At 47.8% G+C, this 144,179-nt stretch overlaps 2 protein-coding genes across 4 annotated transcripts; both read right to left on the reverse strand.

The window, feature by feature from the left end:
• Positions 1–30,385: 30,385 nt before the first annotated feature.
• LOC142495784 (caspase-7-like) lies at positions 30,386–96,994 on the reverse strand. Of its 2 annotated transcripts, none has more exons than XM_075601735.1 (5): positions 96,828–96,994; positions 42,462–42,678; positions 31,382–31,554; positions 31,150–31,279; positions 30,386–30,877 (listed from the first exon to the last, which is right to left on the reverse strand). In XM_075601735.1, the coding sequence occupies exons 2-5, from the start codon at positions 42,667–42,669 to the stop codon at positions 30,645–30,647; spliced, it is 744 nt and encodes a 247-aa protein (XP_075457850.1). In that variant the 5' UTR covers positions 42,670–42,678; positions 96,828–96,994; the 3' UTR covers positions 30,386–30,644. The 2 variants fall into 2 exon arrangements, with proteins under 2 accessions (XP_075457850.1, XP_075457849.1); XM_075601734.1 differs by lacking the exon at positions 96,828–96,994 and adding an exon at positions 43,702–43,802.
• Positions 96,995–103,852: 6,858 nt separating this feature from the next.
• Positions 103,853–136,911, reverse strand: RETSAT (retinol saturase). Of its 2 annotated transcripts, XM_075601736.1 has the most exons (11): positions 136,674–136,910; positions 135,632–135,814; positions 135,211–135,452; positions 134,811–135,012; positions 133,835–134,032; positions 131,639–131,761; positions 131,168–131,306; positions 123,019–123,128; positions 122,054–122,220; positions 117,421–117,580; positions 103,853–104,915 (listed from the first exon to the last, which is right to left on the reverse strand). In XM_075601736.1, exons 1-11 carry the CDS (start codon positions 136,828–136,830, stop codon positions 104,770–104,772), a joined length of 1,827 nt encoding a protein of 608 aa, XP_075457851.1. In that variant the 5' UTR covers positions 136,831–136,910; the 3' UTR covers positions 103,853–104,769. The 2 variants fall into 2 exon arrangements, with proteins under 2 accessions (XP_075457851.1, XP_075457852.1); XM_075601737.1 differs by lacking the exon at positions 135,632–135,814 and having other exon boundaries at positions 136,674–136,911.
• Between the last annotated feature and the right edge of the window lie 7,268 nt (positions 136,912–144,179).

Genomic DNA, 144,179 nt, shown 5'->3' on the forward strand with positions numbered 1-144,179 from the left:
TGGGCCGGTAGCTCTTACAGTCTGCCGGGTCCCTTCCAGGTTTGTGGATCACCGAGATGGACGCCTGGAGCATCTGCGCCGGAAAGGAGGCCCCCTCCAGTACACCATTAAACAATTTTAGCATATGTGGGGCTAGAATTTTAATATATTTCTTATAATACAGGTTAGAGAAGCCATCGGGCCCCGGCGCTTTGGCCGGTTTTAATGCTTTAATGACTTCCTTGAGTTCTTCCAGGGTAAAGTCCGCCTGCAATGCCTCACGTTCTGCCCTTGCTAAGGTTGGTAATTTTGCCTCTTTCAAGAAGGTGGTCAACAGGTCACCTGTTTTAGTGTTATGAGTGACCTTATCTCCATTATAGAGTTTTTCATAGTAGACTTTGAATTGCTCTACTATTTTCCCAGGTATGGAGGTAAGTTCTCCCTTTTGGTTCCGAATTGCGTGAATAGAGTTATTTTGAAGCTTCTTTTTTAGCTTATTGGCAAGTAGTGTATCAGGTTTGTTCGCCTTTTCATAGAATTTCCGGTTAGACCAAGCCATTTCTTTCTCAGCCTGGGAGGTAAGGAGGAGGTTGAGTTTAATCTTGGTGTCTAGCAGTTGTTTGAGTATATGTGCCTGTTTATTAGATTTGTGCAGGGTAGAGAGTTCCGCTATTTGGATTTCTAAGGCCTTAGTTTTTTTCTCTCTTTCCCTTTTCCGTTTGGCTGCCAGATTCATCAATGTCCCCCTTAGAGTCGCCTTATGAGCTTCCCATAATGTGGCTTGTGATGCCACACTTCCCTCATTCTCCTCAAAATATTCCTGAATTCTAGCACCTACTTCTCTTCCGAGATCCGGGATCTTTAATAGGATCTCATTTAGTTTCCAGTTCGCTCTAGGCCTGTCCAGTGGGATTAATGTGCACCGCAGCTCTATTGGTGCATGGTCGGACCATGAAATATCATGGATCTCTGTGCGAGAGACCCCAGGGACCATACCATTAGACACGAGGAAGTAGTCTATCCGACTGTATGTGTTATGTGGGTGAGAGTAGAAAGTATACTCTCGTTCTCCTTGATGCAGTTCTCTCCATATGTCAATCAGTTGACAATTTGCTATACCTTTTGTTAGGGTTAATACGTCCTGTCTGTGTTGTTTGTTAGTGGTTGTGCATCGGTCTAGACTAGGGTTAAGGACTCTGTTCCAGTCTCCTGCCATTATGATATTGCCTTTTGCGACTTTACTTAGTTTATTAAAGAAGCCATTGAAAAAGGGTGTGGCATTATCATTTGGGGCATATACAGTAGCAAGTGTTATTGGGGACTCTCTAATGAAACCTGTGATGATTAGATACCTCCCATCCTTGTCGCTATATGTTTTGTCATGTCTATATGGGATATGATTATGAATTAGGATGGCGACCCCTCTTTTTTTAACTTGATCTGATGCTAGAAAGTGGGTTCGGAAGTCTTTATCGAAATACTTGGAGAAGTTAGTTTGGGAGAAATGGGTTTCTTGTAAGAAGAGTATTTCTGCCCCCTTACGCCTGTAGTCTCTAAATGCGACCCGTCTTTTAGCCGGGCTATTCAGGCCCTTAACATTATGGGATATTAATACTATATCCTTACTCATTAGTAGAGATGTGCTGATCCATCTGTCGTAGCTGTTCTACGCCTGTACGATCGAGTCCTCTTTTGTGATTCCGGCGAACTCCGACCACCTTTCTCTTGTTGGCCCCGTCTGTAGGAACCAAGGTAGGGGGACACACACAGGGGGACATGGGGGTGGACATGTACACAACACCACAAGAAAACACGGCAACAATCAAAACAAATAAACTTTCTCGGCGTACTCTTTCCTCACTCCTTCCGCCGAGATTTCCTCCTTTGGGTTTGTAGTCCAAAGTTCGAATGTTCGGACTCGAGGTAGGGTGTTTACCTCCTTTCCCCGAACATCCAACCTAAAGGGTAGCACTAGTGTCCATAGGGAATTTTTCCCTATTTACCAGCGCCAGGCCCATGCAGACTTCAGGGCAGGCTACTTCCCACCTCTCCCGCCTCTCAGTCCCTCATAATCGCTAAACTTCTCACCCACTGAACTCAGGGTAAACCAACCAAATCCCCTTAAACCTGGATCCCTTATTACTATAGCGCTGACATTGCCGTGTTTGCAATCTTTAGTTTTCTGCTGCGGTACTCACTGACCTCCATTTTTCTTTATTTTGTTTCCCCTTCCCCTGCACAGCTCTGCTTATTATCTGTTTCTGCGCGGGCCATTGCTCAAATCCGCTTCCCGGGTTCAAGTCTTCTATCCTCTTTCCTACTGCCTATCATCTCATCCTCAATCTATCTTGGTCTCTGTACAGCTTTCCTTCCTACCTTCTTGTGACGTACTCCTACCTTCACTATTTTTCTTGTTTCTCTCACCTCTCTTCTATCTACTTCCCCCTCTCTGTCTTACCCCTTTCTACTCCCCATCTGCCATATATACTCTCCTAGTGTGTTATCCCTCTTTTCACATTTGCATTGGCTCCCTGTTCTTTCCTCTATCCTTAATGCTTCCCTTGCCACCTTCTATTCCTTCTTAAACACCTTCTGTTCCTCCTTTCCTCCCTCGCTCTCCCGCTCCCCTCTCTCTATCTCACTGTCCTCTTCCTTCTATCTTTCTATATTCACCTGCTAGGACTGTCTTCCCTGCTATCACTATGCTGCCTTTAGTACTTGCTTTCTTTCCCGTTTAAATGATAGTCGTCCTACCTGCTGTTCCTTCTTCCCCCCTCTATGTGGGCCTATAGCCTTTTCTACCTTCCTCTGCTTTTTTCCCCGCTCTTCGCGCTGCCTACTCTACCTTCTGGGTCTCATCTGGGGCTATATCGGCGTCTACCACTGTCTTTCGCGCTTGTTTGTTTAAATTTTCGCTATGGCTGTCTATTTTATGCCTGTGCGGGGAGGTGGCTCGTTCAGGCCCTCTCTCGCCGCCTCTTGGGGCCTTCCGTCGTGCTGCCACCTTCAAGATGGCGTCTCTCTCACCGGATCTTTCTCTTGTTTGGTGACGTCCTTCCGGTCCGACGCCATTTTGGATTGAACTTGCGTCTCTGGCGGCTGTGTGTGAGCGCGCTCCTGCTTCCCGCCTGATGCTGCCTTCCGGCTCCTGCGTCTCACCCTGGCTCCCGCTGCCTCGTGTATCGCCGCCATCTTCCTTATAGGGGGACCATCTTGTTCTTCCTATCGATGCCACCGGGATCTTCACCGCTGCCCTCGCGAGCTGTCCAAGGTAAGTGGGATTATTATAATTGTCCATTTTTCAGCATTCATCCTCCAGTCCGAGTACTGCGCCGTGGGAACACTTTCAGGCACAAGCAGTAGGATTTGGTGATTATTTGTTAACTTGTTAACTGGAACTAAACAACATTAGAACGAACAAATAGCTATTTTTCGCCATATTTAGGCTTTATCCTGATGTGCCCGGGGGGACCTTTGGGCCTGGGACCAGATAGAGTCTAGTGTAGGGCTCTCCGGGGCCGCCCCTTCGGGGGCCTCTCCTAGGCCCAATTTATGTAAGAAGGCAGGTCTTTCTGCCAAATCCTTTATGATGAAGGATCTGCCACCTCTTGCCACTAGCAGGCCGAAGGGGAAGGTCCAGCGGTACCTGACCCCCTTCTCCCGCAGGATTTTGGTTATTGGTAGCAGGTTACGGCGGCGGGCAAGGGTCTCCGGGGATAAGTCTTGGAATATCGAGAGCCTGACCCCCTCATATTCCACAACTGGAAGGGGTCTTGTGATGCTGATAACTCTCTCTTTCGTTTTATAATAGTGTAGGCGGATCACTATATCTCTTGGTGGCTCATTTTGTAGGGGCTTAGCCCGCAGGGCCCTATGACATCTGTTCATAGCCAGTGCTTCTTTGGGGGTCTCAGGGAGCAGCGTTTCCAGCCAAAGTCCAATGTATTCTTCACAGTCCAGTACGCTCTCCGGTACCCCCCTGATTCTCAGATTGCTCCGCCTGTCGCGGTTTTCTGCATCTTCTTGTCGCCCTCTCAAGTCATTTATCTGCTCCTGTAGATCCATGGATTTTTTATCCTGTCTTCTGATAGCGCGGATAGACTGGTCTACCTTCGTTTCTAGGACCCCTGTTCTTTCTCCCAGTCCAGCTACTTCCCTCTTCAACTCTTTCATTTCGGCCTGAAAGAATGCTTTGAGGTCGTTGCATAGCCTTGTTATGTCGCATTGCCTTGCTGGTCTTTGCTCCTGGAGGGTGAATTCATCCTCCTCTCCGTCCGGTTCAGTTTCTGAGCCGGCATTCAAAATCGGCGCCATTTCTGAGCCCGCACCGCGCGAACCTGCAGCTCCGAAATATTCTGGCAACCCCCGTTTTTTTCCAGGTTTGGGGGTTTTGCGGGACATCCTGACTGGTTGTGCTGTATGGGGCTTTGTTTTTGCGTCGTTTGGTTGCTGTTTTTGTGGGTTTTATGGAACTTTATAGGGAGCGAGGCAGGGAGCTATTAGGTTAGGCTGCCATACTCCTAGCCGTCGCGCATGCGCCCCCCTTTTCTGTCCTTTTGAGTAGGTCTATGGCTTCTTCTTCGGTGGGGACTGATTTCAATCCGTCGTCCACATAGAAGTCTCTTTCGACGAAGTTCCTCGCGTCATTCCCGAACTCTGCTTCTCCATCTTGAGCCGTTCTTCTGAGGCCGTAGGCAGCCACCGCAGGTGATGGGCTGTTACCGAAGACATGTACTTTCATGCGGTACTCTATGATTTCATCTTCTATGTCGTCATTTTGGTACCACAGGAATCTTAGGTAATTACGGTTGTCCTCTCGCACAAGGAAGCAGTGGAACATCTGTTGAATGTCTGCTGTTATGGTGATTGGCTCCTTGCGGAAGCAAATCAACTCCCAGAAGACTGTTTGTCAGGTCCGGCCCGGGGAGGAGAACATCGTTTAGGGAGACTCCCTGGTGCTGAGCACTGGAGTCGAATACCACTCGAATTTGGCCAGGTTTCTGGGGGGGGGGTAGATGCCAAATGACGGGAGGTACCAGCATTCTTCGCCTTCTCTCAGTGGGGACACCGACTCTGCGTGGCCACTGCGGAAGATCTTCTGCATGAAGGCCACAAAGTGTTCCTTGGTCTCCGGTTTCCTTTGTAGGTTACGGCGAAGCGAAGTGAGCCTAGACATGGCGTGGTCTCTGTTGTTTGGGAGGTGTCTTCTTGGTGAGCGGAAGGGTAGTGGGGCCACCCAACTGCCTAATTTGTCCTTGAAGAGCTCCTTATCCATTAACCTCAAGAATTCTTTATCTTCCATTGATGTCGCCTGTCTGTCATGATCCTTTGTTGTCTGGAATGCTGTACACCCTAGGTCATCAGTGTATTTGTTTGTCACAAGCACGTCTCCATATGTCTTTTTGGTCTCGAGCTTCTCATGGACCTGGAAGTGGTTCGGACAGGGTTTGAAGTGGGATGCACGACCATTCTCCAACAAGTTTGTTCGTAGAACATCTATGCGGTCGGGTCCGTGTGTCCTGTCTATGCATACTTATCCTACTACCACCCATCCAAGGTCGAGCCTTTGAGCGCTTGGGGCGTTATGGTCCCTGTTTCGCTGTTCACGGATCTTGTGTGCTCTCATGATGTCCCTGCCAAATAGCAGCATGATCTGGGCACCTTCGTCCAGTGGTGGGATACGATCGGCAATAGCTTTGAGATGGGGGTGGTGTCGCGCCACATCTGGTGTGGGGATATCGCTCCTATCTTCCGCCATGTGATTGCACTCGATGAGTGTGGGAAGGGGCATTTTCACTTTGCCGTCTATTGAGCATATGGTGTAGCCATTCACTCTCCTCCCTGTAGTTTCCATTCGCCCTGCGCACGTTCTGAGAGTGTAAGGAGAGGCGCTGTCTTGTATGTCGAACATGTCGAAGAATTCTGACCTGACCAGCGACCGGTTGCTCTGGACGTCGATGATAGCATACATCCTTTTAGCTCTTTGGGGTTGTCCCTCTGGGTGCACTGCTACAAGACATATTTTAGAGCAAGATCTACCGTCGCTTCTTTCTCCACATACCTCTGTGCATTTGGACGCTACCGACGTTGTGGGGGGTGTATCTCCCTCTTCTTCCTCCCCGCCCTGCTTTGTCGTAGGGTTTGGGGCCTTGCTAGATCTGGGCTTCATAGTCTCTGGATGTAAAGCGGCTATGTGCCTGTCGCTATTGCACTCTGATGAAGCTGGGGTCGTTTCCCGTCCTTGCTGCTTCGCGAATGAAGCTTAAGAAAACTGAGAATGGGGGGTAGGCGACTTGCTTCTTCCTTTTGTATTTGGAGCCTTGTGAAATCCACCTTTCTTGGAGGTTGAAGGGTAGCTTCTCCAGGATGGGTCTCACTCCACGAGCTGAGTCTAGAACATTGAGACTTGTTAAGGAATGGTCTTTTCTTGCAAACTCCAGCTCTTGCAGCAGGTCCCCGAGCTCTCGTAACTTTGAGTAGTCTCTAGCTGTGATCTTGGGAAAGCTGTCGACTCTTTTGAAGAGTGAGTCCTCGACTGCTTCAGGGCTACCGTAGCACTCTTCTAGCCTTTCCCACACTAGGTCAAGACCTACTTGGGGGTGGTTCGCGTTTGCCGTCCGAAGTCTCTTTGCGTGTTCCCTGGATCCGTTTCCCAGCCATTTGAATAGCAGGTTGAGCTCTTCTCTTGCTGAGAAGCCCAGGCTGTTGATTGCGTCCTTGAACATGAACTTCCACGTCCGGTAGTTCTCAGGACGGTCGTCAAAGTTGATGAGTCCTGATTTCACCAGGTCACGCCGGATCATGTACTTGGCTATGTCTGTCAGGCCTGAGGCATCGGCATGTTGGTCCAGTTCTGAGGTAGTTGCTGGGAGGGTCCGTGCGATCGCCTCTTCCTTGGTGTGGACGCGTGATGACTGCTGGTCAGTGTGAGGGGCTGTGTTCTCCCGTGTGGGTGTACCTGGATTGCGAGCCTGTTGTGGTGCATCCGTGTGCGCGCTGGCATGTGGATCACTGTCGCGGCTGTGGCTATCCCAGGCGGCATGTTCCATTGAAGGAACAGCGTCTTCTCCTCGTGGACCTAGCAAGTCTTCGGTGTCTGTGGAGTCACTCCCTCCATGTTGAGATAGTGCGCTGGTGTAAACACCGTAGTCTTCAGTGCGTTGGGCTGGATCCTCTGAGGTTATCCGTCTGTACGGTTGCTCTCCGCCGTCCTGTCTCGCGGCTGCTTCTAGGACTTCAGCTTGGGCTATGGCGGCGGCGGCTTCCTTCTCTTGATTTAGAGCCTCTAGTTCCACATCAAATTCGGCTTTCCTCTGCGCGGTGGCTGCGGCAGCAGCAGTGGCTGCGGCGGTGGCGTTGGCGGCTGCGGTAGCAGGGGCGGCGTTGGCGGCTGCGGTTGCAGTGGCTGCGGCGGTGGCGTTCTGCTCCTCCTTTTCTACGCACGCTCTTTCTGCCCTTACGGCTGCCTCTCTCCGACCATATTTGGCCCTGGCACGTGCGGCCTCTGCGGTGGCTCGCGCCTTGGTAGCGCTGGTGCTTGCGCTGGACACGTTAGATTGCGCTGATCTTGCTGACCTTGATGAATGCCTGGATGTACTTGAGCGCTGTGATGTGGTTTCCAGCAAAAGGTCTTTTCTCCTACTCTCAGCCTCCGTGATAGTGGTTCGCACGCGGCTGTCTCGTGTCAGGTCAATGTTACTCTGTAAGTCTCTTTCTTGTAGGCTTTCGCGGGTGTTGGCCCTGGTCAGGTAAGTAATGTATGCCTCTGACAGCTCTTGGTAACACGAGTGATCGGTCCTTCATTGCGTTATTGCCTGCTCGAGTTGTTGTGCATAGTTGCCAACGCTACGTATTCCCAGTGTTGTTGTTTCCCAGGCCAACTCCAGTTTAGCGCGGTGCGCTTCAATGGCAATCTCATATTTTTTGTGGGCCTTTTGTGTCAGTGTGACTGTCTGTTTAGGCCTTGCGTCTGCCTGCGCCTGTTGCAGTTGCGCAGCGGTCTCTGTGTCTGAGTGGTCACTCTCCTGCGTGATGTCTGGTGAGGATCTGAGTTCTGCCATGCTGTAGGTGTGTGTAGGCCTTTTGCCAGTGCGTGTGGCGTGCGGTCTTTTACCTGCATCAGCGATGGGCGACTGTCTCAGATGATGCTGAGCGGTGTCCTGCAGCATGCAGCGTAGGGGTAGCTGTACTCACAGGTGTCCGGTGGCTCTGACCCGTGTCCTGGCGGGCATCCTCTGGCATGGCCATTGGTGGCGCTGGCCGTGGGGACGTGCGCAGGGTAAGGTGAGATGTTAAACCCTCACTGTGAGGCTGTGCAGAGAGTGAACTCAAACAGAGAAAAGCAATCAAGTTCTGTGTAAGCTGCACTGTCTGTCTGCAAAGCTGCTGTCGTGTGTGCAAGGTTGTTTGCTGGCTGTGTGCAGTATAAGCTGATAGCTGTACTGCTGCTTGTCAGTCTGCAGAGACTGCTCTGTGTTAGCATAAAGTCTTTGAGTAGCAGCTTCTGTAAGTGTCTGTAAGGCACACGGTCCTCCTTTTTCACTATTCTGGAGGCCAGAGTCATGTGTAGTATGATTAGCCCAGATAGGTTCAACTCGTTCCTTTTACAAGCACAACAAGTTCTTTGTCTTTCTTCACTTTATTGAGAAAAAGCATGGATTAACAAAGGCACTTGTGGATGATGGTGTTGGGAGAGAATGCCTCTAAGGTGAGTGTGCTTGATAGTGGGGAAAGGTGAAAAATGATAAGTCCTAGTCAGTAGAGCAATTTACAGGAGGATACTCACTCAGCCAGTGTTGAAAGTGGAAAAGGAAGTGCCAATGTATTCTGGGTAGCAAGATAGCCTGGGGGCAGACCATCTGTAGGCAAGGCAGAGGGGGAGAAGGCAGACTAGCCCATTCTGAGGGAAAAGCTGAGGTTGCTATAGCAACTCACTGAATATGTCTAAATAAACAACAAGTGTACCAAAATGTTGCCCTATCACATGCAGCAAGCTGCTGGGACAGGGGAAATAACAGGCAACTGAACTAGGGAGAATGAATCCCATAGGCTGTAAATGGAGACAGAGGAATATGGAATCTAGTTCCAGGACACAAACAATGTTTTCATTTTTATAGATTAATAGCTAAGGTAATGAAGGGCTTAAGTCCACGGGCAACCCGCCTGCAAGCCCTAAACACCTGCCAAGGGCCAAATACCCCCTTCACCCACCCCAGCTACCCACAATAAACCTGGCACAGGTGGTTAACCCCTTCTTTGCCTTAGCAGTTATCCGCTAAAGTAATGAAGTGGCCTCCGATCTGACCTTATTGAAGACGTCCTGAAACTCAGCATACTCATCTGGCAATTGTACCTTCTCCTTCTCCTCTGACACGTTGATACCCCCGATGCTACTTGCTTCCAGAATGCAGTTCTCATGGCAAGAGGTGCTCCATTGGATGGGTTCCTTGTTGAGCCAATCTACCCGAGGGTTGTGAATCTGTAGCCAGGGTAGCCCAAGGATCACGCTGATGGAAGGAGTATGGCTAACATTGAATTGGATCTTTTCCAGGTATATGTCTTGCACCTTGAGATGAAGCACCTCTGTCTCCAAGGAGATGAACACCGGCTGCAGAGGTCTTCCGTCAATGGCTTCAAGAACGATGGGCTTCTTTCTGTGCCTGGTCGGAACCAGATGGCGTTCTGCGAAAGCTTGATCTATGAAGTTTCCTCCGGCACCTGAATCGATGAAAACAAGCGTAGATACTTGCAATCCCTCCCCATAGAGTGTAATGGGGACAAGAATGCGAGACAGGTTCTCAGTAGAAATAGGGGAGAGAAAAAGCATTCCCAATGAAATTCCCCCGGGACTCATGGGAACTTTGCGTTTCCCGACTTTTGGGGACAAAAATAGGCAAAATGTCTAGAAACACTGCAGTAAAGACATAGGCCAGCATTTTTGCGTCGTAATTTCTCAGATTTGGAAAGGCTAGTACCCCCTAATTGCATAGGTTCGGACGTATCCGGGGTAGAAACCTCAGCGGAGATCACCTGACCGGGACTGATCCGGGCTGGAATGGTACGATGGTGAACCTTCTCTGAACGTCTCTCCAGGAGGCGACGATCCACCTTGATACAAACAGCAATGAGCTCCTCCAAATCGGTGGGACGATCACAGGCTGCCAATTCAACCTTCAAGGTTTCCGATAAACCTTGTCAAAAGGCTGCAGCCAGGCCTACATTGTTCCAGTCGGTCTCGTCGCTATAGTTCTAATCTCAAGAGCGTATTTGGCGACTGAACGACTACATTAGGAGACATGAAAAAGTGCAGAGGAGGCACATACCTTACGACCGGGTGTATCAAACACTTTCCGGAATTCCCGGGCAAAGGCTCCGATATCCTGTGTGAGGTCGGTTCTTTGCTCCCAGATGGGGGAGGCCAAGGCAAGAGTGTCATCTACAAGGAGAGAAAAAATGTACGCCACCTTGGCGTGGGGGGCAGTAAAGCGTGAAGGGTTCATTTCAAAATTGTATAAAGCATTGATTCAAAACCCCCGACATTCATGAGGGTCGCCCCCATAATGGTTGGGGGTAGGTAACCGAGGTTCCTGAGGATAGAGCAAAGCTGGAGTATTGGGAATATCAGGAACAGCAGGCACAAGAGGAGAATGTGGTTCCTGTAAAGCATGAGAATGGTGCGAAAGTCCTCCTGAAGGGAGAGCATGGTTTGCTCGCTACCCACAATTTTTTCCTCTAAGGTAGTCAGGTAGCTTGCGTGTGTGCGCATGACTCTTCCTACCTTAGCGGGTCGAAGTTTGTGTTGCTGAGCATACTGTAACGCGCAGCTCACTACAAACGAAGCGCGACCACGGTGCTGAGGTAGGGAATTGGTAACGCCGACCCACAGCCACGCGGGCGCGCCTAGGATGTAGAGTAGCCGTTGAAGCCAGGTCAAGATTACAGATAGTGGAATAGTAAAAGTACTTGCCAGGTTCAGGAGTGGAGAGTTGCGGATCGTTGGAGTACTTAGCCAAGGTCAGGACTGGAGACAGGAGAATGGTCGTACGAAGCCGGATCAGGAGAGGAGAGGTGCGGAATCCAAGAGACAAGCAAGGTAAGCAACAAGGGGTTAATCAGCAAGGCAAGGCAAGGTCACAGGAACAGGAATGCAGCAAGGCACGGCGTCACACTAGACTATGCTCAGCAAAGAATGAGAGCAGACTGAAGGTATATAAAGGCGGAGCCTCCAATAGCCAGCCAGGGCAAAACAAGGAAGTAAGCACCGATAGGCTGCTGGTGCACACAGGTGTGCCCTATGATGCAGCCTAATCGGGGATCGTGGCTTTCCCGCGCGTCACGGAGGCCAGGGGGCAGAGCTTGGAGCACGCGTCACTCCCACGCCAATTTTTAGGGCAAGAGGGGGCGGGACCAATTGCGCGCCGACCCGCGCGTGTTACGGAGGTCAGGGGGCGGAGCTGAGAGCGCGTGTCATTCCCACACCGGTCCTGACCTTCACCAGAGCGGGAGCGTGGCTCGAACCACGCGTCTGCAGGGAGGCTGGCTGAACGCACCCGTCGTGTGTCAGAGTGGGGGGCGGGGTCCGAATCCGTGGGTGGGGGATCAGGACGTGCAAGGTCCATGCGCGCGCGTACTGGGACCACAAAACCGCGCATCCTGAATGGCCATCACAGAAGGCTTGTTGGGGTGAGGTGGGATGGCGAATCCTCACAAGAAGTAGCACTTGTTTGACGTGTCCTTCATGTTCCTCAAGAGACTTAGAACAAATTATTATATCGTTGTGACGATCGAGAGGATTTGGCCCGGGATTAAAGGGGTTACACCCCAATTGGCCACCCTCTACCCTCACCTGGGAAGCAAGGGGTTAACTGGACTGAGGTCCAGTAATGTGTTTTTACCTCGCTCCAATATCCAAATGCTTATTCCCCTGTAAAAAAATGTATTGTTTCTGGGCCAGTGTCTGCACCACACACACTGGGGCTTAAGGGGTTAATAAGCTACAGTTTTTTTTTTTTTTTATAACTTTCTTTTATTGTTTTTTTGCAGAGATAGTACAATCCAAAATCATATTGGTATCATTTAGTCTGCTTTATGACATACAACAGCAAGACAAACATGGTAGGGGGAAGATGTGAGAGGGGAAGGTGAGGGGGTGGGAGGGGGGGGCAGGTATCGGCTCATGGAGGGGTGTAGCATCCTCCTAGTATTCCAATAAACCTGGCTCTTTCTGCGTGTTCTGATCTAACTCCTCGATCAACTCACCGAGTCCAACTATCAGGGGAAGGTGTAGGTCTCTCGCATTTGTCCTGTATGTCAAACTATTTGTCAACTCTCTCGTTTGTCTGTTCCGTCACCGAAGGACAGCCCACTTGTTACTATCAAAGCCAAACGGTGGCATTGCTCATCCCTGGGATATCGGTCTGTGCCAGCCACAATGACCAGACTTTTTGAAAATTTGAGCCAGTGTCGTTGACTAGACTTGTCAACTTTTCCATCTGGCAGGCGAACCAAATTCTATTCCGAATTTTGTCTATCGATGGAATTGCATTCTGATTCCACAACGCTGCGGTCTCGCACCTCATCGCCGTAGCAAAGTGTGCTATTAGTTTGTTTCCTGATCGAGATACCTCGTCCGTGGGCCTACCTAATAAGAAAACCCACGGATCCAGTTGGATTTTGAGGCCCAAAAAGACCTTTTGAAGCCAATCTCTAATTTGTGTCCAGACGGGTATGATTCGTGGACAAGACCACAGCATGTGTACCAGGTCCCCCTGTTCCCCACACTGTCTAGGGCAGAGAGGGGAAGCTCCCGCGACAAATTTTGCTAATCTAACTGGGGTGAGGTACCACCTCAATAATACTTTATATGAGTTCTCCTTCAGTGTCGTACAAATCGAGCTGCTGGCCGCAGCTTTGAAAATTGCTGTCCACTCTTCGTCTTCTAACGGTCCTGTCAGGTCTGTCTCCCATTGAGTCATAAAACTGGGTCTATGTGAGTCATCCTTGTCTGTCCCAACCACCTCCCTGTACAGAGCAGAGATGAGTCCCCGTGTATCGGTTCCCCGATCACAGAGCTTTTCAAAATTAGTTAGTGGTGGTCTGTTTGGGTGTTTGGTATAAAATGCCCGAACCTGGAGGTATCTAATAAAATCTGTGTTGGGTAAGCCCTTTTCTGACTGTAAAATCTCGAATGTTTTGATTGTGTCTCTGCCCTCCAGGTCCTTAAGCCTTCTTAAGCCCCCCTTTTGCCAGCATGTGAAGTTCCTATCAGTTAACCCCGGAGCAAAGTCCGGATTGCCATATAAAGGGGCCATTAATGAATCTTTAGAGGTCAATGAGTGTCTATTTTTTGTCGATTCCCAGACCGAGAGAGAGTTCAACACAGAGGGCAGCGGGTTCTTTAGATCTTTTAGTCTAGCCCTGGGATACCAAATAAGATCCTTTAGCTCTAATGGGGCACATACCTCCTTCTCCAAAGCTACCCATCGCCTCAGCTCCGGATCCCCATGCCACTGTGTAATTTGGCATAGCTGGGCCGCTTTGTAGTAAGCCATCAAGTTCGGCACTGCCAGACCTCCAGTTTCCTTAGGCCTTTGCATAATTGACATTTTTACCCGTGGTTTTTTATTTTTCCAAATGAATTTCGTAACTGCTTTCTGCAGTTCTATAATGTCTGATCTTACTACGGGTATCGGAAGAGTTTGGAACAGGTATAGTATCCTAGGGAGGAGGTTCATTTTCACACAGAAGATCCTACCAATCCAGGATATCCCATAGGCAGACCACTCTTGGAGTTCCTTCGTGAGGGCTCTTAGGAGTCTCGGGTAGTTCTCTTGATAGAGATTGCGGCTATGTTTAGTAAGAAATATTCCCAGGTATTTTATAGCTCTGGTCTGCCATTTAAATTGAAAGTTTATCTCAATTAGTTTCTCTGTCTCCTTTGGTATGTTGAGATTCAACGCCTCAGATTTTGATTGATTAATCTTAAAGCCTGATATTCTGCTGAATTTATCCAATAGCGCGAATAGATTGGGCAACGAAGTAAGCGGCTTTGTCAACGATAATATAATGTCATCTGCGTATAGAGCAATCTTATGCTCTTGGGAACGGATTTGTACTCCGGCAATGTCCGGGTGGTGGCGTATATGTGCCGCCAACGGTTCCACGCATAGGGCGAACAACAGGGGCGATAGTGGGCAGCCCTGTCTGGTACCGCTTTTAATTTGAAACACTTCAGATGGGAAGCCCTGGTGTATCACCCTGGCGGTCGGGGTCGTATATAATGCTTTTATTGCCCTTATGAGTTTGTCTCCAAACCCAAATGCCTCAAGCGTGGACTCCATATATGACCAGTCGATCCTGTCAAAAGCCTTCTCTGCGTCTAAACTTAAAATAACTCCTCGGATCCCGTTGGCGTTAATGTAGTTAATAATATCTATTATCTTTCTTGTGTTGTCGGCCGCCTGTCTGTCTCTAATAAAGCCAACTTGGTCCGGGTGGATCAGCCTCGGCAGGATCGAACTCAAACTATTGGCCAATAGTTTGGAATATATTTTAACGTCCGAATTGATTAAAGATATTGGCCGGTAACTTTGGCAATTTGTGGGATCTTTCTCTTTTTTATAAATTATGGAGATTGACGCCTGAAGCATCTGGGCCGAGAAGGGTTCCCCCGCCAGAACTCCATTAAATAGCTTGAGCATGTGTGGTGCTAGCACCCCTATAAATTTCTTGTAGTATAGATTAGAAAACCCGTCTGGGCCTGGGGCCTTGGAGGGCTTAAGATGTTTGATTACCGTTACCAATTCCTCTAACGTGAAGTCAGATTGGGCTGCTTCGTTCTCCAGCCTATTCAACTCTGGAAGGGCTGCTTCCTCTAGGAAGGACTGTAAAAGTTTGGCTGTTTTTGGGTTATGTGTCACTTTCTCCCCATTATATAGCTGTTCATAATACAGCCTAAACTCTTCCACTATGCGTTTGGGGTTGGAGGTCATCTCCCCCGATTTGGTTTTTAAAGTTTGTATGTTATAACTCGGCTGCCTATTACGGATCCTGTTAGCTAGCATAGTGTCCGGCTTGTTGGCTTTCTCGAAAAATTTCCTCTTTGTCCAACTTATATCTCTCTCGGCCTGGGATGTGAGGAGAAGATTAAGCTCAATTCTTATATCTTTCAACTCCTTAAGAATATCCGCTCCACCTGATCGGCTATGTAGTGCGGAGAGTTCATGTAACCTCTGATATAGCTGTGTCAATTTCGCTTCTCTTTGTCTTTTACGTCTTGCTGCGAGACTAATCAGTGTCCCTCTAAGTGTGGCCTTGTGAGCCTCCCACAACGTGCTGTGGGATTCCACAGTGCCTGAGTTTGTGACAAAAAATTGTCTGATTTCGTCTTTGATTGTCTGCGCTATTTCAGGTATTTTAATAAGGGACTCGTTTAGTTTCCAGTTTGCTCCCGGGCTAACCTGCCTAATTTGGGTGCATCTTAGCTCTATAGACGCATGATCCGACCATGTAATGTCATGTATAAGAGTGTCGGAAATTTGTGGGACCATTCTACTCGATACAAAGAAGTGGTCAAGTCTGCTATAGCTGTCATGTGGATGCGAGTAGAATGTATATGAGCGTTCGCCTGGGTGTTGTTCTCGCCATATGTCCACCAGACAACCCCTTCGTAGCCCTTCTAGTAGCTCTTTGGTTCCTGCCTGTCTCCCCTTCTCCTGTCTCGGCGATCTATCTATGCGCGGGTCTAAGACCTTGTTAAAATCTCCCGCTAGTATCACATTACCAATTGCGCAATTTTGTAATTTAAGAAAGAACTCTGTAAAGAACTGGGGATTATTTTCGCAGGGGGCATATATACACGCCAATGTAACTTTAGTTTGCTGTAGGGTGCCTACTATAATAAGGTATCTACCGTCTGGGTCTCTTTTTATCTTCTCCAACACGAATGGGATTCTATTATGTACAGTATCAAGATAGCCACTCCCTTTGTCTTTTCTTTGGCTGAAGCCAAATAGAATTTCCTATACTGTTTGTCTATATAGCTCGGGTTCTTATTACGGCAATAATGCGTCTCCTGAAGGAATAGAACGTCAGAGTTTCTGCGCTTAAATTCAGCAAACGCTTTTCTGCGTTTTTGGGGGGAATTAAATCCCTTGACATTCTGGGATATGAATGATAATGTCATCGTTGTGTGTGTGGTGATTCTGCGTATGTGAATAGGTTTCTCCTCTTACCCGGGTTGTGATGGCCCGGCGGATGATGGTAGAGGATCTGTAGGTCTTGTGTTGCCATGTTTTCAGTTCTGAGGATACCTGAGGGGGGGGGAGGAAAACACAGAAGGGAGTGACAGGGGACACATAGCCTTGTTATACCAACAAGGGAAACCCATTTGGTCTTTGGAGACCTGTGGTTTGCTGCCTGGGAACACCGCTCCGCTTCCGGACGTTCCCATTTCCCCATATAGGGTTGTGGGAAATCATCCAGCTCGCGGCAGCCCAGGTCTTTGATTAGAGTGTGGCTTAAGGCCACATTCCAACCCCAGAGGCACATGCCAACAGGCACTAGAGAGGGCAGACTCCCGCCCCTCCGCCGGCAGCAAAATGAAAACATTTTTTAACATACAGCATATAAACAACATCATAAATTTCAACTATAACTCATCTTTTTGTCTAGTAGAAAACTCCGGGTGATCCCACCCTTTTACTTTCTAGCTTCTATTATTTTTATTTAACAGGTTTTAACTGGCTACCCTCTCTCTATAGGTTGAGCTCATCCCCTCTCCCCAGTAGGGGAGTGCGCGGACCCCTCTGAAGAGCTCCGGTGCTCTGCGCCAGCCTTCCGGTTACTGCTTCTGTCCTTAAACTGCTTGCATCCTGTGCGTCTCGCGTCAGAGTCGCTGCTGGTGACGTCAGTTTCCGAGCGCCGACCTCTCGCGGGAAGATAGTTAGCGACGTCAGCTGGGGGCGTGCGCAGATCTGGCTGGTGTAGGCGGTCCCGATGGGCGGGGTTACCCTTAGCTCCTCACATGCACGCCCGAGCGTTCTCCGCCATTCTGATCCGTCTCTTCTTCTCCGTTTTCTCCCGCCCAGCTACTCTTGGAGCCTCGTGGAGCCTTATGAAGCCATCTTGGTAAGTTTACAGGCTAGGCTGATTTTGCCATGTTTTTGCTTCCTTTGTCTTTTTTTTGGGACTGCCAGCGAGGCCAATTCAATCTGAGTCAGAGCTTTCGGTGGGGGATGTATTATAGTCCCTCTTACTTGGGGCTGTAGCTCGGGAGGGTATATAGTTCCAAACTTTTAACGTGAACAACTAGTGAACGAGACTGAGAACTGTGGTGTTTAATCTTCACCCCGGTCTTGAAGGGCCAGCTTTCGTGTGTTGTTGTCCGGATGGCTGTCTCACCTTTTCCCATTCCGTCCGTCGGGTCACTCGTCCAGCTGGGGTGTCAGACTGCGGTAGGGCATTAGGATATCCCAACTTGGCCAGGAACTCAGGCCCCTCTGCGATGTGCTTAAGGACGTGTGACCTGCCATTTTGCAGTACAATCAGGGCAAATGGGAAAGCCCAACGGTAGCGTACATTGTTCTCCCTTAGGAGTCTAGTGACTGGCTGTAAGGCTTGACGTCTTGCCAAAGTGATTGGAGAGATGTCTTGAAATATTGACATCTCTATGCCCTCGAATTTGATCGTGGGGGTGGCCCTGGTGTTTTTACAGATGTCGGCTTTGGTTTTAAAGTGATGTAGTCGCATGATCACATCTCTGGGGGGGTTATTGGGAAGTGGCTTGGCCCTCAACGCCCGGTGACATCTGTCCATTACCAGTTCGGATTCTGTTTTTTCTGGCATTATGGATGTCATCCAGCGGTTTATTAATAGCTCAGGGTCCAGGATCTCTTCCGGTATCCCCCGTATCCTCAGATTATTTCGCCTGTCTCTGTTCTCGCTGTCTTCGTGGCGTTCTTCAAGTTCTGCTACTTTTCTCTCCAGTATAGTAACTCTGGAGTCTGTAGCGGTCTGACAGCGGGTGGATTCGTCCATCTTCTCCTCCAGATCGTTTGTGCGGGCCCCGATGCTATGTATGTCTTTTCTTAAAGCGTCCACTTCCCCACGGAAGAATGTTTTTAAGTCAGATAGGAGTTTGGCTATTTCTTTCTTCAGGGCGCCCGTCTGTTTCTCCGTTATCGCGTCCATCTCCGGACCGGAATCAGATTCGGATGCCGCCATGCTTTCTTCCTCCTGTATCTTTTGCGCTCCCGCAAAGTATGAACGCACGTCTTCCTTCTGTTTAGATTTTCGCCTTGTTGCCGCCATGAGACTTTATGTCTGGTTCTTATGCCTACTAAGTCCTGTTATTTTTTCGCGCTTTTGATGAGTTTTGTTATGCTTTTTTATGTGTTTACTGCCGGCTGGATTCGGAGCGATCAGGTTAAGCTGCCATCCCTGCTCCTGCCGCGCATGAGATTCACTGCTGCCTGAGGGATAGTATACCCTGGACCTGGGGACCGCGGGGACTGAAAGAGACTGTGCACTACCCGCGCACCACGCATGAGAACTGCCACTGGGATGCCCACATGGATCGCTTCTGGTGCCTGATGGACAAGTGAGGGTTAAGGGGACAAAACTGCTGGAATTGCGAATCCTCACAACTAACACTTCTTTTTGGCAGTTAGATTTTGGCTGATGGTGATTACTTTGAGCTTTCATTTATTTCATAATGGTTTGGTTTTTGGTGTTTTAATTGTGTATTGTGGAATTTATTTTGGATTGGATTAATTTATTGTTGGTAATTTATTTCTGTTTACTTCTTGATTTATTTTTATTTTCTGATTCTTTGTATGGCATTGGATCTTGTTTGTAATTTTTTCTTTTAGTTTGACCATTGACTGGCATAGTGTTAAATGATGCCCATATTACGGCCATCATGTACCCACTGTGCCATTCAATTGTTTTATTGGCATTTGTTATCTATTTAATTGGCTATATGCTATATTTTATTTGGATATGTGGTGTGTTTTATTTTGCTATGTGCTGTATTTTAATTTGCTATGTGGTGTGTTATATTTTGCTATGTGCTGTGTTTGATTTTTATATGTGCTGTGTTTGATTTGGCTATGTAATGTTTTTATTTGGGCCTGTTTTTTTAATCCTTACCCATTTCTTGGTATATTGGTTAATCATCCCCATATTATATGAGCATGATGTAACCATTGTACCAATGAATGGTTGAAGGGTGGGGGTAGTTGCCTGGGGAGGGTGGTTAGGCCTCCTGGGTGGGTAGTGGCAGAGGGTGGGTTAACCCCTTAATTACTATAGTGGTTAGTAACCGCTAAGGTGATTAAGTGGCTAGGGGACATTAGAATGTATTTTGCTATGTATTCTTTCTGGCAACGGAGGACAGGGACCTGCAGTTTCTTGACGAGGACGCCATTCATAATGCCAGGGGTAAGTAGGACTGTATTTATTTACTTTATTTATGCTGGCTAATGTTGTGTTTAATAATAGACAAATAATCTATTATCCATATCTGGAAAATAGTTATTTTGCCCATTTTTGTACTGTAGGTATTTGGTGGTGGTGGTGGTGGGGGTGTATTGATTTAAATGTAGGACATGTTTTATTTTTTACATACAGGAATGGTACTGCAGGCCAGTGGGGACCCATGGAGACCACCTGAGGACCCCCGGACGCTCACGGGTACCACCCAAGAACCCACGGGGGACACCTGTGGGAAAAAAATGGGGACCGCCCCTGTGGACCCACAGGGACCACCCGAGGGTCTCCAGACCCCATGGGAACCACCCGACGGGCCCCAGACCCCAGTGGGAACCACCCGAGGGCCTCCAGACACATGTGGGGATGACCCGGGACCCCCAGACACCCGCAGGGACCTGTTGACCCTATTTTGGCCCGCGGGGACCCGCGGGGACCCGCGGGTACCACCTGGAGGTCAACGGAGCTTAGCCGTGACCACCTGGAGGCCCCCAGACACTCATGGGCACCCCCTGGGATGCATTGTGGGGCCTGCGGACACCCGTTGGGACCACCAGGGACCCCCACCGGCCTGGGGTATTAATCGTGTGTGTAAAATAATAAATCATGTTTTTATGGGTGGGTGGTGTATTGCAATGTTTATTGGGGACCTAGGAGGTGGGTAGTGGGGCTGTTGTATGTATTGTTTTTATTGTGGGTAGCGGGGGTGGGTGAAGAGGGTATTAGCCCCAAGGATGGGTATTTAGGCCGTGCGGGTGGGGAGCGGGAGGGGTTAACCCCTTCATTACCTAAGCGGTATTAACCACTAAGGTAATGAAGGGGTTAAGTCCACCCGCAACCCCTCCGCAAGGCCTAAACACCCACCAAGGGCCAAATACCACCTTCACCCACCCCCGCTACTCACAATAAGCCTGGCACGGGTGTTTAACCCCTTCATTGCCTTAGCGGGTAGCTGCTAAGGTAATGAAGCTGCTTGAATGTAATTGTTAATAATAGTGTGTGGGAGCAGGGTGTCTCCTGAGCTGCTTCCAGAGTTACAGGACAAGATATTTTTAATCACCCAGTTACGTCACGCAGATCCTTTAAAAATCGCGGTGACACTGGCATCCGATGCCCCATACCGGGGCCTGTAACTCGGGAAGCAGGGGTTCCCCAAGGCTGAAATCAAAGCGGTTCAGCTCAGGAGACCCCATGCTCCCACACACTATTATTAACAATTACATTCAAGCAGCGTCACTACAATAGCGGATAGCCGCTATTGTAATTAATTTTAACATTGTTTACATTAAAATTTTATTCCTAGTGTAGATGTGCAGTGGGCCTCCGGAGCAGAACCGCGATGTTTTAGGTCCGGGGACCCCCTGCTTCCCGAGATACAGGCCCCTTTATGGGGTGCCGGTATCCCTCTGCTTTGTTTATGTAGCGCACTTTCCCCCACCCCCTGGGAGATAAGGTGTCTACGGTGTGTGTGTGCGTTACCTGTGGCTCGCAGGAGACTTGAACCTCTGCCGCTGGGAGCCTGGCGTGTACCTGATTCAATAGGTGACAGCGCCTCCACCTACACGGGATCCTAACTATGTGGGATAACCACGTGCAGGACCATATATGTACAACACACACTGATGTAATAAAACAATAGCACTTTACTGTGAACATATAAGCAATGATAAACAATGATACTACTACTACAACACTAGGCTTCACAGGGCCGCAACCCCTCACCGGGTCTTCCCAACACGTGTCCATTCCCCTGTGGGGTTACCCCAATGTACTGAGGTACTCCAGGCACCGTACCTCCCAGCATTCTCAGAATCACCCACCCAAGTGTGTGAGACAGCGCTGCCCACAAAGGTGAAGGCGAGTTGGTGCACTTAGTTGGGTACCTGCTGGGTGTATCCACATCCGGGCGCGCCAATGTTGTGCTTGTGATGGGATCCACGGATCCGTGACAGTAACCCGCGAAGCCTCCGCCTCTACGGTGGGTGGGTCCCGCACTGATTGTATCACCGTGTATAGTCTCTGCAGTAGATGGGTGTCGGGTCTCAGAACACCTGAGGCCAGAATGCAGCTGCGTCCTGGCTGTGTTCCTAACTATTATACTACAGGGGCAGTGTCCCTAACTATGGGCCAATCCCTGCAGCAACCACAAGCTGAGGGGAGTCGGGGTCTTGCTGGGGCCTAATGGGGGTATCTGGCCTAGTGCAGGTGCCACAGACACCCGAACACATACACCCTACCCTGATGGCATCCCAGCTCCGACTAACGTGGCTGCAGCATGCAAATTGTATCTATATTCACCTTCAAGGGGAAGCTGCAGCCATTGGCTGATCTGCGCCATATAACATATTGCCCCTTTGCATTATGGGGCTTGTAGTTCCCCACGGAGCCTGCTGCCTAATGCCTGCCTCGTATGCCTACCAGTGCGCATGCTCAGCACCTCGCGCATGCGCAATACAATCAAATATGGCGGCACCCTGCAGAGGGAGCCGCTGTAGCCTTCGGCGAGTCCGTCGCCCACTGCAACTGCCCGCAGCCCTCCCCGCAGCACCGGCGCTCGTCGGGTGCATGTGCACTCCCCCACTGGCCGCCCTGCGCCCCCGCAACGCTCCCACCCGCAGCGGAGGTAAGGGGCTAAAGGGAGCCCAGAGGGAGACCATGCCACATTTACATCCAACGGTCACGTGATCGGGACATTTCCATGCATAGGAGATACCGGCACCCCATAATGGGGCCTGTATCTTGGGAAGCAGGGGTCCCCCGACCTGAAACCAACACGGTTCTGCTCCGGAGAACCCCTGCTCATCTACACAAGGAATAAAATGTAAATGTGAAAATATTTTTTTTTTACGGCGAGATTTTCGCAGACAGAGGCGGATCTCTCAGCAGCAGGTACAACTCGGCGGGTGAGCCCTTATCGGAGGGCAGATCCTATCGCCACAGCAACTCGCCATGTTTGGTATTCCCCTGGTATTCGGGCCTTTCTGCATACCGTGAGAGCAACTCGGCAAAAAAATGGCAAGTTCAAAACCCTGCCGATTTTTTTCCCCGGCGCTTACTGCATGAGGTCCATAGTCTTTTCTTTGGTAAGGGTCTGGGTAACCCCCTCCTTGGTGTCGCCTCAGAGAAACTTGAAATGGGTGCCCAGTGTCCCTGGTGAAGCATCAGGGGACCAGCCCCTGCCTCTCTGGTGCTGCAATGTCCTGAAAGCCTGCCCTGTTCTGCATCTCAGCAGTGCCTCCATTTGTAGTAATGCTTCCCCCTCCATCCCCCACTCTGTGAGATCTTGCTAAAGCTACAGGTGTCATGGTGCTAAATACCTGTGAGGGTCCAGGAGATGCTGAGGATCCGCGATGCTAAGGGGAAACAGGACAGGCTTTTGGTGATCCTTCAGGCTCTTCTCATGGTGTCAGCGCCTCCAGTTATAGCAGGCTCCAGGGGTACTGGAGACAGTCCCCACCATGACAGTTCTCAAGCATACCTCTACCCAACAGACTGTAACTTAGACAGGTATATAAAACAGGATTCTTTATTGAGTCAGCCACTGCAGTTGTTATTACAGCGAATGCATGGGTTTTCAGGATAGGTCCCAAGCCTCTGGATGGTGCCTGGCTTCTCTCAATTGAGGCCTTGCAGTTTATTAGATCTTTTCACCTCAACCCCCTATGGAGCTGAGACCATGTCCCACTCCCAGCCTGGAGGAACTAGAACTGCCTATAATTTAGAACGCCTCCTCTCCAGTGCAGATGGGGGGGGGGGGGGCACAAGGTCTGCATCGATTGACTGTACACAGACCCAGTTCACCTCCACCCCAGTCACTCAAACAAGATGCATGAAGAGGAGGGGGGGGGGGGGGTTAAACCCCACAGGATAGCCTGCCACTGCCTATAGTTACTGGGACTTACGTGACAGGGGCCAAAAAATATAGCCTGGACCAGCCATGGCTACATAGATAGACGCTGCTCTTCGTATAATACAGATGCACACTGCTCTGTGTATAATACATATACACAAATTGCAGTGTATAATCCAATATTCAGTCTTTGTATAATACAGATACGCACACTGCTTTGTGTATATTTCAGATACACTGGCGACACAGTTTATTGCACTGCGGCCAGATCCGCAAGCCGGGAGATTTCCCGGCTTGCTAGTGGCCGCCCCTCGGCGTGCCGCACGTCACCGACGCGCGGTCACGCGTCATCGGGAGCGTGCACCCCGCGATGTGGGGGACGGCGGCAGGGGGTTCCGGGGGACCCGGCGGACCCGGCAGCGGGAGGGAGAGCGCCCCGATCGGAGGGCGCTCTTCCGCTGCTTCGGCGCGCGCCCGTCACCCTCCGGCGCGCGCCAGGCTACTGCTGCGGCCGAGAACGGGCAAATGCTCGAATAAACTCGGCCGCAGCAGTACACGCTGCCCTGTGTAGAATATCAATTTTAAAATACAATTTCAAAAGAAGTGAAGAAGTGGACACCTCCAACTGACCCTGATTCCTGCATTTGAACTACGCTGGAAAGAAGAATATCATTTATACCAGACTGCATCATTACTGCTGTGATGCTGCCTTTACCATTTATATTTGCTGTGACTTCACTTCTTCTCAAATGATGCACTTCTTTTTACCAGCTTCAGTATGTCTCTAACTCTATTCATATATCTCCATCTCTCCTTCCTTTATCACTTCTCTGTTCATATGAACTCCTTTCTTACCTGCGTCCTCTGACACCACAAAGCTAAATCCCCTGCACTAAAAAACACCCCTACAAATCATCCTCACACATCCTCTTTCTATCCATGCTTCTCCTCTTTACTTCTGGGGATATCTCTCCCAATCCTGCCTTATCCCTACATGCTCTTGTCCTCGCCTGCCAATTGCAACCTCTACACCTTCTGGTATCAACCCCTCCAACCTCATACCCATCCCCTGCCACCCTCCCTCCTCTCACCCTTTCTCCTGTGCCCTTTGGAATGCTCGCTCCCTTTCTAACAAATGCCTCTCTGTACATTACTTTTTTCTCTCTCACTCTCTGCTCCTATTTGCTATAACTGAGACCTGGCTCACTCAGTCTGACTCTGCTCTGGAAGCTGCCCTCTCTTATTTTGGCCTTTCTTTCTCCCACACTCCGCGTCCTGATGGCAGGGGTGGAGGTGTGGTGCTCCTGCTCTCCTCTCTCTGCCGTTACCGAACCCTTCCTATTCCTCCACCTCTTGCTTTTCCCCCCTTTGAGGCTCACATTGTCCAGATCTTCTCACCTCTCCCTGTCCATGTGGCGGTCATTTATCGCCCACCTACCTCTACTCATCACCCTTCTGCCTTTCTCTCTTACTTTGAATCCTGGCTCTCTTTCTTTCTCTCCTCAGACTCATGGCCGTATTTGTATATTATATCTCCTCAGACTCCCCTGTTCTTCTCCTTGGGGACTTCAATTGTCACATTGATGACCCCCGCTCCCTTGGGCTTCCTGCTTTCTCTCTCTAACCTCTTCTTTTGGCCTTCAATAGTGGACTGCATCCAGCACCCACAAGAATGACCACTACTTTGACCTGGTTTTCACGAAAAACTTCTCTCTCTCCGATTTCTCCATTTCCCCTTTCCCTCTCTCTGACCATCACCTCATCTCATTCTGTCTATCTCGCTTCTCCCCTTCTCCACCTCCATCTACCCCCCCGGTTCTGCAGAAACCTGCGCTCTATTCACTTACCTGACTTTGAGTCCACTTTACGCTCTTCCCTCTCCTCTCAGCTCTGCTACAGACCCTGACAACCTGGTCAGGAACTACAACTCTGCCTTGTCCTCCTCTCTTGATCTTCATGCCACGCTTTCTCTCTGCCGCCCTCGCCCTTCTAACCCTAGACCCTGGCTAAATTCCCACACGCGCATGCTGCGTTCTTCCACTCATTCCTCTGAACGCCTCTGGAGCAAATCTCATACTCTCGCAGACTTCCTTCATTACAAATTTATGCTATCCACTTTCAACTCTGCCCTCTTGCAAGCTAAACAAGCCTACTTTTCTTCATTAATCAACATGCAAAAATCTAACCCACGCCGACTGTTCTCTGTCTTTGATTCTCTACTCAAACCACCCTCCGCTGCCTCTCCTTCCTCCATCTCCGCTCAGGACTTTGCTGACTATTTTAAAGGAAAGGTGGAATCCATACGTCAGAACATCCCCTCTGTTTCTTCCTCCCATCCTACACCTCTTCCTAACTCTCCTCCTGCCTTCCTTGACTCTTTTTCCACTGTCTCAGAGGAGGATGTGTCGCTGTTGATCGCCTCTTCTCCCTCTACCACTTGCTCTCTTGACCCCATTCCCTCCCATCTCCTAAAACCTCTTGGTCCTACTATAATCCCTACGCTCACACACATTTTTAACTCCTCCCTCTGCTCTGGAATCTTTCCATCCTCCTTCAAGCATGCAACAGTTATACCATTACTCAAAAACAGCAAGCTTGACCATACCTGTCTTTCTAACTATCAACCTGTCTCCCTCCTGCCTTTTGCCTCTAAACTCCTTGAACGTCTTGTATTCTCTTGCTTGCTCCAATTTCTCAACACCTATTCTCTCCTCGACCCTCTACAATCTGGCTTCCGCACTGCTCACTCCACGGAAACAGCTCTCACTAAAATAACCGATGACCTCCATGCTGCCAAAGACAGAGGTCATTACACTCTGCTCATATTACTCGACCTCTCTGCAGCATTTGACACAGTGGACCACCCTCTTCTCCTTCACATTTTCCATACTCTTGGTATTCGGAACAAAGCTCTATCCTGGATCTCATCCTACCTCTCCCATCGTACTTTCAGTGTCTCTTCTGCTAACACCTCCTCCTCTATTGATCTCTCTGTGGGGGTACCCCAGGGCTCTGTACTGGGACCTCTTCTCTTTTCTTTGTACACACTCTCTCTAGGTGACCTAATAACATCTTTTGGGTTTAAATATCACCTCTATGCTGAGCACACACAAATGTACTTTTCAACACCCGACCTAACACCTGCTATACAAACCAAAGTTTTTGAATGTCTCTCTGCTATATCATCCTGGATGGCCCTCCACCGCCTTAAACTCCTCATACTTCCTCACAAACCTGGCCCTACTACCTCCTTCCACATTACTGTTGGAACTACGATCATTCACCCAGTAGCCCAAGCACGCTGCCTAGGGGTCACACTCGACTCCTCTCTCACATTCGCCCCTCACATTCAAAACATATCTAAAACTTGTCGCTTTTTCCTCCGCAATATAACAAAGATACGCCCTTTCCTCTGTTGCTCTATTGCTAAAACTCTCACTCAGGCCCTCATTCTCTCTCGTCTTGATTACTGTAACCTCCTGCTGTCCGGCCTTCCTGCCTCTCATCTGTTTCCCCTACAATCTATCCAAAACGCTGCTGCCAGAATCACTCTACTCTTTCCTAGATCTGTCTCAGCATCTCCCCTCATGAAATCCCTCTCCTGGCTTCCGATCAAATCCCGCATCTCACACTCCATTCTCCTCCTCACTTTTAAAGCTTTACACTCTTCTGCCCCTCCTTACATCTCAGCCCTAATTTCTAGTTATGCACCATCCAGACTCTTGCGTTCTTCTCAAGGATGTCTTCTTTCTACCCACTTTGTATCTAAAGCCCTCTCCCGCCTTAAACCTTTTTCACTGCCCCACACATCTGGAATGCCCTTCCCCTCAATACCCGACTAGCACCCTCTCTATCCACCTTTAAGACCCACCTTAAGATATACTTGCTTAAAGAAGCGAATGAATAGCACTGTGGATATTACTGGACACGTTACATAAAGCTTGGCCCCCTGCAGACGCACTTACCAGAATTCCCTCCTACTGTCTCTGTACGTTCTCCCTACCTACCAATTAGACTAAAACATACTGGACACCTAACAAGCTCCTATTGAACCCCCAAAATAACCACAACATATATATAAGCATATGAGTGTCACAGAGGAGTGCTACTGAGCATGGCAATATATATTTAAAACCAGAGACAGAACATAAAACACAGACAGAGCTCAGTGCACATCCAGTGAAACTCATATACGGTACAGTGCCTAAATATATATGTATAAATATCTATTAAATAAAATGGTCTTTTAGTTTAACATTTTTGGCCAAAATTGTTTTAAGCCCCTGAGCCACTGAACGGCAGACCACATTTCCAGGGGTCCCTAACACTAATATAAATTCTTAATAACCTGTGCAATACCAGGAAGAATGATTTATAATAAATCTGTCAATATTAGTTGCAAAGTTCTAAGTTTGATTGAAGCTTTTATTAACCTGTACATTACCAGGAAAAGCACTCTGTATTAGATTTGTCACAACCATACTGCAAGCAAGCAAGTTCCCCTGAGACTGGGAGATGCTATGGAGTGACCTTTTAACCATTTAAATGTGGGAGGGGGTAAGCTTCAATTAGGTAGGAGGTTGCCACCCTCCAATCAGCTAAGACTAGCTGAACAAGAATTGTAAAACATACTGGACACCTAACAAGCTCCTTTTGAACCCTCAAAATAACCACAACATATATAAGCATATGAGTGTCACAGAGGAGTGCTACTGAGCATGGCAATATATATTTAAAACCAGAGACAGAACATAAAACACAGACAGAGCTCAGTGCACATCCAGTGAAACTCATACACGGTACAGTGCCTAAATATATATGTATAAATATCTATTAAATAAAATGGTCTTTTAGTTTAACATTTTTGGCCAAAATTGTTGTAAGCCCCTGAGCCACTGCACGGCAGACCACATTTCCAGGGGTCCCTAACACTAATATAAATTCTTAATAACCTGTGCAATACCAGGAAGAATGATTTATAATAAATCTGTCAATATTAGTTGCAAAGTTCTAAGTCTGATTGAAGCTTTTATTAACCTGTACATTACCAGGAAAAGCACTCTGTATTAGATTTGTCACAATCATACTGCAAGCAAGCAAGTTCCCCTGAGAGTGGGAGATGCTATGGAGTGAGCTTTTAACCATTTAAATGTGGGAGGGGGTAAGCTTCAATTAGGTAGGAGGTTGCCAATTAGACTGTAAGCTCCTCAGAGCAGGGACTCCTCTTCCTTCATGTTACTTTTATGCCTGTAGCACTTATTCCCATGGCCTGTTATTTATATTATCTGTTATTTATTTCATTACCACATGTATTACTACTGTGAAGCGCTATGTACATTAATGGCGCTATATAAATAAAGACATACAATACAATACACAAAACACAATTTTCATAGAGAATTCTTTAATTAATAAACATTAACACAACAAATAAATACATTTTAGGCTGGTAAACACATCTCAATAAATAAATCCACATTTGTGGTTCTCTTTAGTAAACATTCACTCATATAGAAGGGTAAGGGCCTTATTCTACACACGCCAAAGCACCAGTTTGGGCAATTTTCGGACAAAAATCCTAACTAAAGCCTGCAGGAAAACCACTTTAGCAGAATAAGCCCCTAGATAAGTTGGGTACCAAGTAGAGAAAGTATGGGAAAGTGAAAATAATGAGGAGGGGGGCAGAGCTATGTCTCACTCTTTGAGGTGACTCCTCTTATACAAGGAATGTGCAGTGTGACCATCTCTCATAATAAATAATTCTGAAGGGTCCGATGCAGTACGAGGAAGTATTAGGTGTGCTGTGGTCACAAGGACATCTTAGGGGTGGGTCAGTGAGGGCAGCTGTGATTTGGTATGTGCTTTGCAGTAGAGATGGACATGTGATAGTACTAGGGCAGGAGTGGCCAAAGCCTGTCCACAAGGGCCACTATAAGGCCAGGTTTTAAAAATATCTCTGTTTCAGCACAGGTGGCTCAATCATTGAGGACTGAAGTTGGCCACCCCTGAACTAGGTTGTAAAAGAGAAAAATTCACACCCTCAGTAACTACTTTCATCATGTACAATCTTACAATGCCACAGTTTTTAAGCAAAAATGGGTTTCACATTAGGAACTTTCTTCCTATTTTGACACCATAAATCTTTTCAATACTCCGTATGAAAAGCGGTGTCCCAGATTTTGATATTAGCTGAATTTCTTATAAATGTGGCACAGAACTACAACTTTTTTTTTAACAAACCAAAAATAGTACCAGCACTCTCTGTCTCTTAGCTAATGATACTGAAAAAAACAATGGAGTGAATATGAATAATTTTAATAAACTGAAATTCTAACAACAGTAGCCAATGTGTCAATCAAAAAATCAATATCACCATGGGAAAAGTCAAAATGTAGGGGGTAAAGGGGAAAGAAGGAGAAGGGGAAAAAACACATAAAACAAAAGGAAAGAAACACAAAATGGAAAAAGGAAAGCAAACAAAGGGACGACGTTTCGAGGGGTGACCTCTTCATCTGGCCCATTCCCCCTGGTCCCAAAGGGTCCCAGAGGTACTTCCCTAAGCCTTCCCTCCCACTGTCAAAAATGCCCAAACCACTCCACAGGGCATGAGGGGCAGAGGACATAGGGTTTGCTCTATTTCATTTACTGTTTGACAATGGATGTCTGCATATACACTTTGCTTTTGCATAATTCATGATCTCTAGTTTAGTGATTGATATCTGTTGTTTACATTTTCACTCGGTCCGCTTCACGATTCATGACATATATTGTGTGCTTAGTGAGTGTGAGATTTTTGACAGTGGGAGGGAAGGCTTAGGGAAGTACCTCTGGGACTCTTAGGGACCAGGGGGAATGGGCCAGATGAAGAGGTCACCCCTCGAAACGTCGCCCCCTAGTTTGCTTTCCTTTTTCCATTTTGTGTTTTTTTCCTTTTGTTTCATGTGTTTTTTCCCCTTCTCCTTCTTTCCAGTTACCCCCTACATTTTGACTTTTCCCATGGTGATATTGATTTTTTCATTGACACATTGGCTACTGTTGTTAGAATTTCAGTTTATTCAAATTATTCATATTCACTCCATTGGTTTTTTTCAGTATCATTAGCTAAGAGACAGAGGGTGCTGGTACTATTTTTGGTTTGTTAGTACTTGTGAGGGGAATAAGGGTCCCATCCTGTTCCGTGCACCCTGCAAACCTGCTTAGTTTCCCGGTCAGAGTGCTGTCTATCACCCCCCTTTCTGCTACAACTTTTTTTTTACTTCCTCAGATACTACTGCTGTGGTTGTTGTGGATCAGTGGAGCAGTTGCAGAATGCCAGTTGCAGGCAGGTTCAACCGCTCTCTGGCTGTCTGAAGGGATACACCTCACGGGTAAGGTTGGTAACATAGCAGGGCATCTCCTTGTACCCCCCGTGCTGGCCCCGGCTCTGGAATCCGTAAGCCACCAGGCTGCAGAGGCGGGTCAGGATGCGCATCAGCTCCAGGTCCCGTTCCTCCCCTTCCAGCAGGTCACACAGTGTCTGCAGGAACACAGAGCCCAGTGGGTTCTGAAATGCCACGTACCCTGAGGAGAGGGTTAATGTCACATTACGACACTGTCACAACATGAAATACAGAGCCTGTGTTACAATGTAACCCCAAAGACGGTGAGACAGACTCCATGGCATTAGTCAAGGTCCCTTTTGTCTGTCACCCTGAAGGGGAAGGAAGAGACGCCATGGCACAAAGGTCCCTTCTATTTGTGTGCCACCTTGCAGTGGGAGGGACCAACACCATGTCCCACAAATCTCTCTTGTTCGTGTCACCCTGCAGGTGTGGGACGGTCCCCTCACATACCTTCTGTGCTCGCGTAGATAACAACAGTGTCCCTTGGGAGCGACAGCATGTGCGAGATAGCATCTGTGTGACACGGGCCACTGTCTGTCTCCAGCATCACCCCCTCATCAAACTGTGTCCCGCGGCAGGCCTGCGAACAGATCCCAGCATTACTCCCGTATCACAGCTAGCTCTCACCCTTATGTGCAATAAACAGCTATCACTCTCTCTGGTATGCACAGCTAGCTCTCACCTGTATGAAGAACAGCTTGGGTTTCCCTGCCAGCTGTGGGCAGCTCTGCGGTGCCAGGATGTGGTAGAGCTCCCTCAGTTGGACAGACTCGCCAAAGAAGTCATAAATCATCCCTTCTTCCCCGTGACTGGACAAGATGCTGATGAAGCACTCGCCTTGTGGCATCATACTCTCTGTAAGGGACGGCAGTGAGATTCATACACTGCAGAGCATCGCAGATGCAACCCATACACTGCAGAGCATTATTCTATTATCCCACCCCCTTGCAAAATACCAACAGAGCATCTTTCAATTAACTTCTCTTTTAGCAGAAGCCTGCGGAACATCCCACCATTATATCATGCGAAGGTCTGCAGACCTTCGAACCCCACACACCCTGCAGCATTACATAGTTATATAGTAGATGAGGTGGAAAAAAGACATACGTCCATCATGTTCAACCTACTGCACCGACACACTTTATTCGAGCAAATACCCGGTATGTACCTGGCAGATACCTGGAATGCGCCGCTCCTCACCTCTGACAAGCCCCGTTGCATTTGCCTTCCCAGCCTGGGTTCATGCCTGGCTGACGGGCGGCTGATCTGTTAAATGATAATGATTAGGATTTAATAGGCTGCAATGCTTCGCGTGTCTACCAGATGGCATAAATTCATGAATTGTAATGCAGTATATATATATATACTGTGCAGTATTGCAGCCAGCGGGAATAAAATGCTTCAATCCCTGCTTGGAAAATACCTCAATGCACTCGGGCAGAAAACAGTCACAAACCTCAATACACCCGGGTATACCCGAATTCGTGGGACTAGCCAAGCTCGAATAAAGTGTGTCGCCAGTGTATGCTAAATTTAGACCACAGATACTTTATCCTATATTTGTACTTACAGTAAATTGATCGAGAGGAAGGCAAACAAAAACCCCAGTGAAATATCATCTAATTATATCTGATAAGGGGAAAAATAAATTCCTTCCTGACTCCAAATATTTGCAATTGGATTACTCCCTGGATCAACATCCTTCCCTTATTTGGTATATCCCTCTATTTATTTTTGTTAACTAAATCATGACACGGTGAAATATGTCATGTGTTGTTGTCCAGAAGGGCAGAGGTTCCAAAATGGAGCCGTCGCCCACATAATGGCCGTAGTGCATCCAGTGGTTGCAGGTGTTGGCTTTCCTCCTCCCCTACCCCCCTCACCACAAGGTGGTGTAGATTTGCGCGCGCGCAGCAGCAGGGGGAGGAGGGCAGGCTATTTAAACCCATCGCGGGCGAGCAGCTTCCATTAATCCTGATTTTTCTCTCCCTGCAGGTACCTGTGTGTGGCTCCCGATCAGCAGCATGAAGCCCAGCAGCAGCATCCAGCCCCCTGCACCCGACCGCCGGACATCCCGACCGGCAGCCCCACAAGGCAGTGGCCCGACCAGCAGCAGCTGCAGCAGCCCTCTCCCAGCCCCTCTCACAGCCGGAGAATGAAGCACGCAGCCCGGCAGGCTAGCTCCGCCCCCAGCCTCACTCCGGTTCCTGCTCACAGCAGAGCAGGGAAGGGTGGGCTACTCTACCCCCCCTCATGGGCGATCGGATTCTCCCTCACTCTGCCACTCCGCTCCCTGGTCCCCCTGCTGCTATGGCCCCCCCTCTCTCTGCAGCTTTGGGCAAAGCTACCCCTGCTGCTTTGGGCCAAGCTACCCCTGCTGCTTTGTCCCCCATTGCTGCCTCGCCCCTACCTCCCGCTGCACAGTGCTTCCCCCCCCATGCCGCCCACCCCATCCCCCCCCTCTGCTGACCAGACCACCCCCCCATGGCTGCTCTGACCCACCCCACACTGTCCTCCATCCCACTCACTGCTGCAGCAGAGTTACCCGCCGCGTTCCCGGTGCCTTACGCCCACGCGCCTTACGCCCACGCGCATTACACCCATGCACCTTACGCCCACGCGTCTTCCCAAGCCCCCCATACGCACACGCACATTACATGCACTACGCCCCTGCGCCGTACGCACCTGCCCTCTACGCGCCATACCCACCGGCGCCTCTAGCACCTGCACCATGTCCTCCTGCACCTGATGCACCCGCGCACCATGCACCTGCCCCTGCGCCATACGAGCCGGGCGCACCCGCACCAGCCTGGGATCCATTAACGGCAACCCCACTGCCGGTCACCCAGGTGCCCAAGCCGCAGGATCAGGTAAGCATTGGAAAATAATGAGGATGATGCTGATGTTGATGTTAGTGATGGGGGGTCGGTTAGGACAGGGTCAGACCGGTGAGTCCCAGGGGTTAGACAGCGACCATAGTGAGAGCGCAAGAGCGAGCACCGAGTCAGACGCAAGCAGCGGCGCAGACAGCGACGAGACCCCAGGGGTAAAACGCATAAGGAAACAGGTAGAAGCGTTTTGAGCAAGGCGGCAAAGCGGAGTAGGATAGATAAGGTGAAACACAAAGCGCGCAAGGACAAAGGGGCGGTTTCCACCCACAGCGGGGAGGATTCGTTCGCGGTCGAGTCTAGCTCCCTGTGCACACACACCTGCCCAGAAAAACCCAGAGACACATAGGTAACAGGAAGTATGTGGACATGTTTAAGCTGTCTGTAAAGGGGCGAGCAGAGAGGAAGCGCGCGCGGGAGGTGGGTGAGAAAGTGCAGGTTGTGAGGAGTAATGCGACCTGGATTCTGGGTTTCACTGTGTTCGGGGACTGTTTCCTTTCAAAGCATCCAAAACAATTGCATTATGTGATGAAATACCTGAATGTGATACAGACCATACATGACGAACACGGGGGGTCAGCGTGGCGAGATTATGACAAGCAGTTCAGGCAGAGGTGGCACGGGGATACACGGTTGAGTCTGGTGAAGATGGACATGGAATTGTGGATGAAGCTAGTGGGAAACAGGGGAGTAACGCGCCCTTTCCCAAGGGGCCGGGCGGTCAGCCCGGGAGTCATTCAGCAAGCAGGGGCAACAAAGGGGAGTGTTGGGCATTTAACGATAAATACTGCAAACGGGGGGCGAGTTGCAAGTTTAAACATGTGTGCAGCCAGTGCGGGGGTAGCCACCCTGTTAAGAAATGCTTCAAAGCCCTGGGCAATCGCAACCAGGGGGGAGGAGGGAATGCACCTAACACAGGCCCCAACACAGGTCAGCCATAGCGGTCTGAGCTGTTGGTTAAGGGGGTACCCCGACCGGGAGAAAGCAAGGCTCCTGGAAGAGGGGTTTAGATGGGGGTTTCACATACCAGTGGGGGTGGGTTGTACAAGCTAGGGGAGTTAGCCGAAACTTGAAATCCGCTACAACACACAAACACATAGTTAAAGAAAAAATAGAGAATGAGATAAAATTGGGGCGTATGGCGGGCCCATTCACATCCCCCCCTATCGCCCAGTTAATTATTCCCCCGCTGGGTGTGGTGCCAAAAAAGGGATCCGGGCAAATTCAGGCTAATACAACACCTGTCATACCCAAGGGGGAGGGGGGGTCTGTAAATGATGCCATAGACCCAGGGCTATGCCGGGAACAATACCAATCATTTGACACCGCCATAGGGATAATTAAAACATATGGGGAGGGAGCACTATTGGCAAAAATCGACATAGAATCAGCATTTCGGCTGTTGCCTTTGGCCCCCAGCAGCTTCAGATTCACAGGGTGTAAATTTGAGGGTGCGTATTACATTGATAGATGTCTCCCCATGGGTTGCGCCATTTCATGCGCCTACTTTGAGGCTTTTAGTACTTTCCTACACTGGTGCATAGTCAGTAAGACGGGGACTAGCACTAGCAGGATGACTTCCCCCGGGTTCCCTGCTGTGCGACCGGCTGCTGAAGAGTACTAAGGGGATCATGAAGGAATTGGGGGTCCCCATAGTAGAGGAGAAAACTGAGGGCCCAACAGAAATCCTGTCGTTCCTCGGCATAGAGATTGACACGCTGGCAAGGGAATCACGCTTACCCGCAGACAAGGTCAGGAAGCTTAGAACTAGCATAGGTCAGGTCAGGGAGGCCAGGATGGTGACCCTGAAACAAATGCAGTCACTGCTGGGTCTGCTAAACTTCACCTGCAGAGTAATCCCCATGGGCAGGATTTTTAACCGCAGGTTAGAAAGGGCCACTGCGGGGATAAAAAAGCCCCAACACCATATCCGAATCACTAAGGAGTTTAGGGCAGACCTGGAGGTTTGGGGGGGTTTTCTCAGGGAGTTTAATTGGAGAAGGCTGTGGGTTACGGACAGCGAGACCAGCGACGCCCTACAATTATTCACAGACGCGTCAGGGGGGCACAGGCTTGGGGCATACTTTAGAGGGAGTGGTGTGCGGGTCCATGGCCGGCTGACTGGGCGGGGACGGGGCTAACCAAGCACATGGCTTTCCTGGAGTTGTTCCCCATTGTAGTAGCGGTAGAGTTATGGGCCAAGGAATTAGCAAACAAACACATAATATTCTGGTCAGACAATTTGGGGGTGGTGGAGGCAGTGAACGGCCTATCAGCAACATCACCACAAGTGATAAGGTTGTTGCGCAGGCTGGTCCTGCAGTGCATGCAGGGGAACATAAACTTTAAGGCAAAGCATAGCCCCGGAAAGCTTAATGTAATCGCAGATGCACTATCCCGCTTTAACTGGCCTGCATTTAGATGGGCAGCCCCAGATGCGCAGGAAAGAGGTTTGACCTACCCAAATTAACTGTACCAGTTAGGGCAGAGGGAGTGATGGCTTTGGTGCAGCAATCACTAGCTCCCCGCACGTGGAAGACTTTTAACAACGCATGGCGGCAATGGCGCAGTTTCTGGGTACACCTGAGACAGCACGAGAATAGGAAGGTGTGCCCTGTGAGGGCGGCAAAGCGCTATGCCAGGCAGCGATCTCAGGGGGGCGAGGTTTTCCTGACACATATAGATTCAACTCCCCTAACCAAGTTTCAGTTTAACAGGATTTTTAAGCGTTGCCTGGAGGCAGGAGGCACAGATGCCACCAATTTTGGGACCCACTCGTTTCGGATTGGGGCTGCAACGGTAGCCTCCGAGCAGGGGCTGCCTATTGCGCAGATTAAGGAACTGGGGAGGTGGAAATCAAACGCCTACAAAGGGTACATTAGGTCCCGGCAGGGGAGTAATTAACTAATCGTGCAGTTCTAACATGTTTTCTGTCTTCACAGCGGTAGAGGCAGGCGCAGCGCGGGAAGTCTGGCTGATTGGTCATTCTTTCATGTACTGGGCCCGGGAGTGGGCGGCGAGCACGCTGGGTCTGCAGCTGGGAATCCCACGAGAGAACATGAACATACGATGGCTGGGTAAGAGAGGAATGTGCTGGAGAGATTTGGTGCCAACCACCACAAGCGCGCTAGCAGTCTATGGCAGGAAGCCCCACGTGATAATGATCCACCTGGGCGGGAACGACATGGTGGCCACCAAGTCTTTAGACTTAATCCTCCAGATACACGCCGACTGCGCCAGATTTAAAGCCCTCTGGAGTGACGTCATTATTTGGTCAGAGATTATACCTCGGCTGGTATGGAGGGGGGCGCGCAGTTGGGTGGGCATCGAGAAGGCAAGGCGAGAAGTTAACAGAGACATCCGTAAGTTCATCCTCTCTAACAATGCGCTAGAGGATGCAGTGACCATGACATTTCCCAAACCAATGTGTAGTGAAGGTTGTGTGAAGCTGTTCTCAGGCTGTCTTTTATGGAGGACAGAGGACTGTGAAGCATGGGGAATTTGAAGACAGGGGGCGCAGTTGGTACAGGAGGGACGGGGTGCACCTAATGGAGGAGGGCCTGGATATTTTTATTAATAACATGCTCAGGCCTTTACAAGCGATCAGCAGTCAGGGTTTAGGGTCACAGCTTGGTGTGTGCGGTGAGTCCCCAGTAAGTGGCCTTAATGGGTCCTCTGGGTGGCGGAACTGTCAGGCCAGTTATCGTAGGGACATTGTAAATACCCGAAATGGGGCTCCACCCGATGCGGATGGGCCGCCAGGTAACGGTCCCCCTGAAAAGATCGTGCGGGCTGGAGGCGCCGACGCAGGCGGTCGGTCGCTGTACCCCTGGCACCAATCTTAGGTAGCTGGGCTCTATCCTATGCGGGTAGGCCCAGGCGGCCATGAAAAAGGGGACCGAGGGTGAACGGATGACGAGGCTGTGATAAGGGGCGAGAGTGTCTCTCACGGCGGGGAGTGTGTCTCCCGGTTGACGGTAGAATAGGCCGGGCGGAGGAGGGCTCCTCCCGCCGGAAGATACCGAGAATAGGGATGACAAAGGACTAAGATTAGGGCTGACAGTTATTTGATAGTATTGTTAAACAATAAAGCTGTGACCATTTTTACTTCCACAAAACTGTGTCGTCTAAGTTTGTGGGGTAAGTAACCACGCGGTAGGCACTCTAAGCCGTTAATCTGAGGTTGTATTTACCTAATTTTAAGATCTGCTAAGGAACAGATGATTGTTATTATGTCCTAATATGTAAAACCATAGAATTCAAAGAGGGTGTACTTTGTGACTAAGTTGAGAAAAAAGTACATTAAGGGGGGAGTCTGACGTAAACAGCACTAGGATCTAAGCAGCCATTTTTGTTCAGCATCCATCTTAGGTGCCTGATCTTGTCATCCATTTTGTCTATTGTCTGCATAAATGTTGGAATGAGAGATGAGGTTTAAAAGACACATTTTTTTCTTCTTTCTTTTGCTCCTACGTTTTTTAGTGATAATAAGCTAACCACAAAACCTTGAAGAGATGGGCGAAATGCCACCACTGTTATGAAACTAAAACAGAGATAACAGCCACTTCTCACAGTCAGGGGGAGGGCCTCATGGTCAAATACACCCTTCCCAGAAATCACATATATAGAGAAAAGGTCACTAGCTTGCATAATAACTTTGTAGCTGATTCAATTAATTTTTGGTATAAATCTTACAGTTATATTAACTCAATGTTCTCATATTCATATTTGTTTATCTTATACGCTTATGTAATGACGCACAAGCCACGTCATAAAAAGGGGCATGGGCTTAGTATTTTGGTATAAATATGTCTTGTAGGTGTAACGGGTTTTCCCCCACCCACTCGCAGATAATACTGTGGAGGTGTAGGAACATACAAGGTTACTCAGGTGTGGTGCATTACCTGTTGGCTCACAGGAGGGCTGAGCTTCCGCCACGGGAACCTGGGGTAATTATACTAGGGGTGATCACTTACAACATCTTCTCGGTACATGCATGTTATACATCTCTGGGTGCAACGCCTCCACCTGGGAGGGATCCCAACGGAGTGGGAGGAGACCCTCACAGGAAACAACCACACAAAGCGAGCAAATATAAAACAGGACTGCCTTTACTGCATAGCATAACACATCAACATAACCATGACTCCTCTCTAGAGGAGCCACACATGGCGTCTCACAGGACGCTAACCACTATGCGCCACGGCGGACGCTAACCACTCTGCGCCACGGCGGGCGCTACCACCTCTAGGCGTCTCGGCGGACGCTACCACCTCTAGGCGTCACGGCGGACGCTAACCTCCCACAGAGTGATCCCACCCCGTGTCCAGTAACCCCCACCCAAATGTCTCGCACACCCAAAGTCAGGTACCACTGTGCATGTGTATGTGTGACTGCACAGCCACTATGTCTGGTGATAGGCCTGGTTGGTGCACGTGAGTTGCAGGTTACCTGCCCGGGCTCCAGCCACGGGTACAGCGATATCACTGGAGATCCGCCCGATCCGACATTGTCCTCCACACCGCGTTGGGTGAATTCCAGCGCGGATAATATCACCTTAGTCCCAGGGTCGTTGGTGGGGTTCTGAGCCCAGAACCCACCTCGCAGGGCCGCACGGATTCAGCACTGTGTCCCTGGCTAAGCAATCAATTAATGGGGCAGTGTCCCTATCTAGGGCCTGTCCCTAAGCTCCACAAGTTACTAGGTGGCTCAGGACCTAACTGGGACCTTGGGGGCTGCTGGCCTAATGCAGAGGGTCACTGACCCCTGCATCCACCTCTTACCCCTAGCTGGTCCGGATCCTGACTGACTGCGTGGCTGCAAAACCCCGCGAAATGTATCTTTTCCTTTGCCAGGCAATCCTTCAGCCCTATTGGCTCCCTGGGGTCATGTGTCTCTGCCCCTATGCACCCTGGGGGCTGGCAGTCTCGTCTCGCGCATGCGCGAGCTATCTGGGGCCTCTCGCGCTGTCTGTGGTCACTGCGCATGCGCAACAGCCCTAGACATGGCGGCGCCCTGCTTCCCGAGCCGCTCGCGTCCCTAGCTACCAGGAATCTCTCTCCTAGCGCGCCGGCCCCCCCTCACGCCCTCACACACAGCGTCTGGCATAAAGGGAGGAGGGGGTCAGCCATGACAGGGGGGACCTGGCTACATAGGCCATATTTCTGCAGGAGAACTTTACAGGTGTTGAAACTTTTCTCCTGTGTGTGTGTGCACCCATACACAATAAACTCATTTGTCATTTTGCAATTACATTTGCATTTTGCAATTAAACCCTCAGATTTGTTTCTTTATTCACGCTTTTCATATTTGTTTTTCACACAACTGTATGTATGTATGTCTTCATTTATATAGCGCCATTAATGTACATAGCGCTTCACAGTAGTAATACACGTGATAATCATATAAGTAACAAATAATACAATAACAGGTCATGGGGATAAGTGCTTCAGAGATAAAAGTAACATTTAGGTATAAATGTGAGTATAGTATTCCGTTATTTTATTTCACTTCCCTTTCCCACTGTCTATTTTAGTCCAATAGAGAGATTACTCGAGGGATTTCCGTGCTTGCAGAAGATTAAGAAACCTCCCCCAAGATTGCACTCACATGTGCCCGTGTGAGTGTTTGCAGTCTTTTCTGCTTTTCTATATTCACATTCGGAGTTTTGATATTATTATCCATCATTTTCTATAACTTTTTTATTCACCCATTTATTCCGAGGGTCACACCGCATCAAAGAATAAAGAGGAGAAGAAGACAGACAGAGGAAGAAGAAAAACAACACAAGAAAAGAAGAGAAGACTAAAAGAAACCTTGATGCGACAGCATTTGCACAAGGCCGTGTAAGTGTTTTGAGTATTATACACTTTAATATCCCCACGTTTATTGGTTCAGGGATTAATACACCTGAACCAGATCTATTTATTCCATTTACCCCTCAACCTGTACTCCCCCATTTTTCCCTTTTGTATCCCTGCACCACCAAGGATCCTGGATAGATCCTTTTGGGGTTTTTGAGTCACAGGAGGAGACCGAGAATTGAAGGGGAACCTTAAGAATCTTAAGGTTGTAATCTCACATTTCTATTTCCCTATCTTCATTTAGAGGTACCGCCCGGGTTTCTCTCTCTACCAAGGCAAACAAGGCAAAACAGAACGCAGGAACACAAGGCTACACAGGTTATGCTCAGCAATGAGGAAGTGAAAGAGCTGGGTTTAAATAGGAGAGATGCATGACTGGGATTGAGAGGCGGAGCAGAGGTGCGGCCTCTGCAGAGGCAGAGATTGGCTGAAAGGCACAGGAGACAGGTGTGTGTACTTGCTTGCAGCTGGGGTGCGGCGCACGACGTCACGTGTGTGTGTTGCGCGAGAGAGACGCACAACGCGAGCAGGGGGCAGAGCCAAGCTCCGTGGTACGGGTAGAAGAGCTGCGTGTGCGCGTGTGCCCGTGTGCCCGTGCGCTCTGTAAACAGTGCGGGTGACTGAGATGCAGCAGGTAAGGAGGGAACACGCCGCAGGGGACGTTTTCCCCGATTACTTACACCAAGAGGAAGTGTGTAAAGAGAAAAGAGAAGAGGTCCCAGGACAGAGCCCTGGGTTACCCCCACAGAGAGATCGATAGAGCATGAGGAGGTGTTAGCAGAAGAGATACTGAACGTAAGATGGGAGAGGTAAGAGGAGATCCAGGATAGATCTTTGTTACGAATACCAAGAGTATTGAGAATGTGAAGGAGAAGAGGGTGGTCCACAGTATCAAAAGCTGCAGAGAGGACGAGTAATATGAGCAGAGTGTAATGACCCTGGTCCTTGGCAGCATGGAGGTCATTAGATATTTTAGTGAGCAGGGAATGATGATTGGTATGAGACTGCCGCGTTCCAGAATAAAGCAACCGCAGCTCACCAGGCGTGGAAGGTTAAAAACTGTTTATTTGACTACATAAAAACGAAAAAAAGAGACAAACAAATACAAAAAAACACCTCCTACGCGTTTCAGGCTCTAGCAGCCCTTTCTCAAGGCTTTGCTTTGCCATGACAATGTGACACTTCATGGCACTGCAACATCCCATTTTCATGGCAAGGTGATGTCATTTGATGTTGCAGAGCCATGTGGATGGGGCCTTGCAGGAGTATATGCCCCCGAATGATGCCGCTGCTGGCGGAGAAAGTGAGAGCCGATGCCCCATCCGGAGATTTCAAATGTAAACCCATAGCCTGGAGACACGTGGCCAAAACCCGTAGTATCTGAGTCAAACCAGAGTGGTGGCAACCCTGCACCTTAGATGCCTCTTTTCTAATGTAAACAAATCTAATTTAGCTAGTCTCACCTCATAAATCAGATTATCTATCCCCTTCATTAATTTTGTGGCTCTTCTCTGCAATTTCTCTAGTTCCATAATGTCTTTTCTAAGGAGTGGTGCTCAAAATTGTACTCTATATTCAAAGTGTGGTCTTACTAATGCTTTATAGAGGGGCATAATTATGTTTACTGCCCTTCCATCCGTTGCCTGTTTAATGGAAGATAAGATCTTGTTTGCATTTGCAGCTACAGTACTACATGATATTGGGCAGCATTGCTAAGCCTGTTGTCCTGCTGCCTACAAGCACTCTTAAAGCCTTCTCCATCAAGAATTCCTCTCATTCATCCCCATTTAATTTGTAAGTTGCCTGTTTATTTTTGTTGCCCAAATGCATAACCTTACATTTATCTGTATTAAACCTCATCTGCCATTTACCTGCCCAAGTTTCCAGTCTGTCCAAGTCCTTCTGAAGAGAAATTACATCCTGTTCTGATTCTATTACCTTACACAATTTAGTGCCATCAGCAAAGATGGAGACTTTGCTCTCTATGCCACTACTAAACAAGATTTTTTACCTTCCCGGTAGAGACGTTTGATCTCAGCCGCGCTGATATCCAATCGAAGGGTGACGTCGTACCCCAGGCGAGATAGAACTCTGAAGAGACGATCCGCGTCCCGTTTAGCCCCTCTGCGCTGCTCCAGGGTCACCCCGCTGCCACCTGGCCGACTCCGGAACTCCGTCATGACGATGATCAGAGCACGACCCCTCATCACTCGCGACATGATGCGTCACTGCAATAGGGGATACACCGGGACAGTGAAAATAAACATGCAGATACTGTGGGCATAATCCCAATATACACACATTGCAAACAAGCCATACACATAAAATAGAACAAATACGATAAAGGATGCGTCTTACAAAAAAATTACGATACCAAGATATCCAATTCCATAAATGTAATAAATGATGGAGGCACTGTCCTGTGACGAGAAACTGACCCTATAAAGGAAATCCTTGCTGACCTCTGGTAAACTATGCACAGCGTATCCTCCTATAACATATAAACGGACGGTGTACATCGTATCCTCCTATAACATAAATGGTGTACAGCTTATCCTCCTATAACATATAAACTGTGCACAGCGTATCCACCTGTAACATATAAATTGTGCACAGCGTATCCTCCTATAACATATAAACTGTGCACAGCGTATCCTCCTGTAACATATAAACTGTGCACAGCGTATCCTCCTGTAACATATAAACTGTGCACAGCGTATCCTCCTATAACATATAAACTGTGTACAGCATATCCTCCTATAACATAAATGGTGTACAGCGTATCCTCCTATAACATAAATGGTGCACAGCTTATCCTCCTATAACATATAAACTGTGCACAGCGTATCCACCTGTAACATATAAACTGTGTACAGCATATCCTCCTATAACATAAATGGTGTACAGCTTATCCTCCTATAACATAAATGGTGTACAGCTTATCCTCCTATAACATATAAACTGTGCACAACGTATCCTCCTGTAACATATAAACTGTGCACAGCGTATCCTCCTTTAACATATAAACTGTGTACAGCGTATCCTCCTATAGCATATACAGTATAAACTGTGCACAGCATATCCTCCTATAACATAAACTGTGCACAGCATATCCTCCTATAACATAAACTGTGTACATACAGCATATCTCAATCCCATAAGAAATAAACTGTGCACATATAGCACATCCTAGAACCTAAAAAGTGTGTACACACAGCACATCTTATAACATACAGATCTCAACACTTTACCTCTCAGGTCTCGCTCTGTCTCTCTCTCTCTGTCTCTCTCTCTGACTTATAAAGGATTAAAACTCAGGGAGTGGCTCCAGGAAGCGATAAGAAGTGCAGGTAGACAGCCGCAGTACACCCCCCCCCACCCCCACCCCCTCCCCCTCACGCACACAGAACGATCTGGGGGTACCTGCCATTCAAGGCAGGTTAGACGCAACACCCCGATATCAGGCTTTGATGAGACCTGCCCATTGAGTATTTCAGGAAGAGCTGACATTTTTAGGGTGCATCCCCCAGGAGTTGATAATGGAGGCACGTCATAACCCTAATCTCCCCATAGCCTTTACTGTACCTCAGCTCTCAGTTTTATCTGAGATTGTAAACAGTTTAGCCCTTTTGATCACACACTCTCAAAGCCCTAAACTGTTACAGTGTCCCCTCCCTGCTGCTACTCTGGGTTATTAAGTCTCCCTGTACTTTGCAGAGCAGCGTGTGTATTGTTTTTCGCTCTGTGGCCCTTTCATCACATAATAAATGGGATTTCTCAGTTTGATTCAATAACAAACATTATAAAAAGGTTAATCAGAGGAAGATGGTGGTATCTGACTCATTTCCTTGCAGTTTCCCCTGATCACACATGTGATTACCTCATTTCCAACTAAATGAGAATTTCTGTCATGAGGCGCTCTTGTCTTTGAAGTGGGAAAACCCTGGTGGGACCCCAGGGAAGCCGCTGTGGGGCCTATGTACAGTATTAAGATTGTTTTTAAAAAAATTTGGGCATCAACATTTTTGTGCTAAAAATGAACACAAACCTTCATAAAATACGCATCGTGTTTATGAAGGTTTCGTACACATGATGCACAGTTCACTGTGAAACAAAATTTGCAGCGTGGCATCATGTTGAATACCTGATTGATACAATCTAAATGGATGATGTTTATTTTTGTATGTATAAATAGGATTAGTGAATATCCATTTTTAGTGTAATATTATTTATAACAGCCATACTGTGAAAATAATATATTTTGGTGACCTATATTAGATAAAGTGTTGTCAGATTGTGTCTATCTAGTCAGGGCCCAGAGTTGCTTATTCCCCTAAAAATGTACCCTCGGATGCCTGGGTGCATGTAGACACATCGTCTCGGTAATATCTCCTCTTGAAAATGCGTGTGCGTCTCACCACTAGGGTCCCTGCTTCAGCACAGCCCAGACAGGTAAATGGGGCATGGGGAGGTGAGGTTTCCCTGAAACAATCAAGGGGTCCCTAGGTTAATGGGGATACCCAGAAAATGCCCAGGTTACCCAGAACCGGTATAGGAGTTCTGGGGGTACTCGAATCATATACAAGGTTGTGAGGAGACTTTTAAAAGTCCAGTCCTAAGTTTATTGTATAGAGTGTGGGGAATATGGCTAGTAAGAAATAATGTGCAGCTTCTTATTCTATTTCCCATAAGCAAAAGACTTAGGATATTTTTAAAATGTATATTTTATTTAATAGTTTGTTTTAAAGTGTATGTTTTATGGAACAGTGTATTTTGAAACATATCCGTTTGTGCACAGAAATGAGCTGGGACTTTCAGAACCAATGCTCTGACAGGTCACTGTGCTACCAAGTGGTGTCAGGAGGTCTGGCAGGACATCTGGGGATGAAAGCCACAGAGGATGTCCAAGGGGTCAGGACCATTTGGACAGGAAGGTGGTATTCAAGTATCCACATCCTGAGATCAATGGATGCCCTTTGCATTTCCATTGATCCCACCAGACTGGCAGGAACCTGTCATTGCGGGTGGCATTAAGGGAACCAGGGCCAGAGGTGCCAAATTGCCATGCCCCTTGGTTCATTCAGATTTCCAGGTAACCCTGTTGTGTCTACCAGCATGTCTCTGATTGACGGCGGAGACATTTCTTACGCTTTGGATTGGGCTATAGTATTTTTTGAATGAAAGTCAGAGGTATTATAACCCCTTGCGCCCATGAGATAGTGTGTTCTTACAGGGTTTTTCAAGTGTTCTCCAAGGTTCTCCAAGGTCTCTCATACAGTAGTTCTCCAATCCTCTAAAATTCCCAGATTCTAAGTTTCCAGTTGCAAGTCTCCAGCAAGAAAAGGGCTGCTTCAGCTAAAGCTGCCTGGAATATTTTCTGTCCTGTGTTTGCAACTGTTATCAGGGATAGGATTTCCTGCAGCAAGGAGAGTCTAGGTTGTTACCCCAATTCCCAACTAAGTGTGTCTTTTTGCTGTAGTTTGTTATGTTTATGTCTGAAGCACTTATTCCCATGATCTGTTATTTGAATTATTTATATTTATATGATTGTCACGTGTATTACTAATGTGGAGCGCTATGTACACCAATGGCGCGATATAAATAAAGACAGACATACTGCACCGACACACTTTATTCGAGCAAATACCCGGTATGTACCTGGCAGATACCTGGAATGCGCCGCTCCTCACCTCTGACAAGCCCCGTTGCATTTGCCTTCCCAGCCTGGGTTCATGCCTGGCTGATGGGCGGCTGATCTGTTAAATGATAATGATTAGGATTTAATAGGCTGCAATGCTTCGCGTGTCTACCAGATGGCATAAATTCATGAATAGTTATGCAGTATATATATATATACTGTGCAGTATTGCAGCCAGCGGGAATAAAATGCTTCAATCCCTGCCTGGAAAATACCTCAATGCACTCGGGCAGAAAACAGTCACAAACCTCAATACACCCGGGTATACCAGAATTCGTGGGACTAGCCGAGCTCGAATAAAGTGTGTCGCCAGTGTACATACATACATTGTGTGTTTGCCTTTTCCTGTGAATAAATTTATAATTTATTTCATTAACTCGTTTTGATCAATGCATGATCCTGGTAAAAAGGTGTAAATGGACTGGTCTCCCGTGACACTAACTCTATGTGATGTCTTTTTATTCAGCCGCTGCATGTGATATCCGTTTACTCAATCCATGTGATTCCTAGTCACTCACTCCCTGTGATGCCCACTCACTCACTCCATGTGATGCCCACTCAATAACTCCATTTGATGCCTGCTCAATCACCCACTGCATGTAATGTCCATTTACATACTCACTCTATGTAATGCCTACTCACACTCACTCCATGTGACCCATTACTGCATGTGATGCCCCTCCACTCATTCACTCCATGTGATGTCGTCACTAACTCACTTCATGTAATGTCCACTCATTCCATGTGATGCCCACCCACCCACTCTGTGTAATGCCTATTCAGTAACTCCATGGGATGCACTCACTACATCTGATATTCACTCACTCCATATGATGCCTTTCAATCACTCCATGTGATGCCTATTAACTCACTCCATCTGATGCCAACTCATTCACTCCATGTGATGTCCAGTCACTCACTCACTCTATGTGATGCCCACTCACTCCATGTGATGCCCACCCACTCTGTGTAATGCCTATTCAGTATCTCCATGGGATGCACTCACTCACTACATGTGATATCCACTCACTCCATATGATGCCTATTCAATCACTCCATGTGATGCCAACTCACTCACTCCATGGGATGCCCATTCAGTGACTCACTCCATGGGATTCCCATTCACTCACTCCATGTGATGCCAACTCACTCATTGTGTGTGATGCCCATTCACTCACTCCTGTTCAGTTATTACTGCATGTGATATCCGAGTGGCAAGGCTGGCATGCACAACCTACGCAGAAAGACCCTGACTATAAGAAAGTATTTATAAGAGCACAGAATGACATTAAAAAAATGAGGGTGTGTGTGCCGAGCACGCGCTTTCTAAGTGAAACTTATTTGCATTTTATCACTGAAAGTATATTTTGATTGTTATGAATTTGATTCACTTTTGAGAGTATAATTTTTTTTTCAGCAGACATTTCCATAGTATCAGTTGGAATACATGATACAATTGACTTATGATAACAAAGTAAGATACGTATATTTTGGTTTGTAAAGTATCTAAATGCCGTTATTCTAAAAAGTATTTAATTCAATCAAAATCATAAAAATTTAAATCAATTTCAGTGCCAAAACACAAAGAAGTTTGACTTAGAATGCGCGTGTTCGGCATACACCCCGTTTAAAAAATAAAATAAAAAATCATTACAGTTACTATATTGTATTCATCTATATACAATTCATGTGTTATATGTTTACACACTGTCATGGGAGACCAGACTCTTAACACCTTTACCACCAGGATCAAATCACCCGACAGGACACAATATGTGTGTCAGCCAGCAAACACTCAAATCACACAATCCCAATGCAACACTCATAGGGTGACCAGATTTTCAAATTATATAAAAATTATTTATAAAACAATGTACATCACGTCACGTCCCCGTTGCCATGACAACGAAACACTCGAACGTCAGGCGGTAACATGTTGCCGTGACCATGTGGCATCACGTGATGCCTCGTCACCATAATGCATCCTGTCGTCATGTCAACCGTAGGAGAGGGCAGCTTCCAGAGCAGAGTCAGACTGAGTGAGCCAGGTCTACGTTATAGCAAAGAGAAGCAGGGAGTGAGAGAGAAAGAAGTCATGCACAGAGAGGAACTTGTTAGAGAGGGAGCGAGCATTCCAATGGGCACAGGAGAAAGGGAGAGAGGAGGGAGGGTGGCAGGGGATGGGGATGAGGTTGGAGGGGTTAACACCAGAAGAAGTAGAAGTTGCATGTGGGAGGCGAGGACGAGAGCAAGTAAAAATAAGGCAGGGACCAGGATTGGGAGAGATATCCCCAGAAGCAAGGAGGAGAAGCATGGATAGAAAGAGGATGTGTGAGGATGATTTGTAGGGGTGTGTTTTAGTGCAGGGTGTATAGCTGTGTGGTGACAGAGGACGCAGGTAAGAAAGGAGTTCATGTGAACTGAGAAGTGGGGAAGAAAGGAGAGATGGAGAAATATGAATAGAGTTAGAGACATAAGGAGACTGGTGGAAGGAAGTGCATAATTTGAAAATGAGTGAGGTTACAGCAAATAGAAAAAATAAAGGCGGCATCACAGCAATCGTTAAGTGTTGAGATGTGAAGTCTGTGATAGATGATATCCTCCTTTCCAACGTAGATCAAATGCAGGAATCAGAAGCAGTAGGTGTTGTCCACTTTTCCACTTCTTTTTGAACTTCCTTTTTAAACTTCATAAATACTTCATAAATATTTATTTCCTTTCATCACTTTACGAGTGCTTGTTCCAAAGGGGTCCTTTCTCTTGCCTAGGCAAGTACATTCTATGTTACTAGTTCACTTACCCCTGGCACCGTTTCTAAGACAGTAGCTAGAGCTCACTCCCCCTTCCTTTATTTATTATATCATAAATACTTCAAACATATCTACTTAAAAGCATATCTGCTTCAGAGCATGGCTGCAGACCTGTACTAGACCTTAGGAAGCGCCTAGATGTGGTCGGCCATTTTGCTAGGGAGAAACTTAGATCAGCCCAGGACAGTCAGGAGAGACGTTACAATCAGAATGCTCGCATGAGAGTGTTTCACCCAGGAGACCAAGTGATGTTATTATTACCCAGTTGCGAGAGTAAACTCCTGGCCAAATGGCAGGGCCCATTCGAAGTACTCCGCCGCACGGGTGATGTGGATTACGAGATTGCTCAACCAGGGTCCAGGAAGGGTAAACAAATTTACCATGTGAACTTGCTGAAACCCTGGAAGATGCAGCGGTCTCTATTCATCCATCCGGTGGAGGAGGAAACGGACTTGGGTCCTCAGCCCCCACGGGAGAACATCATGGGTGACGATAAAATCCCAATGGATAAACAGTTGTCCTCTGAACAAAAAGGGGACTTTTTAGAAATAATTACACAATTCCATGATGTTTTTTCTGATTTGCCAGGGCAAACTAATTTAATTTCACATGTGATCGAGACAGCACCTGGGGTAAAAGTACGTTCCCGTCCTTATAGGTTGCCTGAAAGTCGTAGGGCCCTGGTAGAGAAGGAGGTGCAAGAAATGTTACACTTATGAGTGATTGAGGAATCATGCAGTGAGTGGCGTAGTCCACTAAACCCGATGGTAAGGTAAGATTTTGTGTGGACCTCCGAAAGGTCAATGCGGTATCCAAGTTTGACGCATATCCAATGCCAAGGGTGGACGAGTTAATTGACGCCCTTGGTAATGCGGAATATATATCCATGCTGGACTTAACAAAAGGATACTTGCAAATACCGCTAGAGGAAAAGTCCAAGTGCAAAACAGCCTTTGCCACTCCCATAGGTTTATACCAGTTTGTGACAATGCCATTTGGACAGCATGGAGCCCTAGCCACATTTTAGAGACTCATGGATAAAGTGCTGAGACCCCATAGGGCTTATGCTGCAGCCTACCTAGATGACATTGTCATTTATAGTAAACACTGGCGGGCCCATCTAAATAGGCTGAAAGCGGTCCTCAAATCTCTAAGAGAGGCAGGGCTCACAGCCAACCTTAAGAAATGTGCCTTAGGTAAGGCGGAAACCAAATACTTAGGATATGCAGTGGGAGGTGGGAAAGTAAGGCCACTAGCCGACAAGGTAGTTGCCCTGAAAGAAGTTCCGACCCCCCCCAAACAAAAATGCAGGTACGCTCTCTGCTGGGATTAGCAGGGTACTATCGGTGGTTCATCCCCAACTACTCGGAAGTTGCAGCCCCATTAACGGAACTCACAAAAAAGTGTGCTCCTACACAAGTGGTATGGTCAGGGGACTGTCAGAGAGCCTTTGAGGACATAAAAAGGTTTCTATCAGAGGGTCCCGTCCTTAGAAGCCCAGACTTCAACAGGCCTTTAGTAGTGCAAACCGATGCATCAGAAATAGGGCTAGGGGCAGTGTTGTCACAACAGTTTGAGGGAGTGGAACATCCGATCCTTTTTTTGAGTAGGAAATTGTTCCTGAGGGAAAAAAACTACTCAGTGATTGAGAAGGAGTGCCGCGCAGTAAAGTGGGCAATCGAGGCTTTGAGGCATTACCTGGCAGGAGTCCATTTTACTCTGGTGACGGAACATGCTCCATTGAAGTGGTTGAATAGTATGAAGGACTCCAATGCGAGATTGACCAGGTGATATATGGCCCTCCAACCCTTCTCACTTGAGATTGAGCACAGGCCTGGAAAAGAGAATGCAAATGCTGACTTCTTTTCTAGAGAAGGGGTGGATGGTCGGGCTTCAGCTGTGCGTAGCCCCAGCCACACACTAACAGGGGAGGAATGTGACAGGGTGAATGAACGTCACCAGCCATATACCTGGCAAACAGATGTCTCAGTTTGCAGTGCAGCTGTGACAAGGTTAACTTTCAGTGGAGAAGGGCTGCTTAATTAGTCTGACCCCAGCTGCATAATGAAGGTGTTTTAAAAACCCCAGGCTACACACACATGGAAGCTAGCTGGTCAGGAGACAGGACTGAAAATACTGAAGAGATTACTGCTATAAGGTCTGTGTTGCAAAGTACATATGTGATGAACTGTCTGTGTCTTGCATGCAGAAGAGAAGCTGCCTTGCTTTGTCTGCTGAAGAAGCTATTTTCTTTTTGTCTGCTGATGAGAAGCTATTTTGTTTTTGTGTGCTGTATGTTTTAAGGCTCAATAAATAAGGGAACCCGCGTGTGTGGTTGCATGTACCCTGCAACAGTGCTTTTATATACAATCCCCGTTCCCCAAGACACACAGTTTTCCTCCTTCCAGATATCATACAGTGATATAGCTCTCATCTGGAAGAGGTTACACACAATACCAAATACATAATACACCGGACAAAATGAGCCTCACAGAGGCGGCCATTGCACACGGTATTGGGGCAGCCAGCTGGGCTTCACCTTTATTATGTGATGGAGGCTACCCCTATCGTGACACACACCACGCATCTTTGCACTTCTCCATTTTTTATTATAAATGGTAGATTTTTAAAACTTTTGCTATTTTCATGTCTATATTTGTACTCACTGGGAATTCCTGTAACACTGTACCTTTTGTTTATGTGTACACACAGGGAGGGGAAAGTATGTGTGTCTGTATGTGTCTGTATGTGTCTCTCTGTGTGCATCTCTCTGTGCCCCCTTTGCGTATGCGCGGATGGCGCTGGTCGCCTCTGCGCATGCGCGGATGGCACTGGCTGCCTCTGTGCATTCACAAATGGCACGGGTTATTACTGTGCATGCACGGATAGAAACGGACACTACTAGGGATGCGCGGATGGCACCTACAGTAGCACTATTGCGGATGGCGCTGGGCACTACTGTGCATGCGCGCACTGCAACAGCCATTTCTGTGCATGCGCGGCCAGTTCCAGCAACTGACGTCACTTCCGTTACACATTTTCGTTCCCAATGCAGGAGATTTTGTCATATGAGAATTTACTAGATGCCAGCAAAGAAGTTTCACTTCAAAAGGGAACAATCCTCTTACGCGGTTCGTGACTCTGGCGCTTTAGGCTACGATTATACCTAAACTGCAGGGCGGCAGCGCTATCCGGTGACGTCACCGCTGCGACAAGTTGAACTGCAGGCAGGAGGCAGCCGGAGGAGACAGGGAGGCGTGGAGGAGGCGTGGCTGTGTGCGGTCCGCCCTCATTGGCTGAACCGCTCACGTGACACAGCCGTTGCCTGGCTAAAACAATTTTCCATGTCTCCTCACCAGTCTGCCGCTTTGCAGTTTGGACCTTCGTAAGGTTTCATTTGATTTTCGGCTGCTGGGCGATTTTAGGTATAATCACAGCCTTATAGAGTGGAGCAGACGAGTACACCAACGGAACGCTAGACACCGATCATGTGAGTACATACTGATACCCACTGTAGAGTTCATACACCGTTTATTAGAAGATTTTCCATATTGAGGAAGGGTTAGTGGTAGAGGTGACATTATCATGGAGATATGTACCTGGTCATCTACACTACCGACACACTTTATTAAAGTGTGGCCGGTACCGCAAGCCGGGAGATTTCCCGGCTTGCTAGTGGCCGCCCCTCGGCGTGCCGCGCGTCATAGACGCGCGGTCACGCGTCTTCGGGAGCGTGCGCCCCCTGCACGCGCGTCCAGGGGCTCCCCGAGGGAGCCCTGGTGTCCCGCGATCGCGGGACAGCGGCAGGGGGTTCCGGGGGACCCGGCGGACCCGGCAGCGGTAGGGAGAGCGCCCCGATCGGAGGGCGCTCTTTCGCTGCTTCGGCGCGCGCCCGTCACTCTCGGGCGCGCGCCAGGCTACTGCTGCGGCCAAGAACGGGCAAATGCTCGAATAAACTTGGCCGCAGCAGTATACCAGGGGTGAGCAAACTTTTTAGGCCGAGCCCCCCTTTTCATCCATGAAATTTCTCGTGCCCCCCCTATCTGATGCCATCAAAATCACATGGGAAAAAAAAAAAACTTTTATTAAACGGTATACAATGTAAATACAAATATATCTCAATTTCAACAGCTTGCGCTTGCAAAATTATACTGCGTTCACGCTGCTGCTCAGAGCGGTGACATCACCAACTCTCCAAGCATGAGCAGTGTGTGCGCGCATGGACTACTGATGAGCGCGCTTCAAAGTCAATTTTGTTTGTCTCCCCAAGCGCCAAGCTTGGGAGAGCGTACATCAAGCATGTCAAACTCAAAGGTAACACGGGCCAAATAAACAAGGTTTAATTTTAGGTGGGCCGCAAAAAAACAAAAACTTAAATTTTCATAGAAACGTAGGTTTATTTCGAAAAGTACAGTATAAAAGAAAAGAACAAGAACGATAAAATTTATGTTTTCTTCCTGACACTTGGCATCTCTGACTCACTCTCTCCGACTCTCTCAGACGCACACTCTCTCTCAGACGCACACTCTCTCTCAGACGCACACTCTCTCTCAGACGCACACTCTCTCTCAGACGCACACTCTCTCTCAGACGCACACTCTCTCTCAGACGCACACTCTCTCTCAGACGCACACTCTCTCTCAGACGCACACTCTCTCTCAGACGCACACTCTCTCTCAGACGCACACTCTCTCTCAGACGCACACTCTCTCTCAGACTCTCTCTCTCTCTCAGACTCTCTCTCTCAGACTCTCTCTCTCAGACTCTCTCTCTCTCTCAGACTCTCTCTCTCTCTCAGACTCTCTCTCTCTCTCAGACTCAACTCTCTCAGACTCTCTCTCTCTCAGACTCTCTCTCTCTCAGACTCTCTCTCTCTCAGACTCTCTCTCTCTCTCAGACTCTCTCTCTCTCTCTCTCTCTCAGACTCTCTCTCTCTCTCAGACTCTCTCTCTCTCTCAGACTCTCTCTCTCTCTCAGACTCTCTCTCTCTCAGACTCTCTCTCTCTCAGACACACAGACACCCCCCCCCCCACACACACACAGATACACACACACAGGAGAGCAGTGGAGAGCAGAGGCAGCGACGGATGTGAGTGACTTGGGGGAGCTGGGGGGAGGAAAGGCATGCGATCCGTGCAGGACAGGCAAATGTACAACTAACCCCCCCCCCCACAGCACCCCCCTACCTTCTCCTATCACCCGGGGCAGAAGGGGACGGGACACCGCGCAGCCACCAGCACAAAGCGGAAGCCCCGCCCCGGCTTCCTCTCTGCCTGCAGCCAATCCCCTGCGGCCCGGCCGGCATGAAGGAGGGATGGTGGGGAGGGATAATCGGGGAGATGGTGGGGAGGGATAATCGTGGCGCCCCTCTAGGCAAGCCACGGCGCACCAGGGCGCCGCGCGCACAGATTGGGAACCACTGGGCTGGGCCGCAAATATGTTCGTTGTGGGCCGCATGCGGCCCGCGGGCCGCGAGTTTGACATGCTTGGCGTACATGCACAAAGGCAATCCTTTGGGGGGGGGAGGAAATTCATCCACCTCTTTGCTACCTCCCTTCCCTCTCTCTCCCCCCCCCTTTTATTTTTCCTTCCCCTCCTTTTTTTCCTTCCTGCTCTTTGACTTGCTGTCCCCAGTGTCATCCAAACTCCTACCTACAGTATTATGTATTTTGTTTTTCCCAATTTCAATGTTGTGTTTTCACTTTTTTTGTATTATTTCTGTACATTGATAGTATGATTGATATAGTGGCAGCCTACCCTTGACCTTGGAGCCGGCGAGGAAGCTCCCCTTCCTTCCCCCAACCCACATATAAATAAATATACAACAAAGGGTCTGAAGGTACAAGGCCACGGCTTTATTTACACAAATAAACCCTGGTAAGTGCCAACCCTGCCAGCGTGCTCTCCCCCTGGTAAAGGCCGATGGCACACCAACCACGGCCCGCACACCCACAAAGCCGGGCGCCCGATGGCCCGGCCATTAAGCGATACTGGGCCCAGGGAATCACGCACAAATGAGCCCTGCCCACTTGCTACCCCCAGCCACCACAAGGCTTGAGGGGTTATCTGCACCATAGAGCCCCCACTGGCAAGGTTAATGAACAGCTACTCCCCCCCCCCAACAGCCGCCATGACATAGGCAACACATGTCATGCAGTGCCCACCTCAAACATGGCAGACATAGTTACATCGTAGATGAGGTTGAAAAGACATACTGCACCGACACACTTTATTCGAGCAAATACCCAGTATGTACCTGGCAGATACCTGGAATGCGCCGCTCCTCACCTCTGACAAGCCCCGTTGCGTTTGCCTTCCCAGCCTGGGTTCATGCCTGGCTGACGGGCGGCTGATCTGTTAAATGATAATGATTAGGATTTAATAGGCTGCAATGCTTCGCGTGTCTACCAGATGGCATAAATTCATGAATTGTAATGCAGTATTTATATATATACTGTGCAGTATTGCAGCCAGCGGGAATAAAATGCTTCAATCCCTGCCTGGAAAATACCTCAATGCACTCGGGCAGAAAACAGTCACAAACCTCAATACACCCGGGTATACCCGAATTCGTGGGACTAGCCGAGCTCGAATAAAGTGTGTCGCCAGTGTACGTCCATCAATTCCAACCCACGCCAAATCCAGACAGATACTCCATCATGTATCCTCACCTACAGTATTTTGATCCAGAGGAAGGCAAACAAAAAACCCCAGTGATATAACACAAGGGGAAAAATAAATTCCTTCCTGACTCCCAAGAATTGGCAATCAGATTACTCCCTGGATCAACATCCTTCCCATGTATACTTATTTCTGAAAAGAAGAAAATACAACATAATGTACAATACATTATACGGTTGGATTAGTTCTCTGGAAGCGAAGCTATTGGATGCTTTTGTGTGTGTGTCTGTCCTACTCATCACTCTCTATGTATGTGTCATATGCAGTAAACTTTGATCCAGAAGTGCATTGCACCCCCACCGACGCTATGCCTCTTTTCGGTGATGTCAGCAGTCCCCCAGAAGAAGAGACCGAGAAGAAATCAACTGTGCCGATATAATGGCCGAAAAAGAATGACAAGGCACAATTGGACAATCTCCTGGTCCAGCAGGACTATGCAATGGTTAACTGTTCTTTAAATAGACTGTCTCTAAAGAATAAGAGGGGACTAAGAAGATTGGATATGAGGCTATGAGGAAAGTGGGAGGTCACCCAGAGGCGTGTGTCAGCCACAAGGAAAGGATCATAAGTCAGCCATTTTTTACCATAGCAGCCATTTTTCTGTTTTGCCATTCTGAATAAATGCAGTACGAAAGATGCGTGAAAGATGGATATTTGTGCAATCGCTCCCGGTAGAAATTAGCCCCCACCAATTTTCACAAATTTTAGCCGCCATAATGTGCTAGTAGTTACAGAAGAGCAGTGTGAATAGTAATTTAGAAATTTAGAAATTGGTAATAGGTTTTGTAGTAATAGTCAACCTGGTAAACAGAAAAGATATCATACCAGCCACACCGATATATATCTCTCTACAAACAAGAACTCCTGTGGCCATATATATATATATATATATTTTTATTTTTCTTCGGACCCCCAAAACCTGCACCATTACTTCAGTACGACAAAGTATATCAACAATATCAAAAACAATATAGTAGTTGTTAGGTTATGGACCCATGACAAAATGAGGGAAAGAGAATTGTTATGGGACTGATATTTATCGTTTGCATATTTGTAGTATTAGTTGTTATTATTTCATGTTGCAAATTAATGTGTTTATCTTTATGTAAAATGATTATGCCTTTTGGTAAGTCAGTTGATCACACATATGCATCACTGAACGTTAATGCCCCCATTCACAGTTTCCCAAATATGATACATGGCTCTGGACCTACTGCCACTAGAGTCCAGATACCTTTGATGGATTATGATAATATTCAAATCCAATATGAGACCCCCATATCCTAGAGGTTAATTGTCATTGTCATGACAAAAGGGGGGATTGAAAATGTGCATATAAGGGGGGACTCCATTTTGATTGCTAGATAACCATTTTTCTATAACCATTCTGTACTAACATTTAAGTCTCAGGAACTAACCACATGCTATATGCCATACGTAATTGTGCCTTCCAGGCAGATCTGAGAAAATGACCTCTCACCCACTTATCGCTAGCTGAACTGTACTTGTTCAGACTTATTTTGCCCTGTAGAAAACAGGAACTTGTTCCCAGCCATATTGAGCATGAGTTACACAAGAATGCATTACACAACATACTGTCCTAAAGACTGACATTTCCTTTAACTGCCTCCAAGTTCGGTATTAAGGCCCCTTCCCAGACCATAAACTGTCTATGCTGTCTAACTGTCATTTTGCTGAGATAGACAGACTGTGAATTAAAAGGGGAAGTATGTTCTCATATCTGTGTTTTTTCTATGCTCAAGTTTGCTATATAAACTGACTGTAAACCCTTTAATAAACGAGAGAACAGTTTTTGACAAAGCTTGTCTGACTCGATTACTGTCTTCTCCCGAGCTCGTCCACCATTTTGTTTTCCCAGATCATCAGTGCTTTAAGAGTGGGCTAAATCCTCCGGAGGTTGAAGTCATCTCGAGTTGGCAGCAGGTGTATTCTCACGCTAAGACGTCAGAGAATACGAGGATATATTTTCAATTGTCATGGTATTACCCAAACAAAGGGACGGGTGGGCGGGAACTTCTTTTCAGGGACCAGACTGCCCTCCCTCCCCTGCGCTCCTTTGAATCCCCTTAGCTCCGCCCCCCCGTGACACTGGGGAAGGGAAACAGCATGCAATTCAGCCAAGCTGGACGGGAAGCAGCACGTGAACCGGCACCAAAAGTGTGGGGTAGGGGGAGGGAAGAGAGGGGAGCCTAGTCCCTGCGGTCATGTGCCCCGTCGCTGAGGGGCTCCAGGCTGCTTGACCTTGGAGCCTGCGAGGAAGCTCCCCTTCCCTCCCCCAACCCACATATAAATAAATACACAACAAAGGGTCTGGAGGTACAAAGGCCACGGCTTTATTTACACAAATAAACCCTGGTAAGTGCCAACCCTGCCAGCATGCTCTCCCCCCGGGTAAAGGCCGATGGCACACCAACCATGGCCCGCACACCCACCAAGCCGGGCGCCCGATGGCCCGGCCGTTAAGAGATACTGGGCCCGGGGCGTGCCGATTACGTCATCCAGGATGGAAAGGTAAGAGGAGAGCTCCAGAGACCCGCATGAATAAAACGATTAAAAAGTAGAATTACCCCGAAAATCCAGGCACCAAAAGATACAGGACAGACCCCCAAACAAGCAGGGATGTCCCAGAAACCGAAAAATCAGACAGGACCAGGGGTCGCGAAGTTCTTTACCCCATCAAAGCAGAGCACCGAGGCCGGCGCGAGAAAACAAGATGGCGCCTCCCCGCCCGGCGCACGAGGCGCCAAGCCGGCAGCAATAAGCCAAGAGCACCCAACCGAAACAATGACTGCTAAGCAGGGGATCACAAAGGCTTACCTAGAGGAACTCCACGGCAAATTGTACAGATCCCTGCAGTCTGACCTGAGAGAGGCGGTAGACGAGCTGAAACGGGACATAACAGGGCTAACTAAGCGGGCCGCGTCCCTGGAGGCCAGGCTGGAAGAGGCCCTAACTCACCAGAAAGAGGCAGATGAGGAAATCACCCGACTGGGTGCGGAGGTGAACTCACTTAGACGGTCTCGAGGACCAAGAGAACCGGGACCGCCGCCAGAACATCAGACTGCGCGGGGTCCCGGAGGAGGTCCTCCCTAATCAGATCCGAGGATATCTCAAAGAATTCTTCACAACTGTGTGTGAAGACCTGGACGAGAGAGAGCTTGAAATTGAAAGAGCTCACCGCGCTCTAGGCCCGAGATCTGAGGACCCCAACAGGAGAAGGGATGTGATCGTCCGTTTTCATAGTTACACGGCCAAAGAAAAAATAATGACTGCATGTCGCGAGAAAGACCCCATACAACACCAGGGGGAAGACATCCAAGTCTACACTGATCTGTCCAAAAAGACCGTGGAGCGACGCAAAGGACTACGTCCCTTAACCTTACTACTGCGAGAAAAGGGAATAAAATATAAATGGGGGTTCCACTTCAAATTGACAATCCACCACAAGGGAAAATTCTACAACATTAGATACCCCGAAGACATGACCCCATTGGTCAGAGTCCTTGGATTAACCCCCCCTGCTTCCTGGGAAAACGAAGAACGCCACCCCCTGAACCAGGAACCTGAAGACCCCCCGATATGAGCATCGGTAAGACTCGCGGGACAACGCCACACGAGCACGAAGTAGCGGCCCCTGTGAAGCGATGCACCTCCACGAACGTAGAGCCACTGGACGCTCCTTTTCAGCTCCCGAGGACATCCCCCTGTGGCAAAGGGGAAAACCCCAGAGGTACTCACCCGAGACGGAGGCCACCGCAACACGGAACGACCGACGACCATTGCACACCGGCACAGGTGACCAACAGGAACCTCGCGAGACTACATCCCCACCCTTGACCGGAGCGCCATCCGTACCTCCCAGGAGTGAAGGGAGGGGAGCCGTTGCGCCCTTCGCTCGCTCTTTTCTTATTTGTTCATCACCGGCAAGGATCGAGGCACAGGCCAGCCGCGCAACTTGTGGACCCGATAGCGACGCGGTCCTGGCCTACAGAACGCCGGCGAGAAAAACTGAGCCTCCGAACTCTAAACCCCAAGGACTCCAGACTGAAGGACGCTCACCGAACGGGTCTGTAACCCAGTTTAGTTTAAAGGCCTAGTTGGACATTGGATGGCAGTCCAAATTAAAGTTAAAAGGCCGCAATGTTCGAAATCTAGTTAATTTCTGTTACTGTTACCCTTTGTGTAAAAGTTACTCGATAAATCAATCCCCTTGTTAAAACTACCCATTCCGCATCCCCACCCCCTCCCTCCCCCTCACCCCCCACCCCGGTTAATATAAGCTATATATCATAGTCTAAAGGAGGAAGCCGCCTGCATGCTTCCCCCTGCACCCTCCCGCTACCCCCTATACCCCTATCCCTACCCTTCCTTCCCTGCCTCTACCCACCTCCCATAAAGAATTGGTATCTGAAGGGCCTGAAGAAATACTGCCTTTCGGTTTAAAATGTACCTGGTCGCCTCTAAAAAATATGGAAGTTCATAATGTATGAAAAAAATGGAGATGGGATAAATCGGTAACTTGCCCACCCCGCTTCCCCCCCCTCTAGCTATGCCCCCCTCATCCTGCGTACCCTCCCCCGCTACCCATGTCCCTCCAGATGGTTCAATGATCTGAAGCCCCAAAGTAAAAATGCTCCGCTGATCAAAAATGGAAATGGTTGATCCCGATAAAACAGGGAAAAAATGTAATAACAATATGTACCAGATAATAGAGGCTATATATATACTCCCTCCCTACCCCCCTTATCGCTCCTCCCCCCCCATGCCTTCACCCCCCCACGCCTCCCCCCTACCCATACCTCCCCCCCATACCCCCCCCTCCGACGTCACAAACAAGGGCCCCAAAGAGACTAGAGGAGACCAAAGGTTCCCGATCTACACTCCCTCTTCCCTACCTCCCCAATTCCTCCCCCCCTACCTCCCTTCAAGAGGTATAAGGGTCCCCAACCCCAAAGAAACACTGTGCGCCTGCTCATAGGTGGGAATATTTCGATGCGACAAAACAGCGCAAGCACGCAATTATATATCAAACATTGGATAAATGGGCTGCATCAATGAATACCCCCCTCCCCCCACCGTGCTCCCGTCCCCTCTTCCCCCCCCTTCCCCCCCACCTCATCCCTCTCCACCTCCCCCCCAATGGTATAAAGATTTTAAGATCTAGAGAAAAACTGCCCTCCTGACCAAAGGTGGGAATAACTTGATGTGAAACAACAGTAAATACGTGTAACGCAATGTTAGATGATAACCAAAGGGGTTATACACATGAACCTCAAAGCCCCTTGATATAAAGGTAGCCGTGTTGATACGCTATACTGCAGAGGAATACACAATGCCGAAAGTATATGTTAGACAAATGAGCCACGCATATGTACCCCCCCCTGTCCCCCCATACCCCTCCACCCCCCATCCCTATTCCCCCACCCTCCCATCCCTATTCCCCCACCCTCCCCCCCTTCCTCCCCTCCCCCCTCCCCATACCCCTCCATCCCCACTTCCCCCCCCCCCCTTCACTCCCCCCTCCCTCCTCCCCCCTCCCTCCCCCTCTCTCTCCCTTTCCCTCCCCCCTTCCCCTCCCCCCCACCCCACCCATCGCCACCTCCCTCCCAATGGTATAAAGATTTTATTTTGTAGGAAAAAAAACTGCCCTCCTGATCAGAGGTGGGATTAACTTGATGTGAAACAACAGTAAAAACGTGTAATGTAATGCTAGATGTTAATCAAAGGGGTTATACTCATGAATCTCACAGCCCCATGATGTCATGGTAGCCATGTTGATACGCTATACTGCAGAAGAATACACAACGCCGAAAGTATATATTAGACAAATGAGCCATGCATATGTACCACCCTTGTCCCCCCCTCCCCCCCCACCCCCTACGCCCCCATCCCTACTCCCCCCCAACCCCCCCATCCCTATTCCCCCCCCTCCTCCCTTCCTCCCCCGTCCCCCCTACCCCTCCCCCTACCCCCCCCCCTTCCTCCCTCGTCCCCCCTACCCCTCCATCCCCCGTCTATGTAGGATCTAGCAGAAGAAAACAATTATAAAAGGTCCAAGGCATATCCTTGTCCCTAACCCCTGACGACCTACCTTCCCTCCCCCCTCCCCACCTATCCCCCAAACCTGCCACGCCCACCCACTACCCCTCCCTAGCTGATAGAGGATTCTCAAACTAAAGAAGGGTAAAGCGAGCTAGATACTGGATACTGGGCCTACTCTACACCAAGACCCCCATCGTACGAGCCCCACCCCCCGCGCCTTCCCCCTCTATATAGAGAAAATGAATGGGAAAAGCGGGTAATACATGGAACTATAGGGTCTCTACCTCGCCCAATCCGGACGGCTACCGTCACCGGACCCACCCCCCAAGGGTCCTATACCCGACAAACCGACTACCTGTTAAGTCGGTCTTGTTCCATTAAGACCAGACCAAGGTCTACTTTCATCTCTTACTGTTACCTGCTGACACTATCCCAGCAGGCCCCCTCCCCCCGTTTCCCCCCCCCTCACACCCTGGTCAACCAAGGCCTACAAAAGACGACAGTACCATTTAACTGAGCACCCAGCCACTGACCCCGGTGAGAAGAGAGAGGACCTGCAACTTGACATAGACAAGGGAGATAATGGCTAAGCAAGGACCAATTAAACTAGTATCTCTTAATGTAAAGGGACTACAGAATAATAGGAAAAGAAGGCTAGCCCTTCAAGAATTAAAAAAGCTCAATGGTGATATTGTCTTTCTCCAGGAGACGCACTTCACTGCGCAGGAGCCGCCCAAAACTTTCCAAAATGCATTCCCTATGAGTTACTACTCATCATTTAGTAGTAAAAAGCTGGGAGTAGCCATTCTGATCAGACAGGGCACCCCCTTCAATTTAACAAAAGTCATAACGGACCCAGAGGGTAGATTCGTTGTGGTGTATGGATCTCTGGCGGGTTCCGCGATAGCCCTGATCAACCTCTATGCCCCTAATGAGAATCAGCCGATCTTCCTCAGAAAAGTACTAGAGGAGGTTGATCCGGAATACCTATCCTCCCTGATAATAGGAGGAGATCTAAATATGGTACTTAATCCAGCAGAGGACAAATTAACCACACCGGGACGCCCGCATCCGCCCCAAGCAATAAGATTGGGGAAAATTTTTAGAGACATTGTAAAGGAATTCTCGCTAGTAGACATTTGGAGAGCGCAACACCAGGGACAAAGAGATTATACTTTCTTCTCGGCCCCTCACCAGACCTATTCCCGTATTGACTGTTTCCTTGCTACCAAGAACGATCTAGAAGCAACAACCAACACAGATATAGGCCCAATCATGCCCCTATTTCCCTAAATCTCACGGCTCCATTTGAAAAAACATTCACATATAACTGGAGACTAAACGACTCTCTCTTAAACAATAAAGAGATAGAAAGAGAGGTCAAAAGAGCCCTTAAGAACTATTTCAGACTAAACCTAGGCACGGTGGACTCCCCAGCTACCCTGTGGGAAGCCCACAAAGCGGCTATCAGGGGCCAACTTATCTCGATAGCATCATATAGGAAGAAAGCCAAAGTAAAATTAACCAAAGAGCTCACCGACAAAATCATACAATTAGAGCAGCAACACAAACTGAACCCGTCCAGGAAAATTTACAAATTACTGACAGCTGCCACAACCAAACTAAAGGACATACAATTAGATAATGTAGAAAAAGCTCTAAAATGGACGGGCCAGAGGTATTACGACAAAGGGAACAAAGCTGATAGACTTCTTGCTAGCAGGTTAAGAGGCATACAAAAAAGATCACAGATTACAGCGATCAAGAACAGGTCTGGTGAGATAGTCTATAATGAGAAAAAAATAGCGGAGGAATTTACCAAATTCTACACCAAATTATACAATCTGAGATCTGACTCCGCTATTCCAAAGTTGACCGCAGAAGCATCAATAATAAGTTACCTTGCCGATTGTAATCTTTCCTCCCTGACAGAGGAGGAGAATGAAAGGCTAAACGGTAAAATAACAGTAGAAGAACTGTCAGCGGCTGTAAAAGCATCCAAATCCTCCAAAGCGCCGGGACCTGACGGCTATACAAATTCCTACTACAAGAAGTTCCTACCCATACTGACACCCCATCTTCTAAACCTATTTAACTCCTTTATGGAGGGGAAACCAATACCAAACTCTATGTCCTCAGCTAATTTAGCAATAATTCATAAGGAAGGGAAGGACCCGACCCAGTGCGGAAGTTATAGGCCCATATCTCTTCTGAACAATGATTTAAAACTATACAGTAAAATACTCGCGAACAGGCTAAACCCTATACTACCCAAACTTATCCATTCAGACCAAGTTGGATTTGTCTCAGGGCGCCAAGCCGCGGATAACACGCGTAAAATAATAAACATAGTTGACCATGCCCATATGTCCAAAACAAGGGCGATGCTACTGAGTTTAGATGCAGAGAAGGCATTCGATAGGATAGACTGGTTATTCCTAGACAAGGCCTTGGAAAAATTTGGCTTTAAAGACAAGTTCCTGGAAGGAGTCCGGGCTCTCTACCAGAACCCTTCCGCCGTGGTTAAACACCCAGGTGGAACGGGCGAGAGATTTCAAATTAAAAACGGCACAAGGCAGGGTTGTCCCCATCACCTCTTCTCTTTGCCCTCACGATCGAGCCACTTGCGACCAAAATTCAGAACAATATAAATATACAGGGTGTCGAGATAGGTGAAACAAATTTTAAAATATCCCTATTCGCTGACAATATCATTCTGACCCTGACCAGACCCCAAACTTCTCTTCCGAACCTTCAAAGGGAACTGTCGGACTTTGGTAAAGTGTCTGGGTACAAAATAAACAGTGGAAAATCGGAGGCCTTAAATATCAGCCTACCAGATGAGGAAGTGAAACTACTGAAACTAAATTTCAATTACCGGTGGTGTCCTTCATATATTAAATACTTGGGGGTAAATATATCAAGACACTACAGAGCGCTATACCAAGATAACTACCCAGCGCTTTGGGTTACAATTAAGAAAGACTTGGAACAGTGGCAAGGTTACCAGATATCATGGATTGGGAGAATAGTCTCCGTTAAGATGAACATTCTCCCTAGACTTTTATACTACTTTCAGACACTCCCGGTCCATGTGCCTGGCGCTGATCTAAAGAGCATACAAAACAGAATGTTTAATTTTATTTGGCAGGGCAAAAGGCCCAGAGTAGCAAGATCGGTCTTGTTGGCGCCAAGAGGAAGGGGGGGTATGGCCGTCCCAGATATACACAAATACTATATAGCAGCACAATTGAAACAAGCTGTTATGTAGAATGCCGACCCAGCCATACATTGTTGGATCGATATTGAATCTAAATATGCCAGAATGCCTTCTCTGCAGGCCTGCCTCTGGAGTTTAGATAGAGGAGATAGGCAGACACACAACCTAAAACTACAAGCGTCCTTGTTTACATGGGAAATATGGTCAAAACACAAGACCAGATTCGGACTATGCTCAGCTAACCCACAACTCACGCCCCTATCCAACAACCCAAAATTCCCCCCGGGATGCGGATCTAAGCTGTACGAACGATTAAAAGAAGGGGGGGTCGGGACGATCGCGGACCTTCTGAGCCTGGACACGTTCCTGAGTTACCAATAAGTCAAAGCCAAATATAAAATCAGGGAACTGGACACATTCAAATACCTACAAATCCGACACTTTGCCCAAAAGATATGCCCATCCCCAGAATTCCCCTCCCTTACAAAATTCGAACTACTGTGTCAAGCGAACACATACCAAAGGGGATTAATTTTCGATATATATTCCATTTTAGAAAACTCAACGGTCACCCAAGACCATGATTAAATGGGCGGCAGACTTGAATATTACAGTAGAAAGGGAGATTTGGGAGGAAATTTGGCAGGCAGCCTCAGGAACGTCCCTATGCACCGTAACGAAGGAGAATATCTATAAAATTCTCTACCACTGGTACCTCACCCCAGCGAGGTTGAACCAGATCTACCCCCTGGCGTCAGATTTATGTTGGAGAGGCTGCGGACATAGAGGGGACATGGCCCACATCTGGTGGACCTGTCCGGAAATTGTTAAGTACTGGGCTAAGGTCCAAAATTTGATAAAAGAGGTCACAGACCTAGAATTACCTATAGAACCGCTGACCTTCCTACTTGCAAGGCCAATACCAGGTATTGTCCGGACAACTGGGAAATTAATCTCCCATATTTTAACTGCGGCCAGATGTGAGATAGTGGCCTCCTGGAAGAGACAAACCACACCATCTAAAAAGTCCATTAAAAAAAGGGTCAGTGAAGTGATGATAATGGAGAAGCTGACGGCTATGCTAAGGCAAAAGCTTATTGCCTTTGATAAGATATTGGAACCCTGGTGGCTCCTCAACAGATGAAGGCTCTGGCAGGTAGAAATCACGTATGGGAGCAAACTAGATTCCTCCGAATCCCTGTGTCAGCCCATTAGGACCAAGGACCACAGAAAAAGGGTCTCCAGGATGTGAACTTCCTTCCCTCCCTCACCCCCCCCCCCCGACCCCTCTGTCCTCACTCTCAGAGGACCTCCTCTTCTGGGACAACCAAGGTTGCCCCTTCTTTACCCCAGAAAAAGTTAAAATGTTTACGGATTAGGCAATGTAATGAAACTGTAAATCACCTGTTGTACCAAATGCCTAATAAAACTATTTGAAAAAAAAAAAAAAAAAGAGATACTGGGCCCAGGGAATCACGCACAAATGAGCCCTGCCCACTCGCTACCCCCAGCCACCACAAGGCTTGAGGGGTTATCTGCACCATAGAGCCCCCGCTGGCAAGGTTAACAAACACCTACCCCCCCCCCCCCCCACAACAGCCGCCACCCACAGGGCTATTTAATCCCCTTAAACTAGCCCCGTACCACCAGACCCGCAAGGCCCTTTCAAGCCCCTCCTGAAGTGTCATATTACACAAATCTAACCCTATTTCGAACGAGTGTACCCAGTTTTGGGCGAAATAATCCACTATTTGCTGAATTGAACTTTGGGTGACTTATCACCCAGCCTCCTACCTGTAACATACATTTCGCTGCACCCCCTTTCCAAGCCTTCCAGTGTCCAATATCTTATCCCCCCATGCACCTAAATCTGAGATAGTTAGGTCAATAAGGAATGACCTAAGTCAACTGACGTTACCCGCCCCCACACCAGGTCCTTCACTGGCCTTAGTTCTATGGCTGATATTTTACACCTCAGACATAAGCCTTGGCCCCTTGCAGACGCACCCACCAGAACGGCCTCCTGTTGTCTCCGCACGTTCCTCCCATCAACTAATTAGATTGTAAGCTCTTCGGAGCAGGGACTCTCCTTCCCAAATACTACCTCTAGGTCACTGACTCGAATTCAAGATGCCTTATCACCCAACCTCCTACCTGCAACATCAATTTCCCAACTGCCTTATTAATTTTCCCTCGTGCGCTCCACCGCCTCAGCTCGCAGCGCCCCCTACCATGCCCTCTTGTGGACTATATCTGACCACACCACCTGGACCGTTCCCCAACACACCTGAATCTGCACTACAGTAGTCTAATGATGTTACCCCCCACGTGAATAATCAACATTTTTGGCAGGCCTCCTGTCCTTTGCCAGTACAGCAGTTCTGGCAACACCTGATGCCATCTAACCTTGCCTGTCCCACCAGAACACGTTTCCCGCTCATGCCCAAATTCCACCCGTATGGCCGGGAACCTACATGCTTCTTTGCCCAATGAATAAAAGAATACCCGATTATCCAAACGTCTGGAGGCAAAGACCAGGTGCCACTGAAGCCAGCACCAAGTCCATCACTGGACCATCACCAACTACCACAACTCCACCGGCCAACTGGATCCACCTCTGACGCCAACCTCCTGAACTCTGCTAACTGCATTCGGGATAAAAAGACAGAACTACATTAGCCACCCCAGGTACTGTACATGCCTAGCCCTAAAGCCTATTTTTAACTCCAGGCAAGTTAGAACAAAGTTACGCAATAAAGTCACCACTGGACGGGGGGGATGGGACCGAGACCCAAATTATTAACTGCCCCAACCACCCCAATATTGCCATTCCAGAATACTACATTCCACTTAGCCACCTGTGCGCCCCAAAGTCCTATCGCAGTTACTAAAGGAAAAATTCTAGGAACGTCAGGGGTTTTTTTTTTAAATTAACTGCTACTCCACCCAAGATAGCGGACACCGCTCTGCACACCAAGACCCCTCAAAATACCCTCCGAATCCCACTGCCGCAGCCGTAAAAAGCTGGAGCTTGTTATTGGATGTAGGTCAACCCCTCCGCAGTGTCCTCCCATTGTAGCACTGCAAGAACTCCAACCACACTCCCAAATCCCTCTGGATCTCCGCTGTTACCCTTACAAAATGATGTGGACGTCTCACCCCAGTCATAGCAGCTGCTAGCCGTTTAGAAAATACCCTCCCCACTGGCATAATTCTGACTGCCAAAACAGGTGTCTCATTAAGGCAGTGATTCCCAACCAGGGTTCCGTGGAACCCTGGGGCTCCTTGAAGCAGTCTCAGGGGTTCCTCCTACGGACCACAGATCAATTTAGATTCCTAAAAACAGAATGGTAGTGGGGCCCTCCATTTTTCACCGCCAAAGGAACGTTGAACTCACATACCCCTGCTAAAAACTCTTGACAACCATCTGGGGCACAAATCTGACTTCCCTGGAACTATGCAACTACAACACACACCACTGTGAAATGCTCAAAGAACTAGATTAGTCATCACTTGAGTCTAGAGGCAAAATTCATCCTTCCTTTCTTGCCTTCAAATAATTTCTGGGCTAGCTACCCGTCTATCTGAACAAGCTCCTCACTCCTATCACATGCGGCACTTATCTGAGATCTGGCTCCAAAAGACTGCTCATGGTCCCAAGGTTCAGTAAAGTATCCAACCGCTCCTTCTCCCACCATGCACCCCAAAACTGGAACAACCTACCAGAGACTTCCACAGCAACCACCAGTCCAAGTTCCCTCAAAACCAAAGCTGACTCACACCTCCCTCCAGTTTCCAACTGTTACATACGCTTACAATACCTACCATTTCCAACTGTCAAACCATACTGTGCATGCAATGTCCCACACACAATGTATACCCTGTTCACCCATGCAACCATGTACCATTTATCATTTTAACTCCATGACCAGGACATACTCAAAACGAGTGGCAACTCCCAATGCATTACTTCCTGGCAAAACATTTTATAAATAAATAAATATGAACAAAATTGTCTAAATAGTGTATTACCCCAACCGCCTGCATTCTTTTCTGGACTACCCATTCCAAGAAAAGGCTGAAAGTTTCAAGTAGAAGCATGACAGGGCACACCCCATTGGCAAACACAAAGCCACAAATTCTGGTCACCAAACTTGCATCCCAGTAGGTGAAAGCACTGAGGTGTATTGATAGAAACCTAAATGCCGATTTATTTATTTTTGCCTTCGCCAGAAGCGTGCCCTGCCCATACCTGTCCAATAATACTGCAGCCTGAACAAAATGTGCATAACCCACCGAGCAAAGCTCCTTGTTGATACTGTACCATCATTCACAGAAGATCCCTCTGGATAATACCACATATTTTAAAAGAATTGAACCCCTTGTACACTCCCACGTTCAGCCACCCCTGCTAGTATACCCAGCACTTTCCATCTGGCTCCACTTCCACGTTTAATACAGCCAGCACGTGAAATCAACCACAGTCACACAGATCAGGGCAACCAAGCTCAGGATTCACCACATGCCTTTGATTTAAATAGGGACACACACCAACCAGGCGTGTTAGGGAAGCAATCAATTACCCACCCGCACTGCTGGCTCAATCAGGCAGGAGAGAGAAAATAAAATTAGTTACAGGCTTTCAATTACCACACACTTAAAGTTCAGCCACCCCTGCTAGTATATACAGCACAGCACTCATCCTGGTTCTAATTGTACACTTAATACCAGCACTAGAAATTAACCAATCCCATAGTTCAGCGCTTCCCTATACCTGTGTAGTAGGGATAACATCTCCACGTACTCCCCTGACCATAGCTTTCCTTTTTCCCTCAGCTAACAAGTGAAAACCGAAGGCTTCCAGCACCGCTTTTACAATAGCACCCACACACAGGGGCTTAAGTGGGGCTGCCTCCACAACCCAGTGGGGGTTCCCATGTAGGCCCCACCACCTTACATTCTGTGGGTCCTTCCACCCTTCCACCCCTATGGGAGCACACCAACCCACTAGGGGAACAAGTACAGACCCCCCCCCCCCTCAGTGAGGGGCTCAAGTGAGGTTCCCCACCCCAATGGTCACATGTAGCTCCTCCCACATTGGCTCAAATAGCTCCCCCACCCCTGTGGGGCTCCCAACCCATGTGGATTTGAAGCGGAATAGCCCCCTAAAAAAGGGAGCCCACAAACCCCATGGGGGCTCCCATGAAGCCACCCCTTCCTCCTGTTGGTCCTCCCACCCCTGTGGGGGCACACCAACAACATAGGGACACAAGTATAGTTTTCCCCAACCCCAGTGAGGGGCTCAAGTGAGCCCCCCCCCCACACACCTATGCAGGCTTAAGTGGGGCCCCCCACACCTATGCAAACCCAAGTGGGAGGCCCCCCCTTCCGAGTGTAAACTCCAGCCTCACCACCTCCTGCAAGCTGCTGCCATCCAGCCCCTTTTAAAAGAGACTGTTTGTAGCCTATCCAGCAGACTTGCACACTCACCCTCCCCACCTCCTGCAAGCAGACCTCCAAGCTGTTTCTGAAATCATCCAGCCTCTGTTTGCAGCCTGTCCCACAGCTCCTGCACAGCAGCCATTTGAACTTCTTTTCAGGGACCAGACTGCACTCCCCTGCACTCCTTTGAATCCCCTTAGCTCCGCCCCCATGACACTGGGGAAGGGGAAACAGCATGCAATTCAGCCAAGCTGGAGGGGAGAGGGGAAGTAGCACATGAACCGGCACCAAAGGTGTGGGAGAGGGGGAGGGAAGAGAGTCCCTGCGGTCATGTGCCCCGTCGCTGAGGGGCTCCTGGCTGCTTTCACTTGCAGAGGATCGCAGCGAAGCAGGTTGCCAGCGGAGGAAAGCAGGAACACAGCGCTATTGTAGGGCAGACACCAGAAGGAGGGGAGTTCGACATCACAGGGCTGAGGCGTGCTCCTCCCCCGTACCTCCGAATCCCCCGCGCGTGTATACACACCATCACGTGGCCGCCACCTGCACTATCCTGTTAAGCCGTTTGCGCACATCTTCTTCGGCTGCCCGTCCGTGCACAGCTTTTTCACCCTCCCGCACACACCAGGTTTTGCTGCACGCCGCCTGCGCCCCCCTCCCCACCCCCTAAATAATCTTGCTCAAGGGGGCTCGCCCCACAGTTTGCGCACCACTGCATTCAATCATAACACACAGCACACATACTCAATCACAACACACACTCAATCACAACCAACTCACACAGACAACACAGACACACAACACACACTCAAATACAACCAACACAGACAGCACACAATCACAGCACACACTACACACACACTCAATCACAACCAACACAGACACAACACACACTTTCACCTGTGAGGCTACCACATAGAGTCCAGCATTGGGAGACAGAACACAGCCTAAGGATCAATACGATATAAAGCAGGACTCAGGTATAGCAAGCTCACAAATTGTCAGGAACACCGATTGTCAGGAGCACTGGATAACTGCTGTCTGGGGGGGAGGAGGGAAGGAGGGAGGCGGGAGGGGAGGGGGGGAGGGGGGAAGGAGGGGGGGCAAGTTGTCTGTGTGCAGGGAATGCCCCGCCCCCGCAGCAAGCACAGAGAAGCAGGCAGCAGAGAAACAGCAGCATGGAGCTTGGAGCTGCTTGGCCTCCTGTGCACAGGCTCTGCCTGCCCCCTGGTTTCGCCACACGCAGCCTGTGCCCCCCCCTAAGGCTGCGTCCATAGAGGGGGAGCCGCGCTGACGCTGAGGCTCGTCTGCGCAATTGTTGATGTTGACGTTGACGCTGCTTCGCTCTGATTGGAGGTTTTCAGCCGAAAATTCCTGCACCTCAGCATGCCTGCGGATGCTCGCGGGAGCCCCCTCTCAAGACATCCTCATTGAAGATGACGGGGCTCATCGCGGAGCATCCGCACAGCTCAGCGCTGACTGTCCTTCTATGGACTCAGCCTAAGGCCGCGCCTATAGTGCCCGCAACGGGTGACGGTGCCACCGCTCAAAAACAAATACATTGCCCCCGGCACGTGCACTTATAGTAAGCGCGACGGTGCGTCACGGACTTTGGAAGCCGGGAATATTTGATTTTTCAAGGGTTTTTCATGTGACAGCCCCATAACAAATCAAATGCCCGGAAGCCCGCGCCGCAAAATATAACTTTCGCTAGCGTAAAGGGTGACGTCACCAGTCACGGGGCACTATAGGCGTGGCCTTAGGCTGCGTCCCCGCCAGCGCTGAGCAGGCTGTGCTTGCCGTGTTAACTTACATGCGTGCGACGCTCGTGCGCAGGCACACACGCTGACCCGCGTTTGGCGCTTACCAAAACAAAAAAACCTAGTTCCTCGCGCACTCAGCTGGCCAGCAATAATGCTACCCCCCCCCCCCCCCCCACGCGCACAATTGTGTAAATCGGAGGACACCTGGTGCTCATGCTTGGAGTGCTCTCCAAGCATGAGCGCGCTCAGCGCCAGGCGGGACTCAGCCTAAATAATCTTGCGCGCCCCCAGTTTGTGCACAACTGATCTATACCATAGTCCTGTAAAATCCTTAGACAGGGCTATACCATACGCCTATCTAAGGATTATACTTCCATACGAACTGTTTTGAATATATACCATATAAAGATTGTGGGTTAATATGGCCATTTTGAATTTTAAGAAAACATTCCTACACATATTTATATGATATGATCAAGACAAGTTGATACATAGAACGTGTTTATTGCTGTATTCACAAAGAAGAGAGTGTCATGGAGCAAGAATCATATTTCTGTTTGACCCCCCTTCTGCTTGTAAGCTCCTTAAGTTCAGCTGCATGCATTTGTTCCACACACACACACACACTGTGCCTGTGTGATGTATCAATATGTTGCCCTTTCTGCCTTTGAGCATGTAACCAGTGAGTTGCTACAGCAACCTCTGAGATTCTTCTCAGAGTGGGCTATTCTGCCCTCCCCCCTGTCTTTGTTCACAGATAGTCTGTCCCAAGACTATTCCTTTTACCCACATTGCTCCTCACTTCCTTTTCTACTGTGGAGACAGTGAGTACAGCACCCATCTCTGTTACTCTCCTATGGCAAGGCCATCTCTTTCTACCTGTTTCTAACTACAAATCACTACTACACACCATCCACAAGTGCCTGTATTTACTGCTGCTTTTCCAATAAAGTGAAGGAAATATTATAGGACTTGGAGTGATTTGGAAAGGGAGCTGAGTTAATGCTATCCGGGGCAAATCACACATCACACGTGACCCTGGCTTCAGAATAGTAGAAAGAGGACCGTGTGCTTTGGGGACACACACAGAGGAGCTGCTACCCACAGCCTTTATGCTAAAGAAACAAGCAAGCAGCTTACACAGCAAATAAACAGCAGTCTCTCACCACCACAGTACAAGCTACTGCTCCACATTGCTACACAGAGCCACCAGCCTCTATAGAGCAAACAACTACAGCTTTATGCTAAGACAAGCAAGCAGAGCTCAGACTTTCTACAGCAAAAGCCTTACAAACAGCAAGCAGCTTACACTGCACACAACCTGCAGCCCGCAGCCCACACTCAAGGCTCAAGCACTACAGTCAAACAGTGCACCATACACAGAACTTTGATTGCTCTTTTCTGTCTTTGAGTCCATCCTCTGCACAGCCTGACAGTGAGGAATTACCATCTCACCTAACCCTGCGCACGTTCCCACGGCTAGCGCCACCAAGGGCAACTCCACCGGACTCCGCCAGGACACTGGTCAGAGCCACCGGACACCTGAAAGTACAGCTACCCCAACGCTTACCGCTGCAGGACACCTACCGGCACTATCCGAGACAGTCATCCATCGCTGACACAGGTAAACAGACTGCACACCACACGCACTGGCTAAAGGCCTACACACACCTGCAGCATGGCAGAACTCAGATCCTCACCAAACACCACGCAGGAGAGTGATCACTCAGACACAGAGACCGCTGCGCAACTGCAACAGGCGCAGGCAGACGCAAGGCCTAAACGGACAGTCACTGACACAAAAGGCCCGCGAAAAATATGAGGCTGACATTGAAGCGCACCGCGCCAATTTAGAAAAGGCCTGGGAAAGAACCGCACTAGAGTTACGCAATGTTGCTAGAATTGGTGATAATGTACAGTAGCTCGGGCAGGCAATTATTCAAATAAAGTCTAACCACTCGTGCTACCAAGGGCTGTCAGAGACATACATCACCTACTTGACCAGAGCCAACACCGGCGAAAGCCTGCAAGAAAGAGACTTACAAAATAACATTGACCTTACACGTGACAGCCCCGTGCGGACCGCCATCATGGACACACAAAGCGAGAGAAAAGAGCTCCTCCCGGAGACCGCATCATAACGCTCTAACACATCCAGGCATTCACCAAGGTCAGCAAAATCAGTGCAATCCAACGTGTCCAGCGCAAACGCTACCAAGGCGCGAGCCACCGCCGAGGCCGCACGTGCCAGGGCCGAATACGGTCGGAGAGAGGCAGCCGTAAGGGCAGAAAGAGCGCGCATAGAAGAGAAGGAGCAGAACGCCCCCAATGCCGCTGCCACTGCCACCGCTGCCAATGATGCCGCCGCCAATGCTGCCGCTGCGCGTAGAAAGGCTGAATTGGACACGGATCTAGAAGCCCTAAGCAAAGAAGAGGACGCCGCCGCCATGGCCCAGGCCAAGGTCTTAGAAGCAGCTACGAGACAGGACGGCGGGGAGCAACCGTACAGACGGATAGCCTCAGAGGATCCAGCTCAACGCACTGAGGACTATGTGAGGAGCCTCTTCAGCGTAAATACCAGCGCACCATCTCAACACGACGGGAGTGACTCCACAGACACCGAAGATTTGCTAGGTCCACGAGGAGAAGACGCTGTTCCTTCGATGGTACATGCTGCCTGGGACAGCCACAGCCGCAAAAGTGATCCACACGCCAGAGCGCACACGGATGCACTACAACAGGCTCGCTATCCAGGCACACCCACACAGTGGAAAACACAGCCACTCACACTGACCAGCAGTCACCACGCATCCACGCCAAGGAAGAGACAACCGCATGGACCCTCCCAACAACTACCACAGAACGCGACCAACACACCGATACCTCAGGCCTGAAAGACATGGCCAAGTACATGTTCCGGCGTGACATGGTGCAAACAGGACTTACCAACTTTGACGACCGTCCTGAGAACTACCAAATGTGGAAGTTTACGTTCAAGGACGCAATCAAGAGCCTGGGCTTCTCAGCAAGGGAAGAGCTCAGCCTGCTATCCAAATGGCTGGGAAAAGAATCCAAGCAGCACGCGAAGAGACTCGGGATGGCAAATGCAGACCACCCCCAAGTAGGTCTCGACTTAGTATGGGAAAGGCAAGAAGAGTGCTACGGTAGCCTTGAAGCAGTCGAAGATTCGCTTTTCAAGAGAGTCGACAGCATTCCCAGGATCACAGCTAAAGACCACTCGAAGTTACGAGAGCTCGGGGACCTGCTGCAAGAGCTGGAGTTTGCAAGAAAAGACCATTCCTTAACAGGTCTCAACGTCCTAGACTCAGCTCGCGGAGTGAGACCCATCTTGGAGAAGCTACCCTACAACCTCCAAGAAAGATGGATTTCACAAGGCTCCAAATACAAAAGGGAGAAGCAAGTAGCCCTCCCTCCCTTCTCATTCTTACATAGTTACATAGTTACATAGTAGATGAGGTTGAAAAGACGTAGGTCCATCAAGTTCAACCTATGCTAAATTTAGACAACAGATACTTTATCCTATATCTATACTTACTTATTGATCCAGAGGAAGGCAAACAAAAAACCCCATTAAGGGGAAAAATTAATTCCTTCCTGACTCCAAGAATTGGCAATCGGATTAATCCCTAGACCAACATCCTTCCCATGTATACTTATTTGGTATATCCCTGTATACCTTTCCCATCTAAAAAGATGTCCAACCTTTTTTGAACAAATCTATTGTATCTGCCATCACAGTCTCTATGGGTAATGAATTCAACATTTTAACTGCCCTTACTGTAAAGAACCCTTTCCTTTGTTGCTGGTGAAATTTCCTTTCCTCCAACCTTAAGGGATGGTCCTGAGTCCTTTGTACTGCCCGTGGGATGAATAGTTCTTTTGAAAGCTCCATTTATTGTCCCTGAATATATTTGTATATAGTTATCATATCCCCTCTTAGACGCCTCTTTTCTAATGTAAATAAATCTAATTTAGCTAGCCTCTCCTCATAAGTTAGAATGTCCATCCCCTTTATTAATTTGATGGCTCTTCTCTGCATTCTAGTTCCATAATGTCTTTTCTTAGGATTGGTGCCCAAAATTGTACTCCATATTCAAGGTGTGGTCTTACTAATGCTTTGTAAAGGGGCATAATTATGTTTATTTCCCTTCCATCCATTGCCCGTTTGATGCAAGATAAGATCTTGTTTGCCTTTGCAGCTACTGCATGACATTGGGCACTATTGCTAAGCCTGCTGTCTACAAGCACTCCTAAATCCTTCTCCATCAAGGATTCCCCCAATATATCTCCATTTAATTTGTAAGTTGCCTTTTTATTCTTGCATCCCAAATGCATAACCTTACATTTATCTGTATTAAACCTCATCTGCCATTTACCTGCCCACGTTTCCAGTCTCTCCAAGTCCTTCTGAAGAGAAATTACATCCTGCTCTGATTCTATTACCTTACACAATTTAGTATCCCATTCACGACTTTAGCCCAACCTGAAAAAGTTCCATTTATGACAACCCTCTGTTGTCTGTCCTTTAACCATTTTTCAATCCAGGTGCATATATTATTACTGAGTCCAATTTTCTTTATTTTGCTCACCAACCTCTTGTGTGAAACCGTATCAAAAGCCTTTGCAAAATCTAAGTAGACCACATCAACTGCATTACCCTGGTCTAAATTCCTACTTACCTCCTCAAAGAAACAAATAAGGTTAGTTTGGCAAGATCTATCCTTCATAAATCTATGATGACTATTACTAATAATTTTGTTTTCCATTAGGTATTCCTGAATATTATCCCGTATTAAACCTTCAAGTAGTTTCCCTACTATTGAAGTCAGGCTTACAGGTCTGTAATTTCCCAGTTGTGATCTAGCTCCCCTTTTAAATATAGGCACCACATCTGCTTTACGCCAATCTTGTGGTACTGAGCCTGTGGAAATGGAGTCCTTGAATATTAAATATAATGGTTTTGCTATTACTGAGCTTAACTCCTTGAGAACTCTTGGATGTATGCCTTCGGGGCCAGGTGCCTTATTTAGTTTAATTTCCTGATCACCCTGGCAGTGGGCACCATTGGGTTAATCCCTTCTCACTCTAGGTAGGACAGGAAGTAGACTTTTGCAGGTAGGCCATATAAGGCCCCTCCCTCTACCTGCACACCAGTCTTTTTCCTGTCCTCACAGCTAGGTGTAGGATTTGTTATTTTTTAAACAGGGCTCACCTACTGCACTTTGTGCAGATAACCAGGGTCTCACCCTCTCTGCCCTGAAGCTTCGCGGTGCGCCCTACGGGGGGCAAGACGGAGACCCCTTAGAGTCGGGGGTGCCCCTGTTGGGTGGGGGAAACAGCTGCAGCGCGAGGAAAGCTTAGTGCAATGCCCAGGATCGAGGCGCACAACAGCTGCAGCAGGGACCCATGGAGGCCCAGACTCACCGCATAAGCGCCTGAACGCTGCGGTAAGGTACCCGGCAGCCCGCCACACGCGGAAGGGGGAGCAGCAATAGCTGCGAGCGGAGGAGCTCTGTCAGACCGCAACAGCGTAGCAACGCGGCGGTACTACCCCAGGAATCCACGGTGAACCTAGGAGGTTCAGAGGACCGCAGGTGTATCAAGTATACTGCGGAGAAGGGTACAGGGCACGTAGCCGCTCGGGAGCGCGCGCGTGCAGGCCGGCAAGTGCGTGCACGGACACGCGAGCCGTGCGGGTGCATGAGCACGAGCACTTGATGACGTCACGGATGCGACGGCCACACGATGTATGTGTGAGTGAAGCTGCAGCATGGAACGCTCAGCAGGGAGAAGCCAAGTGCTGGATATGGATGCAAAAATGGAAACACCCAAAACATCAGTTCCCAAGACTAGGTGAGTCCTTAGTTTAGTTCTACAATGGGAAAAGAGAGATGGTATATATATATACATTAGGGTGTATGTTTAGCATTTATTTTGTTTTTATAAATTAGTTCAGTGGTTACCCTCCCAGAAGCAGGATCTTCAAAAGGGACGGGGGAATCCCTGCAACATAAATGAAGGTTGCTAAGAAACTAAATGGTGTTCAGCTTGTGAGAAACCAGCCCTAATAGGGAAGTAATTATGTGAAGATTGTCTTAAGACACCTGCAGGTGATACCAGTGAACAAATGAGCATTTTCTTTATTGATGAAGGAGGCTGTTAAACAGAGAGTTGATGCGGCAGTGCAGCAAGCTGTTAACCCTGCGCAGGAAAGATCTATATCCCAGACCAGTCTGGATAAGGGGAAAGGTTTTTCATCATATGGGTCTGAAAGTGATTGTTTTCATGTGTCAGAGAATGAAATGGATTCATCAGATCAAGATATTCAGGAATAATCTGAAATTGATGTAGAAAGGGTGGATCCACTCATCAAAGCCATGATACAGGTTGTAACTGAAAGACATTTAGGACTTAACACAATGGTGATCTTGTAGCTCACAGAGTTGGGGTGTGCAGTGTTTAAGCTGATACTTGGAAGAAATTGTGAGATCGAATCCAAACAGGAGGTTGAAAATAGGCACCTCTGAAATTTTCAAAAATAAATAAATATTTTTGGCGAGACAAAAAGTGTCCTGGCTGCTTCAAGAGTTTCTGTACTGGCCTGCTTTGACAGGCTAGGCGTGCTGCTACTACTGCTACTACGGCTACTACGGCTACTACTGCTACTACTGCTACTACTGCTACTACTGCTACTATTGCTACTATTGCTACTACTGCTACTAGTACTACTACTGCTATTACTGCTGCTGCTTTAAAAGGTAGAGTCTTTACTATCCATCAAGTAATTAAGCACCTCATTCAGGTGGAGTTGGCGCAACCAGACGCCATAGTATTACGCCTAAAAGGTTTGGGAAGATGTATCCATTCCCACAAGAAGAGGTGAGAAATGGGGAGGTTAGCCCAAAGGTGGATATTGCTATTTCTAGAATAGTAAAAAAAGACCACAATCCCCTTAGAGGGATGGATTATGCATTAAAAGCATATGTTACGGCAGGAACAGCCTACAAACCAGCCATAGCAACTACATCAACTGCTAGGGCTATGCGAGTGTGGATTGCCAACATTGAAGAGGCGATAGACAAAGGTGTAAAAGAGGTACTATTCTTAAGGCGTTGTCAGTGGTGAAATGGGCAACTGATTACATAGCAGAAGCCTCATTGGATGCAGTAAAAATAGCAGCCAAGTCTATGGCACTAGCGGTATCAGCAAGAAGAGCTTTATGGCTCAGACAGTGGATGGCTGACACAGCATCAAAGAACACCTTATGTACATTACCATTTGAAGGTGAATTCCTATTCGGCAGCAAACTAGATGCAATAATAACAAAGGCATCAGGACAGAGCCAGGAGATTTAGTCTCCAACAGATGAATAAAATCAAGATAAAGAGGTGTTCAGCTTCTGAGAATCCAGCTGTTATAGGAATACGGCTTTAAGGAAATTACTACAGGCAGAAGTAATAGAAAAGCTAAGAGGAAGCGGAATTTTTTCCAGAATAATTTTGGTAAAGATGCCTACAGGGGATTACAGAGCAATCCTAGACCTAAGAAGGTAAATTCATTCTTGAAGATAAGAAAGTTCAAGATGGTGTCTGTAAATCTGATTATACAAGAGGTACAACCAGGAGACTGGATGGTGGCGATAGACTTAAAAGACGCTTATTTACATGTACCAATAGCAAAAGGGCATCAAAAATTCCTAAGGTTTGCAGTAAATCAAGAGTATTATCAATACACAGCACTACCATTTGGTCTGGCAACTTCCCCAAGGTCGTTTACAAAAGGTTCTAGCCCCTCTAGTGGCAGAGATGAGAAAAAGGGGGGTAGAGATATACCCTTACCTGGACGATATCCTGGTAAAATCAAAGGATGGGGGGAAACTCCAACAAGACCAGAAAATGGTAATAACCTTCCTAGAACATCACGGTTGGTTAATAAACAGAGACAAGAGCATTGGGTACCCACTCAGCTCTTAAGATTTCTGGGAGTAGAATTCGATACAGAAAAGGAGAAGTGAGATTGCCAGAGGCAAAGAGGCAAGACATAGCCATACGAACAAGGAGGCTCAGAAAAGCTACCAGGACTTCTGCAGAAGAATGCATGAGACTCCTGGGGAAATTCGCTTCAACATTAAGCGTCACAAAGTGGGCAGCGTTGCATATGAGACCTCTGCAAAACAATTTTCTGCAACAATGGAACGGGAATCACAAAGACACAAGACAAAGAATCTTGTTACACCCACAAACAAAACAAGAGTTAAAATGGTGGGAAGATACCCGAAACCTGGTCAAAGGGAAAACGCTACAACCTGTGCACTGGTTAAAAAATTACAACAGATGCGAGCAAGACAGGTTGGGGGCTCAGATGGGAGAAGAAGTGGTGCAAGGAACCTGGGGAAATCAGGTAAACCACTTACCATCAAATCTGCTGGAATTAAAAGCAGTACAAAAGGCCCTTGAAGTTTTCCAGGACAAAATGGCTAGAATCAGACAGAAGGTCTGTGGTCAAATATATAGCCAAACAAGGAGGAACCAGGAGCAGAAAGCTGATGAAGCTCACAGCAGAAATACTCGGTTGGGCAGAGTGCCACTTGTCGGATATCACAGCCATACATATCCCAGGACTAGAAAATGTCACAGCAGACTTTCTAAGTCGCAATATCATTCACCCAGGAGAATGGGCGTTAAATCCAGGAGTATTTCAAGAACTGGTAGAGCGATGGGGTCAACCAGACATCGATCTGATGGCGACACACCAGAATCGCAAAGTAAGGAACTATTGTTCCAGACAATTTCACCCAAGCGCACAAGCTACAGATGCTCTCAGTCTCAAATGGGACTTCAAATTGGGGTACCTGTTCCCTCCAATTCCTCTGATTCCAAAAACAATCAGGAAAATCAGGGAAGACAGAGCAGAGGTGAGATTCATAGCACCATACTGGCCAAGAAGGCTTTGGTTTACACACCTGGTAAATATGGCAGGGGATACACCATGCACATACCAGATCGCAAAGGCCTGATGCAACAGGGGCCAATATGTCATCCGAATACCAAACAATGGGCTTTGAAGGCATGGCAATTGAGCGGGAGACATTGAGACTGAAGGGTTGTTCAGAGAAAACAATTCAAACCCTGTTACAAGCAAGGAAAAGTTCCACATCAAGAGTATACCATAGAATCTGGCTTTGCTTTTGTGATTGGTGTGAAAAAGAGAGAGAAAATTTCCTTTCACCAAGAATTGTATCTATAGTGGAATTCCTGCATAAAGGATTTGAGAAAGGTCTCAGTCTCAGCTCATTAAAAGTACAAGTGTCGGCACTATCAGCTTTGTTGGAAAGAAATCTGGCAATGGAAAGATTGATGATCAGGTTCTTTCAAGCAGTTAAAAGGTTAAAACCTCAAATTAAGAACAGAGTACCTACATGGGACTTGTCTTTAGTCTTGGATGTATTAACAGCAGCTCCGTTTGAACCAATACAGGACATAGGCCTAAAATGGTTGTCATGGAAAATGGCGTTTCTGATAGCAATCACCTCGGCAAGGAGAGTGGGAGAACTACAGGCGCTATCTGCTAAGGGGCCATTCCTAATCATACATCAAGACAAGGCAGTTCTTAGACCGATACATCAATTCCTGCCAAAGGTAGTATCACAGTTCCACATGAATCAGGAGATTGTGATCCCGTCAATTTGTCCAGAACCAAAAAATAAGAAAGAGGAAAGGTTACACAAATTGGAGGTGGTAAGATGTCTTAAGGTGTACCTAGAAAGGATGAGAGATATCAGAAAGTCTGACAAATTATTTGTCATTCCAGAGGGACCAAAGAAGGACAAGCAGCATCAAAGACTACAATTGCACAGTGGATTGTGTCTTGTATCAAAAAAGCTTATGAAAACAAAGGACAAGATAAACCTTTGAAGGTGAAAGCCCATTCTACAAGGGCCATGGCTACTTCATGGGCATTCAAGGCCCAGGCTACACCAGGGCAAATATGCAAAGCAGCTGTCTGGTCCTCATTCAATACATTTTGAAATACTACAGACTAGACGTACAATCATCAGCTGACGCAAGCTTTGGGCGTAGAGTCTTGGAAACTGTAGTGAAAGAAAGTGTAAAGTGTATTAATAAAGGTTGAACTGATAAGACATTAAACTGGTGTTGTCTATTCTGATGTATCCCTCCCTAAAATTTGCACTGCTTGGGTATGTCCCAATGGTGCCCACTGCCAGGGTGATCAGGAAAGGAGAAAATTTAAACAACTTACCGTAATTTTCTTTTCCTGGAACCATGGCAGTGGGCACATAGTTACCCTCCCTATGTAGGTCTAATGCCTATCAGTTATATATTTTCAGCTATGGAAGAATCGTAAGACTGGTGTGCAGGTAGAGGGAGGGGCCTTATATGGCCTACCTGCAAAAGTCTACTTCCTGTCCTACCTAGAGTGAGAAGGGATTAACCCAATGGTGCCCACTGCCATGGTTCCAGGAAAAGAAAATTACGGTAAGTTGTTTAAATTTTCTCCTTTTTTCCAGTCGCTTATGAACTTCTTCCTCAGTTAACCAATTGTTCATTAATATGAAGGTTGTGGCTTCCTCCTGCGACACTACTATTGAACTTGATTCTTCCCTGGTAAACACAGAGGCAAAGAATTTGTTTAATACCTCAGCTTTTTCCTTATCTCCAATAATCTGCCTACCCATCTCACACTGAAAGGGTCCTATATTTTCTTTTCTCATTTTTTTGTTATTAAGGTACTTAAAGAACTTTTTTGGGTTGACCTTACTTTCTATTGCAATCCTTTTTTCATTATCCTTTTTTGCTAATTTGATTGCCTTTTGCCATTTTTGTTACATTCCTTATAATTCTGAAGAAAAAAAGGTTATATCTATGGCGCTTAGCCTTAAGGTAAATGATTAATATACAAACAGATAGAAGTGGATGTCCTCTGGGGCTCTCCTCATGAAGACGGTCAGTCATGTAAAAAATATAAAAACAAACAGTGTAATACAGTTTACCAATTGACATACAAAAACACTAACACATACAGGACAACGAAAAGCTGAGACAAACAAGTGACTGATTAGCATAAAAACATTTAATACAACAGCTCAATGCATAATATATGAACACTAAAAAGAATAGGTCATAAGTGCACACCAACACTGGCTAGGCTGGCCGCTTACCATACACAGATGATAGGAAAGCGTTGGATATATCAGAGAGTATCCCCTCTCGTGTTGGCAAGTATCAGCTCCCAAACGTCTCACACGATTAGCAGCGGCTTTCGAGAGGGATTCTCCTTTCCCTTCACAGCACGGACCTCAGCTGGGCAGGCACACCGGATCGCGTGTTGCAGGAGCAAGTGTCACCACGTGCGCAGCAGCAACGTTGAACGCGAGCAGGCAGCAGCAAGCACCTGGAGTAATCAGTGTCCAGCTAAATGCAAGATAATCTGTAAACAGCACAATGGCTGGGATTGTCCGTGGAGCTGGTATAGATGTGGAGGGTACTCTAACGCCAGTAGTGCACACGTAGGCCACCCTACGCGTTTCGGAAGACTGCGCTTCCTTCCTCACGGGTAAAAAAGTAGTGCCTTATAATTCTGATACGATGTCTCCGTCCCTTCTGACTTAAAGAATCTAAACGCCTTCCTCTTCTTGTCCATTTCCTCCCTTACCTGTTTATTTAGCCACATTGGTTTTGACTTATTTCTTTTATACTTATTTCCCAAGGGTATACACTGATAAGTGTGCTTTTCTAACAATGTTTTAAAGACTGCCTATTTATCTTCTACATTTTTCCCTGCAAAAACATCATCCCATTGTATTACTACTAGATTAGACCTCAGTTTATTAAAATCTGCCTTTCTAAAGTTTAAAGTCTTTGTTGAACCCAAGTAACCTGTTTTTTGATCATTTATTTCAAATGAGACCATGTTATGATCACTGTTACCTAAATGTTCCAGGACTTGAATATTTGTTATTACTTCTACATTGTTTGATATGACCAAATCCAGAACTGCCCCTCTCCTGGTTGGTTCCTCAATCATTTGGGTCATATAATTGTTTTAAGCACACCCAAAAACCTGTTTCCTTTTGTTATTACGCTAATCTCATTGCCCCAGTCTATGTCTGGATAATTAAAATCCCCCATTATGCAAACATGACCCAGTTTTGATGCCTTCTCCATTTGCAAAAGTATTTTAGCTTCCTCAATCTCACAGATATTTGGTGGTTTATAGCATATTCCCACAAACATTTTCTTTATACTTTTACCTCCACTGCTACTGTCCCGGCCAAGCTTATTCTAAAACTTGCCGGGTGCATAGCGGGCTAACCGCGGGGATACTCTCCGTTTAAAACGGAGTTTCCCGCGCGGCGGCCGCTTCAATAGATAAGCGCTAATGTGCTAACTATTGAAAGCGCCCGAGGCGCGGGAAAACCGGCCGAAAACGGCTGAAGATAATCGCGCGCCGCCCGCAGCTGTTTTCAAACTGCGGCGGCAGCCGCATTAGGTTTAAACCGGCCGCCACTGTAATTTCTATCCACAAAGTCTCTACATTTTCATCATTCCCTTCATAGACATCATCCCTTATAATAGGTTTTAGATCCGGTTTAACATATAAACATACTCCACCTCCCCTTCTATTTGTTCGATCCTTCCGAAAAAGAGAATAACCCTCTAAATTAACTGTCCAGTCATGAGTTTCATCCCACCATGTTTCAGTAATGCCTATGATATCATACTGCTCCCTTGCAGCTATTAATTCAAGCTCCCCCATTTTATCTGTCAGGCTTCTTGCATTAGCAAGCATGCATTTCAGTTTTTTTTCAGCCTGTACTATCATCTTATCTGTTCCTTCCTTTCTGCTCCCACTTGGTTTAGTCTTTAGAAGTTTTCTAGTATTATCTGTATTTACTATGGGTGTCTCACTGCTTGTCAAACTTGCACTTGCCCCCATTCTACCTCCATACCACCTTGTATCCTCATCTATTCCATTTAGTTCATTATCTGTTTCATTCCCCTCCCCCCTCCATCCTAGTTTAAAATCTCCTCCAACCTTTTTACCAGGGCTCTAAAAACCCAAACCCCTCCTTCCTGCACCACTTTCTTAGCCATGAATTAACCTCCCTGATCTCTGACTGTCTCCCTGCGGTAGCGCATGGCACTGGTAGTGTTTCAGAAAATACTACCTTGGAGGTCCTTGCCTTAAGCTTTTGTCCTAGATCCCTGTAATCATTTTTTAGGACCCTCCATCTTTCTCTAACTTTGTCATTGGTGCCAACGTGTACCAAGACCGCTTGGACAATCCCAGCCCCCCCCCCCCCAACAATCTGTATACCCGATCCACAATGTGCCGAACCCGAGCACCCGGGAGACAACAAACTGTTCGGTTCATGCGGTCCCGGCAACAGATTGCCCTATCTACCTTCCTAATAATGGCGTCCCCTACCCCCACAATATTTCTTTGTATCTGAGCATCCTGAGTCCCCACTGTGCTGGAGGAACTATTCCCCTGGCTGCTAGAGGAATTAGTCTCCCCCAGCCTTGCCATTTCTGCCCCAACATTCCCAATATCTTCACTCAACATGGCAAATCTATTGGGATGTGTCAGCTCAGAAACGACCTGCCTCTCCCTATTGCCCCTGCTTCCCCTTCTGTCACCCAGCTACATACCTGCTCCTCACTAACAGCAACCAAGCTACCTACCTGCTCCTCACTAACAGCGCCACCATCTGCACCACTAGTCGAAGCAAGGGCCTGCTCAGTGAGCTCTAATTCCCTTTCAAGATTGCCAATGTCCCTCAATATTGCAAGTTGCCTCTTCAGATCAGCAATCTCTGACTCTAGAGAGACCACTCGCTCACACCTCTCACAGCGGTATGCTCCTTGGAACAGCTGCTCCAAGTGCACATACATGTGGCAAGATGTGCATTGAGTGGCATTTTCAATCCTGCTCATTCTAGCAACTAATATCAGTGTTGATCAAGAGGTTTGATCAAAAAGAAAATCCTTTTTATTTAGCACTCGGATGTCACATCTGTTGTGATGGACACAGTGGTCCTGCAGTATTATACTGCTAGTCTGTCAGGTACTCCCGAAAACACAGAGGGTATCAAAAATAATAACATTTTATTGAATCTACATGGAAAATTTAAAAACACAGATACATAATTAAAAATCCCTATAATCTTGTGGTTGATGTGTACAGGTATGGTAAGGTAAGTACTATTGACAAATCACAATCCTGTCACATCTAGGCATCCCACATATCACAACTATTGTCATTTGTTTAGGTAAAATTATTACCTTGCGGCTTGTACCTTCTCAATTAGGAAATGGTAGACAGTGTGATTGCAAAAAACAGGTAGATGCAGGGTGTATATAAAGATGGTATTCGTCTCTATGTCTCTTTTGAGACTGAAGTGAAGAGTAACATATATACACACTTGAATCACATTAACCGTTTGACTTCAATATCCACTAGATGCAAGTCAAAACAGATTATTATATCACAATGAATCACATCTGTACATATTATCCTCTAAATCAATGCTACCATAGGATAGTATAGCCAAATATACCACAGCTGTGACTATATAATGCAAAAAGGCAAAGATTGCCTAGGTGGTGCAGATGGAATAAACGCAGCAGTCAATATTACCACACAGTGTATCTAATGCTATATTCGGTGCTGCTATGTAACAGATCTACCCAAAGTAAATATGTGTGGGCTGCTCGTTTTTGAGTCTGGGTATGTTAGACTCGTAGCTGCATGTATATACAATACAAGCCTGCTCGTAGTTCCCGCTGTGGTGGGATGTCGCCACTCGATGATAATAATCTGTTTTGACTTGCATCTAGTGGATATTGAAGTCAAACGGTTAATGTGATTCAAGTGTGTATATATGTTACTCTTCACTTCAGTCTCAAAAGAGACATAGAGACGAATACCATCTTTATATACACCCTGCATCTACCTGTTTTTTGCAATCACACTGTCTACCATTTCCTAATTGAGAAGGTACAAGCCGCAAGGTAATAATTTTACCTAAACAAATGACAATAGTTGTGATATGTGGGATGCCTAGATGTGACAGGATTGTGATTTGTCAATAGTACTTACCTTACCATACCTGTACACATCAACCACAAGATTATAGGGATTTTTAATTATGTATCTGTGTTTTTAAATTTTCCATGTAGATTCAATAAAATTTTATTATTTTTGATACCCTCGGTGTTTTCGGGAGTACCTGACAGACTAGCAGTATAATACTGCAGGACCACTGTGTCCATCACAACAGATGTGACATCCAAGTGCTAAATAAAAAGGGTTTTCTTTTTGATCAAACCTCTTGATCAACACTGATATTATTGTGCCTATTTCCCTTATAGCACCTGTCAACAACGATATTTATGTACAATTCGGTGACTGCGGTCTCACTCACTTACTTTATATCATTCTAGCAACTATGAAGTTTAGAAGTACTAACAGTACTAACTGTACTTCAATAAACTATACCTTGTTTCTTTTTGAGCTTCATCCGCGAAGTGGCAAGGACAAGGAACGATCCCAGTTTCATCTTGGGTGCGCAGACCACACACAATGCAAGCGACCTGAGGAATGAGAGACCAGTTTCAAGATACGGTAACTCTCAAACACCCTTCTCGGTCCACAGGACGGACGTGTCCCCCACGACCCAAACTACTCCCGATCAGTCGGTCGCCGGAGACGAGAAACCAAGGGACCCAAACAGGGAATGTCCCATACATAAGAAGCCACACCCACTTAACAAATGCTTTGGGTTCAGGATGAAGTCCCTAGAGGAACGCAAGAAGTTACTCAGAGAATTCGGAGTCTGCTTCAGGTGCTGCGATTCCACGACTCACCTAGCCAAGGACTGTAAAGAGGCCATCAAATGTGCAGTGTGCAAAAGTGGCAAGCACGTAACATCTCTACATCCAGAGGCGCTGACACTCCACCAACTCAACAACCCATCCTCCGTAGCGGAGCATGGCGGGGAGGAAGGAGAAAGAGAGCCAACATCTGTCACGTCTCAGTGCACCGAGGTTTACGGAAAAGGAAGTGACAAAATATCCTGCTCCAAAATATGCCTTGTCGCAGTGCACCCCCAGGGACAACCTAAGAGGGCTATCCGGATGTATGCAATCCTCGACGATCAAAGTAACAGATCATTGGCGAAGATGGAATTCTTCAACTTATTCAACACACAAGACAATGCCTCACCCTACATCCTCAGAACCTGTGCAGGGTCAACTGAGACAACAGGGAGAAGAGCAAGTGGCTACATTATACGTTCAGTGGATAACAGAGTGAAGATAGCTCTCCCCACACTCATCGAGTGCAACTACATGGCTGAAAACAGGGACAAGATTCCCACACCAGACGTGGCACGCCATCATCCACACCTCAGAGGAATAGCCAACTACATCCCGCCGGTAGAACAAGGCGCCAAGATCTTACGGCTGCTTGGTAGGGACATCCTGAGGGTGCACAAAGTTCATAAACAGCGCAACGGACCCCACAATGATCCATTCGCCCAAAGGCTTGACCTAGGATGGGTAATAGTGGGCAACGTGTGCACTGACAAAGGGCATGGACCAGACTATGTTGATGCCCGCAGAACAGTGATAACAGAATGCGGATACACATCCCTCTCCGAACCATGTCTTGGCCATCTCCAAGTGACAGGAGGGCAAAGTGAGAAGAGACAAGGTCATACCTCCGAGATCAACAAAAACATCTTCAGGTCAGGGGGATGTGACAATGGCCTAAGATGCTTAGTATTCCAGACAACTAAGGATGATGAGTCGACTTCACTGAAGGAAGAAAGAAACCTCCTGAAGGTGCCCGACAAAGGGATCGTCCAAAAGACAATAAACAATCGGACGATCCTCCTGCGAGCAATGGCACAGCTAAGACGTACAGCAATTCCTCTCCACAGAATACTAAGTGGAAAAGCAGCCAGCCGCCACGGCTGGTACAGCTGCAAACGATTGCACCCTGCAGGTGGAGCCACAGGGGCAAAAAGACTGTCCTCTCACGTCTAAAAAGAGACAGTCGCAGAGACATTTCATAAAGGGATTTACAAGGGCAAAAGAGACTGTTCTTCGTCATGTCCAGGGAGAAAATAACCTCCTGATGGCAGTTAACAAAGAGACACAAAAGCGCTTCACCAAAATACGTGGAAACGTTCTCGTGCAAGAGAAACGTTCCGATGACCTAGGGTGCACAGCGTTCCAGACAACAAGGAACGGTAACAGACAAGCACCATCGATGGAAGATGGAGAATTCCAGAAGATAATGGATAAGGAGCTCTTCAAGGACAGATTGGCAGTTGGGTGACCCCGCTACCATTCCGTTCACCAAAAAGACGCCTCCCAAACAATAGAGTACATGCCATCTCTAGGCTCACTTCGCTCCGCTGCGACCTACAAAGGAAACCGGAGACCAAACATAACTTTGTGGCCTTTATCCAGAAGACATTCCTTAGCGGCCATGCAAAGCCAGCACCCTCACTGAAGGAAGGTGAAGAATGTTGGTACCTTCCATCATCTGTCCACCACCATCAGAAACCCGGTCCGATCTGGGCAATGTTCAGCTCCAATGCTCAGCACCAGGAAGCCTCTCCAAACGACGCCCGACGCACTGGGCCAGACTTGTCAGACAGTCTTCAAGGAGTGCTGATTCGCAAGGACTCAGAAGCCATTACCTTCCGTCAAACACCAGGTGATGGAGTGACAGACTATCACGACTGGCACATCCACAAGGTGATGCCCTCTGTAGAGAAAACTACAGAGATAAAAGGACTGTTCTCTCACAAATCTAAGAAGAAACAGGACCAGAGACTTTTGCAAAAGACATTGTGGTGCACCCAACTAACCTGGACCGGTGCATCCGCTTGGCATCCTTTGCCAAAGAACCTTCGCCAAGGGACTTTGAAGCCAGTGATACTGGCCGGTATCACATCCTTGTGTGGACATGGACTTTCGCATTGTTTTGTGAATACGATGTTATCTTTGTCATGCATTGCACATATGTTCCACATATACCAGTTATATAGTGGTATCTCCAGATACCAGATGGGGAGTGTCATGGAACAAGAATCATATTTCTGTTTGACCCCCCTTCTGCTTGTCAGCTCCTTAAGTTCAGCTGCATGCATTTGTTCCACACACACACACCGTGCCTGTGTGATGTATCAATATGTTGCCCTTTTGTCAGGAATCCACTCCTGGCTTTGGCTGGAGCCCTTCCATCTGGAGCTTTGCAGGTTCCAGACAATCTATTCCCTGCTTCTGCAATCACCTGCTTCCTGTGCAGCTCTGGCCTGATTGGCCTCCTGTGCTATTTAGTGCCTGCCCCGCCCTCAGGAAGTTGCTGGACATAGACTTTGCAATCCAAGTTGCAAGTAACTGTGCATGTCACAGACTCTGTGTTTGGCCTGCTGGGCTCAGTGTGCCTTGTATCCTGCTTCCAGTCCCCGGCATCCCAAGGCCTTATATATCCCCACCTCAGCCCCGCGGTCCGGTACCAGTTTGTGGCAAGCACGTACGTTACAGTATGTCCAGCCTCACAAACTCGGACCCCGCTGAGGTGGGGTTAGGCCGGTTCCCCTCTGAAAACCGGTCCCAGTCTGTAAACCAGCCCCTGTCTAAAGATCAGTATATATTTGAGAGACTGCCTCCGCCTGAAACCCAGTCCCTGTTTATTGGCCTAACCCTGTCTGAGAAACAGCTACGTCAAGAACTCCTGATTAAGGCCCAGCGCCTTAGAGAGTTAAAACAGACTATGATTTCCTATGTTCCTGCCCCTGGCTCCCCCGTGACCTGGGAAAATGTGAATCCTGTGAAACTGGAGCAAACTCAAAATATGGTTCATGAATTATCCCTGTCTTTGGACCAGCACATAAGAGAGCATGATCTTATCCTCGCCTGCGACACTGTTATGGGACTGCTTCCCTGCGCTACCAGTCCTGTTGCTAAACCCTTGGGGTTACCTCCTTCTCCTGGTAATTACCAAGCTGATTTTGTCCCTCTTGAGCCTAAGGGAGAAGCTGTCACTGTCCATAGCCCTGATTTAACCTCCCTGTCCGAAAGCCGGTCCCTGTCTGAAAACCAGTCCCGGTCTAAAAGCCTGTCCCTGTCTGAAATGCTGGCCCAGTCTGGAAGATTCTCCCTAACCTTGGACCGGCTCATGAAAAAGAATGACCAGTCCCTGGACTCCCTCTCTGCTACGAGGCAGCCACTCTGTGCTTCACGTCCTGCTACAGGACCCCTTGGGGTACCCCGATTTTCTTGGGATCCCCAAGCTGATGTTGCATGTCAGAAGTCAAAGGAGGAATTTTTCAAGTCACCAGTTTCAAACTCAAGTTCCCTTTCCACTGACTCTAATGCTGTGCCTGATTTAACCCCTGCAAGTCAGCTCTGCGAAGCTCCCATTGCAAATTACTGTATTGTTCAAACCAATGTTTCATTCCTGCAGCCAAAAAATGAACTTACTATGCCTCCAGTTTCAGAGTCAAACTCTCCTTTTTCTGATCCTCATGCAGTATCTGCTTTAACCCATGCTACTACTCAACCTCTGGGTTTAAAGACAGACCTTGCATATTATGCTCCTCCTAAAGCTCAAGCTACCGAGCCTGTTGGGATTTACTGCTTTCACCGCTCTGCCCTAACTAAAGTTTCCACTTCTGAGACTAGCGTACCTGTCCGTAAAACCTTTGCAGCATCAAGTGTTACCCCTCCAGTTTCTCAGAAAGTTGAAATCCCTGCCTGTGTCTCTAAATCTCTTTCCTTAGAGCCTTCCCTTTCTGCATTGACAGTTCAGGTTTCCAAGTCAGTTTCCTTTTTCTCCTTTCCCTGCAAAGTGCCAAATTCCTGTTATTGCATCTAAAGCTCCAGTTTCTTGTTCAATGTTATCTTTGTCAAAGTTTTGTAATCATGTTGCAGTAACTCTCACACGCCCATTTCAGAGACCAGTGCACTTTTCTCTAAACCCTTTACAGGAGCAAGTGTAATCACTGCTGCCCCTCAGACATTTAAGATTTCTACCTTTGACTCCAAGCCTGTCTCTTTAGAACCCCCCACAGCATTTGTCTCTCCCTTTGCTGTTTCTCAATCTACCACTTTAGAGATCAGCCTTTCTGTCTCTGATTCCTTTGCAAATTCTCAGTTCCCTGTTACCGCATCCCAGGATTTTCCAGCAGTTTCTGAGTTAATTTGTGAAAGTTCCAAAGCTCCTGATGAAAAAACATGTTTTCCTCCCTCTGCCTCTCCTGTAGCATGTGATTTACCCTTCACAAAAACTCCTGCTGTAAGAGGTGTTTTTCCTGATGTACCCGCATGGTTAAATGCACCTAGCCCTGTTTCTAAGGTTCCTGCCATGAAGATACCCCCAGGTTCTGTTATGCCTATTGTTGTTCCCCAATTTTTCCCTTCAGAGACAAGCGCAACTTCCTCTGATTCTACTGACGCATCTACTCTGCCCCTTGCTGTTTCACAGATATCCACTTCAGAGACTAGCGCAATGCCTTCTGACTCAATCAAAATACCTAGTTTGGCTCTTGCTGTTTCTCAAGGTGCATTTTTTACAGTGCACTTGTTGATTCCCTTATATTTTTGTTTGACTGGTTTTTCTTTGTTCTACTTGGCAACAAGTAGAATTGCTGTTTAACTGAATTGGCCGGCTTCGCCTTCCAATCAGTATTAAACCAGATCAAAATAGGCTGTTTCTCAAGGACTCACTTCAGTGACCGGTGTACCTTTTTCGATTCCCCGTGCTCGGTCTAGGGTAGCCGCTGCTGTCACTCAGCCATGCATTTCTGGAACAAACAGACGCCTCACTGACTCTCCTGCACGTCCTGTTATAACCATGGATGATCCTAAGATTCTCACAGTAAAGCATCATCCTTCCCTCCCTATCCCCCCCACAGTACCTCATGTTACCTCTGAATCTGGGATTCCCACTCCTCAGCAAATACTGTTTCCCAGTGACTCCTCCACAGTATTTGAGGTACCCGTTTCTAACTGCATGACTGCTACTGCAAATTTAGGATTATCCCTCATGGAACTTTCTGTACTACCCCATGTGTTCTCTCTGGATTTCACGTTGTCATCATTAAAGACTGCAATGCTCCTATTGGACTTCCTTGCCTTGCCTGTAGTGCCCGTCCCTGCTTCTTGTGCTCTCACTCTGAACACGGGCATGCTTCTCTCTGCTTTTTCCTTCGTGCCTACTGCGTTCTATGTAGATGCCCAGACATCGGACCTGATGTTCTCTAAACCTCACCTACCTAGGGGTGCTGACCCCCTATTGATTGCAGTGCCACTGCTTTTCCGTTTGAAAAAAGCGCTCATTGACAAATGCCCCCGGCGCAGTTCTACAACTATACACAGAGGGTTCAGAAATAATTCCATGTCGCCGAGACCTCTGTGGGATCCTATCTCTGCTCGTCCGGAGGCTTCGCGTGAAGGGGGGGGGGGTAATGTCAGGAATCCACTCCTGGCTTTGGCTGGAGCCCTTCCATCCGGAGCTTTGCAGGTTCCAGACAATCCATTCCCTGCTTCTGCAATCACCTGCCTCCTGTGCAGCTCTGGCCTGATTGGCCTCCTGTGCTATTTAGTGCCTGCCCCGCCCTCAGGAAGTTGCTGGACATAGACTTTGCAATCCAAGTTGCAAGTAACTGTGCATGTCACAGACTCCGTGTTTGGCCTGCTGGGCTCCTTGTGCCTTGTATCCTGCTTCTAGTCCCCGGCATCCCAAGGCCTTCTTGCATAGCAGCCCCGGCGCTGCTGTCCTTGTTCCTGGCAGACTTCGCCTTCGCCGCGCTGTAGCGGCTACGCTGGTTTCCCCAGCGTTTCCTGTGGCGTGTCTGCACCTCTGGTTCCTGCTTCCTCCAAGTGGAGGTACTCCTGGCCTTTTCCTGACGCACTGCAGCACCTTTGCTGAAGCATCTCAATGCAGTGGCTTCTCTCAAGGCTCTTGCCTCCTGTGCTGAAGTACCTTCACCCAAGATTTCCTGTTGATGACCTCGGCTTGTTTCCTCGACCACCGCTCCTGTGCCGCCTGCCTTGACCCCTGCCTGGATAACGTTAACCCTACCTTCTCCAATCCTGACCTGGCTATGTCTGATTATGGAATCCGCACTCCGGACCTGACTCCGTGGCCTAAGGTCAGTGTTTATACAGTATATCCCCACCTCAGCCCTGCGGTCCGGTACCAGTTTGTGGCAAGCACGTATGTTACACCTTTCTGCCTCTGAGCATGTACCCAGTGAGTTGCTACAGCAACCTCTGAGATTCTACTCAGAATGGGCTATTCTGCCCTCCCCCCTGTCTTTGATCAAAGATAGTCTGTCCCAAGACTATTCCTTTTACCCACATTGCTCCTCACTTCCTTTTCCACCCTGGAGACAGTGAGTACAGCACCCATCTCTGTTACTCTCTGTTACTCTCCTATGGCAAGCCATCTCTTTCTACCTGTTTCTAACTACAAATCACTACTACACACCTTCCACAAGTGCCTGTATTTACTGCTGCTTTTCCAATAAAGTGAAGGAAATATTATAGGACTTGGAGTGATTTGGAAAGGGAACTGAGTTAATGCTATCTGGGGCAGTTCACACATCACACGTGACCCTGGCTTCAGAATAGAGTTTTTGATTCCCTGATATTTTGGGGATTCATCTCCTATACAACATATGCATCAGATGTCTATTTACTCACTCCATTTGATGCCCATTCACCCACTCACTCCATGTGATGCCCATTCACTCACTCCATGTGATGCATACTCACTCCATGTGCTGCCCACTCACTCAATGTGATGCCCATCCCCTTATTCACTGCATGTGATGTCCATTCCCTCATTCACTCCATGTGATGTCCACCCATTCCATGTGATGCCCACTCACTTGCATATGCTGCCTATTAATTCACTTCATGTGATACCTGCTCACTTCTACATGTAATGCCTACTCACTCATTGCACTCACCCACTCAATTTAATAAATAAATAAAAAATCTTGGAAATTTATTTGGCAGCTATAATTTAACAAAGAGCTAAAGGGGCTTAACAACAATTAAAGATTACAATATCACAATTGTATTCATCTACCTGCTCTTGTTTCCACTTTGCGCTCCGCTAGACTCATAACCTGGTCACACACGCTGTCACGTTTTGTGCTCGCCACAAACTGGGACCGGGCCGTGGGGCTGAGGTGGGGTAGTATAATCACCGACCGTAGTCCGCGCAGACTGATCCGGAGTGCGAAATCCATAGTCGTACATAGCAGGGTCAGGATTGGAGAAGGCAGCATCGTCGTTATTCAAGCAGAAGTTCGGCAACAGGTATACAGAAGTTCCCCGCTTCAGCTTAGGAGCGTGAGTGCGGGAGTGGCCTCTGTGTGAGGAGCAGCCTCTGCCCATGATGCCGGTCTCAGCAGGGGGAGACAGCAGGCTGGCCGAAGTACACCGCAGGGCAGCGTCGGGAAAACCAACGCTTCAGCATCAACGACCAAAGCATGCCTCTGCGTGGAGAAAATCAGCAGGCCTCAGGAAACTCAGGAAGTCAGGCCTCTGCATAGAAGCGTAGCAGCAGGCCTCAGGATACAGGGAGCTGAAGTTACGCTGGAGATCCACCGCTTCAGCACCGGAACCAGGACACGGCCTCTGCAATGGAGAGCAGCAGGCCCCAGGAACCAGGAACTAGGAACATGAACTAGGAACATGAACATGAAAACAGCAACAAGGTGGCCAAGACTGGTGGCTGTGGCAAACACAGTGAACATTCAAGAAGGATTATGCTCGGCAGAGAAGCATTGTGGGAAAGCTGTATTTAAAGGTCAGCGAACCAATAGCAGAAGGGGCGTGTGACAGCATTGCTCTAATGACTGAACCCAGGCTGGGCTGCAGTAATAGCTTGCACAGCTGCAGTAGATATCATGGGGAGTGTTCCAGGACTGCACAGGTCTGTAAGGCAAGGTAAGCAGTAAACTGAGGTGTGGATTCCTTACACACGCATGCTCTGTTCCTGCACTCGCTCCTGAATGCCTCTGGAGGAAATTTTATACTCTTGCAGACTTCCTTCACTACAAATATATCCTATCCTGTTTAAGCTCTGCCCTCTCCCAGGTTAAACAAACCTACTTTTCTTCACTGATCAATACCCTCAAGTCTGACCCATGCAGACTCTTCTCTGTCTTTGACTCTCTACTCAGATCACCGTCTGTTACCAGTCTTTCTTCCTCTATTTCACCTCGGGACTTTGCTGACTATTTCAAGACAAATGTGTATTCCATTCACCAAGGCACCCCCTCTGTATCCTCCTCATATTCTACACGTCTTCCTAACTCTCCTCCTGCCTTCCTCAACTCCTTTTCCTCTGTCACAGAGCAGGATTCTCTCGTTTGCTCCATTTTCTCACCACCTATTCTCTCCTAAATCCTCTACAATCCGACTTCCGCACTGCTCATTCCACTGAAACAGACCTCACTAAAATAACGAATGACTTCCATGCTGCCAAAGACAAAGGCCATTACAGTCTTCTCATACTACTCAACCTCTCTGCAGCTTTTGATACTGTGGACTACTCTCTTCTCCTTCACATTCTCCATACTCTTGGTATCCATAACAAAGCTCTATCCTGGATTTGCTCTTACCTCTCCCATAGTATTCAGTATCTCGTTTGCCAACACCTCCTCCTCTATCGATTTCCTTGTGGGGGTACCTCAGGGGTCTGTCCTGGGACCTCTTCTCTTTTCTCTTTACACTTTCCCCGCTGACTCAAACTGAACATATCAAAGACGGAGCTCTTCATACTTCCTCCCAAGCCTGGCGCTACTGCCCCCTTCTACATTACGGTTGGCAGTACGATCATACAGGAATAAGAAACAGAAATAGACTGCCCGGCTTCCATGGTACAGTGCCACAGCACCACCCAGTGGTGAATAAATTAAATTAAACAAGCAAATGCAAATAAGGAAAATATGCAAAATAAATAAATAAAAGTAAAGAAAATAAAATATAAAATCAAAGGACCACTCAACCTCATAGGGGAAAGCCACAAGCCTCCAAAGAACCAAAAACGCGTTTTTAGTACGATCATACACCCAGTATCACAAGCACGTTGCCTTGGTGTCACCTTTGACCCCCCCCTCACGTTTTCCTCTCACATTCACAATGTAGCTAAAACCTGTAGTTTTTTCCTCCATAACATTGTTAAGACGCCCTTTCCTCTGTCGCTCTACTGCAAGCATGTCAAACTCGCGGGCCGCATGCGGCCCACAATGAACATATTTGCGGCCCAGCTCGCCAATATTTAACTTGCGCTGTGCGCTTTCTCCAAAGGAAAAAAACCTCCCCCCTCTCCCGATTGCCTGCCGCGTGTTGGCATGCTGCCAGAATTTTTTTGGCCCGGAGCCAGCTCTATCCGAGCTTGCACAGTACCTGCCTTGCTTCCCCCTTGCCCTCCTGCTCCGATTTCCTGTGTGTGTCTGTCTGTGTGTCTGTGTGAGTGTGTGTCTTAGTGTGTTGTGAGTGTGTCTGAGAGAGAGAGTGTGTCTGAGAGAGAGAGTGTGTCTGAGAGAGAGAGAGTGTGTCTGAGAGAGAGAGAGAGTGTGTCTGAGAGAGAGAGAGAGAGAGAGAGTGTGTCTGAGAGAGAGAGTGTGTCTGAGAGAGAGAGAGAGAGTGTGTCTGAGAGAGAGAGAGAGAGTGTGTCTGAGAGAGAGAGAGAGTGTGTCTGAGAGAGAGAGAGAGTGTGTCTGAGAGAGAGAGAGTGTGTCTGAGAGAGAGAGAGAGTGTGTCTGAGAGAGAGAGAGAGTGTGTCTGAGAGAGAGAGAGAGAGTGTGTCTGAGAGAGAGAGAGTGTGTCTGAGAGAGAGAGTGTGTCTGAGAGAGAGAGAGAGAGTGTGTCTGAGAGAGAGAGAGAGTGTGTCTGAGAGAGAGAGAGAGTGTCTGAGAGAGAGAGAGAGTGTCTGAGAGAGAGAGAGAGAGTGTGTCAGAGAGAGAGTGTGTCTGAGAGAGAGAGAGAGTGTGTCTGAGAGAGAGAGAGAGAGTGTGTCTGAGAGAGAGAGTGTGTCTGAGAGAGAGAGAGAGTGTGTCTGAGAGAGAGAGTGTGTCTGAGAGAGAGAGTGTGTCTGAGAGAGAGAGAGTGTCTGAGAGAGAGAGAGTGTCTGAGAGAGAGAGAGTGTCAGAGAGAGAGAGAGAGAGAGAGAGTGTCAGGGAGAGGGAGAGAGTGTCAGGGAGAGAGTGTCAGGGAGAGGGAGAGAGTGTCAGGGAGAGGGACAGTCAGGGAGAGGGACAGTCAGTCAGTGAGGGAGAGTCGGGGAGAGGGAGAGTCGGGGAGAGGGAGAGTCGGGGAGAGGGAGAGTCGGGGAGAGGGAGAGTCGGGGAGAGTGAGTCGGGGAGAGGGAGAGTGTCAGGGAGAGGGAGAGTGTCAGGGAGAGGGAGAGTGTCAGGGAGAGTGTCAGGGAGAGTGTCAGGGAGAGGGAGAATGTCAGGGAGAGTGTCAGGGAGAGGGAGAGTGTCAGGGAGAGTGTCAGGGAGAGGGAGAGTGTCAGGGAGAGGGAGAGTGTCAGGGAGAGGGAGAGTGTCAGGGAGAGGGAGAGTGTCAGGGAGAGGGAGAGTGTCAGGGAGAGGGAGAGTGTCAGGGAGAGGGAGAGTGTCAGGGAGAGGGATAGTGTCAGGGAGAGAGAGAGTGTCAGGGAGAGGGAAAGTCAGAGATGCCAAGAGTCAGGAAGAAAACATTAATTTTATCGTTTTTTTTTTTACTGTACTTTTCTAAATAAACCTACGTTTCTTTGAAAATAGAAGTTTTTTTGTGGCCCACATAAACTTAAACCTTGTTTATTTGGCCCGTGTTAGCCTTTGAGTTTGACATGCTTGCTCTACTGCTAAAACTCTTGACACAGGCCTTCATTCTCTCCCATTTCGACTATTGTAACCTTTAACTGTCCGGCCTTCCTACTTCTCATCTGTGTCCCCTACAATCTATCCTAAATGCTGCTGCTAGAATAATGTTACGATCTCCTAAATCTGTCTCAGTGTCTTTCCTGCTGAAATCCCTCTCCTGGCTTCCTATTAAATCCCGTATTACTTACAAAATTCTCCTCCTCTCATTTAAGGCTATTCACTCTTCTGCCCCTCCTGACATCCCAGCCCTAATTTCTCGCTATATACCTCCTCAACTCTAGCTTTCTGTTCAAGGATGGCTTGTGTCTACCCCTTTTTGTATCACAAGCCCTCTCCTGCCTAAAACCTTTCTCATTCACTGCCCCACACCTCTGGAATGCCCTTCTCTTCCATATCCGTCTGGCACCCTCTCCTTCGACCTTTAGGACCTTTCTTAAAACACACCTCTTTAACGAAGCATATGGGTAGCTCCGCTGGCTGATACTATACATCTGATATGCACTGACCTTGGCCCCTTGCAAACGCACTTACCAGAACACCCTCTGTAAGTTCTCCCCACTTACCACTTGGCGACAAAACGCATAGGAGATTTTTGCATGTAGTAAACAAAGTACTTTATATTTTTTAATAAACCGGGTTCCCGTGCTATTTCCGGTGTTGGATATCCTGATTTCTGCTACTCCGTAATCTTCTTCTATTTTTTACGCACTATAGGAATTGAACCTGAAGTGCTTTATAGACACACTCTGTATACAATGTCCTACATCAGAAAATAAATCCGCAGTGATGTCAGAAACAGGACATTCACGTCTTTTTTACAGCATGGGAACCTAGGGATCCCCCTGGAGCTGAACCGCAGTTCACGAGATACTTACCAGTAAAGTTACCAATGTCTCTGCCCTGCCAGGTAAAACAAATCTCACAGCTCCAGCGAGCCACTAGGAATCAGCAACATTATCCGTTGCGGCTTCCTATTGGAAGGCCATTTAACTCTGCCGAAGAAACCAGGAAGTGATGTTGGTAACTTCACTGGCAAATATTTTGGGAACCAGAGGGTCCCGGAGCTGAAAATAATGTAATTACGCTGCGGAGGAGCCCAGGTTCTAATCCTGTAAACAAAAGGGTAGTCAAAATGGTGGGATTGCTGCTTTAAGCCTTTCCCTGCTGCAGAAATTCATAGCAGCAAACATTTATTTACAGGAAATTACAGTGTATTTGTATCGTATTAGTCACAGACGTGTTTTAGAACAAGGTACCCTTAATCTTAGCAATTAGATTGTGAGCTCTTCAGGGGAGGGCATTGCCCCTATAAAATCCCGTGAACAGCACTGTGTATAAATACACAAAGGTACGTTGTGACTGCATTGCGATGGGATGAGGTAGTACCACAACTTGATCACACAAATCCTACTTTTTTAAATATTTTTTTTTTAAATAAAAAGTAATTTGTATATAAAATAATCTCCATCCCTTTTTTTTTAAATGGGGTTCAGAAATATTGACCCCCTCAAAGGAAATTATTGTCTTCTTAAACTAGGCACAGTTCAAATGCTTTTATTTAAAGCAGGGCTGCCGTTTTTACTGATTTAATCAGCTTTTCACGATCTGGAGGGGCACAAAACACATGAGGATTTTTGGAAAAATTCATGGATATCAGGGCAGACAAACTACTGGCTGTGTGACAGCATTGTGTCAGAAAGGCAGAGGTCACAAAATGGGACCGTCGCCCCCATAAGGGCTGCTGTCCCTCCAGAGGATGGGAGCTATGGCTGGCTCTCTTTCCCCCTCCCCCTCGAAGGTTTTTAGATTTGCGCGCCAATGGGGGGAGGAGGGGGACTCGCACTGGGTATTTAAACCCTGCGCACTCAAGCCCAGCATTGATTTGTTTTTTTCCCACCCATCCCATTGAGAATGTACTGTTGTGTTGTGTTGTGTTATATCTAACCATAGCTTATGAACCTGTTATCAGATCCATTGTCACAGCTTCGGCAGAACTGTCAGGCCAGTCATCGTAGGGACACCGTGAATACCCGAAATGGGGCTCCACCCTATGCGGATGGGCCCCAGATTGGGGTCCCCCCGAAAAGATTGTGGGGGCCGGAGGCACCGACGCAGGCCATCTGGTGTTGTAACCATGACACCAATCTTAGGAAGTGGGCTTTATCCAATGCGGGTAGGCCCAGGCGGCCAAGAAAAGGGGGACCTAGGGTGAGCGGATGACGGGGCGGCGGTCGTGAGATGTCTCCCACCGGACGGTAGATTAGGGCGGTTTGGAGCAGGGCTCCCGCCGGAAGATACCAAGAATAGGGCTGACGAGAAATGACTAGCGACTGGATGACAGTTTATTTTCAAGTATTGTTAAGGCAATAAAGCTGTGGCCAATTTTTACTTCCTCAAAACTGTGTCCTTCTCAGTTTGTAGGTGGGGGTGTAAGTAAACCGTGCGGTAAGCACACTAAGCCTTTATCTTAATCACCGCCGGTGATTATTTATATATATATATATATAAATATATATACAGTGTTTGACAATTATATACATTTACACGCCCGGGGCCTGTGGATTTAACCTCCGGGCGAGTAAATATTGGCCCAAGCAGCACACGTGTGTTATTTAAATTTCCCCCGCTCGCGCTGCTGTTTTTCCCGCGCTCGCGCTGGAGAAAAAAAAAAAAAAGCCGAAGGCGGGTTCATGTTGTTGGGGGAGATTACCCCGCCTCCGGCTCTCTGAGCAGTGCCTTCGCTCCTCCCCCGCCTCTCAGCAACTTTCCCTCCTCAGCACTTCCACTCCTCCCCCTTCTGGCAACCAGCCCCTTCCACGACTGTCTGCCTCAGGCCCCTGCAGGGCCATCTGTCGCCCCCCCCTCCCTCCCATCGGGCCATCCACCCCCCTTCCATCGGGCCATCCGCCCCCCCTCCCATCGGGCCATCCGCCCCCCCTCCCATCGGGTCATCCGCCCCCCCTCGCATCGGGCCATCCACCCCCTCACACCAATCTCTCCCGGCCTCCGTGACCCCCCCTCAACCCAAACTCTCCCGGCCTCCGTGACCCCCCCTCGCCCCAATCTCTCCCGGCCTCCGTGACCCCCCATCACCACAATTTCTCCCGGCCTCCGTGACCCCCCCTCACCACAATCTCCCCCCCGACACTCCAAATCTCCCCACTCACTCCTGATCTCGCGTGGCAGCTCCGCCAGGTCCCGGAAGGTCTCCACTGACAGCCACTGAGCTGAGGCTGCTGCCGCCGCCGCCCCCATGTCCCGGCGTGTCTGACACCCGGTGACCCGCAGCGACAGCCGCCGAGGGCGACACCCAGCCTGCCCCCCGCCTCTTCTCCCTCTCTCCGTGGGATATGGCGCTCTCCGGGGGAGACCACAGCGATCCCAAGGTGTGTAGAGGGGAGGGGGGGAGAGAGAGAGTGCATGGGAGAGTGTGTGTGTGTGTGTGTGTAGGGGGGAGAGAGAGTGTGTGTGTGTGTAGGGGGGGAGAGTGTGTGTGTGTGTGCATGGGAGTGTGTGTGTGTGTGTGTGTGTGTGTAGGATACCAGAAGTGTCACATCACCCCACCCAATCACCCCCCCAATCACTCCAATCACCCCCCCCCCAATCATCCCAATAACCCCACCCCATCATCCCGTCAACCCCCACCCCGTCACCCCACCCCATCACCCCACCCAATCAAGCCCTCTATCTCTAGAGAATATGGAATTACCCAGTATACCGAGGCTGCTAACAGGTAGTGCACACACTTTATGGCAACTTGATTGAAGAGAGACCCAGCAATGATTAATGAAACAATAAGCCTCCGGTATTGAAAACAGGGAGATGGGTAATAGTAAGCCGGATAGAGGTACAGGGGGACACCTCCCTAAGGGGCGCCCCCAAGTAAATCACAGCCCGGCACTAACCGCCTCAATAATCTCCCTGAAATACCGCGTGGAGGTTAGGAGTACTCACGAAAAAGCCGTCCCTGTTGGTGCAGGGAATTCTGCAGCGGCTTCCTCCTCTGGTGTAGCTGGCGTCAGCGTGCTCCGCCGGAAATGATGACACAGGAAGAAGGGGGTAAGATGGTCCGTGGTTCACAGCAACTTCAGCAGCCAACGCATGGATGTCTAAAAAAACTTTATTGATCGCTAGCAGCAAACATCAGGCAACACTCACCACTCCCTATATCTATTTGGCTGCCATACACTATCAGCACTCTTTGAAAAAGTCCATAGCCTGGACGAAACATGTTAGAGTGGTTGCCTGATGTTTGCTGCTAGCGATCAATAAAGTTTTTTTAGACATCCATGCGTTGGCTGCTGAAGTTGCTGTGAACCACGGACCATCTTACCCCCTTCTTCCTAAGCCCTCTATCTCTCTCGCCCCCCTCTCTCTCTCTCACCCCCTCTCTCTCATCCCCTCTCTCTCTCTCTCTCTCTCACCCTCTCTCTGTGTCTGTCTCACACTCTGGAACTGGATATCTTACTTACACTATATATCTTAACTGCCCTATACTACACCGAAATAACCTATACTGCTTTCTTCCAGATCTGACTCAAGCTTCACACGGAAGACATCGGAACCCGCCCTAACCCAGAAGACAGGTAGGGAACACCTCCCCTCCAATGTATAACATTGCGGGAATGGGGGTACCTGGACATTGAGGGACTGCAGATCAGGTAAGATCCGGCGCGCACACACACACACACACACACACACACACACACACGACTAATTGTAGTATAATGTAATACAATAAATACATTTATGTCAAAAATGAATGTTGTTCTGACTAGGAATTTATTAAATGTTTTATTTTAAAGCGGGGTTGGGGGCGGGACTAGGGGCGAGTAGATTTTTTGGTTGGGCTAGTAGATTTTTGGGTGATTTGTCGAACACTATATATATATATATATATATATATATATATATATATATATATATATATATATATATATATATATATATATATATATATATATATATATATATATATATATATATATATATATATATCGGCAGTTCAAGCTCAGGTAGTATCAGCACCTAAAGCCAGATAGTCAAATCAGGGCATGATAGTTTAGCATTAATCAGTGTATTCCTTTATGAAGTCCGCAAATCATAGAACAACTATAATTACTTAATAGTAAAGAAGTGTCACAACATATTAGTTTTGCCTCGGTTCTATAAATTGGGGTAGGGGGAGCGGAGTTGGTGGAACTTGCCTATGGCACAAAAATACCTTGTTCCAGCTTTGGCTGGCTGCTTCTTTCTCTTCACTTCAGGAAATGTTAACCTTTGCTGCCTCATTGACAGAAGTAAGAGCACAGGTCCTAATTATTTGGGGGTGGTCTGTTTGAGTATGAGGCATGGGGCGTCTGTGTGAGTATGAGGGGGGTGAGTCTGTATGAGTATGAGGGGGTGTCTGTGTGAGAATGAGGCAGGGTGTGTGTGCGAGTATGAGGGAGGGCCAAAGCAGGACTTTGACCAGTGCTTGAAAGTAATAATTCCTATTTATAATATTGCTGTGGGTATAAATATCTGATACAGATCCTCTGCTCTTGGGATTAGAAGATCTGCATGCTGATGTCCCATTGTCTCCTTCTGCTCTAGGGGTGGGAAGATCAGCATAGTGATGTCCCACTCTCTCTCCTCCTCTGCTCTTGGAGTGGGGGGAGGGAAGCGCTCAGTGAAGGGGCGCTGCGCCACCTTATTCCATCTTTCTGGCTTTGCCTTGCTTTATCTGTTTGCGCAGACGCAGAAGGTCCAAAAAAAGGTTCCGACCCAAGACTTCCGAAGCGCAGATGCAAGCTCCATTAAGAGCCCCCGCGAATCCACACAGAAGAACGTCCTGACCTGGGAGAGAGGAGAAAATATTGTCAGCTCCACTGACAACGTACCTTAATAGACCACAAAAGATACCACTACATTTATATGATTATATACACGTGTACAGTAGGGTCCCACTCATACGGCGGGTTCCATTCTAGGCCGCCGCCGGAAAGCGAAAATTGCTGAAAAGCGGAACATAGCATTTGCTATGTTCACCCGGCAATTTTCCGTCTTTCCTACCCTTCTGCGCATACGCAGACTCTGCCGTCCACCTTCTGCGCATGTACCTCGGCCATTCCCCCTTCTGTGCATGCGCGACCTCAGTTGTCCTCCTTCTGCGCATGCATTGCGGCCCCCTTCTTGGCACCGACGCATTGTGGATTGCCGAGAAGCGAAACGCAGAGAAGCGTTATATAAGAGACAGGTGTGTAATATATACAGGTATGTCATTACCTTTTGTATCTATTTAAGTTTGTTTGTCCTTATTTGGCATGTCATTTTGTTTATGTAATATACATAACTCTGTACCTCCATTGTACCATGTTGTGGAATATGTTAGCACTTTACAAATAAACGATAATAATGTATTTCATCATCATCTTCTGCCCTTGTCGTTCCACTGCTGGATGAAGGCCTCCCCAAGGATCTTCCAGGTACTGCGGTTGCAAGTCTCTCTTCTCCACGTTCCTTCAACACATTTTCTTCCTCCCATCATCGTCTTGATCTTTTCATTTCCCTTGGAATCCAGTCGAGTACGATTGCTGTCCAACGATGGTAATTTATTTGCATTTAGGGTTCAAATTTCACATCCATACGTGAGTGGTAGATCAAATTCATTACTTTGTGAAGTCACTGTTAGGAATCTGATTTGCCAGCGACGTCCGCGCAACACACAGACTACCCTAAGGGAGACTCAGGGCACGCAGCGCAACCTCCGCTTACCTGTCTCCACGGGCCGTCATCTCCTCCGCCGCCGCAGGGCCATTCCCCTTGGCGGCCCCACCGCTCCTCCTCCTTCTCTGTGGCAGGCGCGGGTCCTCCGTCCCGCACGCACACGTGTGTCCTCCTCCAACACTGCTCGCATGCACACACAGCTTACAGAGCGCACGCCCAGCATTCACTCTTCTACTTCCAATCCTGCTATGAGGCTCCGCCCCTGTACACCGCACGGGTGTAATCAGAGTGCTTCCAGTGCTCACCTGGGCTGTATCAGCCACACCTATCCAGAGAGGCTCCCTGCAGTCCTCCTGACCCGCCTCCATCCCTGATTGGTCAGCCCAGCCTTATCTAGCATCTCTGAGCCCTCACTCATCGCTCGACATAGTCTTTGTATGGATGTGTTTGGTGAACTCTCGGTTACTACAGGTTGTGTCACGGCTCGTACGACTACCCCCTTGGCTCTCGACTTCGGCTCTCCTTGGACAACGTATTCTCTGGCATCCCACGATCACGGCTTGGACTTCAACCTTCCTCATCTCTCCGCTCCCTGACCTCGGCAAGGCAATCACTATTCTACTCCTATACCCGGTACCGGCAAGTATTGTCTACATTACTTATATCTGGCCTACATTACTTACTACAACGCTTAACACCACACTCCGGATTCGCTCCCTTTGCTGCGGGTGCGTGTATCCCTACTTCCCCCTTCGGCACAGGGGACGGGTCTGGTCTGCAGGCAGCACCGGCGTAACATTATGTCGAGCCCACAAGATGCAGACCAGACTGAACAAAGGCAGTTTTTTTCCGATCTGCTTCAGCAAAACCAGGCCATGGCGGATGAAATTGTGGCATTAATGCGTCAGGTCGCGGTACTCTCGGCCCGAGTACCAGCCGACCCCTCTTCTGGCATTAACCCCCAGCCCGCAAGCGCAGCAGTTGCTAGCAGCTCTGACGTAAAAATTCCGCTTCCCAAACCCTACGCTGGCGAACTGCAAGAACGTAGGGGTTTTCTCAACCAGTGTGAGGTGCAGTTCGAAATGGCCCCCCATCACTTCGATACTGGACATAAGAAGGTAGCCTACATTTATAACCTCCTGACGGGCAGCGCCCTGGCTTGGGCCTCCCCGCTCTGGGAGCGACGTTCTGACCTTACCCAGGATTATCCAGCCTTTAAGGCCAAGTTCCAACAAGTATTCGATTCCCCCGCACACTGGGAGATGGCATCTGTTCTCTTTTTCAGACCATGCAAGGGCGCCGAATGGTGACGCAGTATGCTGTGGAGTTCCGGACTCTCACAGCCGAGACTAACTGGGGACAGGAGGCTCTCGTCTCTGTATTCTGGCAAGGCCTGGCTGATCCCATCAAGGATGAACTTGCTCGCCAACCCAGGCCAGATCAATTGGAGGTTCTCATCGACCTAGCAGTCCGAGTGGATCAACGCATCCAGGTACGCCGCTCCAAACGTCAGCACTCTCATTTTTCTAATTTCCAAACTCCCTTCTTCAGTACTCCTGCGGGTACAAGTACCACCACCACTCCTCTTCGTCCTGCCTTGGAGCTACCTGAGCCGATGCAACTGGGGGTACAACGCATCCGCACACCTGTACGGCAATTCCGCCACGCCGGGGGATTGTGTTTCTACTGCGGATCCGCTGAGCACCTGGTTCAGGAATGTCCTCTGCGGCCCAGGAAACGGGAACACCCAAGTGAGTACAGAGGGGCTCTCGCTGGGTGTCATGTCTCCTCGCCCCCTCCTTAAGGGAGAATTCCCTAAGAAGCTCACCATACCTGTCTCTCTTACGGGCTATAACTTTCATACCTCTACCGCAGCGTTCATTGACTCGGGAGCAGGAGGAAACTTTATGGATCTTGAATTCGCCAGGCTGAACCACATACCGCTCATGAGGAAGGAGAGCCCCATCGCACTGGTCGGTATAGACGGACGTCCTCTTACCCCGACATACATCTCCTTAGAGACGGCTCCTCTCTTTCAGACCTCCCATTCTCACAAGGAGACCCTAGTCCTTGATGCCATCCATGCTCCTGGAACACCCATAACCCTTGGCCTTCTGTGGTTACAGCTAAACAATCCTCTGATTGGACTTCCTCTTCTCCCATCACTTGGAAACCGAGGTCAGGCGAAGCATCCCAACCTTTGGCTAATACCTCCATTCCTGAGATTACCCTTCCCTCCGTTTACCATCAATTCCGGGACGTTTTCAATAAGATCCAGTCGGATCTTTTGCCCCCTCCCAGGACCTATGATTGTCCGATCGATCTTGTTCCAGGTTACAGTTTGCCTAAATCCAAGACCTACCCCTTGTCTCTACCAGAGTCTCAGGCCATGGACGAATATATCCAAGAAAACCTCAAGAAGGGTTTAATTCGCCCCTCCAACTCCCCAGCAGGGGCTGGATTTTTCTCCATGAAGAAGGATGGCTCGTTAAGGCCTTGCATTGATTACAGGGGTTTGAATCGCATCACCGTTAAAAATCGTACCCCCTTCCCCTCATTACCGAACTCTTTGATAAACTACAAGGGGCTAAGATTTTTTCCAAGTTGGATCTACGTGGAGCCTATAATCTGGTGCGCATCAGACAGGGGGACGAATAGAAGACGGCATTCAACACACGTAGTGGCCACTAAGGATATCTTGTAATGCCCTTCGGGTTATGTAATGCCCCAGCAGTCTTTCAGGACTTTATCAACGACGTTTTTCGTAAGGTACTCAACATTTTTGTAATAGTTTACTTGGATGACATCCTGATTTTTTCCCAAGACCTCCAGGATCATATTCATCACACCTCCTACGTTCTCTCTCGCCTCCGTGAACACCATCTGTACACCAAGCTGGAGAAGTGCACCTTCCACCAGACCTCTACCCAATTCCTGGGTTACATCATTTCTGACGAGGGTTTTATGATGGATCCTGATAAACTTCAGGCAGTGACTGAATGGCCAAGACCCGATACTCTCAAGGCCATACAACGCTTTTTGGGGTTCGCGAATTACTATCGCAAGTTTATACGTAATTTTTCTACCATTGTGGCGCCCCTTACAGCTCTTACGAAGAAAGGGGCTGATCCATCTGCTTGGTCTCCTGAGGCTCACTCCGCATTCAAGGTACTCAAGGAAGCATTTGTATCTGCACCTATCCTCCGTCATCCTAACACCAATCTCCCCTTCGTGTTGGAAGTCGACGCCTCCGACTGCGGCGCAGGGGCAGTGCTGTCTCAGAGACCTACCCCCCAAGACAAGTTACATCCCTGTGCATACTTCTCCAAGAAATTCTCACCGGCTTAGAGGAACTACGACGTGAGCAACAGGGAGCTCTTGGCCGTGAAGTTGGCTCTCCAAGAGTGGAGACATCTCCTGGAGGGGTCGAAAGAACCGTTTACTATCCTCACGGATCACAAAAACCTTCTCTACATCGAGAACGCCCGATGCCTTGGTCCACTACAGGCTCGTTGGTCTCTTTTTTTTCCAGGTTTGATTTTCACCTTTCTTATATTCCCGGGACAAAGAATGTAAAGACGGACGCACTTTCCAGACAACATTCCTCTGAGGAGAGACCTGAGGAGTCCTTGGAGACCATTCTCCCACAGGAGAGGATTCTCGCCACATCTACCTTCAAGAACCTCGATAAAATTATGCATTCCCAGCGACGCATTCCTAAGGACTTGGTGGTTCCCGACAGCAAACTCTTCGTACTGCCCAAGTTTGTCCCTGAAGTCCTGACTCTTCAAAATCCGCAGGCCATCCAGGTTTTAAGAAGACTTTCGACCTTATTCGTCGGAATTTTTGGTGGCCCAAAATGTCCCAAGATATTTTGGAATATACCCGCGCTTGTCCTATCTTCGTCAAAAACCCTAAGGTTTCCTCCTACCTCTTCCAGTCCCCAACCATCCCTGGTCCCATATTTCTATGGATTTCATCGTGGAGTTACCCAAGTCCAGAGGAATGAACACAATCTTGGTGGTCGTGGATAGATTCTCTAAGATGGCTCATTTTATCCCACTTAAGGGACTGCCCACCTCTCCTGCCCTCGCTGATATCTTTACGGATCAAATTTTCAGATTCATGAGATCTTTTCTTCTATCGTTTCTGACAGAGGATCCCAGTTTGTGCCCAAGTTTTGGAGAACTTTCACTAAGAGATTGGGCATCTCTTCCTCTTTCTCCTCTGCATATCACCCACAGTCCAACGGACAGACGGAGAGGATTAACCAGTCCCTGGAAAAGTACCTAAGATGCTTTATATCTGACTCCCAGGATGATTGGACTCAACTCCTCCCTTGGGCGGAGTATGTTGTTAATTCTGCCAAGAATGAAGCCACCCGTGGGTCACCTTTTTTTTTTATAAATTATGGTTTTCACCCTCCCTGCTTGCCCATCTCCAACATCCCTTCTGGGGTACCGGCCGTAGACGAACGCATTTCTTCTCTCCAAACAGCATTGTCCAAGATTCAAACGACCCTTCTCAACTCCTCCCATAGATCTAAACTTCAGGCCGATCACCGCCGTCGCCCTGCGCCCAGGTACAGGCCAGGGGATTTGGTATGGCTCTCCTCTAAAAATATCCACTTAAAGGTACCATTCCCAAAATTGGCACCTAAATTCCTGGGTCCTTTTCCTATTTTAGAACAGATCAATCCTGTGGCATTTCGCCTCCAGCTACCACACAGTATGAAGATCCCCAATGTTTTTCATGTTTCTCTCTTAAAACCTTTCATCTCCAGTCATTTCTTCCCGGACCAGACCAGCAAGCTGGATCCAGTTACCATCCAAAATAACGAAGAGTATGAGGTTCAATCTCTATTGGATTCCCGCGTGTCCAGGGGTCAACTCCAGTTCCTGGTACAATGGAAAGGTTTTGGACCCGAGGAGAGGTCTTGGGTTCCTTTAAAGGACATTCACGCTCCAGCTCTTCTTAGAGCCTTCAGAAGGAGGTTTCCAGAGAAACCTTTTGAGGACCGTCCAGAGGCCATCACTTCTCGTACGACATGGACATGGTCCAATGTGTTATATCCACTGCAAAATCCCGCTTGTTCTCTAGGCTGGGCGAAGTTCAGGGTCTGTTGCTGTCGATTAGTATCTTCGTAAAAAATCTTATAAGTGATTGGAAGTAGATTGATTGGTCTGTAGTTCTTGAGGTCTTCTTTGTCGCCTTTGTTTTGGATGAGCATAACTATGGCATTGCTTCATTGCTCTGGAATTTTCCTGTTTCCTGTTCTTCAAGCAGCGTCTACAGAGTTTTGCAAAGGATTTTTCTACTTCTTCCCCAGCTTCTTTTAACATTTCAGTTGTAATTTAATCTTCCCCGAGAGTCTTCTCATTCCTCATGGATTTTATTGATTTTGCCACTTCTTCTGGAAGGACAAATGGTACCTCATTGGTAGTTTTTTCTCGCTCTTCCTCTGCTGATTATGTCCTGTGTTATTTCTATTCTCATACAATTTCATGTAGAAGTCCTCAACTCCTTTTATGATAAGGGCATGGCCTTTTAATTTTGATCCATTGTCTTTTTTGTGTGCAATGATTTGCTTCTTCCTTCTCATAAGTCATTGATGTTTCTTCTTTGAGCTTTTGTCATCTTCGATAGTCTTCTTCACCATATAACAGTTATATTTTCTTATATCTACAGTTATATGTTTGCAGATCGCCTTGCACAGCTCTGCATATTCAATTTTTGTTCTTGTATTTTGGGATTGCTTAATTTCTTGTCATCTTGGCAGTAATTGCTCTGTCTCAGATATTTTCTTATCCTGTTTTTTGTTAGCAATTCCTCCAGATTTTTCTGCGCTTTCAACTACAGTCTTTAGGAGCTCTTCATAATTGTTTGTTAAAGTGTCCCCATGCATTTCGAGCAAGATGAAACGTTTTTTTTTAATCTGCTTTTGTTCTTGAGGCTATTGATGTTGATTATTTTTAAACAACTTTCTTTTTTCCAACTTCGTATTCAGATGTAATTTGCAGCAAACCAAATCAGTGATCACGCCTTGTTAGTGTTGTACCTGGTAGCGATTAAAAAAAAAAAAACGGGTACCCGGCCAAAATCAATGGTTCTACCCGGCTACCCGGTTTGACACTTACCTGGTGACATCTACACTGGCGACACACTTTATTCGAGCTTGGCTAGTCCCACGAATTCGGGAATACCCGGTTGTATTGAGGTTTGTGACTGTTTTCTGCCCGAGTGCATTGAGGTATTTTCCAAGGAGGGATTGAAGCATTTTATTCCCGCTGGCTGCAATACTGCACAGTATATATATATATACTGCATTACAATTCATGAATTTATGCCATCTGGTAGACACGCGAAGCATTGCAGCCTATTAAATCCTAATCATTATCATTTAACAGATCAGCCGCCCATCAGCCAGGCATGAACCCAGGCTGGGAAGGCAAATGCAACGGGGCTTGTCAGAGGTGAGGAGTGGCGCATTCCAGGTATCTGCCAGGTACATACGGGGTATTTGCTCGAATAAAGTGTGTCGGTGCAGTAGGACAAGCTGCAGAGGTCCTGTGGCGGTGGCAGCATCGGAGGTGTCTTCAGCTGGCGCGGAACAGCAGGAATCCCTTACACAGCACCGCAGCAGGTAAGCAGTGTGTGTGTGTGAGCCGCCGGGGAACCACGTGACCGGAGCAGGAGACGAAGCGTTCCTATTGGACACCCACCCCAACAGTGAACCTCCGCTCCTCCTCCGCTTCCGCCCCACTTCCGCACCTAATCTCCTGCCCGCCCGACCACTCCACCTTTGCTCCTGCCTGCCCGCCCCACCTCCTCTCCTGCCCGCCCGACCGCTCCACCTCCGCATCTGCCTGCCCCACCCCCGCTCCTGCCCGCCCCACCTCCGCTCCTGCCCGCCCCACCACTGCAACACCTCCGCTCCTCTTCTGCTCCCCCCACCTCCGCTCCTCCACTCCACCTCTGCCGCACCCTCTGCACCCGCCCGCCCCTCATCTCCACCTCCACCTCCACTCCTGCCCACCGCACCACCTACACCGCACCTCAGCTCCCATCCGCCGCACCTCCGATCCGGTCCGCCGCACCTTCTCACCACTTCGGCTCCCGTCCGCTGCACATCCGCCGCACCTCTGCACCACCTCTGCTCCCGTCCGCCGCACCTCCGCTCCCGTCCGCCGCACCTCCGCTCCCGTCCGCCACACCTCCGCACCCCCTCCTCTCCCGTCCGCCGCACCTCCACACCACCTCCGCTCCCATCCGCACTACCTCCACTCCTGTCTGCCGCACCTCCGCTACACCTCTGCTTCTGCTCGCCGCAGCTCCTCCACTCCTGCCCCCCAAACCCCGCACCACCTCCACTCCCGCCTGCCGCAGCTCCAACTCCGCCCGCCGCACCACCTCTGCTACCGCCCGCCGCACCTCCGCTTCCACCCACCGCACTTCTGCTCCACCTCCACTCCTGCCCGCCGCACCTCAGCGTCACCTCCGTTCCCGCCTGCCACACCTCTGCTCCACCTCCACTACCGCCTGCCGCACCACCTCCGCACCAACTCCGCTCCCGCCGCACCTCCGTTATAGAATCCTGCTGTCCCACGCCGGCTGAAAGGTAAGTAATTAGATTTTCAGCTACTCTGACATTACCCGGCGCCGGGCCCACTTCTCAGTTGCCGTGTCCGGGTAATGTCTGTGTAGCTGGAAATGTGCCGGGTACCGGGTAATTCCGGGTACTCGGTACACCCCTACTCCTTGTGTCACAATGGTTAAGGACTATGCAGTCTTCAACCACGTGTTTCTTGTTAGGATATAGTCAGTGATTCTTGATTCTATTGGCTCCATTCTATGTCCATTTTCTATTTGGATTCTTCTTGAAGAATTAATTAATGATGCAAAAGTTTTAACATTCTGCAAATTCTACTAATCTGTCTTCACATTCATTCCTGTTACCATAACCGTACTTACCAACTGATGCTTCGTCTTTCTTATGGGCACCAATATTTGCATTGAAATCTCCCATAACAATTTGAGGCAACAATTTCTGTTGTTAAGTTTGCTGATTTTATGGTAGAAGTCTTTCACTTCATTGTTTGTGTGACTTGATGTTGGGGCATTTACTTGAATTATTTGAAGCTTGCATCTCTTTGTCAACTGAATGACAATTCTGGCTGCTCTTTCTGAAGAGCTTTGATACTCCACCATGTTGTTTCTCCATCTCTTGTAAACGATGAAGCCTACTCCACTGATTTTTCCATTTTCTATACGTTTGTAATAGAATTGGTGTCCGGTTTTGAGCTCAATAAGGCCTTCATCTTTTCTACTTACTTCATGAAGGCCAACAATATCACATTTAGTCTTTTCAAGTTTGTCTTCTAGTTCTTGCAGTGCACGTAACTCTTTTTATGATGAGTATTTTTACATTCATTTGTACGAGAGCGCAAATAATAAAAAGCATAATCCAGTAGAGGAAGAGCGAGAAGAAACCACCAATGATGTAACATGAATCCTCCTAGAAGAAGTGGCAAAAGCAATAAAATCTATGAAGAATGAGAAGGCCCTCGGGGAAGATGAAACTACAACTGAAAAATGGAAAGAAGCAGATAAAATCCTTACATGCAGCTCAAAGAACAGGAAAATCCAGAACAATTGAGCAACACCACAGTTATCCTCATCCACAAGGAAAGGAGACAAAGAAAACACAAGAACTACAGATGGTGTACTTCTAATAATTTACAAGATACTCACAAATCTGCTGCAGCAGACCCTGCACTTTGCCCAGTCTGGAGAACAAACAGGATTTTGTAGTGGATAGAACACAATGGACCACTTCCAAGTTGTACAAGAAGTGATTTCCTTAAGCAATGAATATGATCTACCACTCATTTTATGAATTGTAGATTACGAAAAAGCATTTGATTCTGTCTAAACCCCAGTGGTTTTAAAGGCATTACGAAGACAAAGTGTTAAAGAATTGTACTTTGATATTATAAGAAACATTTACGAAAATGTCATATCAACCATAAGATTACATGAAGATACAAGCCAGATAAGGATCAGCAAAGCAGAGCGACAAGGAGGCACCATGTCAACAAAGTTTTACACAGCAATACTTCAAGAATTGTTCAAGACATTAAATTGAGAAGAAAATTGAATAAAAATCAATGGTAAATACTGGTCACTTACAATTTGCAGTTGACACTGATCTCCAGCAACAAATCAGAACTTGCAAAAGAAAGTAAGAATGTGGACCTCCATATTAATCTCAGGAAGACCAAAGTGATGTTCAACAAATGTGTAAACTCTACAAAGATCAAAATAAATGGAATAGAACAAGAAGTCGAAGACTATGTCTAAGTTGACTAGCAAGAAACAATGAATGGGAATCTTTTTTGAATTAAATCAATAGGAGAATGACGATGGAATGGAGCGCATTTGGAAGAAACAAGACAACCTAATGTAATGGTGTACCCCTCCCCCCACCCAAATCGCAGATAGGGGCCATTACAGGGTGTGTGTGGTGCATACCTGCTGGTAACAAGAGAGCTGAGTCATACACAATGACTTTGGGACACAGGAACAGGCTCCTGGGGTCCATACCCCACATAATACTTAGTGCAGCGCCTCCATCTGCCGTAGGCTCCAGGAATATGGAGGCGATCTCCCACGGAAGAACTTGTTCTCCCCCCCCCCCCCCCCCCAGTTAGATCACACACCAGGCTGGAGGTATATTGAAAACAGGAATGGTTTATTACTACAGTCTTGCAGTAACACACAGCTACTAAGCAGTTGTCTGCCGGATACAGTCTCTTGGCTCACAGCTATCACTGGAGATGGTCCCTGGACAGTCACTACAGGCCAAGGGCACCCACAGCCGTCCTAGCTCTTCCCCACCTCCCTAGCAGAGGCAGAGGTATAATTACACTCACTCCTCCCGGCAGGGAAGAGCAAATGGGTAGGCCCCAATCTCAGGCTCCCAGACGAGTGACCTTCCTTTCACAGGGGGAAGGAACAACCTCCAAATTTAGGGGGGTCCTGCCCTTAAGTACAGTCCCAGCTACAACGGGATGTACCACCCCCTGCTGTCACTCAAGTGCATTATCAAAGGTGAAGGGGAAAACCCCATACCAACTACTGGCAATCCTGTAAATACCAGGGTTCACTGCCAGCCCATTGGGTAGAATAGTAGCCAGGGGGTACACCGCTACACTTACAAGGGAACTTTCCATTGTCCCTCACAAGGAAAGTGTTTTACCAGTGTATTCTGCCTATGCACACGTATGGATGTGAAACTTGGACCCTATAAGAGAAGGCAATTCAGAAGCTGAGACAACTCAAAGAAGTATGGGAGAGAATATTCTGGGTATTACCCGAAGAAACAGGAAAAACAATGAATGGGTTTGAAATCAAACTAAAGTCTGTGACATCATCATAAGGGTAAAGAAATGAAAATGACAGTGGGCCTGACATATCGCAAGAAGAAATAGACCATCATTGGACAAAGATGGCACTTGACTACATTCCAAGAGATGTCAAAATACCAACACAATGACGAAAGATAAGATGGGAGGATGAAATCAGAAAATGTGTTGGTGCAACGTGGAGAACCGATGCTTTCAACCGTAGTACCTAGAAGATCATTTGGAAGGCATTCATCTAGCAGTGGATCTACAAGGGCTTAAGATGACGATATATGTTTATTTTGGGGTGGGAGAGTAGAAGAACGATCTTTTTTTTTTTTTTTTACATGGGTGAGAAGCTGGATGTTTCAGGAACTGAAACACACTATTTCAAGCTCTGGCGAGTCCCTGGTCCCGAGACATACCACCAAAGTTAGCGTCAGTACAGACTCGTTCCACAAGAAACAAAATGGTGGTTTAAATCTTCCGCATCACATGGGCCAATAGGAATGCTTTTCTAGTGCTACCTTTCTCTACGGTTCCCTGAGATTAAATTAATGCAGTCCAGCTCCGGGAACTCCCTGCTTCCCATTCATGTAAAAAAAAAAAAAAAAAAAAGTTTGGTGGGAGGCAGTGGGGTGGCGAGACAATAACAATAAACTCCATCTAGTGATCATGTAATGATTAGAATTGGGGCTGGATACTGACTGGGAGACAGGGAGATGCATCGTATAGCACATTTATTTATTTAAAGCGGAATCATTTATTGTACTTTGATATAAAATAACTTCTCTTTGCACACTTTTCCCTATAAAAGCACCAGTAATAAATATATATATATATTTATTTATATATATATTTCACTGGGTTTTTTTTTTTTTACCCAAGTTAATTTTGTTTTTATTTACAAAGTAACGGGTCCACTTTTCTTTTTAAATAATAAGTGAACTATTTGAACAAATCTATCTCCCTTCTCTTCTTAAAACATAAATATCCATAAATCTTCCTAACATGAAAAGTAAAGAAAGATCTTACAATTTCTCCTAATCTGGCAGACTACCACAGCTTTTCTTTATTTTTGACCCAGGTATTAACCTCTGACCTGGGCCCTTTCTCAAACTCAGTTTATTTGTTGTTGAATAACAGATTTTCCTGCCTGTGCCGAGATGGGGGGGGGGAGGGGAGTGCAGGCTATACCCCAGGGTTCCCCAGATATCCCTCCTCCCTCTCACCTGTCAGGTACAGCCCCTTTATGGGCGTCGCGGCCCTCATGGTTGCGGCGGTTTCGGGATCCATTCTGGTGATGTCGTGATCTGCCCCATAGAATTGCCCCCGTGGGGCACCGAGGTAGTGCTGGTTTGTGACGGGGGAGCCACTGGTGTAGCATTCAATCTGTGGGTAGAGGGAGGGGCTGTACAGATACATGCAGAGAGGGGATCTTGTGTCACATACCCCTCACCCAACTAGGCGATCCCTGAATTTCATGGGACTTTGTATCTTTAGGGCACAAAATACTTGCAAGGGCAAGCAAAAGAACCCCTTTTAAACAAGCACTCATAAAGTGAAAAAGTGTATTTAATATTCCTCGTAATATATAATGTACTATATACAATTCTAGTCAGTTGTGGTGTATTGGTAAACACCACCAAACATATTGATGACAGGTCTGATGGTGTTATTAGCGCAACCCCCTATGCAAATAGGTATAGTCAGTTATGTCACGTAAATATTAGCGTTGTTTCCGTGCTTTAAGATCATTTGTAAATTTTGATACATTGTTTTTTAGTTTAATCTCCAATGTATCAAAATCTTCACTCCCTTTCCATGTTGGTACGTCAGTCAGGCATTTATTTAATTCTTCAGTCGTTTTTGCTAGTTTGTCTTTTTCATGTGATATGATTAGTTCCATTAATTGTATAGAACATTGAGTTAAGATTTTCTCCCAGGATTTCAGAAAATCTACTTCTGAAGGCGGGGCAGACGGGGCCACATTCACCCTCAGTCCCCTAGGTGTAATATTATTCAGAAGGTAATTTTCAATGCTGGTGACTTCCCACCACATTTTAGCTTGTTTTATTCGAAGCCGTTCTAAGTTAATAAAGTAACTTTTGATGTCATCATTTGGGGTGGGATTAGTGCATGATTCTGATGAAAACATATCACTAGCTTCCTTTTGCAAGCTGGAGAAGTCAGTAATGGTCGTAAGAAAACCTGCCATATTGTAGTGGCGTGCTAAGAGCTACAAAGAATGCGGGGTAACCGCTGGTTGTAGAATTACAAAGGGTGGGTAGGGGAGTGGGGGAAAAAGCTCTTGCTACTGTCCTGAAAATGGTGCCAGGGGTTAACGGAACTGAAGGGCACAAAATACTTGCAAGGGCAAGCAAAAGAACCCCTTTTAAACAAGCACTCATAAAGTGAAAAAGTGTATTTAAAATAACTAAACCTTTAATAAATGCTAATGGGTAACAGTGAACACAAAACACTTAAAAAACAAATTAAACAGCTAATTCCCAGTCCTTAAACCAAGGCTGGTTAACATGTGAATCTAGGGTATGGTAGTTACCTGGCAAAAGCAGAATGGATATTTAGCTGATGCCTCAGTGTGGTATGTAGCTGTAGAGATAATTATGTCTATCACGGACAGAACGAACTGGACATATAAATTCATACCTACACTGACTAAATTGATTCAAAGAGTGTATTTGTGCTAATGTATTAATATACTTAATGTATATGAATCAACCAAAATATATATATAAAAGAACCCTAGAGACGGCGCGTAAATATAACATTGATTAAAAAAGCTACTATGTAGCTAGATTGAAGCTGAGAATGAAAATGTGTGGTGTATTGAAAATATCAGCATATCACTTTACACATTATCTGTTTGTAGTCAAATACCTCAGCATATATAGGAGTTCATTAATACACCACGCCGGGTGGAGTCCCTGCAACTCATGCCTGGCACACACTGAGAATATATTGTGTACTTTGTGCTCCAACTTAGAGTAACTACGACCGCATGTATAACTGACTATACCTATTTGCATAGGGGGTTGCGCTAATAACACCATCAGACCTGTCATCAATATGTTTGGTGGTGTTTACCAATACACCACAACTGACTAGAATTGTATATAGTACATTATATATTACGAGGATCTAGTATACACATATGGGGTTTAGCTTATAACCCTATATTAACCCCTTCCTTACCCGGCTATTTAAAGGTCCGGTGGTGTTCACAAATACACCACACCGGGTGGAAGGTATATAGAGTACTCCAGTGATATACCTAGTTTAACCTCTTCCTCACCCGGATAACTTAAAGTCCGGTGGTGTTCATGAATACACCACACCGGGTGGGAGGTGCCTAGATTTTTTCTAGTGCTACAATATATACATCTGAATATTTAGATCTGATCTGCAAACTATATTCTTGCACACTGTTGACATATGTATTATTGCACTTTATATCAATTATTACTTATACAACTCTGTCCTATTATACTGTGCTGTTTCCACGGAAGTCCGTGGGAAGTTTCTCACTAGTCTAAGATTTATCTCTGTGAGAACTCCTATATATGCTGAGGTATTTGACTACAAACAGATAATGTGTAAAGTGATATGCTGATATTTTCAATACACCACACATTTTCATTCTCAGCTTCAATCTAGCTACATAGTAGCTTTTTTAATCAATGTTATATTTACGCGCCGTCTCTAGGGTTCTTTTATATATATATATATTTTGGTTGATTCATATACATTAAGTATATTAATACATTAGCACAAATACACTCTTTGAATCAATTTAGTCAGTGTAGGTATGAATTTATATGTCCAGTTCGTTCTGTCCGTGATAGACATATAATTATCTCTACAGCTACATACCACACTGAGGCATCAGCTAAACATCCATTCTGCTTTTGCCAGGTAACTACCATACCCTAGATTCACATGTTAACCAGCCTTGGTTTAAGGACTGGGAATTAGCTGTTTAATTTGTTTTTTAAGTGTTTTGTGTTCACTGTTACCCATTAGCATTTATTAAAGGTTTAGTTATTTTAAATACACTTTTTCACTTTATGAGTGCTTGTTTAAAAGGGGTTCTTTTGCTTGCCCTTGCAAGTATTTTGTGCCCTTCAGTTCCGTTAACCCCTGGCACCATTTTCAGGACAGTAGCAAGAGCTTTTTCCCCCACTCCCCTACCCACCCTTTGTAATTCGACTTTGTATCTTTGCCTCCACTGATTTATAGGGGAGAGAAGAAGTGCAGGGGACAGTGTGAAACAAACAGTAGTCACTGTACCTTGTCGGTCCCATGTGTTCCTTCCTGCTGTAACAGTCCCTTGCGTCTGTCCTTCTGTCCCCTTTGCTCCTCCTTCACTTTTTGCCACTGTCACCCGTCTGTCCCTTCTCCTCACTTCACAGTATTTTCTCTCCCCCCTTTAACAGCCTTTGTTCCATATCCTTGCTCCCTCTACTGTTAAGTTAAGTGTCCCTTAGGTGTGAGGCCTCCTTTCTGTCCCTGCCTCTCTCCCCGTCACCATACTTTCCTCTCTGCTCCTCTCCCCCTTTTTACCTTGTACCTGATCTGTATGTAGCCAGGTCCACCACTGGGCTTCCCTCCGGTAGCTGCGGGGGTAATAGCAGGCTGAAAGGGAGGGTGACTGGATCGCCGGAGACTCCCGGCGGCTCCCTTCGTAAGGCGCTGCCATGTTGTTTATACGTGCACATGCGCAGACGGTTCACGCATGCGCATAAGGATAGGAGTTGCGTGGTGGCCATCTTGCTCCACCTCCTGCATGCACAGGAGCTAGTGAAGCGGTGGCCATTACACCCACAGCTCCGCAAGGGAACTACAGCTCCCAGCAGCCCCAGGGGCTGTTAGTCAGGTGGCGCACATCAGCCAATAGGGCTGCTAGAATTTCGGCAGTTAGAGAGATACATTTGGCGCACTCAGAGGTACCACGCCAGTTGGAGAAAGGAGCCAGACATGTAGGTAGTGTCACAGGAGCCTGTGGCTCTTCGGCTAGGTCTAGTTTGTCCCCTTAGGACCCTGATAGGCCCGGCTCAAGTGTAGTTTGTGGTTGCTTCAGGGAAGGCCCCTTAGATAGGGACACTTCCCCCTTCTTACTGTTTAGTGTCAGGGACACAGTAAAGACGCCACACAGTGATTCGCGGCCTGTGGTCTGGGATCAGACCACCTACGTATAAAGACTCTTAAAGGTGGGACCCTCCTACCGGAGACCACCCAACGCAGAGGCGGACGCCATCACGGACGACGACATCGCTGGATCAGTGGATCCCCATCGCTAAGTCGGCCGCACCGAGTACTGGAGTACTCGGCAGGTACCTCACAAAGTGCACCACCAACTCACGGGGTAGTGCTACTCCCTACACTTTTGGGTGGTCCGGACATTGGGGAAAAGGATACCAGGGTATTGGTGCCGAGCACCTAATGTACTTTGGGGACACTCATTAGAGGTACTGAGTTGGAGGGGAGGGGGGGTTGTTATACTGTCTGGTACAAGGTTCTATTGATGGTGTACAGTACAGGTTGGAATTATATATACAGACGTGTGTGTATTAATGGTAATTGTTCCTGGGAGGGGCTTATCCTGCTGCGTCAGGAACCCTTACAGGTGGAGGCGCTGCACCAAAGTGGATATCCGATCACCCCAGGCTCCCAGTGGCGGAGGCTCTGGCCTTCTGTGAGCCAACAGGTAACGGCATTACCGGTAGTCTCTTTTGTAAGGGGGAAAGAGGGCTACATGAATTATGGTCTCCCTCTCTCTGGTCCTCTCCTCGTCCCCCTGTCCCTGCCACCCTCTCCTTCTCTTGCCCCTCTACCTCCTTTTACCTTGTCCCTGATCTGGGGGAAGATCTGTATGGTGGTCTCCAGCATGGCCTCTGCGAACTCGTTTTTCACACTCTCGTAATCCACTCCACGCTTCTGCACCTTCTGGTCCTTCCACTCTTTGAACCACTCATAGCGAGCAAAGCTGAGTGCAGTCAGCGTTGACTTCCCTGTGGATTGTGGGTAGAGAGCGAACATGATGGTGCCATTAACATGTTTGTGCAACAAGTCAGAAATTAGGAGTGTTAACACTTTGGGTGCCCTATAACGTAACCACTATGTCATGGGATCTGGTTCTCCAGGGTTCCCATGACATCGTAGTGGCTTCTTCATGGCCTTTGACAGCTCGTTTTTCAGGGGAGATTGGGTTCCTTGATCTGGTACATAAACAAACAGAAGAGGAGAACCCCACTTTCGTCTCCAGATTCAGGGACGCCGCAATAATTATATGTTATTTTCACATGTTTTTCATCTCCCTTTCAGAGGTCCCCCTTGCAAGTTCTTAGATCTGTCAACTCGCACCGATTTTCTCGGTGTCTCACCAATTTGGAGTCAGTTTCACTGTGTTTTAGCACTGAAGTCTCGTAGACTTTAACAGTGTCTCACTGATAAATTTTAACATTAAAATGCTAAAAATTTTAATTAAAAATCTCACTGATTTCAGTCCTTGGAAGTTGACATATATTTTCTTTTCATGAGTAAATGGCAGTGGCCATTTTAATCACCCGTTAATAGCTAGCAGATGTATTCTGGAAATGTGTAATGTACTGTAAATACAGTAGGTTGGGTGGGGTCTCGGGAAGCGCTCCTCATTGCTGGGATCTAATGTATATGTGGAATAGGGAGGGTCTCATATTAGTTACCGGGGTGGTGCTCCTCCTTGTCGCTGGAGTCTAATGTATATGTTAATAGATGGGGGGTTAGAGTCTTCATGGGGAGGGGAAGCGATAGACTCTCATATTAGTTACCTGGGCAGCGCTCCTCGTGAGTGGGGTCTTTAGCAGATGGTGAGGAGATGTATAACATTGGAATTTTATTCGGGGCTTCGTCCCGAGAACCATCAAAAAAGCGTTTGTTTCTGCAAAACAAATGAGGGTCTCCAGTCAGAGAGAAGATACAGGACCCCAAAATTTTTTCACACATGCCTCTCTTTGCCCTTCCACCCCTGATATAAGAAAAACAGTGGTTTCTAAAATGGAAGATCAATTATTATTATTGTTTCTATATTAAGCGCCAACATATTCCATAGTGCGGTACAGATTTGTGTACTGACTGATCTGTGTGATTGATTTGAAGTGCTGGTTGGTTAAAGTGTGTGCAGTTAGAACCAGAAGGAAAGGGAAGTACTGGTTATACTAGCAGGGGTGGCTGTTTTTGGGGAGTGTGCAGTGGGTTAATCTATTTTTAAAGTGTGTTGTAATTTGAAGCCTGTAACTTTTTTTTCCCTTTCTCCTGCCTGAGGCAGAGTGGGTGTGGTTGGTTAATTGGCTGGCCTAACACACCTGCAGTGGGTGGGGTTAGTTAATTGATAACCTAACACACCTGGTGGGTGTCCCTATTTAAACAGAGGCTTCTAACGAATCCTGAGCTTGCGTGTACTGACTGATCTGTGTGGTTGATTTGAAGTGCTGGTTGGTTAAAGTGTGTGCAGTTAGAACCAGAAGCAGTTAAACAAGGTATAGTTTATTGAAGTACAGTTTACTGTTAGTACTTCTAAACTTCATAGTTGCTAGAATGAGCAGGATTGAAAATGCCACTCAATGCACATCTTGCCACATGTATGTGCACTTGGAGCAGCTGTTCCAAGGAGCATACCGCTGTGAGAGGTGTGAGCAGGTGGTCTCTCTAGAGTCAGAGATTGCTGATCTGAAGAGGCAACTTGCAATATTGTGGGACATTGGCAATCTTGAAAGGGAATTAGAGCTCACTGAGCAGGCCCTTGCTACGACTAGTGGTGCAGATGGTGGTGCTGTTAGTGAGGAGCAGGTAGGTAGCTTGGTTGCTGTTAGTGAGGAGCAGGTAGGTAGCTGGGTGACAGTTAGAAGGGGAAGCAGGGGCAATAAGGAGAGGCATGTCGTTTCTGAGCTGACACATCCCAATAGATTTGCCATGTTGAGTGAAGATATTGGGAATGTTGGGGCAGAAATGGCAAGGCTGGGGGAGACTAATTCCTCTAGCAGCCAGGGGAATAGTTCCTCCAGCACAGTGGGGACTCAGGATGCTCAGATACAAAGAAAGATTGTGGTGGTAGGGGACTCATTATTAGGAAGGTAGACAGGGCAATCTGTTGCCGGGACCACATGAACCGAACAGTTTATTGTCTCCCGGGTGCTCGGGTTCGGCACATTGCGGATCGGGTAGACAGATTGTTGGGGAGGGCTGGGATTGACCCGGCGGTCTTGGTACACGTTGGCACCAATGACAAAGTTAGATAAAGATGGAGGGTCCTAAAAAATGATTACAGGGATCTAGGCCAAAAGCTAAAAGGCAAGGACCTCCAAGGTAGTATTTTCTGAAATACAACCAGTGCCATGCGCTACCGCAGGGAGACAGTCAGAAATCAGGGAGGTTAATGCATGGCTAAGAAAGTGGTGCAGGAAGGAGGGGTTTGGGTTTTTAGAGCACTGGGACTCCTTTTCTGAGAAGTGCCATCTATATTCTAGGGACGGATTGCACCTCAATGAAGAGGGATCTTCTGTGCTAGGGGGGAGAATGCTAAATTGGTTGGAGATTTTAAACTAGGATGGAGGGGGGAGGGGAATGAAACAGATAATGAACTAAATGGAATAGATGAGGATACAAGGTGGTATGGAGGTAGAATGAGGGCAAGTGCAAGTTTGACAAGCAGTGAGACATCCATAGTAAATACTGATAATACTAGAAAACTTCTAAAGACTAAACAAAGTGGGCGCAGAAAGGAAGGAGCAGATAAGATAATAGTACAGGCTGAAAAAAACCTGAAATGCATGCTTGCTAATGCAAGAAGCCTGACAGATAAAATGGGGGAGCTTGAATTAATAGCTGCAAGGGAGCAGTATGATATCATAGGCATTACTGAAACATGGTGGGATGAAACTCATGACTGGACAGTTAATTTAGAGGGTTATTCTCTTTTTCGGAAGGATCGAACAAATAGAAAGGGAGGTGGAGTATGTTTATATGTTAAACCGGATCTAAAACCTATTATAAGGGATGATGTCTATGAAGGGAATGATGAAAATGTAGAGACTTTGTGGATAGAAATTAGCAGTGGAGGTAAAAGTTTTAAGAAAATGTTTGTGGGAATATGCTATAAACCACCAAATATCTGTGAGATTGAGGAAGCTAAAATACTTTTGCAAATGGAGAAGGCATCAAAACTGGGTCATGTTTGCATAATGGGGGATTTTAATTATCCAGACATAGACTGGGGCAATGAGATTAGCGTTATAACAAAAGGAAACAGGTTTTTGGGGTGCTTAAAGACAATTATATGTCCCAAATGATTGAGGAACCAACCAGGAGAGGGGCATTTCTGTTTTTGGTCATATCAAACAATGTAGAAGTAATAACAAATATTCAAGTCCTGGAACATTTAGGTAACAGTGATCATAACATGGTCTCATTTGAAATAAATTATCAAAAAATAGATTTCTTGGGTTCAACAAAGACCTTAAACTTTAGAAAGGCAGATTTTAATAAACTGAGGTCTAATCTAGTAGTAATACAATGGGATGATGTTTTTGCAGGGAAAAATGTAGAAGATAAATGGGCAGTCTTTAAAACATTGTTAGAAAAGCACACTTATCAATGTATACCCTTGGGTAATAAGTATAAAAGAAATAAGTCAAAACCAATGTGGCTAAATAAACAGGTAGGGGAGGAAATGGACCAGAAGAGGAAGGCGTTTAGATTCTTTAAGTCAGAAGGGACAGAGACATCGTATCAGAATTATAATGAATGTAACAAAAATTGCAAAAGGGCAATCAAATTAGCAAAAAGGGATAATGAAAAAAGGATTGCAATAGAAAGTAAGGTCAACCCAAAAAAGTTCTTTAAGTACCTTAATAACAAAAAAGGAGAAAAGAAAATATAGGGCCCTTTCAGTGTGAGATGGGTAGGCAGATTATTGGAGATAAGGAAAAAGCTGAGGTATTAAACAAATTCTTTGCCTCTGTGTTTACCAGGGAAGAATCAAGTTCAATAGTAGTGCCGCAGGAGGAAGCCACAACCTCCATATTAATGAACAATTGGTTAACTGAGGAAGAAGTTCATAAGCGACTTGAAAAAATTAAACTAAATAAGGCACCTGGCCCCGATGGCATACATCCAAGAGTTCTCAAGGAGTTAAGCACAGTAATAGCAAAACCATTATATTTAATATTCAAGGACTCCATTTCCACAGGCTCAGTACCACAAGATTGGCGTAAAGCAGATGTGGTGCCTATATTTAAAAGGGGAGCTACAGTAGATCACAACTGGGAAATTACAGACCTGTAAGCCTGACTTCAATAGTAGGGAAACTACTTGAAGGTTTAATACGGGATAATATTCAGGAATACCTAATGGAAAACAAAATTATTAGTAATAGTCAGCATGGATTTATGAAGGATAGATCTTGCCAAACTAACCTTATTAGTTTCTTTGAGGAGGTAAGTAGGAATTTAGACCAGGGTAATGCAGTTAATGTGGTCTACTTAGATTTTGCAAAGGCTTTTGATACGGTTTCACACAAGAGGTTGGTGTACAAAATAAAGAAAATTGGACTCAGTAATAATATATGCACCTGGATTGAATACTGGTTAAAGGACAGACAACAGAGGGTTGTCATAAATGGAACTTTCTCAGGTTAGGCTAAAGTCGTGAGTGGAGTACCTCAGGGATCGGTACTGGGACCCCTGCTTTTTAACTTGTTTATTAATGATCTTGAGGTTGGGATCGAGAGCAAAGTCTCCATCTTTGCTGATGATACTAAATTGTGTAAGGTAATAGAATCAGAGCAGGATGTAATTTCTCTTCAGAAGGACTTGGAGAGTCTGGAAACGTGGGCAGGTAAATGGCAGATGAGGTTTAATACAGATAAATGTAAAGTTATGCATTTGGGATGCAAGAATAAAAAGGAGACTTACAAATTAAATGGAGATATATTGGGGGAATCCTTGATGGAGAAGGATTTAGGAGTGCTTGTAGACAGCAAGCTTAGCAATAGTGCCCAATGTCATGCAGTAGCTGCAAAGGCAAACAAGATCTTATCTTGTATCAAACGGGCAATGGATGGAAGGGAAGTAAACATAATTATGCCCCCTTATAAAGCATTAGTAAGACCACACCTTGAATATGGAGTACAATTTTGGGCACCAATCCTAAGAAAAGACATTATGGAACTAGAGAGAGTGCAGAGAAGAGCCACCAAATTAATAAAGGGGATGGACATTCTAACTTATGAGGAGAGGCTAGCTAAATTAGATTTATTTACATTAGAAAAGAGGCGTCTAAGAGGGGATATGATAACTATATACAAATATATTCAGGGACAATACAAGGAGCTTTCAAAAGAACTGTTCATCCCACGGGCAGTACAAAGGACTCGGGGCCATCCCTTTTCACACAAGAGGTTGGTGAGCAAAATAAAGAAAATTGGACTCAGTAATAATATATGCACCTGGATTGAAAAATGGTTAAAGGACAGACAACAGAGGGTTGTCATAAATGGAACTTTTTCAGGTTGGGCTAAAGTCGTGAATGGGATACTAAATTGTGTAAGGTAATAGAATCAGAGCAGGATGTAATTTCTCTTCAGAAGGACTTGGAGAGACTGGAAACGTGGGCAGGTAAATGGCAGATGAGGTTTAATACAGATAAATGTAAGGTTATGCATTTGGGATGCAAGAATAAAAAGGCAACTTACAAATTAAATGGAGATATATTGGGGGAATCCTTGATGGAGAAGGATTTAGGAGTGCTTGTAGACAGCAGGCTTAGCAATAGTGCCCAATGTCATGCAGTAGCTGCAAAGGCAAACAAGATCTTATCTTGCATCAAACGGGCAATGGATGGAAGGGAAATAAAGATAATTATGCCCCTTTACAAAGCATTAGTAAGACCACACCTTGAATATGGAGTACAATTTTGGGCACCAATCCTAAGAAAAGACATTATGGAACTAGAATGCAGAGAAGAGCCATCAAATTAATAAAGGGGATGGACATTCTAACTTATGAGGAGAGGCTAGCTAAATTAGATTTATTTACATTAGAAAAGAGGCGTCTAAGAGGGGATATGATAACTATATACAAATATATTCAGGGACAATAAATGGAGCTTTCAAAAGAACTATTCATCCCACGGGCAGTACAAAGGACTCAGGACCATCCCTTAAGGTTGGAGGAAAGGAAATTTCACCAGCAACAAAGGAAAGGGTTCTTTACAGTAAGGGCAGTTAAAATGTTGAATTCATTACCCATAGAGACTGTGATGGCAGATACAATAGATTTGTTCAAAAAAAGGTTGGACATCTTTTTAGATGGGAAAGGTATACAGGGATATACCAAATAAGTATACATGGGAAGGATGTTGATCCAGGGATTAATCCGATTGCCAATTCTTGGAGTCAGGAAGGAATTAATTTTTCCCCTTAATGGGGTTTTTTTTTGCCTTCCTCTGGATCAATAAGTATAGATATAGGATAAAGTATCTGTTGTCTAAATTTAGCATAGGTTGAACTTGATGGACGTACGTCTTTTTTCAACCTCATCTACTGTGTAACTATGTAACTATGTAAGATTTATGTATCTTAATATATAAAATCGAAAGGTTGGTACTAGCTGCGGTGAATCTGATTGGTCCTCAGCCTCTGGCCAATCAGATTGGTGGCTCTATGACGTCACCCAACTCTCTCTCTCTCTCCCCCTCTCCCTCTCCCCCACCGGCTCCCGGACGGAGGGGAAGCGCGGCGCGGCCCTCCTGCCCCAGCCGCCAATGCTCACTTCCCTCCCTCCCCGGCGGGGGGACAGGCAGTGGGCAGGCAGCCTCCGGAAGGACCCCCTTCCTCCTGCAGCTGCCCCCGGTAAGATGGCGGCGCACAGCGGACAGGCGGGGGGTGGTATTCAGTCAGGAGAGAGAGGGGGGGGGGAGTTAGTCAGGAGATAGGGGGGGGAGGGAGTCAGGAGAGAGGGTGGGGGAGAGAGTCAGGAGAGATCGGGGGAGAGAGGGAGTCAGGAGAGATGGGGGGGAGAGAGGGAGTCAGGAGAGAGGGGGGGGAGGGAGTCAGGAGGGAAGGGGGGGAAGCTTGAACAGCTGTGAAGAGGGGGGGGGGAGGGAGTTGAGAGGGAGGATGGGGGAGGCAGAACATTACATCACGGGCAACTCCGGGTATATCAGCTAGTATTACATAAACAGTTACATACAGGTGAGGACAAACCTGCACAAACAGATACAAAGAGGTAATGAGGGATCTGCTTGTGAGATATAAGGTCAGGTCCGTAGTGGCCATTGCGTGTGCGAGCTGCGGCATGCACGTAAAGCGTAAAGCGCTGTAACCCGTGCGCTGGCAGGGAAGACAAGAATTTTATCTTCTCATGCCGCGACGCGGTCACGTGCTCGGCAGACGGCCAATGGAAGGGAAGATATGCCCCGCCATGGTCGCGCCCCCCTGTCATGGCCGCACCCCCTCGCGCATCCCAAAGCTCCCCTACAGATCGCAGATTGCACGCATGCAGCAGGGAACAGTGGGGCCATAGCCTTACAGACTGGAGGGAATGAGGGACAATGTTGAAACAAGAAGATAAGGTGGCTGCTTATTGTAGAATAAGACGTGGCTCAGGTTAGACTATGGCCCAGTCTGACAGCTGAAGTCATTAAGGTTTTTTTGGGGGGGGGGGGGGAGGGGGAATGTTAAGTAGGGGTGGAGATTGGTCCAGCCACACAGCTGGTCCCAATGGCTTTGAAGTGGGAGGGGAATTGGATGTTTGAGGTATGGCAAGTAGACTTCCTTGAAAAGGTGAGCTTTCAGGGAGTTTTTAAACATCTGAAAGCTGGGGGAGAGTGATGGTGCGTGGTAGGGAATGCCAGAGTAGGGCGGCAGCAGGAGAAAAATCTTTCAGGCGGGAGTGAGAGGAGGTAACAAGGTGGGAGGAAAGGCGGGTGTGGTGGGCAGATCGTAGTGTACGTATTTGTGGAGGGCTGAGATGTAAGGGGAGGCAGTGTTGTTGAGATCTTCGTAAGTCATTGCTTGGGTTTTACATTTCATTCTAGAGGTTATGAGAATTATGGAAAGCTAGTGTAGGAATATGTGTAGTGGAGGAGTAGTTTCTGCTGCTGCTGCTACTGCTGCTGGCTCTTTAGCTGAAAACATTGTGCCAGAGATAAAGCCACTTTAGAAATACTCAGCCATCATCACATCACTGCTGGATTGGAATCGCCCATCAGCCCATTAGGAATGCAGCATGTCTTGCAATATTCGCTAAAATGCTGTTTTCAGCTAGCTATCTTAAGTTTAGCAAAGATACAGAGCCTGTGAGTGTATCTGCAGGTCTCCCAATTCTGCTTCATTCCCCCCAGTGTCAACCGTCATACAATGGTTAAGCTGCAGACAAGGATTCTGGGTAGTGACATGCAAATGAGCAACTTCATGTTCTCCTGCATGTAGCTGTGTGCCAGGGTGCATCAGATGCCCTGCTACCCTGAATCGGAGATTTGGTCATGGTTGCTTTGCCGCAACCACGTCAGTGCCGGAATTTGGCCACAAAGGGACTCTTTGCCGCAGCTGCTCCACCGCTTGAGACTCCGCCGCTGACCATTTCTCCAATAAGGTAAGTTAACCTAAGGGGTTTTAGCGGTTAGGGTAGGGGGTTTAGGGTAAGGGGTTAGGTTTTTAGGGTGAGTGGATTTAGGGTAAGAGGTTTTAGGCTAAGAGGTAGTATTAGTATTAGGGGTAAAGATTAGGCGGTTTTAGGGTAAGAGGTAAGGTTAAGGGCTTACCTTGGCAGCGAAATGGCAGATGTCAGTGAGGCAAAGTTAAGTGGCGACTAAACAGCCGCGGCATCTTGGTCACGGCAAAACAGCAGCGATCAAATGTCCTAGACCACTGCTACCTGCCAGCCAGGCTCTGGCACTGTGATGGGTGATGATGCTACTTACAGTTTCTCCAGGTCAGTGTCTGGGATGTGTATATAATTGGAAGCCGGGAGACCCAACTCTTCCTTCGTGCCTTTAATGCCGATGAAGAGGCTCAAACCGCCCATGCCATGCTGCACCATGCTCAGCCGAGACTGTATCTCTGCAAAGATGGGGGAGGGGAGGTGGGGTGGAGGGAGATGAAAAGGGTGGGAGAACAGAGAGTAAAAATGAGAGAGAGGAGAGAGGGCGGGGGAGCAGGGAGAGAAAGGGGAAAAAAAGGAGGGGGGAGCATTGTGAGAGTGCAGGGGAAGAGAGGGTGATAAAGTGAAAGAGAGAAAGATAGTGTGAATACAGCTCTGTTGCTCTTCCTTTACTGAATACTCCTCCTCTCCACCCAGGACTTTCATCCTGCAGTCTCTGTGTTTCATGCTTAAATCAGCTCACTGCAATATCCCCTTCTTTCATCCTCCGATGCACGCCCCCCTGTCTTACCTGGCAGCGATGTCATTTCAGGAGGTAGGAGGTTCTCGTATGTGTTGAAAATTCCAGCGTCAGAAATCACAATGGGGGCCAAGATATTCACAGGGTCCTGGCCTTTGCCCCTCACAACAACCCCTGTCAAAAATACCAGGGGTAAAAATCGGCTTGTAGACTAATAACAGCAACAGAGCAAACATAATACAACAAATGGAGAGGTGTTCGTGGTGTGATAGTAGGCGAGTGGAACGTCTCCCTGATGCTTCTGTATTGATGTATGTCTCTGATGTCTGTGTATTTGGAGAGTGTAAGAGGTACGTGTCCCTGATATCTGTGTATTAGGATGGGGTGAGAGGTACATGTCCCTCGTGTCAGTGTATTAGGAGAAGGTGAGAGGTACATGTTCCTGATGTCCAGGGCCGCAGACAGATTTCCTGGGGCCCAGGACTAGAGTTATGTCCGCCCCCCCCCCCCCCCCCCGGTGCGGTATTGCGAGCCCCCCATTTCACACCTCACAAGTTCCCTCTATTTCCCACACTCTTCCTATGTATTTCCCCTCCTCTGTCTCCCTCCCTCTTCCTCAATCACACCCCATCTCGCCTTGCAAGTATTTATCTCCCCTGCGTCTCATTCTTACTCCCTCTTTTCCTCACTCAGTCACTCCCTTCCTCTCCCCCTCTCACTCAACCCCCCCCACAAAATACATATAACCCCACTCCCCCAATACATATTAAAAAGCCCCCCACTTCCCCAATACATTTTAGAAAAGACACCCCCATCCACCAATACATATTAAAAAGACCCCCCACGCCCCCATTCATAAAAACAAGACCCCCACTACCCCAATACATATAACCAAGACCCCCACTACCCCAATACATATAACCAAGACCCCCACTCCCCCAATACATATTTAAAAAAACAGACTTACCTTGTGGATGGTGTGTGGGAGGCCCGTCAGGCCGGCACGGCAAGTTGGGGCTGACCTCTGGCCATGCCTGGCTGCCAGTCATCTCGCGGCCGGGCCCCGGCTCTCATTCACTGCAGGCCTCTATCCCTCTGTCCCACGCCGAGCTGGCGTGCGCCGGGTCACCCTCCATGCCGTTGCGTGCTGGATGCTGGCCCAAGCTTACTTCCTCTGTGCTGACGTCACAGAGGCCCGTTGGCGTGGGACAGTGATAGAGGCCTGCATCTGAGAGAGAGCCGTGGCCCAGCCAGGAGAAGACCAGCAGCCGGGCCTGGCCAGAGAGAGATCGGGCCCAAGTTGCGCCGCCGGACCCCGGTCTGCCACTGGGCCCGGGACACCTCTACCTCCGTTCCCCCCCTGTCGGCGGCCCTGCTGATGTCTGTGTATTAGGAGGTGAGAGGTATGTGTCCCTCGTCTCTGTGTATCAGGAGAGTGTGAGAGGTACGTGTCCCTAATGTCTGTGTATTAGGAGGGGGTGAGAGGTAAGTGTCACTGATGTCTGTGTTTTAAGAGGGTGTGAGATGTATGTATCCCTGATGTCTGTGTATTAGGAGGGTGTGAGATGTATGTATCCCTGATGTCTTATGTATTAAGAGGGGGTGAGAGGTACGTGTCACTGATGTCTGTGTATTAGGAGGGCAGAGCAGGGTTGCCACCTTCTACTGAAGGTCAACCCGGCGCTTACCTTCTTCGGCGGCGTCTCAATGGCATCTTCTAGCACTGTTCCAACATCATCCGGCATCTTCCGCTCCAACCTGTCAATATGGCTGCGTGGCGTCACATGGCGCCCCATTGCCATGACAACGGGACGCTAAGTGGCATCATGGCATCACGCAGCGTCAAGTTGCCATGACAATGAAAAGCCTTGTGGGGCCGAGGCATCACGTAGAGTCTGGTGTCATGGTAACCGGTGTCACGTGATGCTGTGATGTCACGTAGCTTCCCCGTTGCCCTGGCAACGCAGCACCATTTGACGCCGTGCGGCCATATTGAACGGAGTTATAACAGGGGAAGATGCCGGGAGGACTCCGAGGCCGCCGGGAAATACCGTTGCCACGCCGAACACACCCACATGCCGCCACCCAGAAGGTTTACTGGGTAAACCTGGAGCTCGGAGATACGTGGTCAAAACCCGTAATCTCCGGGTTAAACCCGGAGTGGTGGCTCACTGATGTCTGTGTATCAGGAGGAGGGTGAGAGGTACGTGTCCTTATGATAGTTAGGTGCCTCTCAGCTGTCCTCACCGCATGCTCTCCTCTCCCCATTAATCAGAATCTTTTCCACTGTGGCTTTTGCCATCACGGCACCCCCTGCCCTCTCGATCACGGGCACCAGGTGGTAGGTGATTTCACTGGCGCCTCCTTTGGGGTACCAGGCCCCTCGCATGTAGTGTTCTATTAGCACAGAGTGCAGAGCGAAGCTGGCCTTCTCCGGGAACACACCTGCAGAGAGACAGGACACAGACCTGGTTACATGGGCTCTGGGCACCTGCTTTCTCTTAGCTTTATTATCTGCCCTTATCACAGACCTTCCACCATTAAGTAACCCTTCGACTGCTGGAGGGGCCAGCAGTAAATTATATGGCCCTGCGGGGTCTTATATAACTCCCCTTCCTCTCTCTGTCGTCACCTCCCCTCTGGGATCCTGCAGAGCAATCTCATCATGTGTAGTTGAATAATGCAGCCTGGCAGTTTTATAACTCCACCTAACCTCACCCCCATTCCTGTAAACCACGCATATATCATTATGCTTCATTTACCATCTTTATTTCACTCCAATGCACACACACAACTTTAGTAGGCTTGTGCTATGCAGTCAAGCTGAATACTGCTACGGTTTTGCTGTGCATGTAGCAGTCCTGGTCTATTATCACAAAGTAATAGACCACCCTGTACCACCGACTCATGTTCGAGTATGTATATCTATACTTGTACCAACTTCATACTCATTACGCCCACCTTTCCTTTGATTGTTGTGCTATAAAAGTGTGGTTAATCTGCATGTTCTCCCTTTGCCTCTGTCCCACAGGAACAGAAAATGTACAATACATAAGAGCATGAGTAGCATTAACCAAACCACTGCCAAAGGGGTTACATACGTTAGGAGGCTCTGGAATGAAGTACATCTAACTCGGCCTCTTGTTTAAAGCCTCTGGTTTGCAGTATATAAGCCGTACGGAAGAACAGTATGTGCAGGTATGCCCATGTGTCCCCATTGTACCGTATGTTCCGAAGATGTAACTCAGCACGGTGCGCAACTCTTGGTTCTCCGTCAGGCCATTGATGACCTCAGCCACGCTGCGGGACGCATAGCTGAAGAATGGGGAGAACCAATGCACCAGGCCGGAGCGGCACAGGAAGCGGGCAAGGGCCAGGGGTATCATCTTCAGCATGACCATGTCCTGAATCCGTCCGGAGACTTTCTGCATGGAGAGGCTTTAATTAGTGCACTCTGCCCGGGTGCAGGGTGACACAGTCAGAAGGGACCTATGGGACGTGGAGCCTGTCCCTCCCACTACAGGATGACACAGTGACAAACAGAAGGGACATGGACAATGTACCTCCCACTGCAGGATGACAGTGACACAGATCCTGTGTTACTGTACATACAGCAGACTCACCTTGACCAGGTGCATAAAGCGGTCAATGGCTCCCTCCTCCCCAGGGAAAGCCTTCTTCAGCTCGTCTGTGTACTGCCGGTGCCCAGTGCGCATGTTGTATCTTCGCCCATTCCCAGGGTCCCCCAGAAGCACCACGTCGAATGGGTCATCCATCAGTGCCCACTGCAGCTGTCCATCCGTCAGCTGATCAATCATGACGCGCAGTGGGGACAGCTCGTTCAACTGCCCAATGTAATGAATCCCTAAGAAGCATGAGAGCGGTCACCCAACACCTGCAGTGCCACAACTTATCCCCTACTAACGGGGCTATCTTATATCCCAATTATTTTCCTCCTGCTCCCTCCTCCGGTGCGCAGCTCCATGCACCCACCCCTCTTACTGCCCTAACAGCCCAACCCTCCCCGCCTGCACTGCTACTCACCCACATCAAACTCGTAGCCCTTCTCATTGAAGGTGTGACAGCAGCCCCCCAGTTTGCCCAGCTGCTCCAGCACTAGCACCCGTTTTCCGGCCTTCGCAAGAAGAGCGGCCACTCCCTGACCCCCAATACCACTGCCTATTACGATTGCATCCAGATTCCGTGGGACCTTGTCTGGGGAGAAGACTGCGAGGGGAGAGAGGGAGGGAGATGGCAAAATTCATTATTTGAAAAATGAATTCTTTATTGTATGTTACATTAAAAAGATAGATATATATATATATATATATATATATATATTTTTTAATGTAAAATACAATAAAGAATTCATTTTTCAAATATATATATACATACACACACACACACACAGATGTAGGAGTGTTATTAACCCCATTAATGCGGAGTAATGCTGTAAATATTGCATGCATTAAGGAGTTAGTGCATGCATTACCATTGTTTTCACTGGTGCTCTGTAAACACTTGTGTTAATAGGCGCTATAACATTGGCTACATTTATATATACACTGCATTAAGGTCAATTCAATTACTTATCGCTTTGGCATTATATGGGCAGTGCTAATTACATGAATAACGCCACTTACTCAGTTATATGCAAAATGTTGTATTCAAACGAATAATGAAAACATATTGGGTGTATTAATTTGCCAAAAACATTGCCGCTCACAGCTCTACCAACTTCACTGCCTGAGTAACCATCTCTGTGCCAACGAAACCAGGAATGCACTCAGATGAAACCCCCACAATGCAGTACTGTATATCCTCTGTCCTACTGTCATGTGACTATCATTGTCCCATCTGTCCTGCCTTTTCTCACTGTCCCTTTCCTCTATCACTGTCATTTGACTTCCCCTCTATCCCTGTCCCCCTACGTATCTTCCCAACTATTCATTGCAAACATGGAGAGTTCTGTAGCCTGTCTGACTTGGGGCGTATGTTGTGATAGCCATTGCTGCGCCTCTTATTAACCCCTTGTGGAACTTCAGATAGAACCCTAAGCCTGACAGTAGCTGCACAGTCTCATTACCTTTCTTAATCACCTTCCTGCGCAAAGCTTTATCGGTAACCAGCGGTTTGGGGGGTCCCCTAGTGTCCACTGCAAAGGGGTTCGGCGCTCTGCCTCCCAACCACTTCTTAAGGATGATGAGGGACAGGACGACCCCGGCTGCGATGTAGAACCACATGCTGCCTGTCAGTCTGTAGCTCTCTCTCCCTCTCTGTGTGCAAGGCTCACACTGCTCTTTGAACACACAGGCAATGGGCTGGACCTATCGCGTCACAACACTTCCCATAACCCCTCCTCTGCCGGGGAGATATGCACTGCCAATTGCTTGTGGAAGACACGGAAAGGAGGGTGCGTGTTACAAAACGTGACACCTTTCACTCACCGGAGGGAGGAGCAACAGCTGTGTGTATATGTAATAGATGAGTATTTCATTGTCGTCAGCACATATCTATCTAATGCTATATATATATAAATATATTCACTGTGTTCAGAACAAACGGGGCTCATTGTATTTTTCATCATATCTTGCAGAAAAATCTAAATTTTCATGAAAATTTGAGCAATTATGAATCTGTCACAGTAGATGATTACATTTAAGAATTATTTGATAATCTAATAAATATTCTTTGGAATTGGTAATGGAATGATGACCTGATCAAGTGCATAGTTACAAAATGGTGTTTAGCGAATGTAGCACACTTTCCTCCACCCCCTGGGAGATGTGGGGCTACGGTGTGTGTGTTGCGGTGCAATATCTGTGGCTCACAGGAAACCTGAGCCTCTGCTGCTGGGAACCTGGGGTATACCTGAGTCGATGATCGATAGCGCCTCCACCTAGAACGGAATTCTATTATGTGGCATTACCCCGTTACAGGAACCCCATGCAACAAAACACACTTGTGTAAGTATAACAGTTTTATTGTACAGAATAGTAATCACTCTACAAAACATACAAGCCTTGCAGGGCCATACCCCTTCACCATGCTTCCCCCTTGCACCGTGTCCTCACCTTCGTGGGGTTACCCCCAAGTACTAAGGTGCCCCAGGGCACTCAACCACCCTAGTGTCTACAGAGTCACTCACCCTCCCACGTGTGTGACAGCGCTCCCCCACTAGCCCGTGTATGGTTGGTGCACTTGATGAGGTGGGGTACCTGCCGGGTGCAACCACACCCGGGCGCGCTTCAGCTGTAGGATGGAATCGACGGATCCGAAGGATGAACCGCAACGCCTCCGCCACTACGTTGGGTGGGTCCCGCACGGACTGTACCACCATGTACAATGTCTTTGTAGCAGATGGGTGATCTGGTCCCAGATCACCTATGGCCAGGATACAGCCTCGTCCTGGCTTTGTCCCTCTACCTATGGTACTACAGGGGCAGTGTCCCTATCTGATGGGCCTGTCCTTACAACCACAAGCTAAGGTGAGTCGGGGCTTAGCTGGGGTCTAATGGGGGTCTCTGGCCTAGTGCCGATGCCACAGACACCTGCACACATACCACCTACCCTAATGGCATCCCAGCTCCGACTGGCACGTTCCTCAGCACGCCAAATGTATCAATCCCCGGAGCAGGGGAATCCTGCCACGTGATTGGCTGCTTTGCGGCATATGATCAACAGCCCAGGGGGCTGCTGGGAATTGAGCCTCCCTGAGCAAACGGCAAGCAGCCCGCAGCCCTGGTACTTCTCCCCACACTCCCCCTAGCCTCCGCTGACAGTCGCAGCTGCAGCAAGAGGTAAGGGGACAGCGGGGGACCAGGGGGAACCCAGGCTAGATTCTCCTCCTGGTGAAAAACCCAACATTCCTGCTTGGGACAGGGTAACACATATAACAATAACAACAAAGTTATATAATAAAAATGCAGTAACATAACACAACTTATCATATTCCCAATGACACTACATAAGATTGTGCAGTTCAGTGAACATCGTGAGCACAGACCGTGTTTTGTTCCGAGACCACTGCTAAGCATCATACTATGGTGCCCCAATATAATCATAGGTCATCCGATTGGGAGGATGCCTAACTCTTTGGCTCCATCTGAGCGGTTCTTCAGCTACTCCCTCTGGGGAGTAATATGCATAGTCCTGAGGCTCAGCCTTTCCAATTGAGGGTATAAATGTCTCTGAATAGTCTGCGTGGTATGAAGCACCGGCTTCTAGGATCCAGAGGTTGGCTCATAGAAGCCACCCTAGTGGGCATTGTTCGTCGGGGCCCTGTAGCTTCTCCGAGAGGTGCTCTGTGACTTTGGGGTCCCCTTTGAGAGGGTCCCTCCATAGGATCCTCTTCAGTTTCATTTACTGTTTTCTCTGCTTCCATAGAGTCCTTGGTAGACTCATTTGTGGTTTCATTTATGGTGTTCTCGTTGTCTTCGAACTGTTCCAGCTCACCGTCCAGTGGTGTAGCCGGTATCTTTGGCTCGTCGTCTCCCATCTGCGGGATGGAGAGAAGGTGGTTGCAGTGCCAGACCTTTACCCGGCCATTCGCATTTTTTATGCGGTAGACCGGGAGGCCCAGCATCTGCAACTCGACCTCAAATATACCGTCCCGCTAACGGTCGGCTTATATGTGTTTCTCAGGAAATTCAAGATTGCAGAGAAGCACGGCATCTCCAGGCCGAATGTCCCAGTGTCTGACCTTGTGGTCGTATCGCCTCTTATTATTGGCATTTAAGTGAGCGGCAGCCTTCTCTGCTAGCTGGTAGGTGTACTGCAGGTTCTCTTGAAGCCTTTGCAGATAGTGGAAGTGTGTCATATTGGGTATCCCATCGGTTGATACCCTCAGACGCTCGTCTATGGGAAGCCGAGCTTCTCGCCCAAACATGAGGAAGTATGGTGTGTACCCTGTGGACTCATGATGGGTGCAGTTAAATGCATGCACCAGAGGCTCTACATGCCTACTCCACTCTGTCTTCTGTGCTCCTTTCAGAGTCCCAAGCATGTCCAGGAGGTACGATTGAACCGTTCCGGTAGTGCATCTCCCTCCGGGTGATAAGGAGTTGTTCGAGACTTGGTTATGTCCAGTAACTTAAGCAGCTCCCGGATAAGTTTGCTTTCAAAGTCTCTGCCCTGATTTGAGTGTAGCCGGTTTGGGAGGCTGTAATGGACAAAGTACCACTCCCATAATATTTTGGCTACTGTAATGGCCTTCTGATCCTTAGTTGGATAGGCTTGGGAGAACCGGGTGTAGTGGTCCGTGATGACCAGCACATTACGACACCTCGGCTGTCGGGCTCAATACACAGGAAGTCCATGCACACAAAGTCCATGGGGCCCGAGTTCTTCAGGTGAGCCATAGGTGCGGCTCTGGTAGGGAGAGACTTGTCCTGGGTGCACCTTGAGCACTGGCAACAGTGTCACTCCACTGACTCGAACATCCGTGGCCAGAAGAATCGATCTCGAACCAACCCAAAGGTCTTCTCCACACAGAGATGGCCATGTTCATCGTGTAAGGACCTCAGGACCATATACACTGGCGACACACTTTATTCGAGCTCGGCTAGTCCCACGAATTCGGGTATACCCGGGTGTATTGAGGTTTGTGACTGTTTTCTGCCCGAGTGCATTGAGTTATTTTCCGGCAGGGATTAAAGCATTTTATTCCCGTTGGCTGCAATACTGCACACTACATATATATATACTGCATTACAATTCATGTATTTATGCCATCTGGTAGACACGCGAAGCATTGCAGCCTATTAAATCCTAATCATTATCATTTAACAGATCAGCCGCCCATCAGCCAGGCATGAACCCAGGCTGGGAAGGCAAATGCAACGGGGCTTGTCAGAGGTGAGGAGCGGCGCATTCCAGGTATCTGCCAAGTACATACCGGGTATTTGCTCGAATAAAGTGTGTCGGTGCAGTATTGTAGGTTCCTGGGGAGAACCAGTTGCCGTCTATCCGGTCGGTTGTGGTATTGTACCACCCGGTAGAGTAGACCGTTGTCAATTTTTAATTTGTCCGCCTCTCGCATGACGATGACGACTGTCGCTGGGGGCACGTTTCAGAATTGCAGGCTTGTTTTTCTGGACAGCCTGGAGGATAATGCCAGCCACAGAGTCCCGAATGTGATATTGGACCATATCCTTCCACGCTATGATCATGGGTGATGTTCATCCCTTCTGGACCACAGAAAGGGGGGGGTGGCTTTGGATTGGCATCCTAAGGAATCCGCGACCCTCAACTCTGAGAAGGGCACTCTATCTTCTATGACAGGGGCCGTGTTGCACATGGCTCTTATCCCTGGTCCCGGGATCTCCTTCAGAGGTCATCGTCTGGAGTTGAGCTCAGTCTTGGTCTTTGGGATTGTAATGCTTGCGCTCACCACGAACAAGGCAGGACCCCGGTACTGAGGTGGGAAAGTACGAAACTGCGCACCCACAGCAACAGAGGCACGTCTGCAGGGTGGATAGTCAGCGTAGCCGGGTCTGGGATAGAGAGAATAGGTTAGTTCAGATACTTGCTGGGATCCAGGTGCGGAGTCAGGAGAATGGTCAGTGTCAGTTGTGCTGTGGTTTGGGGTTGGAGCCGGGAGAGTGGTAGCGTGTCCAAGAGCAATGGTCAGGGTTGGAGAGGTGCGGTTAGTCAGGAGAAAGCCGGGGTCGTTATCCAGAGAGGGTCAAATATCCAAGCCGGGGTTGTTATCCAGAGAGAGTCCAATAGTCAAGCCGGGTCGGTACACAAGAAAGCAACTAGAGAGAAACAGCAAGGCACAAGGCAAGGCAAAACAGAACGCAGGAACACAAGGCTACACAGGTTATGCTCAGCAAAGCAGGAGTGAATGAGCAAGGCATTTATAGCAGACAGGATCCAATGAGGCAGGGGGCAGAACGGAGCAGCGGAATTTGTGGAGGCAGAGATAGGCTGCAGGAGAGAAGTGGGCAATTAGAACACTTGCCACGCAGCTGGGGAGTGGTGCACAGCGTTACGTGTTTGCGCCGCGCGTGAGAGATGCGTGACACGATTGGTGGCGGAGCCAAGCTCCGTGGTGGGAGTAGAAGAGCTGCGTGTGCGCGCGTGCTCTGTAAACAGAGCAGAGGACTGAGATGCAGCCAGTAAGGAGGTAACTGTAACGCTCGGCCTGCCCACAAGCCAGACGAGACCCCGGGACTGAGGTGGAAAGGGATAATACCACACACCTAACAGTAAACGGGGGCACGGCCGGAGTGTGGAAGTAGCATAGATGGTCCGGGTAACAACAATAAAAAAAGTACCGTACTTGCCAACTCCAGCGGTGTTAAGTATAGTCCGTAAGCCAATGGTCGTGGAATGGAGAGAGCAGCGTTGTTGAGTGTCCGTAAGCCTGGGTCGTGGGGTGGAGAGAGCAGCGAAGTAGATTGTCCGTAAGCCGTATCCAAGGGATAGAGAAGGCTGCAAGATAAAGAGTCCAACGCCAAGTCCAAGGGTACCAGAGAGCAGTATAAACGAAGTCCAAGGGTACCAGAGAGCAGTATAAACGAAGTCCAAAGCCAAAGGTCAATATCCAGGGAGGTCAGCAGAAAATCCAGGGACAGGAACAGGGACTGAAAGACAAAAGGGGCCAGGCAACAGCAGACAGCACCTAGGTACAGAAGCTATGCAGAGCAAGGAGGTAATGGTGAGGGGAGACTAAATAGGGGGTTGGGACCTATCAGAGGAAGGGGAGGAACGGAGGAGTGGTCTGAGGAAAGACCTGATAGGAGGGAAGTGTTTGGGAAGCTGGGGCCTATCGGAGCGAGGGAGGAATGGAGGAGCGGCCCGGGGAATGACCTGATAGGGGAAAGGTGTCTGGGTAGCTGGGGCCTGTCACAGCAAGGGGAGGAGTGGAGGAGCGGCCCGGGGAAAAGCCTGATGGGAGAGAAGGGTCTGGGGGGCGGACCTGACGTTGAAGAGACAGGGAAACGTGTGGAGTGTGCGCTGCGTCATCGGGGGTGGAGTCAGGCGCACGGCGCCAGAAAATGGCAGCCTGGGTCCTTGCACGCCCGTAGGGGTGACGCGCGCGACCCGGAAGTGTGGGGGCAGCGGGAGAGGGAGCCGCAAGGAGCGAGGAACGCCGCCGGGGAGCCTGGGCAGCATGTAAGAGAGGTAAGGAGGTGCTGGCAGCGGGTATACCCACATCGCGGATCGTTACAGTACCCCCCCCCCCCCTCGAGGGTCGGACTCCGGACGAACCATCCAAGGTTTGAGGGGAAATTTTTGGTGGAATCGTTTGAGCAGAGATGGAGCGTGAAGATCCGTATGCGAGACCCAAGAACGGTCCTGAGGTCCGTATCCCTTCCAGTGAACCAGAAATTGGAGTTTGCCCCTGGAGATGCGAGAGTCAATAATGGACTGGATCTCGAACTCCTGTTGTCCTGGTACAATAGGGGGGAGGAGGCCGAAGCAAAGGATGAGCGAATCGTTTGCCTTGGATAAAGGGTTTCAACAGTGAGACATGGAACACGGGAGAAATCTTCATAGAGGGCGGCAGGCGAAGCTGATAGGCCACAGGATTAATTTGTCTCAGAATAGAGAAAGGACCCAGGAACCTGGGAGACAATTTAGGGGTTGGGGCCTTCAGTTTGATATTTTTAGAAGAAAGCCAGACCTTATCTCCAGGTACGAACTTATGGGCCTCCCGACGAAGCCTATCTGCTTGTCTCTTTTGTCTTAGCACAGACTCTTGTAAAACTGTTTGAATCCTCCTCCAAGACCCCTGTAGGGTGGATACCCTATCATCAGCTGCAGGAACTCCGGACCTAGGAGAATGCATGGGAAGGCGGGTAGGATGAAATCCGTAGTTTACAAAAAACGGTGATTCTTGAGTGGACTCGTTTTTTAGAGAGGTAATCGCGAATTCTGCCCAAGGGAGCAACTCAGCCCAATTATCCTGAGAATCAGAAGAAAAACAACGCAAATACTGTTCAAGGGACTGGTTCATGCGTTCAGTTTGCCCATTCGTTTGGGGGTGGTAGCCTGAGGAAAACAGAAGGGTAATGCCCAACCTCTGGGAAAATGCACCTCAGAATTTAGAAACAAATTGAGTACCCCGATCCGAGACAATGGACCACAGGACGCCATGAATACGGAAAATCTAATTTACAAAGATATCCGCCAAAGTATTGGAATTGGGTAGACCCTTTAGGGGAACAAAATGAGCTTGCTTGGAGAATCTGTCCACAATTACAAGAATAGTAGTAATACCATTAGACGGGGGAAGATCCACGATGAAATCCATGGCAATGTGACTCCAAGGACAGTCCGGGACCGGGAGAGGTTGTAGAAGACCAGAAGGCTTTTGACGGACAGATTTGTTTTGTGCGCAGACTGGACAAGAGGAGGTGAAAGCTCTAATGTACTTTATCATATTGGGCCACCAAAAAGTTCGCCGAATGAGATCCATAGTCCTCTTAAACCCGGGATGGCCAGCAGATCTGGAGGAATGACCCCATTCAAGAATTTGGGGATGAAAACGTGGAGCTGCGTAAAGGCGACCATTAGGTACTTCTAGCCTTTCGGGGACCTGTGTTTGAGACTCCAAAATCTTATCTAGTATGTTAAAAGAGGC

This window comes from Ascaphus truei, chromosome 5 (genome assembly GCF_040206685.1).
Source record: "Ascaphus truei isolate aAscTru1 chromosome 5, aAscTru1.hap1, whole genome shotgun sequence".
NCBI lineage: Eukaryota > Metazoa > Chordata > Amphibia > Anura > Ascaphidae > Ascaphus > Ascaphus truei.

Excerpts from the sequence above, each read along its gene's own strand:
- RETSAT (XM_075601736.1), bottom strand. The coding sequence starts at position 136,830 with ATGTGGTTCTACATCGCAGCCGGGGTCGTCCTGTCCCTCATCATCCTT. Across the intron at positions 131,307-131,638 it reads TGAAATGACATCGCTGCCAG|AGATACAGTCTCGGCTGAGC; the intron begins GTAAGACAGGGG and ends CCATCTTTGCAG. Across the intron at positions 117,581-122,053 it reads TCCCCCAGATCAGGGACAAG|ATTGAATGCTACACCAGTGG; the intron begins GTAAAAGGAGGT and ends CTCTACCCACAG.
- LOC142495784 (XM_075601735.1), bottom strand. The coding sequence starts at position 42,669 with ATGTCGCGAGTGATGAGGGGTCGTGCTCTGATCATCGTCATGACGGAG. Across the intron at positions 31,555-42,461 it reads CAAACGTCTCTACCGGGAAG|AGAGTATGATGCCACAAGGC; the intron begins GTAAAAAATCTT and ends CGTCCCTTACAG. Across the intron at positions 31,280-31,381 it reads CCAAGCTGTTCTTCATACAG|GCCTGCCGCGGGACACAGTT; the intron begins GTGAGAGCTAGC and ends ATCTGTTCGCAG.